The sequence below is a fragment of the Cibotium barometz genome, chromosome 7 (genome assembly GCF_041138505.1).
Source record: "Cibotium barometz isolate CiBa-2024 chromosome 7, ASM4113850v1, whole genome shotgun sequence".
Lineage (NCBI taxonomy): Eukaryota > Viridiplantae > Streptophyta > Polypodiopsida > Cyatheales > Cibotiaceae > Cibotium > Cibotium barometz.
In genome coordinates this window covers 59,972,407-60,116,585 of record NC_141052.1, presented here as the reverse complement: position 1 = coordinate 60,116,585, position 144,179 = coordinate 59,972,407, and the positions used below count along the sequence as shown (strand labels likewise).

Genomic DNA, 144,179 nt, shown 5'->3' with positions numbered 1-144,179 from the left:
CACCATGAGAGGAGGCCTATACAAGATTTGCAAACTAGGCACCTTTCTTAATGAAACCCAACAAACACCAATGGTGTTTATTATTAATTATGAAACTTGACATACATTGAAATGATAGATAATGCCAAAATGCCTTGTCTCAGTGAGATTGTTTAAACCCAGCCATTAAACTTCCCTTGCATGAATGCTTGTCAGTGATATCGTATAAACCCACCCTTGTTTAAACCCACCCGTTAAGCTTTCCTTGCCCTTAGCCCCTAGCCTTACACCTAAAAACCCGTCCGTCCTTACCCCCCTACCCAACCCTCGTTGCATTCCCAGACCCATCCTATGCACCCCTCTAGACTTGCCGCCATAGACCTGCTGCCCCACCATAGACCTACGTGGCATCAAATACGTAACTTGCATCATGAACAGGTGATGGGACTACAGTTGATGTAGAGATGGCATCACACATAAAAAATGGTGCAATAGAAGCATTGAGTAGCGATGCATGCCCCTCAAAAGCCCAAGTCAAGGGCTAGGATCTATGGAAAGCCTTGTGTGAAGAAAGGCAACAGACAGTGGGATTGTTGGTGGAGATAAGATCCATGGTGTTAGGGGTCACATGAGAGATGGTGATCCATGGTGATAGGCACAACATGGGTGTCACAAGAGAGGAAGGCTATAGAGGGACGACATCACAAATTAAGGCCAAAGGAAAGCCCCCTTATGTTGGTAGAGATGAAATCGATAGATGCAAGCAAAGGCCCCCTTATTTATGTTGGGTAAAATGAGGGCAACATTGACTGCTACATAGTTTGTTTCAAAGGTGGACATAAACCCACTATCATTGGTGAAGAGAAAGGGTGATACTTGAGAGGCCATGTACTGTGCCTCTACAAATGGAAACAAGAAAGAGACCCTCCTTGTGATAAGCAGGGGTTTTGAAGAGGCTAGAGAAATCTGGTGATGTAGAACCAAGAAATAAGCCTCTCTTTGTTTGAGGGGGTGAGTATTGCTGAGATTAGGGAGGCACGAACATTTGCCTCGAGGACTTAAGGAGCTAGAGCAGCATGGGAAGCATGTGCATGAAAGTGTTAGGAGCGGCATCTTCTCTGCTAAACCTAAAAAAATAGAGCATTTGTGAAGCATGTTGTTGCCCCTCTTGAGAGGGCTATTGCGATGCCTACATTTGCCTAGAGGACTTGAGGAGCTAGAGCAGCATGGGAAGCATGTGCCTGGACGTGTTAGGAGCGGTAGAGATTAGGGAGGCAATAACATTTACCTCGAGGACTTTAGGAGCCATAACAACATGGGAAGCATGTGCATGAAGGTGTTAAGAGCTTTATCTTATCTGTTAAACCTAAAAAAACGAGCATTTGTGAAGCATGTTGTTTCCTCTCTTACGAGGGCTATTATAATGCTTGCATTTTCCTCACCAGAGAGGGCTTCAAGGAATGCATGTAAGATTGCTCCATGTGCACAGTTTGCTATAGAGGTAGACAGAAACCCTCCATCGTTTGGAGAGAAAGGGTACTACTTGAGGCCATGTAATGTGCCTGCAATGGGAACAAGAAAGAGAACCTCCTTGATAGGTAGGGGCTAGGCCAGTAGATTCTGGTGCTATAAAACCAAGAGAGAAGCCCCTCTTTGTTGGAGGGGGCAAGCACTATAGAGATTTGGGAGGCAAGAACCTTTGCATCGAGGACTCAAGGAGCTAGAGCAACGTGGGAAGCATGTGCATGCAGGTGTTGGCCACATTAGGAGTATCATCTTCTCTCTAAACCTACATAAAATAGAACATTTGTGAAGCATGCTGTTGCCCTCTTGTGCGAGGGCTGTTGTGATGCCTGCATTTGACTCATGAGATAGGGCTTCAAGTGATGCATGTAAGATTTCTCCATGTGCATAGTTTGCTGCAGAGGTAGACACAGAAACCCTCTGTTATTGGAGAGAAAGGGTGCTGCTTTGAGAGGCCATGCAATGTGCCTACAATGGGGAACAAGAGAGAGGCCCTCCTTGAAAGGCAGGGGCTATAAAAATTGAGTGATATAGAACTAAGAGAGAAGCCCCTCTCTTTGTTGTGGAAGGGGTGAGTACTAAGAACCTTTACCTCGAGGACTTAAGGAGCCAAAGCAGCATGGTGTTGCACCTCTTGCGAGGGCTATTGTGATGCCAACATTTGCCTCAAGGCTTCAAGGGATTCAAGGGATGCATGTAAGATTGCTCCATGTGCCTCTTCAACGAGGGCTTCCATTGTAACAGGTAAGTTACGCAGGGAAGAGCTGCCTTCTACAGCGGCTTCCACTAAGGCAATTGGGCAGCTCTCTACAAAGGCGTAACTTTTGTTGTGCAAGCCAGAATTGCACAGAAGTTACATAAGCAGAAGGCTGAGCCTTATATAGATAACTTTTAATTATTTGAACACCTCAATTGGTTATGGATCAAAAGATACGATTGTCTCGCAAGTTGACCATGGCCAGAGGAGTTGTCAATGCTTTTAGCAAAAAGTTGCCAATGCTTAGCATTTTCTCCCACCTTAATTACTCTTTCTAAAAATTGATTTTCCTAAACGACATAGTATTAGCCCTTTATTGGGTATGGCCTCAAACTTCTAAATTTAAAAATTACCTAAATCCGATGTGCTTGCGCTTTTCCTTGATTATGCTTGGCTAAAAATAGCAATTGGAGACTTGGAAATAGGACCTAAGGTGCCCGACATAAAGATTAGTAGTTGGTCATGTTGCATATCGAGGCTAAAGCTAGAGACCTAAGAAGGTGCCCAGACTAAAGATTAATAGTTGGTCATGTCACATATCGAGCCTAAATCTAGAACTAATTGTGGACCCCTCCAAAAAGGTAAAAGCATGGTCCTTAGCTGAAAATTAAGCCTTTCCAAGCTTAATTACATGAGTTATTTATGTCTGGTTCTAGATTTGAATTGGTAAGTCCAAATTGCATGAGACTTTCACTAGGAAAAATTTAGACTCAAATTGGGCACTTTAAGGATTGCTACAAAATGGGCTTTTGGGAAAAATTTTACAAATTAACTTAGAAGTGAGTGGAGTCTGGACATTTGGAATCTAATCTTTGAGACCTTTCCAATGATATATAGCATGATGGAAAATTTTGAATATTCAAGAAGTCCCCAAATTTTGTGATGATGAGACCTTTCCAATGATATATAGCATGATGTAACATGCCACATCATCACCAAATTTGGGAACTCCTTGAATATGCAAAATTATCTATCATGCTATATAACATTGGAAAGATCTTGAAGAGTAGATTCCAAATGTCCAAACTCCGCCCACTTCTGAGTTGATTTGAAAAAAGTTCAGCATGATCCCATTTTTGTAGAGAGAGAATGTGTAGCAATACTTAAAGAGCCCAATTTGAGTCCAAATTTCCCTTGATGGTCACAGTGAGAGGTACACAAGCACGAGACTTTGTCAGGGCGAGGTACACAACTTGTGCTCTCTTAGAACTTGACCAAGTTGTTGTGTGCTAGCTATTTTTAGTAGCTCTATGGACTGAGATTGTAAGTGAGTGACTCGTCCATGCTCGGCTTTAATTATTAGTGGCTTATCCACCCAGATAAGGTAAGCACGTATCCAGGTTAGATATCTCTCATGGCCTTATTGAGAACTAACCGAGTTGTGATCTTTTAAGGTCTTACACTCATTAAGACAACCTTAGAAGGTGATATTAGGCTCTAGAACAACTAAGCTTAAGTAAGCGACTTGTCTATTCCTAACTTTAATTAGTGGCTTATCTACCCACATAAGGTAATGTGTATCTAGATTGGATAGCTCTCATGTGGCAATATTGAGAACTAACCGGGTTGTGATCTTTTAAGGTCTTACACTCATTGAGACAACCTTAGAAGGTAATATTAGCTCTACAATAACTAAGATTAAAGAGTAAGAATAAGTTTCTGGCCCCAATAGGAAGTATAGTTACGTGTTTCACTCACTAACTAAACTTAAAGCCTTGTTAAATGCATATTTGTACTCTGAATAGACCATTTTGGGGTTAACAAGAGTTGCCACTATAATTTTACATCAAATAGCAAAGATGGAGACACCACAAGAATGTATGATCAATCTATGAAGCAACGGTGTTCAAATATACAACTTGAATGGATGCCCATCAAAAAATGGTCCCAATGGAACATTTATGGTGACTCCCTTTCCAAAAGCGTGTTGCAACAAGCTAGAATGAATTCCCTATGAATGCCAACTTCATGCATGTAATATGATATTAAGCATTGTACAAACAACAAGCCACTTATGAGCCTTGGGTGCCCGATCGGCCATAATTTAAGTGTGTGAACACTTATGGCCTTGTATATATACTCATAATACAATATACTCTTCCATTATGCAAAATAGAGTCTTGCTCTCTACAATTCTTGAATAAGCCCAATCCAAAAAAGCCTCAAGAAGACATAGCCATATCTGCTTAGGATGCTATGACACAGAGGACGATGCTTGAGCGAGTAGGTAAGGAAGCCTATAGCTTCTTGGTAGATTTTGGGGCTATAACATAAGTGGAGATAGACTTGAAGACTCAACACAAGATAGACTTGAAGACTCAACACAAGATTATATTTACAAAAGGTTGGGGCACATATGCATACAAGGTTATGCCTTTTAGCCTATCCAATGCCCCTAGAATATTTTAGAGACTTATGTGCACAACATACAAGGAGTATCTTTAAAAATTCCTTGAAGTATTCATGGATGACCTTTGTGTCAATTCAAAATGGAAAGCACATCTTTGGTGCTTATTACCACGAAAGGTGTTGGAGTGGCCAGCTGATATAGCCATTAGCATGTGCAAAGGTGGGTTTGGACACACATAGAGACGGGTTTTGATTAGATGTATAGACAAGGTGCCAAAGAACTAAATGGAACACATAATGAAATACTCTCATTGTAAAACACACATGTAAGAGCAACATCGTTATACTAAGTTAGCCTCGAGGTCATAGTACATGTTAACCACCCATTTGATTATAACATCTCTGGTCCACAATATATATTAAAACCCCCTTTTTTGTACACCATAGCCTAGCACTACCTGTCCTCTCTACATGATGGTGCACATGCACATATTTATGCATATTATCACTTTGGTGCACATATCATATATTTTACCTTAGGATATTTGGGTAACATTGAGCATAATGTATATCTTTTTGTGGACTCAACTATCGCCATGCATATGGGATGGCCCTATATTTTACTATTTATAGAGAGCACGGTGAGAGAAATCTCAATTCCCCTCTAGCCCAAGCTATGGATTCTATCCTTGTGTCCCTTCTGAGATTAGTGAGTTGAGAGTGAGTTTATCTTCTCCTTGTTCTCTTAGGAGTTTCACTTAGTATGTGGTGTGCTTGGGCATGCCTTGCTCACTCCACAAGGGCACTCCCCATGTGTGAGAGGATTGTGGTTGAGAGTTTGTGTGTAGGTTGCCATGTGCTTGTCATTTGCTTGAGCTTAGGCTTGTGATGTGACTGAGAGCTTGTGTGGGCTACCATTTTCTCATTGCCATGTGCTTGTCATTTACTTGAGCTTAGGCTTGTGAGTGAGAGGTGAGCATGGAGTGGTAGTGTGAGTGATATGTGAGTTTCTTTCTATTTCTTTAGTTATGTTCATTCCCACTTTCTACCCTCTTCCTCTCTCTTCTCATTTCCCTTAGATTAGCTTATGCATTATTAATTCATCTAGAATACAAATGGAGATTAGTACATTCAATATTCTTTTCTTGAGGACTTGGGTGAGAGACAAGCCATTGAGCACCTCCCATGGTTATTCCATTGACATGTGAACACCTGGATTAGAAAGCACCTCGCCAATGGCCTAGGAATGGTTCTGTTGCCAAGACAAGTTTGCAAGGAGGAGTCTTCATCAAACTTTAAGATGGAAGAGGTGTAAGGAAGAAAGAAGAACAATGGTGGTGAGCTCTGGTTTAGAAGTGGCTATCTTGTGGTGGAGCTCAACCAAGGGCTGGCGGTGGTCTCCGCTTAAACAAGAACTAGCAGTGGTGTCCCAACTGCCATTGTGGGAGAGATAAAAAGAGGAGGGAGGCATGTCAGGCACCTAATCATCAAGAAGTGCCAAGGGAACAAGAGGTGGTGGCGAGCGTTGTAGTTATAGCACCAAGGCTATGTGGACTCTGGAGGAGACAAGCAACACAAGTTTGTTGCAAAAGAGGTTGAGGTAGCTCAACATTGTAAGGCTGTTGTGTGGAGGGCACCACAACCTATCGAGAAAGAAGAAGGGGTGGTAGGGCTATCGTGGCAAGCAAAGCAATGGTGGTGGCTAACTGTGAGGGCACTATAGGCAAGGACAATAGGCAAGGTGGCTATTTTGGCAGAGGTAGTTATCATAGCTCTCCACTAAGCAACAACAACAATAGGTTTAGCACGAAGAGGAGGTATTAATAGTTGTGCGTACAAAATAGGGCTTGATTTTTCACTTTTACAAAAATAGCTCAAACACTAGAGCTTGTTCACACACTAAGTGTAAATAACCAAAACTCTTCTAATATATGTGCTAGTAATATAGCAATGCCAAGCATAAGCGTGCATAAATAATTTGTATAATCATTTGGCACGTGGCTAGTAAAATAATACGAAATAATAAAATTCCAAGATGATATTGACAAGATCCTCCATGTGCGACACGTGCGCTTCTCATCATCTATCTCACAAGCGTAAACACATTAGTTGTTCCAATTAATTGCCTTCTCTACAATTAATCCCAATATGAAACACTGATAGGCACAAACATAACATACACTTACCACTTTGTTACACTATGATGAGAGTATCATTATACAAATCATCTAGTATGGCGTGTATTGCCACTTGTTACACTTCAATTAGCATGGCATATCAATTGCATAAACCACTTGTTATGCTTCGACCATGTGCTGTTGTCTAGTGTAGTCCACTTATTTCACTTTGACCATAATACAATGGTCAAGCATGGCACTACTTGCTACACCTGAACAATATACACCCATCAAGCATGGTCTCAAGCTATACCAATAACACTAGGTAACTAGTATTTAATGTGGGGTCACCCACGATACCAATTCACTAGGATGGCACACTAGCGTCCCCGTTCAGCTAAAGGGTGGACATTATGTAACATCCGTCTCGCTGAGTAAGAAAATGACCTCAGTTGCGTGTTTGCTTATTGCGAGCAAAGAAGATCAATTGTCTTATTGCGAGCAAAGAAGATCAATTGTCGTATATATACAAATTCTAGTATCTTCTTTAATTATGACAAAGGAGATCAATTGTCTTATATATATACAAATTCTAGTATCTTCTTTAATTATGACAAAGAGACATTCTATGTGTAATAAATTCTAGTGTCCCATACCACCTGAAATTATCCCACATAAATCTAGAGATAATTATGCATCGAAATTCTTCACACATGATTAATCTTGTTTCCCATACCACAAGACTAATACATGATTAATCTTGTTTCCCATACCACAAGACTAATACCACCAGAAATTATCCCACATAAATCTAGAGATAATTATGCATCGGAATTCTTCACACATGATTAATCTTGTTTCCCATACCACAAGACTAATACATAGTGAAAATTTCATAAAGTATAGTTCAAGATGGAAGAGCTGACTCCTCCAAGAAGTTCTACTTTTGATGGAAGAGCTGACTCCTCCAAGAAGTTCTACTTTTGATGCATAAAAACTCTCCTTGAAATTTACAAAAAAGTCTTACATAAAATTTATTGTAAAAATAATCAAATGAAATGAATATATTACCTCAGTTGTCGTAGTAGAAGTCTTCTTCTTGTCATCAAATTTTATTACTTTTTTGGGTAAAATAATTTATAAGATGGTAATTTAAAAATTACAAAAGTAACAAACTTATCTGATTCTCATTTGTTGCGAGAAATCTCTTTTCGAATTCTTCTCCCCCGACTACACTCACTGACAAGCTGAGCTTGAAGAGCATTTAACTGATCTTGGATGGTAGGAGGTAGAGGATAGGTTGCTACTGTAGAAGGAATTTTTGAAGAAGAAGAATGAAAAATAATTGAGGAACATAAGAATTAGAAATAGCAAAAATAAGTAAGCTTATCCGACTCGTGTTGATTGAAAACAAGCTTTGTCATGCCGCTTTAGCCGATAATTAATGTCGAATTTGAAGTCGATTGTGACAGAATTGAAGAAGAAGAATAAACCCATTCTTTGTAGATTTCTGAGCTACCCAAATGTTTTTCAACTTTGAACAAATGCTAATAATGATATGGAGACCAAGCACAATGGAGAAAGGAGTTTCCCTTTTTGTCATAATCTCCCCAACAATTGGTGTTGAATTTAAAGCTTTAAATTTCATTAAGCTTTAGCATTTAAGGCTTTAAAACTTATAAGGTTATTAAATAGCTTATATATATATATACAGAGGCGACCCGTTGCTTTTCAGCCGCAACAACCTTCGTTGCCTCCAGCCCTCCAGCCTGGCGCCAAGGACTGCTTGCCCGTGTGCATTTTCCTCCCCTTCAGCTCTTTTTTGCCAGCGCGCTCTATTCCAAACTTTTGAATTAAAGACCTTGCAACCATTTCTCCAAAGCGAATTCTCCAATTAATTAAAGGAAAACACTATTGCCACCTATTAATTAATTAAACAAGCACAGGCACAAGCACAGTGGTTAGCAATTCTGAGATAAGGCCTTTGATCTCTTCAATGTGCTGATTCCATCCATATTGATGGATTATAGAGAGGATTAAGATTCATGAAGGTGGTTTTGGAAAAAAAGAGAGTGGGTTTCTATTTAGAAGGAGTGGTTTCTTTTGGATAAAGGTGGGTTAAAACCTGGTCCCTTGATCCAAATCTTGATCCCATGGCTCAAAAACTTCCCATAAACCTTCTCTAAGAGTACTTGACATTTTGTCTTCTTTATGCTCTACATTTTTGTGAGCTTCTTGCTTTTCTTAAAGTGCAAGTTCTTGGTTTTCTTCAAGTGCCAGTACCCACAGCTCTTAAACACACCACCTTGTGTACTTCTTGAAGAAATTGAAGAAATTATTCAAAACTCACATATACATCAAGAATTAAAGCATAGACTTGAATTAAATTGACAAAATTGAAGCATAGCATAAAATAAAACATGAGATAGAGTAGACATTAACATCAACACACTATTGGGTGCAATCTCCCCTCCATACGTGTAGCTCCACTTCCATGATATAAGTATTTTGAGAATTATGTTCAATATATAGTCCAAGGAGCTATTAATAGTTATGCGTACAAAATACAAAATAGGGCTTGCTTTTCCACTTTACAAAAATAACTCTAATACTAGAGCTTGTTCACACACTAAATGATCAAAACTAAATATATGCTAGTAATATAGCAACACCACGCACAAGCATGCATAAATAATTTGTACAATCATTTGGCACGTGGCCAACAAAATAATACAAAATAATAATATTTCAAGATGATTATTGACAAGGTCCTTGTTGTTACATTATTGGCCCTCTATGGTCTATTGGGGACGCCCATTCGACCATTGTGCCATGCTTGCAATTAGTATTGTAAGTGATGTTATATTAAATACTACATTGTAAGTGTGATTGGCATATGCTTTGTGGGTCTATGCTATGTATGCTGTGATTGGGTGATGCCATGTGTACGCATGCTAGTGTTGTTGATATTGGTGTTTGATTGCCTCACCTAACATGTTGACTTGTTGAGTATAGGTGATGAGTACGAGGATGCCGAATGAGGAGGCGTACTTGTGTGAGGGTCACCGAACGAGGTGTTGCATAGGCATGAACGCACGAGGATCACCGAACGAGGTGTTGCACGCACGAGGGTCACCGAACGAGGTGTCGCGCGGGTTGCGGGTTTTGTCATGTGCATGAGCATTTACATCGCCTCGACATTTATGAGTTATACTTCATTATTTTTGGTTGGCCGTGTGCCATTTATTTGTACTCGAATATTTATGCACCCCAATGTGCACGGGTGTAGTGCATGTGAACTAGAGATGCACTATTGTTTTTGGTACACACTAGATGTGTGTGAACATCCTCTAGAAGGATTGATTATTTTTGTAAAAGAGCCCTAGTTTTGGCAAAAGCTTCACGATTGGCTCAAGTGCTATTTTTGGGAATACATGATTAATACTCATGCCGTGCAAGGAGCCAGCACGCATGAAGGGGGAGATTTAACCCAATCCTTGTTGATTTATGGTGATGTTTTTTTGCGCACAGTTTTCAAGTCTATGGTTTATCTTCCATGTTTATTTCCATGTCTATGTTATTTGTTTGGAGTTGAATATTTATTTGTGATTATTGTGTGCAATTTTGGTACTTTGATTCTCTTTTGTGTGGCAAGTTCCTGACAGTCCTCCATGTGCGACACATGCATTACTAATCACCTATCTCACAAATATAAACACATTAGTTGTTTCAATCAATTGCCTTCTCTACAATTAATCCCAATATGAAACGTTGATAGGCACAAACACAACATACACTTACCACTTGTTACACTACGATGAGAGTATCATTATACACATCATCTATCATGGCGTGTATTGCCACTTGTTACACTTCAATTAGAATGGCATATCAATTGCATAAACCACTTGTTATGATTTGATCGTGTGCAGTTATCTAGCATAGTCCACTTATTTCACTTTGACTACAATACAATCGTCAAGCATGGCACTACTTGTTACACCTCAACAACATACACCCGTCAAGCATGGTCTCAACCTATACTAATAACACTAGGTAACTAGTATTTAATGCGAGGTCACCCATGATACTAATTTACTAGGATGGTACACTAGCGTCCATGTGTCCCCGTTCAGCTAAAGGGTGGACATTATGTAGCAACTTAAGTTAGAGAAATCTTCATGTTAGAGAAGTTCACCCATAAGAATACACCTTCTGTCCAATGCCCATGCACATCACCTGTAGATTTCCTATGGACATCACATTTTTTTCACTTCTCACATCTCACAACATGCACATACACGCGCCTGTAACTACCCTCGTCAATGCCAACTCTCTAGGTACATCTCTAGATGGGAGGGAAGGAAAGCCTAGCCCATGGTATTACCCATTGCATGGAGAACCCTCGAGCTTGCTAGTATCTCTAGAATGCTTCAATGGATATGACCTTTGCAAACTTTGGCTCCAACTCAATGCGAACACAACCTCGCCCTTGCTAATATATTCGCCCACAAAGAAGCCTTATATGTGAGCATCATGTTGTGTGATCGAGACATACTATCATGTCGCGCCAAGAAGTTTTGGACCACCATGTACGTATGCAAACCATTCCATGGTGGTCTTGGTACTTATTCTACCAAATCGCGGGGTGTGGACAGCTCCTGTCACCTTTCATGCCACATCACCAATTAGAGTGCTAGGCCTATCCAAAGCTTCCCACCACTTTGCCCTATCGGATCGGTCTTGAACTATACCACTTAATCTAACCTTCCATCCTGACAGCACCTTCACCACCAGATTAAGTGATGCAAGGCTGGGGTCACCATTGGGAAGGAGGGTATATTAACATGGTTTCACCTGCCGCCGTCGACCTACCGTAAGGCGTTTTGTCATCTTACCCATAGGAACAAGAGCTTAACTTTTGTAAGGTAGCGCGCTCAAACATATAAAGTAGCCTTACCATGAGCTTAATGTTAACCATTCCGTAGGTTAACATGGTTTTGCCCGTCAACATACCATAAGGCACTTTGTCATCCTACCCATGCGAACGGGCCCTTTTGTAAGATGGCATGCTAGAACATATAAAGCAACCTTGCCATGAGCTTAATGTCAAATAGGGAAAATTTATGGACTTAGTGTACATACTTGTTTAAGACTAGTAATAAATGTTGGACCATTTTTAAATTTGGCCAGCCAGTGTGAAAACTAATCACTTTTATATAAGTCATTTTTTACAATAAGCAATAGACAATCATTTCCTTGCAATAATTTTACTTGTGAGTTCTCCTTCTTTCCTCTTCTTGCTTGCTTGAATCTTTCTTAATGTATGCTAGATAGGTTTTATTGTAGTTTTTCCTCTTATAATAGCTTCTTCTTCTTCCCTTGCCTTTGTGAGAGAGAACCTGTCATGTGCATGCTCATTCCCAGGGCTATTTCCTTAAAGGGCAATATATAAAGAATCAGTTAGAAGCAGATTTAGGAGCTACAAGAGCTAGGTGTGGGCAGGGAAGACACTGGTGGTAGAATCCAAGAGGTTGTCAACCAACATTTATGGAGATTGATCTCAGTCGACTGCAGCAAAGAAAAGAGGTTTATCCAAGGACCTGGCCGAATGCAGGTCAACCAATCCATATGGGTTTTCCATGGCTTATAAATAGAAAAATGATGTGATCACTCACTCTTCGAGGGAGTAGGGTCCTTAGACTAGATTTAGACTAGGTGAACTACCGCCTTTTGATGGCAACCAAAGGCTGGCCAAGAGCTGTACACGTTTTTGTACTATATGAATATATTGAAACTCAGCTATCACTCTCTTCTCTCCGTCTCTCTTGTTTGCATTTTGCATCAGGTTGTTCCAAGATGGTGTTTAGGGCTGAAAGAAGACTCCCAGAGCTTTCGCAAGCTTCAGGCTGATTTTGAGAACTCCTTTAACAAGGAGCATTCAAGTGTGACAACAGAGTGAGGACGCGATGGACAAGCTAGTGCACCCACATGGGAAGTTGCATTTGTGGGTCTAAGGCAAAACCCAATGACACATGCTTCAGCAAGGCTAAGGTAAGCTCTTGACTTGAACACTCACTCTCACACAAGAGGATAAGGAGAAGAAGCACACAAGAGCTCTCAATCTCACACAAGGGAAATGTCCATTTTCATTAGTTGAGTTATCTTTTAGACAAACTTACTAAATGGTCGGGCACCCCAACACGTGTGGCCACGTAACCGTTGGCTAATGTCTGCCTTGGCCGGACATTATGACAAAGCACCAAAATTTATGTCTCTTGAAACCCTGGCACTTTGTCCAAAACTCTAGTAATTTTAAAAAAAATTAATGAAGCCTATCAAAGTCGTCCACGTGATTAATCGCCAAATCACGCAGGCAAAATTACTAAGTGACCCAAACGAATAGATTTGTTGATGTCGATCACTCGTAAATGACTCTTGCTTAGTAAAAAATGTGATGAAGGAACTCGTCAAATTCATTAACCACCATTAAGTGGCTAATGTTTGCCCTGGCTAGATATTATTACAAAGCACAAAAAAATTTGTGTTTGTTAAAACCCAAACACTTTTTCCACAATTCTGACAATAAAAATAATTTTTATAAGACGCATCAGAGTCGTCCGTCTAGTTAACCACCAAAAACGGGATTATAAAAAATGTATACTTTCACGACGTGAATATAAATGCATGCAAATGTCAAAGGTTTTCTTTTCTCAAGGTCGCATCAGAGTCGTTCGCCTGGTTAACCACTAAAAATGGGATTATCAAAAAATGTATACTTTCACGATGTGAATAAAAGGAATCAAACTAAGAAAATGTATGCAAATGTCAAATGTTTTCTTTTCTCAAGGTCTCCCGAGTATATGCATAAGTCTAACATTAAACAAAAACATCCATTCTTTTCTTCTTTTTCTCTCTAAATATCTAGCCTTATCCTCTTCTTGACTTACATAAACAACATAGTTCATAAATCATTGGCTAAGGGAAAAGATACTTGCATTAGGGAGTGGAGGCTCTAAAAAAGAGTGGAGGAAGCAAGATTGCCTCCTTGGCACCGGCACCAAAAATATTATGGCCCGTTTCGACTTTCTCTAGAACTCCCTCATTCACATGAAAAATAGCAAAAAACAAGCAACAAACGTTGAGATCTTACCTTGCCTCCAAGCCTAGGTCTCTTGAAGCCATCCAAGCTTGACTAGAGGTTGCCAGTTCCTCTCCTCAAGCTCTCTCTTCCTTACTGTCACCAAGGAAGCTATTTCACCTTCTCTCTCTCACACACACACAGAGACAAAAGCAAAAGCTTGAACTCCCTCATTCACAGGCAAATAGCAGAAAACAAGCAACAACCGTAGAGAACTTACCTTGCTTCCAAGCTTAGGTCTCTTGAAGCCATCCAAGCTTGACTAGAGGTTGCTTGTTCTTCTCCTCAAGCTCTCTCTTCCTTACTGTCACCAGGGAAGCTATTTCACCTTCTCTCTCTCACACACACAGAGACAAAAGCAAAAGCTTGAACTCCCTCATTCACAAGCAAATAGCAAAAAACAAGCAACAACTGTACAGAACTTACCTTGCCTCCAAGCTTAGGTCTCTTGAAGCCATCCAAGCTTGACTAGAGGTTGCCAATTCCTCTCCTTCAAGCTCTCTCTTCCTTACTGTCACCAAGGAAGCTATGAGATAATGCCTTATATACAATTGTCCCTTATTCACACTTGGCCTATGTTAACTATTAGGTACCCTAAGAAGGACATTGAGAGTAAGAAGCAGTTAATGATGGCACTCTCCTTAATGAAAATTAATGATCACCTTTGGGTCGTCACTGAGGACAGGGAGGGGAGGTAATAAATGACTTCCTCTCATCTACACTTAGCTTAGGTCTCACGTCGATAATGCCTCCTTTATGAGGAGTAGTCAAGGAAATTGTGCATAACTATTGAAAAAAACTTTGGGAAGATAGTTGATCTAACTCCTACATGCAAGTTCAAACATGAAAAATGGTCCTCTCATAGCAAGAAAGCCACTCAACCTGCAAGCAACTCTTTTCTAAGAGTTGTTATCTGATCTCTACAAACTAGATAGTTTCAAGATTCTCTGGAGCAAGAAATTTGTGGGAAGCAATTTCCATACATAGCCAATGAAGACAAGGCTCAACTCGGGAAATTTTTTTAGGGAATTGGTCACCTAAAGTATAGAATGTAGAATGGTTGCTCTCAATCTTGTTTATCGACAAACTCTTGAGGAGAACATCCAAAAATATAGGGTAGATGGTACAATACTAAGGCCTATAATAAAAAAGCACTCGAAGCCAACTTTCGCACACAATACAAGGTTCTCTTGATTTAATTTCCAAACCTACGAGCTATATTCACACAAAAGAGGCAATATGGTTTGGAGTAAGAGAGCACATCGTCATTGCAAAAGGCACCCTTCCTTGCCTGACACAAAATTGCGTTACAGATTTTTTCTTTTAAAAACTCCTGTTCTAGATCGCATGTAAGGTGACAAGTAAGAGGGCATCGACTGCCTACTGGCCCCTCCACCCCACTCATGAGCTTGTCTACCATGCCAAATTCTTGCTTGAATCTTGTTTGCCATTGACATTTCTTTCATTGATGCATCTCTTGTGTAATACTGCATGTTGGTTTCCTTGTGTTTAATAACTCTTCCCAAGTATTCTAAGGTTGATGGTCACTTTTTTCATCCCTCAAGTCAACTTCTATTCAACACTTCTGATTTGGCACTTGCCCTCATCATGAATCATAATCATATAGTTAAAGAATTGACTTACCTTGATTACTCTCTGGGCTATTCTAAACCTCAAACAGATCCATTGAGTCACTCTCGTTAGCCCATCTTTGGCTCACTACTATTGTCATGGAGTACAAAACAAATACCGAAAGTAATGATTTGACTTCCCTATTCAGAAGAGGAAATAGCATCTCTCTACAAAAAAGCTATTCAATAGGCAGATGTTCCAACATGGTGAGTGCATTCAAATTGACATACCAATGTAGCTTTTATGACATAAGAACGAAGTCACAAATCAATAGAGTCTAAGGGAGATGAGTGGTACCCAAAACCCAGCGTACACAGCATTGCAAAGGATTAGCAGAAAAGGGCAATAGTAGACACCTGAAAACTCTTCTGTATAGATGAGCCCCTCATAGTTACCAACAGAATAAGAAGCCCAGCTTACATGGCATTGCCAAGGATTAGCTAAGAGGGGCAATCGTGCATACCTGCAAGAAGCTTATGACTGAACAAGCCTCGTCTTCAAAAATTGCACACAAAACTGACCTCCCAAAAGAGAGAAAACATAGCAATTTGTATGCTATATGTCGCATAACATGACATGGTTGGAAAGAGCAAAGCTCATCTGTCAAGTGTGAAGTGCTTTTCTCCCAACAGTACCATCCTTTCACCAATATCTTCCTCCTTCACCAAGCAACTGTTATGAAGGACGCCGCCTTCTTGGTGCGACATCATCATCTGCCTCTCGGGTGGTTACATGTTTGTGCCCACCTGTAGACCTGTCATCCTTGCTTGATGATCTATGAGAATCTCGCCTCCTGTCATCTTCTCTATCTCTCTCTCTTTTGTAGGAGCTTCCTTTATCTCTATCCTTGTCAGCTTCCCTTGGACTGCTACTCCCATCTTTTGAATGTGAACCTGTGGGTCTTAAATCTTCGTCTTCACTTCGCTTTGACCGTCGAGCCTCTAAGCTACCATCTCCAGACTTCCCCGTATAAGCAGAACTCAATGACCCTTTCAAAGAAGGCGAGTTTCGGGTCCCAGCTAGGACTTGCCGATCCCGCTCATCCATGAGAGAGGAGCCATGAACAACATGCGGAGAGGTTCTTTGAGGAGGTGCATGGGAGCAAGATAGGGGCCGTTTGAAGTCCCGATCTCGATAGCTATCTGCCTCCCTCTTATCAGTAGACCACCTTGAGGAAGATGTGGGAGAGCGCTGACTTCTTACAGAGGCAAACTCTGAATGGTTTAGAGTACGGTGGCTAGACGGTGGTGTCCTTGACCTTACAACTCTGGACTCTGGCCTCATGTTTGGCATCCGCCTCATTGAATTTGAATGATCCAGAGGATGAGTTGGCCTGCGAGGTGACTCGCTTCTCCTCGATTCCATTCCCCCACCTCGGTATCTGTCCATCAACCCTCGTCCAGCTGATCCACCTCTATCATGCATAGCACCCACAAACCCTGGCCCAGTACCTGGTCCCAAACCTCTCGCTCTCACATTCACACCAGTAATTCTATCAGTTCCCACACCTGCCCTCATCGAATAGTGCGGCCCTGCATCTATGTCAACAGGAGGGCTCCTGCCAACTTGAACAAGAGCTCCCCTGCCTCCCCTACTACCACTCACCGTAGATCGTATCCCTCCTCTACCTGGAGCAATCACACCCCCAGATTTTGTGATTGTGCCATCAGGGGCTACAATAAACCCACTATTCTCAACCCTTGCAGCTGCCACTGCTGCAGCATTAGCAGGTCCACCAAAGCCAGAAGTTGATCGGTGTCGTCCAGGACCCCATTGGCTCATAGGACCAGGCTGAGTGTCAATCCATCCACCAACCCTACCCCTGCCAAAAATTCCTGCTCTCCTTCCAAGGTTTCTTCCTCGAACAGCATTATGAGCACTAAAACTATCATCCAGTCTGCAGGGAAAATAAATGTGTCAATTAGAAAATTTTGAAAAACAGAAAAAAGTGGAGAAAGCACATACAACCAAAATGCTTACCTTCTTCCCTGACTGTAGCTGTCTCTGTCATGCAAGACCTCCTCAGGATGTCTGTCCCCAAAAAAACTATCTGCTCTACCAGCAGAGAATCTGTCTCTAGTGGTACCATGTCCGGGCCCAAAGCGACTTGCAGTATGAGAACTGGACAAAGAGACCCTTCCTCCAGGACTAGCCCAGGATCCACCTCGACCTCCTCTCCGAGAAGAGATCTCTTTTGCAGCTTTCAATGCCTCTTCAGCATTGTCGAAACCCTCCGGCAGCTGATCCCAACCTGTGGGCCTGCTTCTACCTGATGTGGCATGCTTCTCCAAGCTGGGTTCAGACAGCTCATCATGAGAAGAAGCTTTTACTTGTGTCTCACCAACATCTGACACTGCTTCACCTTCCCATGGGGTAAGCTTTCCAGATTCACTATTGTAAGTCCCATCCTCAGCCTTCCAGTTCTCATCTTGCATCAAAGTGGTTCTGTCATCTACATCCAATCCCATGTCATCAGCATCTCTACAGTCAGAATCACCATAGTCGACATGCTCCTCTGCTTCAGGCTCCTCTGATATGTGATTCCAACATTCAGCATCATCACTAGGTGACTTAGCTTGCTTTTGAAATTTTGACGTGTGCTTTTCTGGAATATCATCTTGATGATCTTGCATCCCTGACTTCTCACGAACTGCTACACCACCTGAGGTCATCTCCCCGTCCCAAGAGACAGGATTGTTTGATTCAAGATGATGTGTCACACCCTCTGCCTTCCAAACACTTTCAGTTTGCATCGCCAATGGTGTTGCTTCCTCTTTTTCTACACTGCTACGATCATCCACTTGTCTGCATTCTGAGTATCCGTACGCAACACATTCGTCAATCTCTGGCTCCTCTGCTTCTTCCTTGACACCATCATCCACATAGTCATTTTTCCTGTTACCATGGCTGCCCTGGTCAGAGGCTGTGCTGGTTGATATGCGGGGGGTTTCCGCACCCTCTTCATCCTCACTATTCTTGCCTGTAGCCTGCTCAGTTAGTGTATCCCAAGCTGCCATATCTGTATTCAGATCCCAATGCAATCTATCATCTCTACTGAAACTGCTGGATTCAGATCTCAGTAGTTCACCTTGTAATCTTCCTGGTGAAGCATCCCCATCAATCCCATCTTGGTTCATGGCATCATGTGAACAGTGTCCATTAGCCTCCTCCGAAAACCCTTCTGATATATCCCCAACTATATCATCATCTTCAATACTATGACATTCCTTTGCACTTGTTATGGCCTGTTGTTCATCTTCCTTTTTGGGACTCTCGTCAATTTTATAAGAATTTTGAGAGTGTGGTGAGGATGAAGCAAGCAAAACTGCGCACTGTTCTTTGGCCTCTAGTGCCCCTAGATCATGAAAGGGAGTTGTCATAGCTCCCTCAGCAGTGTTGAGCTCACCACCTGAAAGAGCGAATCGTTGCAGGGGTGAAGCTGGCCGTGGTGAGGAAACAGATTTTGACGAGGACCTAGAACGTGGCACTGGAGATCTGGGAAAGGGTAGCCTGGAAGGTGACCTTGGGAGTGCAGATGGAGATCTAGATCCTGGAGAGGAGGACCTCTGTGGAGATATTGTCGGCAGAGAAATTGACCTTGGTGGAGGAGACAAAGTTTGAGGAGAGGGTGATCTTGGCGGCGGGGATGGAGACCTCATGACTTCAGCAATTAGAAATCTCCGTTTTTTGATTGGCACAATGGCCGGAGCATCATTAAATCGCTGCCCGAGCAGCGCTACTCCTGACTGCATCACACAACATGATCGATTATAATTCAAAAAGAGGATTAAACAGAGAACATTTGATTGAATCACCTTACATTCTATAGAGCAGTAAGACTTCAGGACATCACCTTTCCAGAATCACTCTCCTTGGCCTCCGTATCAGCAGCTTGTGCCACGTTTTTTATCTCATAGCTATTGCCTGGCTGGCTTTCAGGAATGTCCTCAGCTTTCATCATTCCATTTTCGCTCACACGAGCTCTCTTTGTAGCCTGTCCAGTTGCCTGAATAGATTTCATGGGCCGTTTCATACCAACACCTGTGTCCATTTGTTTAGCAGCTGCAGGTTTGTCTCCACCATCTTTAGAATCGTTTGTACCTCCATTGTGCAAAGCTTGCCCACCACAAATGAGGCATTGCAAGAGTGAGCACCTAGCAGTTGTCGACTCCTTACATGCTGCTGCACAGCTTCGATGAAGAGCAGCTAAGCTGGTGCCACAAGCACAAGGCACCTGAAGATAGAAAAAAAGAAGATGAGTGTAAAGGGTGAAGAGTGCTATACAAACAACTTAGCAACAACTGGATTGTTGAGCAAGCATTGAGTTCACATACAAGGTCATCAAAATCTTCATTTTTTTCACATCCACAAACACAGCACTCGTGACCATTCGATTCCATGTACCCCGACCTAACCGCACTTGAGAGCTCTTCAAAGTTCATTGCCCCTCCTCCCTGCCATGACACCACCAAAGAGCATGCAAAATTAGGACAGACATTATAGAAGAAAACATCAACATACATGTACGTGCATTAACAGCCTTGCAGTCCCCTCATAACATGATTATAGCCTGCCAATGCCTTCATCTGGAGGCCATTACCTTGAGGCTGTCGGGTTAGATGCCTTTAGACAAGAGAAAGTTGAAAAGCTCCTAATACTTCTGTCGCAACCTCAAAGGGCTGATTACATTTCACAATTCACCCATAACTGTTTGTGTGCTCTACTTGCAGAACAAAAGAAGAGCGGTAAGACTCCCTGTCCAGTACTGAATTCTGTTTGTGTTAACCTAGCTAGAAGTCTCTGGCTGGCTCTGGGTTCTTTTAAGCTTATTTTCTAGATGCAAAACAGCAAAAGCATCCAGCTTCGGTCCAGTAATCTCACAACTCCTGCAGACATCCTTTCCCTGTGCCCCCAATAGCTTCCTGTTAAATAAAGACATCCCGGAGTTGTCGCACATGCCCGAGACTAACCTGTTCCTCCAACCTGATGGCTAGAATCTCCTCCCTTTCCAGCAATAAGCAAGTAGAGCAAACGTAATCCTCTTGAGCCTGCAAAGGTCACAAGGATCGGTATCAGCAAACCAAACCTTCTCAGAAACATTCAGATAAAGCTCCTCCAGCTCAACCCTGATAACCAAAAGCAAGGCCACCTTTGCAGAGCACCATCTTCTCCTTGAAGGATATGCTCAAAAAGTATAGCGTGGTCAAGAATGAGCATCCCTATGACCCAAAAAATTTTTGATTCAACCTATTGCAAGGCTCCACATCTGTAACAATGAAATTCCCAAGAGGGTTTCTCTTCCGCTGCCTCCATCTAACTAGAGGTGAACACCCTAGAAGTCCAAGTCGGCTACGTACACAACATGAAGGAGTCGTCTGAGAGAAATGTATAACCTGTTGCTCTGGGAGAAAAGTCTTGGCATGGCATTCTGGGTGCTCTAGCCCACCACACTGCTTGCACTTGGCAGTTGAGCCACCATTCTGTCTGCAAACCCCTGCCTCACCCCCACATGGCAATGTCCAGTTTGCAAACCTGTACGCCCAGCTTTTGAATGCCGTGCTACGCAAAAAAGCTGCAACTCTTTCCATTCCAGATTCAACTTTCCTACTTAAGTTCCTGAAAGATATGCTGCACAAAGAGCCATACCCAAACCTACAGATGGCAGCCGTGAACCACAAACCAAAAACTGTGTTCCGCCGTACGCTCAGATAGGCAGTAACTTTGGGATTCGAGATCCCCACAGCACGAGATGCATCCACTCTGGGAGAAGTAGAGGCATCAGCTACTCCAACCTGCACGCTGCGGTGCGTAGACACACCAGAGGTGCCAAAAAGGAAAGACCTAAATGCTGGTAGGGCATCTGTTGTTAGAACGAACCGCAAAGCACCTGCCTTTCCATCGGGGTCATTAGGAGCCTCCGATGAGAATCTTTTTTGTCGGGTTCGAAGAGGTCTCATAGATAATGAAGTGGACTTGCACTCCACCACATGGGAAACCTCGCCAATGCTTTCATTCACTCTTCTGATGGAGAGCACAACACTTTCATACCAACCCATGTCTTGTGGATCTATGTCTTCTTTGGCCCACCTTCCTGCCTTCTTTCGGACCGATATAATATGATCTGATCCAAGCTTGCCCATATTGTTCTCCAAGCCACTTCGTGGGGGTTGAAACCCTAAGCAAGTTGAGGGTTTACACAGGAGTAGTCATGCTGCTGCATCAAAGACCTCCTCTACGCATGACCTAACCTGCTTCCCCTGGCCCCTAAGAGACTGTGAGGCTTGAAAACCTAGCTAAGCAAATGGCTTACACTCAAGTATTTAATTCTGCTGCAAATGGCCTACCGTGCTTTTACACATAACCCCTCATAGATTTCCTCTCATGAGAATTTATTTTAATTTTAATTTTTTGCCCTGGATACCTTCAGCTCGAAGACCTGCAGAGGCTTTGCCTGTTCTTCACCTGCAAAGGTTTTACCTTCTCTTAAGACCTGTCAATGAATGCTTATATAAGCTTTCCACATACTGTAAAAACCTGTTAATCCATCCAAAGAGACTCAACAATCTTTTCTCTTACAGCCCTCCAACAGTATCCAAAAACAATAGACTTTTCTCTGAAGAGCTCAACCTGGAAAAACGATTGTGCGAAACCCTACTGCTCCTTTTGCTCCTCCGACCGTCCGCTCCAACGGACGGGATCCTGCTGCACGGAAGGCGGTCCTTGGCCTCGCTTGAAGAAGGATTCGAGGTCTTTATGCGTCTTGCTGTGTCGAGATTAGGGGTAAAACTCTCTCAGAAACGCAAGGCAGAGACTAGAAAATGCGTTAAGATGCAGGCCTCCTGCTGCAGGTTAAGCCTCCCCCGTTAGCAAACCAGAATACAGAGAGGAAATGCAATGAAGATGGAGAATGGAGATGAACACTGCACCGAGGGATGAATGGACGGGCCTTTATTTCTCCTCCAAGCCCAGTCCCTAATTCGAGGCATCTTCACACAAGGGGCGACTTAGCCTTTGCCGGTCTCGTGTATCCATCGCTCAAGTCTCACGAGTCACCATTCGTTTCGGTTAAAGACGAAGTAGAAAGAAGATGCCTCATCCTAGCCTATAATAGACATGCATTAATTCTTATTCCTTGAAGAAACAATTTAAAGGGGATAAAAAGAATAGATATGCATTAATTATTGAATCACTTATGTTTTTGCTTCTTATAGCATTGCTAATACACCTTCCACTAAAAACAAGAGCCTACCATTTTTTGCCTCAAAAGCTTTTCTAGTCTATCACTAACCCATACCCAGGTTATCATGTCTCAGTACCATTACTTCTGTTCTCCTGTAACTACCTACAACTTGGTAAGAAAAAATGAAGAAAGAAAGATTTCCAATCAATCAATATAATATTTTATCACTTAGTCCAACACTTTGTGATTGAGAATGTGGGACCTACGTGTGAGACCATGCCCCTTGTTCTTGTATTAACTTGACTCATATTACATGGTTACACACTTGGACAAGGGTCTTCTCAACTATTGACTTTGGTGAATCCTCTATATTGCATCGTTCTTTGGGTTTACACACTTATCACTACCCAAAGTGGCTTCGAGCCGACCATTTTTTGCCTCAAAAGCTTTTCTACTCTACCACTAACCCATACCTAGCTTATCACGTCTCACTACCATTACTTCTCAATATAATATTTTATCACTTAGTCCAACACTTTGTGATTGAGAATGTGGGACCTACGTGTGAGACCATGCCCCTTGTTCTTGTATTAACTTGACTCATATTACATGGTTACACACTTGGACAAGGGTCTTCTCAACTATTGACTTTGGTGAATCCTCTATATTGCATCGTTCTTTGGGTTTACACACTTATCACTACCCAAAGTGGCTTCGAGCCGACCATTTTTTGCCTCAAAAGCTTTTCTACTCTACCACTAACCCATACCTAGCTTATCACGTCTCACTACCATTATTTCTCATGTAACTACCTGTAACTTGGTAAGAAAAAATGAAGAAAGAAAGACTTCCAACCAATCAATAGAAAATTTTATCACTTAGTCCAACACTTTATGATTGAGAATGTGGGGCCTATGTGTGGGACCATGCCCCTTGTTCTTGTATTGACTTGACTCATATTACATGGTTACACACTTGGACAAGGGCCTTCTCAACATTGACTTTGGTGAATCCTCTATATTGGATCTTTTTTTGGGTTTACACACTTATCACTACCCACAGTGGCTTCATGTGGGCTCATAGGAGATTTTTGGATGGGGGAGAAGAGGTAATCGATTCGTTATGAGCAAGAGATTCTGAAGCATCCTTCAATTAAGAACGCTTGCAACAATCACATGTGGAAGAAAGGCCGTTTGACAATATTCTAAAGGTTGCCAATCTATAAAGTATCATTCAATTTTGTTGTATTGTCATTCTATTTGTCTACATCAACCTTCCATTTGTTTGGTGTGGAGACACCCTTAGCTCTTGTCTATTTGTTTAGTGTGGAGACACCCTTAGCTCTTGCGATTGACTATAGTAGAAATCCATTTAGAATGAACTTTTATTACTTTCATATTCATACTGAAGAGTGCATTGTCGATGTATCCATTGTATACACCGATCAAAATGAAAGTGGAAATATGTGCTTTATGATGAGCTACAAAATGTTCCCTACCCAAACATGGCCTCCAAACATGCATTTTGCATCAAAGTCATCTTAAAGTGCCGTATGGGTGCTTGTATGACAATGTAGGTTGTTAACCTATGGCGGACATTGAGACGTATTACTTTTTACGTCATGTAATTAATTTAAATATTTTGAGTCATGGGCCGGGCTTATCGGCACCACATGTAAAGGATAAAAGGATTGGGTGATCGCCGATGAGAGGCGCACCTCGAATGTCATTAGGATTGTTGAAATTTGAGCATAATGATGAGCTATGGTGGATCAAACACTAGAATCAACATCATTAACAAAGTGATTAGCAAATAATTAAGACGTAATTAGTAGGTAATTAGCAAATAGATTAATGTAGGCATGGATACTCAAAAACCAGCAAATTCTCATTAGGGCTATGCCTCAATTTATAGAGTTTACATCAAGCATCAAATCCCATTGATTTCTCCATGATTCACTCCCAGAATATCTCCACCTCTTGCCTGATTCTCTCCACCTCTTCTCTTTTCCCTGAATATCTCCCAAAATAACTCCACACTCCACTCCTAAATTCTCTCATGCTACCCTTTATTCTCTCCCAGTAGATTCTTCTCACCTTTTCACAGGTTCTTTCACAATTACATCTTCTCTTTTACAGCCTCTAACCAAGAGCTTGTTCCCACACACACCCTATTCACTTGTATATTTCAACACCTCCCCTCAAGTGAATAATCCTAGCACACCTGGACCCTATACCAAGTTTCCCTCTTACTTGATAGCCCGCGACTAGTGCCTCAAGTCCCTAAACTCCATAGTCCTTGACACTCTCTCTCTCTATGTGTCCAAGGCTACTATAAGTGCCCGCGACCTTGACTAAAGTGCTCACGCATACATCTACCACGTGGCCTACATCATCGGTGGCTCAGAGGTGGTTTTACTTTGTTAGGGCAGGTTACATTGGGTTGTGGGGTCTCTCTCTCAGAAAAGATGATCCGACTCCACTTCCTTTGGAGCCTCCATGAAGTTTGCCGATGTCGTTCCTTCTTCACTGGGTTTGCTGTAGCAGTCTCTCGCCATGTGTCCTAGCTTTCCACATTTGTGGCAAGTGAAGGTCCTTCCTCCTACTCTGCCTCTTCCTCGTCCTCGTCCTCGAGAGAATCCTCCTCAGGTGAAGAATGCTTTTTCTTCTCCTGCTGTTGAGTCGAGCCCTTTCTTCTCTTTGCCTCTGCTCTCTTGCTCTAGTAGAGCTGCTTCTATCTCTTGTAGCTTCAATTCAGGTACATTCTTTAGTGTTGCTACAATGTTTTCATAATCTCCTTTGTCCACACTCTTCAGAAGTACAGCTAATGCTTCATCATCTTCTACCTTTTTGCCAATAGCTACTAGCTGTTGCTTAATGCTTTTATATTTGTTCAAGTGTGTGATTAAAGGTTCACTTTCATTCATGTCCAATTTGTAGAATTGCATTAACAGATTTATCTTTGAATTTTTTGCTTGTGTACCAAATAATTTATTGAGTTCATCCCATGCATCTTTTGCCCATTGTATCCCTGTGATGTGATGAATGATTTCATCATTTAAATTGAGTGCAATAAGTCCCAATGCTTTTTCATTTCTGCTCTTCCACTCATTTTTCCCTCTCTTTGGGCATTCATCTCTCCCTTCAACTAATCCCCACAGATTTTTCCTCATTATCAAATACATGGTTTTTGTCTGCCATGTATAAAACTGTTCCCCATTAAATTTGGCTATTTCTTGTGCTGAACTCATGGTGTTGTGAAGGGGGTCTTACCTCTTGATCCAATTTCAAGATTCAAGGGCAGTGTCTACCCTTTTACAACTCAATCTGGTGTTTAATAGATGATTACAATAATTTTATCAGCATAAAATCACCAGAAATTACATTAAATTAAGGGTAACCAATTTGTACGGGATGGTTGGAGTATCAAACCAACTCCGATTTGCAATCTGAAGCTATAGGGATCTATATCAAATACCTAATGGTTAATTTGAACCCTCAATTGCACCAAAATACAGTGGTTAGCATTGATTAATCATTGATTAGTAAATTAATGCTCTGTTTTGTGTGCAAAAAATAGAGTATGCGGGGAGTCCAGATCTGGTGCCTTACACTTCAAATGAGCTCAAATGCTTTCAAAGGCATCAATAGCAATGAGTCTAGTAGAGGATTAAGCCAAGAAACACAAGATTTGACCAAATATTGAAAGCTTAATCTCTGTTTTACCAAAGTCCCCTGCAGATTTGATGAAGAGCTTGGATCTCAATGTAGACTTGATGAAATTGAATTCTGTCTTCACCAGCTTGTAGAGCATGCTTGAATACACCTTGGGCTAGGAGGAATTAGAAAGATTTGACTTGATGAAGTAGCAATGTCAAGAACTGCACAGAAAAAAGGCACCGGCGAAAATCGCGAATCCTCCTTCCTTGCTTGGCGGTTTGCTGCGCCGTCTTGATGTGCTTGAAGCCAAGGGAGTTGGCTAGCTTGTGTTAGAAGGGCTTGCCCTAATTCTATGTGTGCAAGGTGAATGGAGTCCTCCACTGGCTGGGGGTGAAGGGGTCAAGTGAAAAACAACTAAAAATTGGATTATTTTCTAATTATCTATTAATCTTGATTAATTAAATAATGGGCTTATAAACCTGATTGATTCTAGGCATGGCTCTGATACCATGTTGAAATTTGAGCATAATGATGAGCTATGGTGGATCAAACACTAGAATCAACATCATTAACAAAGTGATTAGCAAATAATTAAGACGTAATTAGTGGGTAATTAGCAAATAGATTAATGTAGGCATGGATACTCAAAAACCAGCAAATTCTCATTAGGGCTATGCCTCAATTTATAGAGTTTACATCAAGCATCAAATCCCATTGATTTCTCTATGATTCACTCCCAGAATATCTCCACCTCTTGCTTGATTCTCTCCACCTCTTCTCTTTTCCCTGAATATCTCCCAGAATAACTCCACACTCCTAAATTCTCTCATGCTACCCTTTATTCTCTCCCAGTAGATTCTTCTCACCTTTTCACAGGTTCTTTCACAATTACATCTTCTCTTTTACAGCCTCTAACCAAGAGCTTGTTCCCACACACACCCTATTCACTTGTATATTTCAACAAGGATAAGGGTTAGGATCGGCCGGCCATGTGTGGACACCCATGTGTGAACGGCTAGGTCACGTATAAGAGTCAAATGTAACCCTAAAAACTCTCATTCTCAATGTGTTGAATACAAGGAGTGCTCTTGCCTTATCTTCTCCATCCCATTCTCCTGCATGAGAGAGAGAGAGAGAGAGAGAGAGAGATAGCGATCGAGTACTACGTGGTGGCACGGCGGCGGCGAGGTGGTAGAGCATTGGCGGCGGCTCCTTCTTCACTGCGGCGCGAGAATCCTTCACGACGGCGGTCTGAGCGGTGAGTGACACACCTTTGCTCCCTGTTGGCTTGCTAGTTTCTGCTTATATGCTTGCAGCCATTCGTGGCTCGCTTACGGTGCCTGGCAAGTCCCCAACTCCGACACGTGCGGCAAAAGCGCACATTTTTGGCGCCGCTGCCGGGGAAATGCCCTGCACCAAGCTCCAGATGCAACTCGGGATGCTGTGTGAAGTGAAATTTATACTGTAGGAAAGGCATAGAGAGGTGTAATTATGTGTATGGTGTTGATCATTCGTTTTCCTGCATTTTTGGTTTTTTCCTGCATTTCTGTTTTGACACGGGCATTTCCTTAGGTCTGCGCGCTGTGCGTATGTGTGCGAACACGAACGAGGGGCTGGTCCCTCAGTTCTGCGCGACGCGTGTCCAAGCAGCAACAAGGCGCTGCAGCGGCCAACCCTAAAACATATTTATAAAAACTAATTTTTAAAAAAATAAAAAAATAAAAAAATAAAAATAAAAATAAAAATCAATTAAAAAAACTGAAACCCGCGTGGAGCGGAAAGAGAGAAATTTTTTATTTGGAAAAAAAAATTTGAAAAGAAAAAACTCCTAATTAGCCCCGGCCTCGGTCTTTTGATATATATATATAGGAGAGTGAGCCTCCATAGCTTTCTTTCAAGTGAAAGCCTAAGGGGAGTGGAGCTCTATATGTAGTCTACCCCCCAAGGAGTGAAGTGGGCATGTGGGATAAAGCCTTCACCCTCCCCCCCACAAGCAACTAGAGTGTTCTGAGGACCACAGGAGCTCCGAATAGGCGAACACTATGCTATAAAGTATGCTAGGATTCCTTGAACGATACGTTTGTCTTGAGCTATCACACGCCCTAGTCCAGGTTCGACTATAAGTAAGGGGGTAAAAAATGGGTTGAAAACAATATAAAAACAAGTAAAAACGGGGTGCGAAACACCTAAGAAACCACTTGTGTGGGCTTCAAGGGTAGTTACTAATGCCCGTAGGGTACCCACGTCACATGCATTTATGCTCTGGTCGGGTGATAGAGTTTGAGCAACTAGAAAGCGTTTCAGTTTATGACCATCCCTCCACGTTAGCATCTTAGCCTTCAGTTGGAACCCAAGGAAGTGCAACCCAAGATCCACGAATAGCGGCTAGTGACTCGTCCTCCGACTCTGAAGTCATGGAAGGGCACCCTACCAAGAACTCTGAGGAAGCAAGCCAAAACGTGCCAGTTTGGGCCCCACAACTCGGATCTAGCATGTTTAGTCGTCTAATAGAGACCTTCAGTAGAGCTACACGCTCTGAACATGCGACAAGTGAAGTAAATGAAGGAGGAGGAGAAGTAGATTCGCCAATCACATCTCATGTAGACCCTACCCTCCCAAAGAGTGTCCATGTGGATATTCTACCCACTTCGTTTAATGAAGGCCCTACTGAGCTACCACCTTCTGACGCTCTTCCTAAAGTAGAGGTCCCTAGAAGCCAATCCATAAGAAGTGACATTGCGTCCACTTCAAAAGAACCGTTTGGCACGCCAAGTTTAGATGGGATATTTCTCAATGAAAATTGGGAATATGATCTACACACGGAGACTCTGACTGACCTATACATGGGTTACACATACCATGTAGGTTAGTTAGAAGTCATACGATCTACATCTAGTGCCACTAATCTAGATAAACAACAACAAATGATATGTGAGGTTATTCATAGAATTATCCAATTCGAGAGGCAGAATAGGGGAGTGAACCTAGTTTCCAATGGCCCTATGAGATTTTTGGATACGGGCAAGGCCAAACAACCAACCCTGTTGCAATTGGAGACTCCCTCGGTGAGTCCCATAGATCCTTCGTATGTTGTTTCGCCTAGAGTCTCAATGCAAGTTGAGCCCATGAGCAGTAACTTTAGCTTTCCAACTTTGGCTCAACTTTCCATTAGGGAATCCACAATGCCTACTCCGATGATGAGCATGACGGAAAGTGCACCCGTTACCACTGTAGTTAGTACAACACCGCTACCTAATGGTATAGTACCTACAACAGCACGTACCGGTGCATATCGACCATATGTACCTATCACTACTCATGCTCAAGTAGCTCCTACACCTCCTCTTATGCCAATGGCGTATGCTCCCCGAATGCCTTACCACAACCCTTATCCAAGAGAAACTAGGCCTAGTCACATATCCTATCTTACATCAGCTGCATACATATCAAGACCACTGCCAACTCCTGTCAACCAGGCCATCCCAAAAGTGCCTCCAGCTATGCCTGCTCACTTAGGTGATCTAGCAGCGTTTGCTCAAACGATCGAACGATCTATTGTGGAAAACATGTGTGGCATGCCTCTGCTGAGAGAGAGCCTAGAAGCAAGGCGGTACAAGTTGCCAAGCTCACTCAGAACTTCAGTGGTAACGAAGATGTTAGGAAGCACATTGAAGTTTTTGAACACGTGTGTGATTCCTTGGAAGAGCACAATGAGCTACATAAATGTAAAGCCTTAGGCTTAACCTTGAGTGGAAAAGCCGAAGATTGGTATCGAACTTTAAGGGTTGAAGAGCGTACTCACTATCCCACTCTCAAGAGATTGTTCTTAAAAGAATATATACGTGAGGGTGTGCTTTGGGGAGTAGCATCTCAACTCCAAAAAGCTGAACGGGAGGAAGGAGAGTCAGTGAGAGACTTTATTAGTCGACTAAAGCATATAAATTCTCGCTGTACTCCCGATGAGCGCTTCAATAACAACCAACTTCTTGATAGATTCATCCGAGGATTGCGCCATACATCCAACACTATAATAGAACTCTCATTTGTCTGCATATGCCTCCCGATTCCCCATAAAAACAAATTTCAAAGCTCCAAAGTAGCTAGAGAGTCATTGCAAAAATCATAAATTCACTTTTGTGGAACACCACAAATCAAGGCACATTCGTCCTCAGTATAAGTAGTCTATGATAGTTTCAAATGACTAAACAACAAAAAAACAGCCCAAACCCAAAAATTATGTCCAATAACACAAAGCAATACTCATTTGTGCTAATTATCCTTTTCTACAGGGGATCATGATGTCCCATCCAACATCAGGACATATTGTCAAGGTGTAGTGTGAGACAGGGCCTAGAATAGTTCCACCTTAGATAGAGCAGCTTGATGCATGAAGGAATGAGTCTGTGTATCCAAGTTGAGCACTTGCAAGAACACAAACTACATGTGTTTACAAGGCACATAAGTAGGGTGTTTTCTCTCCCGCTTTTGAAATTCCTCACACGTGCAACAAGGGAGCTCTGAAATCGTGAGACGGAATAGCTCAAATCCTTGGCACGTGATCCCTCGTCGGTGCCAACATAAAATACGTGTGATTCATTGCATAAGATGATTGCTTCCCAAACCACTTCAATTGAGAAATTTTTCCCCTTTTCATTTTTTCCATTGAACTCTTTAGTCAACTTCTCCCTTCATCGAACCCCCCGCTGATTGACCTTGGAGTAGTGTGGTGATCTCTTTGGTGATTGGAGGTTGAGCTTTCTCTCTCCAAAACAAAACCACTTGCACGAAGATCTTCAATCTCAACGATGGTGAGACTTGTCCCAAAAGTGACAAATTGGCCACACGTCAGGAGCAGGACCCGGTGGCCCCAAGACATGGGACATATCCACAGCCCATGAGTATGTATAGGTGGAGTTGCAAAACCATATAAAACTCTTCATTGTACCAATGGGGTAACAATGACGACCCCAAAAACTAGGTGTAGGAACACCCTCATCTGCCGACTCCCATAAGAGTTGATCAATTTCCCACACCTCATCTTGCTCTCTGGAAACCAAAACATGTGATGATGCTATGCGGTTATGTTCTTTGAATATCCCACAAGGTCTTATTGACATCTGCCTCCACAACATCCATACTGAATTGTCTTTATGGCACACGTGGACCCACTCGCTAATTCACTATTATGGTCGCGTACTCTGGCATGTGACTATTATTCTCACGAACAACACCGAGAATATTCAACACTAGGGCACCTATGTCGCACACTACATTTCCTATGAACATGTTGCATATCAAAAGAGTTTATTCCCACCTCTTCCTTGTTGAATTAGTCAAATCAGTAAGCGTTTTACCACAGGTTGCAGCAACCTCCCCATTGCAAACTTGTCTACTATGCCCTCAAGTTGCGGACCATTTCCTAAGTGCTTTCCTGTTGTAAGAAATGCATTGTAGTTTGAGATTTGCAAAACTGTTAAGGATAAGTCTGCACCAATAGCTTCATAGAAGGAAATGTGATTTTTGAATCCCACACTTGCTCTCACGTTAGAGTACTTTGCCTCAGTCAAATTTGTTGTCAGCACAAATAAGGCGTCTTCATTTTGCGTAAGAAACCACGACCCCCAATGGAAGGCCCTAACATCCCACCGTGTGCTAGTCAGGTTTCCAAGCAAGGAATCTCTCCCTTTTCACGGCATGACTATTTCTCCAAACCCTTCATGCTATGTTCCTAGTGGAAAACACAATATCTCTCTTTAACCTGCATGACCTTTTTAGCTTATACACGGACCGCATAGCTAACCAATTAGCACTAGCCTCATCGGCCATGAACCTTGAAAACTATGGAGTTCCAATTTTTTGGAGTAGCGAAAGGATTGAGTTGTGTATGCATTGCAATATTCTCCTCCACACTTTTCTTTTTGCCTAGATGAACCCTCTTCATAAGGGTGTTCATGAGAACCTAAATGAATAGCACATCTTGTGGTTGAGAAATGGTCACTAGGTATGCAGTAGTAGATAATAGCTATTTTAATTATTTTCTTCAAGAAGATTAAAGGTTCCCGTGACATCAGAGCTTTGGTGTAATTTAATCTTCTTAAAGGCGGTCAAAAACTTGTAGACAAAGAGTTGAAAGAGACAAGAAGTGAGGTGATTTTGGTAATTTTCTTGAATTTAAATTGAAGAAACATTTATTAATTTTGCTCGAGTAGTGGTTCGGTGGTGAAATTTTACCTTCTTCCAGGGTTGGGTGGGGGGCTTTGCTGAGGTTGAAGGGATATTTTAGAATGCTGTGTGCATTCCCAAATTCAAGGACAAAGAGGGACGTGAGGACAGGAGGGAGATGGGGTGGGAAAACATAGTGGTGAGGGGACGAGGGGTAGGGTTGAGGTGCCAGATGGGGGTGGGGGTGGTGGGGGTTGGGAGCTGGTGCTTGGATGAGAGGGACTAGGGGAAGGCAGTTGATCTGGGGGAGATGAGGATGGTGGGGGTGGCGATGGGAGTCCTCCTTGGTTGTCATCACTGCCATCATGCCCTCGTCATCGTCGCCATGAGCTTCAGCCTCTTAGTCTTTTGGGCCATGTTCTTTGAAAAATGCTTTCACCTCCACAGCTTCCTGAGGTGTGAAGTCTATCGAGAAGGCCACGTGCGAGTCATCAAACTGGTTGATGCCCGTGGCTTCCATTACCTCCATCTGTATGTGGAACCTCTGGTAAAGGATAAGAAGCCTAGATGTGGAGTATGGGGGAAGTTCGTTGTTGTTGCTGATGAGGGTGGATTGGAGAGGGTGGGTGGGGAGCTCATAGAAGATCTGGGGGTGGGTGAAAGACCTTGGAAGAAGAAATGGAGAATGAGGCTAATGCTGGAGAGGGGGAGCTTTGTAAGGATATAATTATAGGTTTGGTGGGAGAGTGGCTCGTCCAGAAAAGCGTTGTGCTGGAGCAGATTGAGTCGGGCACTCCGGTAGTGGAGGTCGAGGAGTTGGAAGGGGTTATGTGGGGGGAGGGCGAGGAGGGGCAGCTCCGTTACTGTATCCATTAGTGCATCCACCTTTCTTTTTGTTGCATTATAGGAAGGGGCAGATGGTTTCAGTGGCAGCTATGCTGCTTTGGCCTCTGTTGCATTTAGTGCGGCCTCCATCTCATGGAGTGTGTCCTCTGAGATCTCCCTGTATCGCTAGAAATCGTTTTGTGTCTTTGTGAGGGCCTCTTCTATAGCATGAGCTTGATCTTGGGAGTCTCTAGTAATGGCCTAGGATAAAGATAAATCGTGGTGGGCCCTCTATGCGGCAGCTTCTTGAGCTTGCTAGAGTTGTTGTTGGAGTTTGGTAACACTCGAGATGGCCTGCTTGAGCTGCTGCTCCTTCTCATCGAGTATGTTCTGAAGCTGGAGGTTGTTGAGGTTCGTAGTGTATAAATCTTATGCAATTTTCCTCTCTTGAGCCTTTGCTAGCAATATCTCTCTTTGGGACATGACTACCACCTTTTGTTGGTAGTATATACAATCTGTCATCTGAGTAATGAGCTCCCTAGACATATGAGAAAATCCTAGTGCAAAGTTCGGCACTGCTCCATGGGCCGCATGCACACTCTCCACATATGCTTAGCTTGATTGAAAGCTACCTGACCTTGCCCAGCGGAGGGTCTCCAGTGTGTTGACATGGGAAGAGTGAGGGGAGGAGGGGCCTGCTTCTGTTGTGAAGTGAGGGGGGAAATATGTGAAGCTGTCCGGGGGTGGGGTTTCATAAAGATTTTGATTGAAGAAGTCTTGCTTCTGCCTCTCCTCCTCTGCAACCTTTTGTTTGGCTTCCTCAGCTTCCAGCTCCTCTTGTGTAGGTCCTTGACTGGGCAGCAATGGGGGGAACTAGCTCCTTGCCTTTAGGTTCTGGGTGGTGGCGCTTTGTGGGTGGTGGTTAGGGAGAGGATAGCGCAGCGGGGGCATAGAAATGGGCACTGCATCTAGGCCACTGAGCTGGATGGCTTGGATGGCTTGGGGAAGCTCCTCCCACCCAGAAACATGGTAATGAACTTTCGTGAGGAGCGTGGCTGCTGCGAGCTTCCCCTGAGGATTGGAGCAAACAACATGGAGCTCCTTGTGGAGCTATTTGACCCAATTTATTGGTTGCCCTTGGTGCACCCTAGCCAAAATGGACATGTTGCATCTACTGAACCTATCTATCCAACGGGTGGTCAAAAGAAATTGTAGGGTCCTTGCTGGCATTACCAACTACTCTTGTGTGATATTGGCCCATTTGACCCTGTCATTGTTTGTTGCCCCCCTATAAGTGCCCTTGGTCAACTTGGGGCATTTGTTAGCCACAAAAAAGGCTGGTCTAGCAAGGGAGCTGGAGGGCATCTTTGATCAAATCCATGCTCAATTGCACTCTCTCTGGCTACCCCTCATTGTTGAGTACTTCACCTGTGCTCAATTGCACTCTCTCTGGCTGCCCCTCATTGTTGAGTACTTCACCTGTGTGCAGGTTGGGATCATATGTTTCTATGAAATAGAGGAAATTATAGAGATCTGGTCCCCACGGCTCCATAGTTGGCAGACCTCCTAGCCCCAACTGCTCCAGACATGATGTGACTACTGCAGGGTCGACTGGTGACTATCTTGTAACATGGCTTTGTAGAGGAGCTTGTGTTCTAATTTATGGTTGTTCTTTATGAGTGAATGTACAATGTGGTTACTAACCTGCTTCTCATGAGCGGCTCCCCTAGATGTGATAGCTGTGTGTGGGGTGGCGGCGGGCATATTCCTTAAAGTGTCCCCTGTCCTAAGAGTAGGGTGGTGGAGGACCTCAATAGAGGAGTCCGAGGTGTCGGCCATGGGTGATAGAGCATGTGAGCACATGAAGGCTTGAGAGAAAATTTGGTAAGAGTTTGGTTACACTGAGAGCTGAAACTAAGGAAATGAGGGGGTGGGGCCCATATATATACTTTTCTAGAAGGACACGACCGTGGTAACCTGAATGGTACGAGCATGGCATCCCTAGCAAACGGGCGTGGCATCTTTAGCAAATGGGGTAGCAACTGGGTTTGGATTTAGTATGAGCATGGCAGTTGTTGGAATAGGCGTACCAAGTTTTTGCTGAGGATGGAACGGGTGTGGCACTTCTTTTGGGGGAATGGTACGGCCATGGCAATTTAAGCAAAAGGTGGTGAGACCGTGGCACTTTCGGAATGGTCATGGCAATTGGGTTTGATGATGAAACGGCCGTGGCACTTCATTTGTGGGTTGGTACGACCGTTGGCAAGTTGAACAAAAGTTGGAATGGTCTTGGCTATTTAAGTGAATGTTGGTGCAACTGTGGCATATCTGGAATGGCCGTCGGCGGCAAATTTGAAGTTCTAAATGGTGCGGCCATGTGGCAAAAGGGGATGCGAATGGTACGGCTATGGTATATTTGGTACAACCATGGCACTTTTTGGGGGGGGGGCACCCTGAGTCAGGTTTTGTATGCTTGGGCTATGCTACCAGCACCCCATTGCAGGTTTTATACTAATTGCATGCCCAATTCGCCAAAGTTAGGAGTCAGTTCCAATTGGGTGATGGCAAGGTGGGGACGTTCGATTCTTGGGAGGGATGCAGAGGGGCTGATGACGAGGGAGTACCTGAAACTAAAGAGGTTGATGGTGGCGTTGGAGTACTCCGAGGTAGCCTTAAAATAACGGGTGGAGGAGTTGCTGATGTTGAGGGTATATCATTAGTAAGGGATATCGACGGGCAGAATGGGGACTAGAGTGTCATTGTGAAGCTTTTGCTTCCCTTTTTCCTTGGCAGTCATTGTGGCAGAGGCCATCTTGGGTTTCCATTGAAAGGTCGGTGATTGCGGAGTGACAAGAGGTGGGAGTTGGGGTCCATATTTTCTACAAAAATGGCAAGATTTGCATCTTTTAAGAAATGTGCCTGATCATAATTGCCCCATTGAAACTAGCATATCCTTACAAGGCAAATCTCACTCAATATATAGCTTTCTATAGGGAAATTTTCTTAAAACTTAAGGGCATAGATAATTTTCAAAAAATAAGAGGCTTCATTGGAGGCCTGAAAGGGAGTACAAGACGTAAGTTTGCTCTAAAGAGCCAAAAAACTTAGATGAGGCTATAAGATTTACAAAAGATTTTGACGATACCATGGGTAATGATAATCGTAAAGAAAAAGATAAGAGTTTTTCATATAAGCCTCATGGAGAAAATTTTAGCTCTAAAAAAAAGAAAGGGTTTTTTCTTTAAAAAGGAAGAACTTTCAAAAAAGCAAAAATCCAATCCTAGTAAGTTTCAAAAAAAGCAAGATTTTGAGAGAGCCGTAAAAGAAAAACTTTATTTCTCTTGTCTTGAGTTGGGACATGATAAAAAGCATTGTCCTAAGTCCCAAGGACAAGAACTTACTGGGAATGGTAATGATAAACCTAAAGAAAAATCAGTGAGCACTATTCAAGTGTTGACACTTAAGGATTCTCCTAAATATAAATCAATCAAGGTTTGTAATTCTGATGAAAAGCATTATTGTATGGTGGAAAAATCTATGTGGGAACCATCATTTGGACCACATGATCTGGTTCGAGTGCATGGAAATATTAAGGATAAAAAAGTTAGAATCCTCATAGATGATACAGCCACTCACAACTTTTTAAATTACAACTTGGTTAAGAAACTTAAGTTACCTCAAGTCCCAAGCTCTCATAAGTATATAGTATCATTAGCCAATGTCTATGATAAAGATGAGTGGGATACTATAGTAAACAAAATTAGGATAAAGATTCAAGAGTATGAAACACTTTTGGATTTTTAAGTGATGCGTTTGTCAACCACAGTGGTTATTTTCATTGGGAGAAACACTTTCAAGAAGCTATTTGCATAATACACTAACATTTGAGCATAAAGGAAAATTTATTACATTGCAAGGAGAGCACAATGTACCATCTTCTCCTTTGATATGTAATATTGAGCTCCAAAAGCTTCATCCAGATAATGAAATAGAACAACAGTTTTTCTGTTATGCAATGCCTCAATTTAAAACCATGGTGAAAATCTTGAAACAAAGATTTATTAGGCCAAGTGCAATCACAATAAAAAATAAATTTCATATTCCCATGATAGATGAGTTGTTTAATTAACTCAAAGGTGCTAAATATTTTAGTAAGATATATTTAAGGTTTAAATATCATCAAGTAAGAATTAGAATTGATGATGTGCCAAAAACAACATTTAGGATATCTTTTGGGCACGATGAGGTTTTAGTTATGCCTTTTGGTCTAACTAATGCTCTTGCTACTTTTATGACCATGATGAACAGTATACTTCATCCTTATTTAGGAAATTTTGTGGTGTTTTTTATTGATGATATACTAGTCTTTATTCAAAATGAACAAAAACATATTGAGCACCTTAAAAAATTATTTTACTTATTGAGGATAAACAAATTATTTGCTAAAAAAATCTAAATATGACTTCTTCAAAAAATAAGCGCAATATCTTGGACACATGGTGTCTGAGGAAGGGATTTGTATGTATCCTAATAAAGTTGAAGGTATAGTGAGATGAAAGGCCCCATATAATATAGATGAATTACAAACCTTTTTAGGACTTACAGGGTTTTACCAAAATTTTATCTGGAATATGCATAGATAGCTGTTCCAATGATGAACTAGCTTAAAGGGAAAGAAAAAAAATTTAGTTGGACTCACAGTCAGTCAACAAACTAGTTTTCAAAAATTGAATAATAGCTACGACCCTTATTTTGCAAATACTGGATCCAAATGAACCATTTGTATTATAAACGGATGCTAGTACTTTTATTGTAGGAGTAGTATTATTGCAGAAGGGAAGGCCAGTTGCATTTGAAAATAAAAAGGTGGATAAATTTGAGTTTTACTCAACTAGAAAATGCGTTGCTCGCTCACTTAAAAGGAAAATGTACTAATGACCCTAGCTATCAAGTAGTTTGGAATTACTTGATTAAAAAAGATAACTCTCAAATAGAGTAAAGAAAATGCAGCCTATTAGTGATAAAAGGGTATCATTTAAAAAAGATAGTGGCTCAAATAAATCACTTAAAGAAGGGTCAATAAGTGAAAAAGATCATTGGAAAAAAAAAATCATCGATAATGGGTACTTGTTATATAGAGGTCGCATTTGTGTACCTAAAGAGAAGAAAATTTTTGTGAGAATATTTTACTAGAATATTATGACAATCCAAGTTCGGGGCACCTAGGAATTTCTAAGATCTATGCACTTGTTAAAAGACAGTTTTATTAGGCAGGTTTAAAGAAGGCCGTCCAGAATTATGTTATAAAATTTCCTAAATGCCAAGCCAATAAAGCGGAGAGCCTAAAAGTAGGTGGAATATTACAACCACTAAAAATACCTAAGGGAAAGTGGGAAAGTATTTCTATGGAATTCATAGTAGGACTACCCTGAACAAGTAGAGGGCATGATTTAGTGTGGGTAGTAGTGGATAGGTTAACCAAGTTGGTACAATTTATACCAACTAAAAAAGAAGTAAAAGCACTAGAATTGGCTTGAATGTTTATCCGTCATCTATACAGATTGTATGGATTGCCAACAGATACAGTAAGCTATCAAGATACAAAGTTTATAAGCCATTTTTGGAAAGAAGTGTTTACAAAGTTGGACAACAAAATTAATATGAGTACGTCTGAACATCCACAAAGCGATGGACAGACAGAACGAGTTAATCAAGTCCTAGAACGTATGCTTCGAGCATATGTTAATCATAAGCAAAATAATTAGGATGAGTATCTTCTATTATTATAATTTATAGTGCTAAACATTCTACCACCGATTTTAGTCCATTCATACTAATGTATGGATTTCAACCTAGAGCACCCATAGCAGTTGGGTTCTGGGTAATACCAAATATGGATGATGAAGCCTTGATGGTGCCAGAATCCAAGTCTGGATCAATCAAGACTGAGAAAGAAGAGAGAATGATGAATGAACATCTAACGAAGGACAATGAGGTGCACGGGAATCTTCCTTGTAACCCAAAAACCTAACTCTTCAAGAGGAGCGAGAATCCCTTCCTTCACTTTTCCTTGAACAACAACTTGACCATGATCTCAAACACCTTTGGCAACATACAACTCTTAGATCTCCTCAAAGATCTAACGTGCCTTCATTGATGCAAACTCTCTTCCAAGATCTTGGAATATGTGGAATTGACCTTGATTCCCTTGCGGGATCTTTGGGAACTCTTCCTCAATATCTTGGAAGTGAAGGTCAAGAAATAGAAAAGAAGTCTAATAATGGCCTCTTTACTGCAAGGTCTATATGTTTTCCTAAAAGCAACTTTGTCCAAAAATAAAATCATCACCCTAGGAATGTAAAATTGCTGCAGACAATCTTGTCTACTCCAAACACTATTCCTTTAGGCCAACTCTTGCAAGGTAAGACTACCATGTAGAATGATGCACAAAAATGGCTAAGTAAATGCCTTAGCACAAAGATAGATGCGACTGATGATGAGGACAATGAAAATTCAAATTCAAATCGAGAAGGAAGTCTTCTTGAATTTCCTATTAATAAATTAGGAGAATACCAATATTATGATAGCGAAGACATGAATGCTATACTTTCGATTTCATATAAGGGATACAAAATTCCAGCCATACTTGATGGTGGACCTGGGGTGAGCACTAAGACATGCTGGGAGAAGTGGGGAAAGCCAAAACTCAAGCCCACTAGTGTGTCAGTTGAAATGGTGGATGGTTCTCTCGAACGGCCATTTGGCAAGGTCATTCAAATGCATATTTAAACATGTGGCATACTTTTGTTTATCATGGATTTCCCAAGGCCAACTAACTATTATGTTATTTTAGGAGGGCCATTCATGAGATGATTGTTGATGATTCATGACTAGGGAACTAATAACATTTATCTTCGAAAAGAAGAGCAATTGATCAAGTCAATTTGGCTAATCACAATACTCACCCAGCCACTAGGTCTCCAATAGATCTGGATTCTAATACTACTTCCCATTCAAGAGAATCCCCTGTAGCTAGTGTATGTCTTATGTGTAAGGAAAAATTAATCATCTCGAGAAGAAAAATTATGCTGAAAAAGCACATGTTATAAATGGAGACCTAGACATTAATCTTAACTAAATTGCAATGGAAATCAATAAACATAATCATAAGATAGCATCTATTCCAGATCCAACATGTGAAAATTGGATGCAATTATTGGCAATTCTAGATGTAGTACCCCAAAAATTGGAACTAAATTCTAGAAGGATAAAAACATGGAAGCTATTTTTTTTTGGAATGAATCCCATATCGATAAAGGAAATATCTAGTAATGGAGCTTCAAGCGGAAGTGATCGTGAAGATATCCTTTATAAGAAAATAAGAAAAGCAAAAAAGAAATTGGGTAAAATTAGGGACAAACCTTTGAGGATTAGGCCAATCCCCCACCCTAATCTTGAAAGTGAGAATCATTTCTTACAATATGTGGACGTTGTGCAATCCTATGATAAGTTCGTTCAAACTCTTGGATAGGATTTGAATTGAATCACTCCTATTCAAACCCTTGAGTTAGTTAGAGGAGCCAATGATTACACTGAAACATCTCACAAGATATCTCCTCTTAAAAGATGACTCAAAGTGCCAAAAAGAAGAAGAATAAGCTTCTGAAAGAAGCTAAAAAAGGAGCAAAACAAAAAACTTGAGAAGAGGAATAGCTTGAAGAAGACATGTCCAAAATCCCTGAGTATTCAGAAACTATAACTTAAGAGAACGCATTGTTTACGAGATGAAAAGGCTACGAGAACCAAGGAAGAAAGTGCAAGACCCCTCATATGAAGGACCTGCTACTACTAAGGTCAAACAAGTTAATCTAACTGAACCTGGTGAAGAGCCTAAGCCGGTTTACATTGCTACAGACCTAACAGAAGAGGAGGAGAAGGATCTTATTGATCTTTTGAAGGAATTCAAAGATATGTTTGCCTAGAAATACATAGATATGAAAGGAGTGTTACCTGAAGTTTGCAAGCACACTATTCCTATTATGGATGATGCCCGACCAATGAGGCAACGGTCTTGTCTTATGAATCCTAATTATGCAACATCAATTTGAGAGGAACTTGCCAAGCTACTTTAAAGGAAGCTCATTGCAACTTAGCTAGGAAGGCATTTCAAAGCTGAAGTCACAGTAAGAAAGTCCTTCGGGCTAGGTTATGGTGGCCTACATTATTTGGAGATACTATAGAATTGGTTAAAAGAGGTGATGAATGCCAACGATTTGACATCACTCACATAACAAAGATAGAATGCCATTGACTGCTATCATATCTCTTGGTTTATTCCAAAAATGGGGCTTGGACTTTATCGGTCCTATAAGTCTAGCAACAAAATCTACAAGGGCAAGATATATCATTGTGGCCATGGACTATTGTTCAAAATGGGCAGAATCCAAAGCCACAGTAAAAGCTAATGCTCGTAGTAAAGCAAAGTTTATCTAAGAGAATATTATTACTCGCTATGGCTACCCCCATCGTTGTGGCCATGGACTATTGTTCAAAATGGGCAGAATCCAAAGCCACAGTAAAAGTTGATGCTCGTAGTAAAGCAAAGTTTATATAAGAGAATATTATTACTCGCTATGGCTACCCCCTATCGTTAGAAATATTGAGTGATAGGGGAACACGTTTCATAAATAAAGTTGTACATTTCCTTTTGGGAGAGGACCCATGGGCCGGATGGGAATAGGCTCGAATCAGTGGAGTTTTAATAATTAAATTAAAATAACAGGAATACGCTTAGAATTCGAGTAGTTAAATAAAAACCTAAAGAATTTCTCAAATGAGTAGATCAACGGCTGTGCCTGATTTCGATTAGGAAAAAAGCGTTGATTTCCTCAAATGATTAGATCAATGGCTATGCTTGATTTCGGTTAGAAAAAAGCGTTGATTTCTTCAAATTAAGTCAGTGATAGTTTTCCTTCTTTTGGTTTAATCAGGTGAAGGATAGTTTAGTCTCTTGACCCTGTTAGAAAATTTGTTAAGAAAATAAAAAAGGTGGAATCGCCCCCGTTTTTCGGGCAAGGAAAAATTTTCCAATTTTGGTTTCGGAATGACCACCAGTTTAGTTTCGTTTTCAAACATTAGAGCCCTGAGTGGGAAACCTTACCCTGCGCAAGAGGAAGCTACTTCCGCCTGCTACTATAGCAACCGGGAATTCGGTGCACGGAGGGGGCACAGGGGTCTCACAGCAGTTGGTATCAGAGCGCTGTTGTAAACTTATGAAATAGTAGCAAAAATTGCCTAAAATTTTAAAGTAAATCTGGGAAATAATGTTTTCACTTGCTAAGATTATGTTTGAAATGAATTCATAAATTGAACTGGATTTTTAGATGGATACCCCAAATTTGTCTAGCATTCTTGGACTCTCCTAGAGTCAGGATATGATTGCCTTTTCCTTCAAAAATCTCATCAACTCTGCTACAACTCGAGAAAGCAGAGTGAGATTTGCTCGTCACTTTGAGGATCTATACTTTCCTGATCTAGTAGAGTGACGTCAGCATATGTGGTTCTCTGGAGGGCGAAGTATTAACGTCAATACCAATCAATGTTAGAGACTTAGAAAGAATATCTCGCTAGCCCATGATCTTGATAAGGCTAGGGGTTATTCATTATGTCCAACTCTATAGTCATTCACCTCGGAATTTTAAAAATTCTTGCCGAATTTTTAGACTTCTTAGCTGCTTTATTCCTGGGAGTAGAATTACAGCACCATTATCAGTGATAAATCGTGTATATCATAGTATGTCTCCATCGTAGTATCGCCTTTTTATGCGTATGCGATTGAGGTGGTGACTTTTGGAGCCGACATGCTCTATGTATATATCAAAAACTCTTGATGATAAATGATGTTTTGTAAAAGATTTCAAATTGTTTTCGTGGTTGTGAATATTGGTTAATAAAATTATCAAAGTGAATCTTGTTTTTAAGAATTATGATGCAATATTTAATTGTTTAAGAAGTAAATCTCAAAAATTAAATAGTCATAAATCTGATGACAAAGTTAAGTTGACAAAAATCTCATTTTGTCAAAATCATGAGGCACGCAGGCCGTGGTAGGCAACGGGATCCTCTTACCGATGATGAAGAGTTAGATCTGAACGTTCGTAAAGCCTTGCACCAATCCCAACCTGGTCCCTTCAAGGGTGAAGGGGAACAGTTTTAGGAGAAATAGTGGAAAAATGGATCGACGCAATGGAAGAGTATTTTGATGAGAGGAGCAAGATGGCTCTCGCCAGATTGAAAATTGTGGAAACGGCCAGGGTCGCATGGAGGAACCATTGCGAGATAAACCGTCTTGATCGAAATACCCAGACCTGGTTAGATCTTAAAGCTTACCTCAGGATGAGGTTCTGTCCTCCGAGCTTCCTGGAAACTAAAATGAATGCGTTCTTGGAATTGAAGCAGGATAGCCGGACAATTGAAGAATACCATTAGGCATTTGCCCTTCCCCTCAAATATTCTCCACTTTTGGATGAAGAGAAACTGATGGCCAAATTCATTCGAGGGATGAACGAGCAATTGGACACATTAGTGAAAAATGCCAAACCAGTCTCAATGGCAAAAGTTGTCAGAATGGCAAAGGACTTTGCCAAAGCATTTATTGTTAAGGTCCTAGAGCAAAAGCCTGCAGCCTCAAACTTTAAAAGGTTCCAAACCCTCGGAAGTGCTTCAAACTTTCCATCCCCAAAGAGGCAGCAAGGCCCTAATCAGAATCAAGATGCTGGGAGATTCAAAAGTGAAGGAAGGCCCTTCCCTCATAACACTTTCTCAGGAGCCCCACCTTTTTCAAGGATTCAAAGGGATGAGCTTAGAAGTGAGAACAGGTGTTTTGGATATCAGGGTTTTGGTCACCAGCTTAAAGACTGCCCGACTCCTGCCATGTCGAGAGGGCAGGGAAGTCAAGGACCCAGAGTGCAGAGACCAACCCCTTCATGTATCAATCAAATCAGGGTCCGTCTTACCAAAATTAGGGCAATCCCAGGAGGACTCCAGCTCTCAGCCATCTACCTCTGTTCAGAGTAATCTCAGAACTCCCTCCCCCCTAACAGGGGTAGCCAAAGAGAAAGAGTTCCGTCCCAATCTGCAGTAGCAGCCATAGCAATTACGATAACAGAAGTAGTGGAAGAGGAAAGAGGTCAAATTTATGCCGTAATTGAAAACCAAGGGCCAAATCGTCAATTCTCTGTCATCCATACTCCAGCTGAGTATAAGGGTAAGTCATTTAAGCTTTTGATTGATTCAAGCAGTACTCATTCATTTATTTCCCCAGGATGCTTGCGTAATCTAGTCTTAGAACAGAAATCAGGGAAACCTATGCAAGTTGAATTGGCCAGTGGGAAGATTCTTTTCACTCACCATGAGACAGATCGCCAACTAATGTCAAGGAGGATTCACAACCTCCCCCTTCAACCAAAAAGAAAAATCCACCAAGACAACCAAATTCAAGGTATCTCAATGGTATCACGATGTGGGTGGAGAAGTAACTACTTGTAGCTCAAGACTACTACGAAGGTGCCAAACAAATTTGGGTGCCTCGACAGTCAAAGCCTCTTCCTCAACGCAGTACTCAAAGGCTAAGGAAAAATAAAAGAACTCCACAAAAGCCTATATGAGTTCCTCAAATAACTCCAAGTCAACAAGTGTGGGTACCCAAAAGATTACTACAAGCACAAGGGTACTACCAAGATAATACCGAGGCTTGGATTCCCAAGCACATCACAAAGTCCCCTAAGCTTGCATAAAGAAGAAAGCCTCAAAACCAAAAGCATCAGCCACCAATTTATAATGTTCATCAAAGGTGGGTGCTTGTGCACGTGCTTCAACAACAAGGATACTATGATGGTAATCCCATCATATGGTTGCCAAAATCAAACAAAGTGAAGACAACCTTGCTATCAACTTTTAACCCCAGCAACTTCACCTAAAGTTTGATAAGAATAGCAACCCAAGCAAGTCACTCAACCACTCTCGTGCATTCAACACCTACACAAGAGCTTGTGTGTTCAAGCAACCTCAATGATAGTAACCAACCCGCAATCTTATCTACCGCATTGAGCCAAAAATTCAAGAATCGATTCCCACCTCTGCAAACGGAGACTTATGAGCACATCAAAGACAAACTCACAATGCTCTTTTCACCCCTCCAAATGTGAAGCATAAGTGAAGAAGCTACGTGGCAAACATTGGAACCTGTTCCCTCAAAAAGGAGAGTAGCCACAAGAATCTATTGCTCATAAGGTGGTAGTAAATTAAAAAAAATGCACAAACACAAGGGAGTCACACATATGGCCTACCTAAAAGTGATAAAAATCACAAGCAACTCCCAAGGATCTTTAAAATAGCCATTATATTTTCTTAAGCTTATAGCTTACTGTTCTTTTAGCTATGATAATGTAGCAGCTGCTCCATGAGTACATATCCATACTCATGCACTAGAGAACATTTGCACCAAAGCCTCACCATCGACAACTTCCAGGTACATCTCTGGATGGGGGGGCCATAGTGGGTGAAAGCCTGGTGTCAATGGTACATTTTCCTTCAAATTACAAACCTCTTCAAATGACGCTACCATCTTCAAACCTCTTCAAATTACAAACCTCTTCAAATGACGCTACCATCTTCACCAATCAATGATCTTCAATCCTTAGTGAAGATATCTACATTAGCCTCGTAAGTCGACGTAATTCTTTCAATCCTTGCCAACAAGTGGCTCCTTTAATGAAAAGCACCAGCTTAATAAGAGTCTATTTGACTCACTTATTGTACTTTATGTATATCTTCTTCATAAGAACACTTGAATATACATAAAAACATAAAAAGCACATGGCAAGAAGCATACATAAACATGTCCTACTCAACAACATTTGACAAGAATCTTGCCACAAAGGGACATCATCGAAGGCTAATTTCTTCAAATGAGGAATGTCGCTTCAATGAATCAAATAAGGAACTAAGAATCACCATCTCGTTTTGATGATTATGTCTACGTTCCTCCGGATCCTTCCCTCTCTTCTCTCCCATTATCAACATCTCTTAGCATCCCCACTAACACAAATCACATGTACCCTTGCTTATAATTTCCAAAAACAAAGTGAGCAAAAAACCCCAAAAAAACATTCTCACACAAATATAAAAAAGCAATCACACTCGGTTAGGAATTCCCAATAAACCACTAACCTTTTCATTCACTAACTAGCTTTTCTTATTCCTTCTGAAAGAACAAAGACCATTGAAGGTTACTCAACATCAAAGCCATCGACAAGCTTATCAATTCTCCCCACACAAAAGTCTTCAACGCAATCACGAGGACGAAATCACCATCAGGAAGGGGGGAATGTTAAACCATTCCTAGGGTTAACAAGAGCTACCACCATTATCTTACATCAAGGAGTCAAAGTAGATAGATCAAAGGGTCATACATTCAAGATATGAAGCAATGGTGTCCAAATTCACAATTTGGACGGGTGCCCGTAATGGTGTGACGGAGTATTTATGGCAATTCCCGCTTCAAGAGCATGTGCTAGCATGTAGGATGAAGTCCTAAGTGATGTACTTTGTGGAAATATTATGAGAGTGGTCATTGTAATAGCATTAGGCCTCTTATGAGCCTAAAGTGCCAACCGGCCACAGTTTAAGTGTGTGTGAGCATTTATGGCCATGTATATAAGTGAATTTCTCTCATAATACAACATACTCTCCCATTGTGCAATTGAGTCTTGCTCTTGCTAATCTCTCTCTAATGCATGCCAGAGTGAGAGGAGGGACGAGTACCCGTAGTGCAACGCAGCGGTGTGATAGCGTGCACGGGAGGTACGGTGGAATTGCTTCTCAAGGAGTTGTAGAGCTTGGAGACCTCAAGGGTTATGAGCTCAGCCATTGGAAAGATCCTCAACGAGATAGTTGCGGTTCACTAGGTAGTCTCTTATTGGATGTGTTTCAAGGAGGGTTAGGGTGAGCCATAAAAACCACCCATACAGTGTTATGAGTGTGGGACCTCACGAGTGGTTGATTGTCCTAATAGGAAGGGAATGGCAAGTACCTCTACAGGTGCTCTTGCCGTGTGTAGGGTATTGATCACATGTATAAGGATTGTCTGCTAAGACTAGGAATGACAGGAAAGGCTCACGAAGGTAATCCCAACACCAATCTTAACCTGCTGAGTATGCTAGAGATGGTTTTATCCAAGTAGTCTCTCTCAACGCTATAACAAGACTGCAACATTGGCAGAGACCTACAACACATGCTGCTGCAGAGGCGTCAACCTCGCAAAACCAGGTCCAAGTAAGAGCCCGTGAACAAGCACAAGCGAGCAGGCACTCAAGAAAGAAAGCCTTAAAGATCGGCAAGGGTGAAAGCCGGGTGGCTATTAAAAGCAGTTCAAAAGACGGCACTACAATTCATACATCGACTTCTTCATCTAAAGAGGAATATTTGCTATGCGCTACTGCCCAAGCCAGGGAACCTATTGACATGCACCAACTACCAAAAAATCTTACTAAGTATGTTTACCCCATTGAGGAAAAGGAGAGACTTCTAGCAGCCCAAGAATTGGTGAGGGAATGCCAAGTGCAAATAGAAGATGAGCCCCCTACCGCCTACCTTGAGCCACGCCCATCAGTCTCAAACCTGAGACTCGCTGAAGAAGCTAAGGTATACCCTGGAGAGCTTCCAGACCAACCACCCCCACAAAGGTTAACAGAAGTAGCAGCTTCCACTTCAACAACTAACCCCCAGCAGGGAAACATGGTGGCCGAATACCTTAGAAACCTGGGAGATGACCATTTTAGGGAAACGAGCACATAAATCCCTATTCATATCCCTTACACTCAAAAGAGCTTAAGACTAAGCCAAACCGGCCCTCCTCGTCGTGAAACAACCCCCTTTCCAAGAGATGTTGCAGGTCTCTCTTCCTTCCTCTCTTCTTAGGTCCAAATCCCTATCGCACTTTGCTCCAAAGTAGCCCAAGTCTATGCAATGATCTAAAGGATTGGATGGCAGGATGCCTTAGGACAGGCATGCACGAAACCATGGAGCCTAATAGCTCTAACAAATCTGAGGAAGAAGAATTTGGCATACCCCATAAGGTAACTGGAACCCCCATGGTTTGAGTGAATAAGCTCAAACAATACTTTGAAGGTGATGAACTCAATGCAGTCTTGCCAATAACCTTTGATGGCCTCCAAGTTATAATAATCTTAGATGGAGGAGCAAGAGTGAGAATTGTAACAAAACAATTTGCTCAAAAAAATAGGGAGCACCCACCATCGATGACACCACTTCGCTGGTTAAACTTGCTAATGGAGCCACAGCTATAGACCCATTGGTCTACTGAGGGATCTTAAGATTAAGATCCTAGGAACTACTTACTGCCACACCTTCGTGGTGATGAATTTTGGATGTCAGCCTCATGAGAGAGTATAAAATGATTCATGATTAGGATACCGACCACATATACATTCGACGAAAAGATATAACATTCAAGATCCATCTACACACGTGGAAGGTCCACCCCATGAGCGGGAGACCGTTTGCTGAGGACTCTGTCACAATGACGCGATCCATTATTGTCCACCTATGCCAAACATGCCATAAGACACTTGAAGATGAAGGGGAGAGTGAGGGGTAAGCACCGCTTCCAGAGCCGGATGCATATCCTTGCTACCCGGGCATTTTGCCTAGATGCACTGGTACAATGGTTGCTAAGGTAGACGAGCAAGAGATTACATCTCTATACATGCTCAGTTTAGCATACCTGCCCAATGTTGCCACACCCGAGGACTTGAACAGGCTATTAGAGCAAAGCCATAAGGGGGTACACACTCCCATAGAACGCACAAGCCTAGGGGATTCCCTGGGCTAGAACGATACGTCTTCCCAGATGATTCAGATACCCATTAGCTAAAGTATGTGGGGGCAGTGGAAGCACATGACCACTTCAATGAAATGTGGCAAAAGGAGTTTTTTCTATTTTAAACATATCTCTAAACTACTCTACATATGACGTCATGTGGTTAGAGGCACTAGAATCTATATACCAAATATCTCCTGATCTGGACACATCTCCTATTGTGGAACTGAGCATGTGTTGCATCACAAATAGATGCTCACTTTTAACATCACCATATTTGTTTGATGATGTATGGTTGTGCCTAGTATCATTCTAGTTTTTATAGCAGTTCTTTGCCATGCTTACCAGAGTAATAGCACTCTATACTATTTGCATTTTGATTTCTTTGCCAACCATCTCGGCCTCCCTAGCTCCCCCTATCTCTAAAGTGTTCTTTTTCACATGTCTATACAATTGATTCATGTTGTTGTTTTTGCCCATGATTTATGTTTCCAAATCGACCTCCACCTCGACCTCTAGATGATGGTTTGCCTTTGCCTCTATCTGTGTCTGAGTAAAAAGGCATGCTCATTTGAATTTCCACAAGATGAACCTCCCTAAATATTCATCTCCTCTCACAGATGAGAAGAGCAATCAGTTCCTAAAAAATCAAGCAAGTTCTCTGAAACTCTAATGGAGGTCTAAAACTAACTATGTTCCTTGCCAAGACTATTAAAGATCACCGAAACCATATCATCATCTACTAGTGATCCAATAGAAATAAGGGCATCTACAAGTCCTTCATCGAGTAATCATTTATACTCAGCTTCCCTTTGGTCAGATTATGTAGCTCCTGCTTTAGTTGCATCTTTCGAACTTGGGTGTTTATGCTGTATATCTTCACCGAGATGTCCTAAGCCTCCTTAGGTGTTTGTGCATCCTATATATGCACAATCATACAATTAGCCGCACTGAAAGACAACCAATATAACACATTTGTAGCTGTTTGTTGTGAGGTCAGATTGTCTTTAGTAACCTCGAGCTTCTTTTCATCACTTATGATGAATTCCCAATATCATTTTCCCATAAGGAAATCAGTCATTTTGAACTTTCATGCATGGAAGTTATTCTTGTCTAGCTTCTCGCTCACAATATATGACAAGCTATTAGATCTTTTTACTTGCAGCAACTTACTAAATAGTGCATGTAAAAAACCTTTTACGCAGTGAATTTGCAATCTTTAAAATGGTACTGTGAACCTGCTATAATGCTATTGTATGTGAACCAATCACATAAATATACATCCAACAACACTTATAGCACTTAGATTCTCTACACAGACTATCCTGTAATCCAATTTTTGTTGGAACTTTGCTTTGACCGAAAATTGGGCATGTATAGTCAAAATCGACACTTTCACGAAAATCTTGCAAAGCCAAAACGGGACGCGAATCTCACCAAAACGTTCAAAAATTATGTTAATATAGTTCATTGCATACAATATTGTCTTCTTCCTTCACCCATGAGAATGCCTTAATCTAAGACAATGACTTCCGTGCTCGCCCGTAGCTCTCACAACTACCAAAGGTGTTGCTCCAAAATCAAAGAGGGAAAGAGATGGAAATACCCTTACCTGTGTACCGCAGATGGAAATACCCTTACCTGTGTACCGCTTCCTTGCTTGCCTTAGCTCTCACATGAATCGGAGCTCTGATACAATAAAGAGTGCGGGGAGATTGGAGCTTGAGTTCCTTGTGAAACATACACATAAGAGAGAGAGCAAGACATAAGAGAGAGAGCAAGACATAAGAGAGATGGATGGTTGAACTTTTCTTCTATCTTCTTCTCTTCTCTACAATCATAAATTAAAGAGAAAAGAGTACATACTATATGGGAAAGTACTCTCCTAATATAACATATAATGGCCAGTCCTCTCTATAATGTGAACTCGACTATATGAGTTGGCACTATTACTATGCCATACTCTAGAAAGTACCAAAGCTATCACCCAGTGGGTCACACAACCTATCATCCCCAATGGTGGCATATCAACCATAATCTCACCAACCATGCCAGTGCCAGTGGCATAAGTGCTAAAGCTATTACCCAGGCGGGTCATCAATGTCCCCAACCACTTTGGTGGCATATCAACCATAATCTTACCAACCATGCCAGTGGCATAAGTGCTAAAGCTATTACCTAGGCAATGTTCACAACACTAGTTAAGCCCGATATCTCAACAGAGAAAAGGTGACTCCCAAGCGTAAAAAAAGATGAAACAATGTCTACGTGATTTCCTATATATGTGAAGCTCAGTTTGGAAGCCATAGTGCGTGAGGGGTGTGTGTGTGTGTGTGTGAGAGAGAGAGAGAGAGAGAGAGAGGAAATGAGAACTCTACCTCAAGGTGGCTGAGGCCCTGCCTCCTTTTTTCCCCCTATAGTGTGCCATGCACATGCAAGAGAGAGAGAGAGAGAGAGAGAGAGAGAGAGAGAGAGAGAGAGAGAGAGAGAGAGAGAGAGAGAGAGAGAGAGATCTAATTGTGGCTTGAGCACTTTGCACTTTCTTACACATTGCAATGTTGCCCTGCTTGCATCCGTGCATGTGAACAAAGCCATGATTCAAGAGAGATGATAAAGCTTATCTCACAATCCTTGCCCCGCTTGCATCCATGCATGTGAACAAAACCATGATTCAAGAGATAACTATAATTCGACATCTCTTGCACGAGAGAGAGAGAGAGAGAGAGAGAGAGAGAGAGAGAGAGAGAGAGAGAGAGAGAGAGAGAGAGAGAGAGAGAGAGAGAGAGAGAGAGAGAGAGAGAGAGAGCTGTATTAACGTTTACTAGAGGCCGAACACTCGACCTATGAGACAAATCAATGTACAACTGTAAATGTCTTCTGGATGTCCATTAAAAAAAGGACAAAATGAACATGAAATAAACTATGAAAGTACTGAGCTAGTGGGGGGGTGTGATGGATGGAGCACTACTGCTAGAGGCTTAGTATGCAACCTATATGCGCAGGGTATACAAGAATGCAATGCAGATCTGTCTAGCTCCAACCAGTACTATAATGGGGGTGTAATATGTGATACATAGGTGATGGCGAGGCAAAAATACCTCGGAGCATGATCTCCAAGTGTGAGTGTAAGTGAGCTAGCTGCTCCTGGATATGGTGCTGATGTCAAGCCCGTATCTCTGTGATCTCCCTTTGATGTAGTCTGGGAATCTGGTAGCCTGGTGCTCTCAGTCTCCGTCTGGCTCGGAGGTCCGCAGCGCACTGAAGTGTAACCCCCTCCTGTGTCAGGGTAGGCACTAGGATAGATCTCTGGAAGAAATCAATGAGCTGGAGCTGTCGCCCACCTCTCCCTGTGGTATGAGTCCGTAGCAGTGTCTCTCTATGGCACTGTGTCTCTAGCAAGAAATGGCCAAATCTGCAATGGTTGGTGGACTCCATGATCTGGCGGAGTGAGAGATGTCCACTAAAGATGGTGGTGTATCTCTCTCTAATGACACTATATGCTCTGCATCTGCATACATAATGTTCCTCACTCTCAACCTCCTCCTGGCATAGTTTGCATATCCTCTCTGCTATGGGGATCTGTGCTACCCCACCTGCCTCAATCTCAAGCTGGTGTGATGACACTTTGAGTTGGCCAATCACCACTTGGGCACTGTGAGGCATGTACACATCCATGTATCCAGGTCTGTATGAATCCATCCGCTGAGATACGCATAAATTGATCTTTGTAGTATAGCATCTTCGGTGGTAGAGGCTAATTGGGGTGTAATCCAAGTCTCTTGAGTGTATCGCTGCCATAAATCCTACCGAAGGACTATGTTCCTCTCACTGTGAGAGAGCTAGATGTGTGGTGCATGTATATCATATTGGAAAGGTGGCAGGTGATCTATGTCAAGACCATGCTGAGTGAGCCACTATATCATCTGTGAATACCATGATCTCCTATCTCCACTCTCTGTGAGCTGCCTGGATGCCTCAAAAGCTCTATGTGAGAGTCGATCTGATGGCATATCTCTAATCCTCTGTATGAAGCAGATCGTCTAGAAGAGGGCCTCTACTAGCATAAGAGGTGTAGCAACGGACAATGTTATGTGGGACGGAGGGTTTGCTGCGGATCATCCGTGAGAGCATGAGAATCTGAGGCCTCTCTATCTGAGACCATGTGGAGGTGCCCATATTGTTGCAGCATACATCAAAGCAGGGGTGACCAGTGTGTCAAACAACCACCCCTTCGTGTGGGCTTCCTAGAAGTGTGCCTAGTGTGACATTGTATCTCTAGCATGGCCAGAGCTGCATACCCTCGTGTGAGTCTATCCTTGGCTGCCTGTGCCATAATAAATCTTCCTGGCAGAGTCGTAAATGTAATCCCCAGGTACACATATGAGTCTACCACCTCTACCTGTCCTCCTGCTAGTGTGAAGACGGCCTGTCTCATCGAACCGGCCCTGAGGTGTGGAAAATCATGGCCTTGGTTTTCCCAAGGTTCACTATAAGCCCCCCTCTGTGTGCAGAAGTCATCGAGTGCATGGAGATGGTGCTTTAGTCCCATCTATGACTCAGAGACCAGAATAATATCATCTGCATATAGCATAATGTGGACTGTGGTACCTGAGATGTCTACCTCGTCCCCACCACCGTGACCAATGAAGTTAGCCACCTCATTGATGTATAGCCCAAATAGTGTAGGAGGGAGTGGGAATCCTTGCTTCACACCTAGTGAGTGAGTGTGAGAGAGAGAGAGAGAGGACGCCTCAATTCCACAGCTAGTGAGTGAGAGAGGAGCCCTCGATTGCACATCTCAGGGAGAGACCAAAAGAGGGAGCACTCTATGATGGAGCTTTCTAGATTGCACAGATAACTTGATGTACCCCACCCAAAGAGTGGTCATGCTTGCCACACATCCTCATAATCAAGCAATGCCATTTTTTTGGCTTTTTAAACGAACTAACTAGGACGCTTGGGTAGCCTTATCCGCTTGTACATAAGTGATCGAATGAACATGAATCTGTAAACATACTTGGAAAGGGTGCTAGCGGCACGTTTGCTACTATTGATGGACTGCACGCCTACGCTTTGGATCGATGTAGATCTTGAAGGACCTCGCAAAAAGGATAATTACAAATTGGTTAGCACATTTGAATCTGAACTACACATCGTTGTTCAAGTCATATGAATTTTGTGCTTGTTTGTACGAGTGAAAAAAACACACACACAAAGTATGGTGGGAGTTGGCACAATCCTCCCCAAAATTTTATAAGCTTTGCCTACATCTTAATTTTGTTCTTGATTTGGATGTTTTTTTGCAGATTGCAACTTTGGTTCCGAGGTCGAAGATAACTCGTGCACACCGATAGTTGTTATACCTCTACCTTAATCAGAAATCATAAAACAATATCACATAAGACTCGTTGCATCATCGACTTCAATATCACATACTAACAAAGGTATTCCTATTTTTCGCTCTTTTATATTCAAATAAACTAATGGCCACTTTCAACACTGAAGGTGTATCTTTGGTCCACTTTCGATACTGAGAGTCTTATTTGTTGGGAAACGGGGGTAGGGCATGTTCCCTTAAGTTTCTACTGCAAGTGGCTATCGTTCTTTAATTAAATCTTTCTTTAAAAAAGTGCCCCCACCCGCTCCTGCATTCTCCTTGCTTTGCCTCTTCCTTCTCTCGCTAGCTACGCTAGAGCTAGACAACCCTTCTTCATGTTAATGCATGCAACCCTGCCCTCTAGCGTACATATCAACCAAGGTGCTACCAATAACTAGATCTATTTCAACCAGCTTCATTGATTCAATTTCAACATGCATTTCTTGCCCTTTTTCAGTGACTCCTCTCCCACAAGCTTTCAGACAACAAACATAGATCATGGCATCTGCAAGGACACCCTTGATTTGCAACTCTTCCTAACAATAAAGTGCTTGCCCACCTTGCCTTGTCCATCATATCTTGTAATCAAAGTAGCCCATGAGACAATGTTCCGACTTGGTAGCCTATCAAATGCTTGTTGTGCACTATCACAAAGCTTGTGTTCTGCCTCAAAGGCTTTGTAGTCTGTGCGAATTTTGGAGAGGGGGACGACCTTGGCTATGGAGAGGCCCTTTTTTGCAAGCTACTGCTTGGTTTCTTTATGCTTGAGGTCCTTGGCAATCGTCTATGAAGAGGAAAATATATTATGAGGCGCAAGGATTCGTTCTGCTCTACTCGGGGATAGCTTTGATTTGCTTTATTTTTTCCTTGAGTAGTTGAGGGCATTCTGATTTCCTTTAATTGTGTGCATGCTTGAGGTCTCTATACTGCTGCCACATGTGTAGCTCTGCTTGCATGCTTTTGTGAAAGGGTCTTAGGCTACCCAAGGTAATCAATGTGTGCATTTGTGAATCTTCTCGAGCAAGAAAGGAGTTGGCTAACCCTAGTATGCCTTTGCATGATAAGAAACTAGCATGATGGATATACCTTGCCTTTTCGAAGTTTAAAACTAGGATTTCAAGCTGATGCTCAGAAAAGTTCTCAATAGTGAGAGCCTAGAAATGAACAATCTTGGCCTTGCATCCCATAAGAAGACCATGCTGAAGCATACATCGTAACCATGTCTCTTGCTTAGAAATATGGCGAGGGTTCTTCTCATTGAGGGTTAGAAACATGGGTAAAATAAAACCCTACCCACCAACAACCATTTGTTTGAAACAATTAAGATCTTTGCTCACCACACCCATGTTTTGCATATCCTGCAATTAGTGCATTCCAGGAGACCATAGTTCGAACTAGAAGCTCGTCAAACGCTTCTACAAGTGAGCCACATCTTGATTTCATATAAACTAAGGTGTTGGCAACAAAGTGGTCTCTTTCTAATCCTTTTCTTGGTAATTTCAACATGTATTTCGTGTCCTCTATGTGTGGATCCTATGCTACCAGGCTTTTAAGCTACAAGCAAATGTGATGTCATCCGGAGAGATGCCTACATGTTTCATATGTTTGAAATAGTAAAGTTCCTCCTCACCATGCTCGTGTTTCACACATCCTGCAATTAGCGCAGTCCATGACACTACATTTCGAACTGGGAGTTTGTAACACTTCCAATGCTTTTAGAAGGGAGCCACATTTGAAATACATATCAACCAAGGAGCTGTCAAAGAAAACACCTGTTTTTAGCAACCGCTTTCTCTCAATCTTAGCATGTATTTTGCAACCGCTTTCTCTCAATCTTAGCATGTATTTTGCAACCTCTTTCCAGATCCTTCAGCCTAGCACAAGCTTGTAGTAAGGCCATGAAAGTATATCAATTAGGATATAGAGAATCATCCTTCTGCATGCATCCTGATACATGAGCTTATCAAAAACCTGTTGGGCATAGCACATGCTTCCAATCTCCACCAACATGGAGACAAGGTAGTTCCCAACAAGTGATATATGGGTGTCTAGTCTGCTTTTGCACATGTAGGCATGCAAGCGGAGCCCATGGGTTAGGTCTCTCTCCTTTCTGCACTTGAGTAAGATGGATGCAAGGTCGTCAATCGAAAGGAAGGATGACACACCTTCTTGCAAAGAAGAGAGTGCCTCCTCTAAGCTACACATCTCCCAATTGATGTTGTTGTGCTTGATTTCTTCTTCGTGTACTTTGTGGGACAAAGATTTTCTACTTTCTGAAGTTTTAGCATGTCTTGAACCCAACTTGGGTTTTACAAGTCGACCACCATCGATAGGGACTTTGTGGTGAGACTAAGCTTGTTTTTCAGTATATATTTCATGCAAAGGGGCACCAGAGACTTGCTAGCATCAACGTAAGTTGAGCCCCAATCTAATGTAGTATAGGTTTTTTGCTCTGCAAAATTGGCACAACCCACTTTTGTTCCTTCCATAAGCGCTTTGTACGTGCTCTTGGCCTACTACCTTTAGGCAAGAAGCCATCTCCGCTACATTACGTTTGCTCGACTGTAGGCGAACAACGCCTTTCCCCTCTTCCTTATTTTTACTAGCATCATGTCTAGTTTTATTAATCATGCTTTATTAAAACTAAACTTGGTCTTTTCCCAATGCTTGCTTTTGTGCAATCATGTTAGGCTACCCAAGGTAAAGGAAATGCACTTTAGTAAAACTTGGACTACATTAAGTTTGTTCTTTTAAATATCCGAGACGGAAAGGTTTTTGCTGCAAATTTAAGAACTCGTGTAACAAAACCCCTAGGCAAACCCTGGGGAAAAAATGCAGGCTCTCCGAGCGAGCCTTCTGCGCCAACTGAGGGTACCAGTACGTGGGCATGGGCCGCTGGCCCGCTTCTTCTCCGCCGAGGCTACGGCTTCCTTCCTCGACAAAAAGGAGGTCACGGATGGAGACCTCAGCGTCCTGAATAAGTTCCAGAAAGTCGACCCCTCCAAGGTAATGTCAAAACCCTAGCCATTCATCGTTCTACAGAAAAGAAAAGAAAAAGGAAAAAAGAAGAAGAAAATGGTTTGGCCTCTTATGCTGTTTTGGGGAAATAAAATGCCTGGATTTTCTCTCTTTGGTCGTTTTTATGAATGCATGTGCCACTCCCTTGCTGTCTCAGCTGAGGGTAGATTGCCTAAGCGATGGGGATAGGGCGAGGATCAATCGTGTGGAAGAGGCTTCGTGTCTGGACTTATTCACGCTGGAGTTTTCCATGGATTGATTTGATTTGCACGCTTCGGGTTACCTGTGGAAATGTTTTGTTGGGTCTAGACATTGGATTTTTCCTGTGGATTGATTTGATTTCAATGTTGGGGTTGATCTGTGGGGCAAATGTTACGTGCTCGGTACCCCTGCTTGAAGATTTACGTGGTACAAGCTTTGGAATATGGGAGAATATCCTTGAACATTTGCCTACATGATGAAATGATTTGGGCAGGTGAAATTGTTTTCGTGTGGACATTGCTTGGTTTAAAGTCTTCATCTGCAAAGACCAATCAAGGTAGTTGGTCCCATCTAGGATGGATTTGGGGAATAGATGAAGTAGAAGCCATGGAATCCTCCCCTTGAATCTCCAGCAGAAAGGCTGCAAGTAGGTACCCGGGGGCTGCCCACTCCTCCGTAGACGCTTGTGAGGTGAAAGAAAGATGTAGAACTGAACTCTTTTCGGAGATCAATGCACATGGGTGAAGATGGGAACCAATGTGATGCGTGATCACTGATGAAGTAAGGGAGGGAGAGGCTAATGGAGCAAGCGCACAGTGCTACCATTGGTTTGAGGTATGAACAAAATACAAAATTTATGGAAACAAAAAAATTACGTTAAAAAAGAAGCCTCCTGTGGAGGGGGAGAGAGTTGGAAAAATGAAAATGCTGGCTAATAGTCTTCTTGTAAAGTGTAGAAGCAAGGGTCTAACAACCACAACGCTCTGATACCACGAGGGAATGGTTGAAGGTAGCAAGCGGAAGTAGAGGAGAGACAGAGCAACCAACAATGATCCAACACTTGAGAAAAATGATGAATGTATTAAATGGCATGAAATTTGTTCTTATATACAGCACAAATAGCCAAGTTGGCCAGTAAAAGAAATGCACGATTGGTGAAAAATACCTACGTCTGCGAAAAAGTGCCTAAAAATGTGGGAAAAAACACCCATGACTTAGTAAAATACATCAGATAAATATGCTGCATAAATGGTGCAATAAATGGGATAAATGGTGGAGATGAACTCAATCCAACATGTGCCTTTGCATTTTCAGTCCCATATGATGAAAAGTACAACACACGATTTCACTTGGGCTCCCTATGGCTGCACGCACAGTCAACTTTGCAATGACAGCGAAATCTGAAAGAATGCGGAATAGGAGAGCGCCAAGCGTAGAGCGGAAGTAGAGCACCACATGGACGGAGGCCAACAACCCGCCCAGCCCCCCCCCCCATCCGAAGATCTCGTGAGACCATCATAAAGGTGGGGGATCAAGGGAGACTAATGGGCATTTTGTCATGTGCAAGATTTGCCATGGACATTCTCTGAGGCTAGTCCTGAAGGGCAACAGATAAAGAAGGACTTAAGAATCAGTTAGAACCAGATTTTGGAGCAAAGGAGTGCAAGACATGGACAATGTTGGACTAGGAGAGGACAAGATGACTTGTCGGCTGCATGGTGTGCTGTTGGCTGCAAGAAAAGGCAGGTCGTGAACAGTTTTTGGCAATGTGTGTCCTGTCGGCTGGCAGTTGGCCAGCTCTCTAGTATGTCCAAAGGCCTATATAAGGCACTCATGGCTCATTGTGTTTTTCATTCACTCCCACTTTGGGTGTGGGTCTAGACTAGGATTAGAATAGTGTTCTACCTTTTCATGGAAGGCAGCCATGGGCTGGGCTGCAAGTTCTAGATGTACTTTTTTGTACCATATGAATATATTGAATTTCTAGCTATCCCTCTCTCTATACTCTCACTTCTGTCTGCGTTTTTGCATCAGCATGTTCTAAGTGGTGTTTAGGGCTGAAAGAAGACTCTCATAGCTTCTGCATGTAACATTGCTATTAGAGCATCAGGCTCAGCAAGCCTAAACCCTAATTCAGTCCCATATGAAGGTGTATAGGAAAGTGCACAGGTATGAAGCCCAAGGCAAGGAACACGAGACTGGGAAGAGCTCCCAGGAGGTTGGTTGGTGGTGTTCCACAAAGCCCAAAGGAGATGGCATTCTTGTAAGCCAGGAAAGGCTTCGGGCAACGGTTCCAAGGGAGGATGATCCTCCAAGGGGTGGAGTGAGTGTGCTAGACTTCATTTCTAAGGAATGAGACCAAGACGGTGTTCAGAGACAAGGCAGGAACGGACTGGGGACTGGATGGAACAGATGCATAGATCTTATTCAGAGTCAGAGTGGATTTGGAGACCGGGCCGGGTTTTCAGTGAAAAGGGTTGCCAGAGATGGATGGGATGACAGAGGGACTTCGGGAACAAAATGGGATGATGACAGTCATCCAAGAACAGGTTGGAATCCCGTCATCAAGTTTAGTAGAGGGGGATGTCATGTGCAAGATTTTCCATGGACATTCTCTGAGGCTAGCCCTGAAGGGCAACAGATAAAGGACTTAAGAATCAGTTAGAACCAGATTTTGGAGCAAAGGAGTGCAAGACATGGACAATGTTGGACTAGGAGAGGACAAGATGACTTGTCGGCTGCATGGTGTGCTGTCAGCTGCAAGAAAAGGTAGGTTGTGAATAGTTTTTGGCAATATGTGTCCTGTCGGCTGGCCGACTGTCACGATTGTGACTTAGTTCATTATACAGTCTCCTTATGGTTACAGATATTGAAGAGACATGATTACAGAGGACCCCTACACTCAGAAGGTCACGACTATTCGCTCTAGAGACCTGCCTCTTCATCAAGAGCCACACTCCTTCGACGACTGGTCACACCCCTTCGCTCTAGGGTTGCAACTCTTCACCCAATGGTTGCAGCTATTCATCCAAAGGATGTGTCCCTTCGCCTAGAGTCATGACTATTGGTCATGGGATGTGTCTTTTCATTCGTGTCTCTTGAACTCCTATATAAGGAGCCTATTGTATCACAATTTCAATCAACTCTGTGTTCAAGTCTACTTTCAGTTTCAGTCTTAATACACAGATAGTGGATGAAATACTAAGTAATAATAGTAATCCTCACAGTGGTATCAGAGCAAAATTTTTTCCCGGGCCTACGGTTGTGAGCCTCTCACCCTCTCCGCTCTACTCACCTACCCGGCGTTGTATGGAAGCAAAAGAAAGATGGAACCTGCATCTACGAGTATGAGGTAAACTAAACCTTCTTTCTCAATTCACATATAGAAGACAGATGCCCAGATGTGTGTGTGGCGTACCCGGTGAGTATACAGCGATCTCCTGCTGGTAGCCCTTCGTGAGCCTCTTCATCGGGTTGTGCCCCTTCGTGCATGGGTTCGCACCCCTTCCCACGAACAATGGCACCAAGAGATGGCATCTCTTCGCATGGCACCCCTTCGTTGCTGAATTTGGAGCCCCCCTCTCTTCGCCTTGTTGGCTGCCAGCGTGCCTTTTGATTGCTCAAAGCGCATGACTCCTTGAGAGTAGGGCGCTGAACCGCCCCGTCACCCACCAGCTTACGTTGTGAGCCGCCTTAATCTATTCAGCGACTGCTGGTGGCATCTCCAGTCGGCGTTTCAGCACTGTTCGAAGAGGCACCCCAGCCGGCGATGTGATCCCAACTTTCGAACCGGCGCATCTCTCCAGTCGGCGAAGCGTCACCTTTACAAAAAAAAAAAACGTAACGCTTCAGATTAATACCAAAAGCCTCATTAATTTAAGGCTTATACACTTAAGCCTTTAATCCACGTGGCTTTCGTCAGCCACGTGAGCATTCAAGATCAGCTGAACTTCTCTATTATGCCTTTGTCACACTATGACATGATCCTTGGACAGTCTTGGTTATATGAGTATGATCCTTTGATCAGCTTTCGAGATCATTCCATTCGACTTTATCATAATCATCAAGAAATGGAATTACGAGGTCTGTTTAATTCTAAGCCGATTACTGTGGTTTCTGCTATGCAAGTCAAACGCTTAGTGCGTAAACGCGACAACACTTCTGCCTTAGTTATGTTGCGAGAAGCAGAAGGCAATACAGTTGATCAATCGGAATCCTCGCCATCAGATATTTCTTATTTACAACAGCCCTTCTTTCAACCTTATAAGGATTTATTTCCTGACGAGCTGCCAACGACATTGCCTCCTCGACGTTCTGTCGATCATATGATTGATCTAATTCCTGGACAACCACCGCCAGTTCGAGCTCCTTATCGAGTTTCTTATTCAGAATCTCAAGAAATTCAGAGACAATTGGCAGAGTTGTTAGATAAAGGTCATATACGTTCAAGCAAAAGTCCTTTTGGTGCTCCAGTTTTATTGGTCAAGAAGAAGGATGGATCTATGCGACTTTGCATTGATTATCGTGCCCTTAATAAGCAGACAATTAAGAATAAGTTTCCCTTGCCTCGCATCGATGAGCTCTTTGATCAGTTGCTTGGTGCAAAGGTATTTTCGAAGATTGATCTGAAGTCAGGCTATCATCAAATCAGGATTCGAATTGGAGATGAATATAAGACAGCTTTCAGAACAAAGTATGGACATTATGAATTTTTGGTCATTCCTTTTGGGTTAACCAATGCCCCAGCTACTTTCATGACTTTGATGAATGACATCTTTGGTACTTACTTGGATAAGTTTGTCATCGTTTATCTGGATGACATTTTGGTCTTCAGTAAGACTTTGGCAGATCACAAGAAGCATTTGCAGATTGTCTTCGACGTACTCCGTACAAATGTCTTGTACATCAACAAGAAGAAGAGTCAATTTTTCAAAGATCATGTGGAATATCTTGGACATATCATCTCTGGACAGGGTATTGCAGTTGATCCTAAGAAGATACAGGTCATTGTTGATTGGCCTTTGCCACTTACCATTTCAGATGTGCGATCTTTCTTGGGATTAGCAAATTTTTACCACACCAAGGTTCACAAGTTTGCAGATATTGCTGCTCCTTTGACGGCCCTTACAAAGTTAGATAAATTGCAATGGTCACTTGAAGCTGAAAAGTCCTTTAATGGTCTTAAGCATGCGTTGACAACTACGCCTGTTTTGGCTATTGCGGATCCAACTCAGCCGTTTGACGTCATGACCGATGCTTCGGATAGAGCATCTGGAGGCGTTCTTATGCAGAATGATCGTGTTATTGCTTTTGATAGTCATAAATTTTCGGCTATTCAAATGCGATATCCCGTTTATGACAAGGAATTTTTGGCAATTGTACATGCTTATAGAACGTGGAAGCATTATCTTCTTGGAGCAGATTCAGTGGTTAAGACAGATCATCAGTCTTTGACCTATATTTTTACTCAGCCAGTGATGAATCCTCGTCAAGGACGATGGGTTGAATTTTTGGTGAATTTTCACATGGCGATACTCTATGTTCCTGGATTACAAAATGTGGTAGCAGATGCTTTGAGCCGCATGCCTCGAGCTACGAACTTTGCTATCTCAAATGTGCAGATGGAGATTCCAGCATGTTTTAAGCATGAGTATTTGACAGATAGAGACTTTGGAGATGTCTTTCGAGCTCTCAAATCTCTTCATCCTACTGTTGCAGAAATGAATATGTTTGCCGCATATACAATTACAGATGATTTACTTTATTACTTAGATCGCATCTGTGTTCCTCACAATGCATCTTTGCGGAAACTCCTTATTCAAGAGCATCATGAAGTACCCTTTGCAGCTCATCCTGGAATTAACAAGACATATCGTCTGTTATCAGCAACATACTTTTGGCCTCAGATGCAACAGGATGTTATTAAGTTTGTTAAAGCTTGTCACTCTTGTCAAATTATGAAAGCTTCACGACAACTTCCTCAAGGATTGCTTCAGCCTTTGCCAGTTCCTCAGGAAAGATGGGAAAGTATAAGCATGGATTTCATCACTACTTTGCCGCGTTCGCAGAAAGGCAATGCTCAAATTTTAGTAGTGGTTGATCGATTTTCCAAAATTGCACATTTTATTCCTTGCAAGAAGACCGTTTCTGCTCCAGATCTTGCAGCGTTGTTCGTACAGCATATTTTCAGAATCCATGGATTGCCAAGATCTATTGTTTCTGACAGAGATCCAAAATTTACTGGACATTTCTGGACCTCCTTATTCAAATCTCTTGGTACGAATCTCTTGTTCAGTTCTGCTTATCATCCTCAGACAGATGGACAGATAGAAAGAGTAAATCAAATTTTGGAAGAAATGCTTAGACATTATATTCAGACAAGATTAGCTTCTTGGGAAGAATATTTGCCTCTTGTGGAGTTTGCTTACAACAATTCTCCGCATTCAGTCACTGGAATGACTCCTTTTCAAGCAGCATATGGTCACACTCCGCTTGTGCCCACAAACTTTGTTCTCCAACACAAGGTGGCATTAGCAGATCAGTTGATTCAAGAAATGCAAGATATTCTTGTACAAGTTCGAGACAGACTGATTCATGTTTAGCAGAAGTATCAGAAGTATGCGAATAAGCACAGAAGGCATACTGAGTTTCAAGAAGGTGACTTGGTTTTGCTTTATGTTGCACCGCATCGATATAAGACAGTCTCCTTATGGTTACAGATATTGAAGAGACATGATTACAGAGGACCCCTACACTCAGAAGGTCACGACTATTCGCTCTAGAGACATGCCTCTTCATCAAGAGCCACACTCCTTCGACGACTGGTCACACCCCTTCGCTCTAGGGTTGCAACTCTTCACCCAATGGTTGCAGCTATTCATCCAAAGGATGTGTCCCTTCGCCTAGAGTCATGACTATTGGTCATGGGATGTGTCTTTTCATTCGTGTCTCTTGAACTCCTATATAAGGAGCCTATTGTATCACAATTTCAATCAATCAATCAAACATCTGTGTTCAAGTCTACTTTCAGTTTCAGTCTTAATACACAGATAGTGGATGAAATACTAAGTAATAATAGTAATCCTCACACCGACCAGCAATTGGCCAGCTCTCTAGTATGTCCAAAAGCCTATATAAGGCACTCATGGCTCATTGTGTTTTTCATTCACTCCCACTTTGGGTGTGGGTCTAGACTAGGATTAGAATAGGTGTTCTACCTTTTCATGGAAGGAAGCCATGCAAGTTTTAGATGTACCTTTTTGTACCATATGAATATACTGAATTTCCAGCTCTCTCTCTCTCTCTCTCTCTCTCTCTCTCTCTCTCTCTCTCTCTCCTCTCCCTTCTGTATGCGTTTTTGCATTAGCATGTTCTAAGTGGTGTTTAGGGCTAAAAGAAGACACTCAAGAGCTTCCACATGTAACACATTTAGCCCTGTATAAAAGGGTTAAGTTGACCCCAACCCTCTATGTGGGATAATACAGTGCCACATGGAAGCGTGAGGAGCAGGAGGGGCAAGAATTCATTCAAATACCTCCCTTGGATGCGAAGCTCGATGCCAAGTAGGAGCTAACGAGGCTCTGATACCATGAAAGAACGCGAACAACAACAGAGCGCCACGCGTAGAGCAGAAGCAGAGCACCACACCAACAACCGGCTGGTCCCCCCCCCCCCCCCCCCCAACCCGAAGATCCCGTGAGACCACCATAAAGGTGGGGGATCAGGGGAGACTAGTGGGCATTTAGCCCTATATAGAGGGGTCAAGTTGACCCCAAACCACTATGTGGGATAATACAGTGCCACATGACAACGTGAAGAGCAGGAGGGCAAGAATTCATTCCAACAAAAACGCAACTCCAACAAGGCGCCAACTGCAGAAAACCAAGAAAGGACTCACGTGAATTGCAGTAGGACTGCACACGCACAGCTCCACGTGCCTCTACAGCAACACGAGATGAATATCAGGTTAAAGAGCAGCAACACACACCGAGATAGCTCAAAGCCAAAGCTCTGATACCATGTTAGAAAACACACAGTCAATGGGAGAGAAGAGGAGAGAGACACTTGATTACACGAACACACAGTCTTGCACAAGAGAGAGATAGAGCACAAGGGAACTTGCTTCAGCTTGCTTGCGCCTACGAATAATGTTATATGAGGAGGCACTGGACCGTAGCCTCAGAGTGCGTGTATTAGAGTGTTTTCACATTAACCTTACACTTAATTAAGAGATTGTTCACATGCCCATAAATATAACACTTATGTATGCACCCGGTGTTCCCTCAGAGAGGCTCACAAGTGGAGATGCACTGTAAACCTTGCATCCAACAAGGAGATCTATGGGCGTAACACATGGAATCAGCCATGGGTTTCATCAAGTTATGGGATTAGCTACCGCACCTCAGGTGACCAAACTACTCAAACCCAAAATTAAAGTACATTTTTTCACGTGTATGTTGTAGTATGCTTGATAAACACATGGTGGGGTATATAAGGACTTAGGATACCTTATATAGCTCTTGACACTTAATAGGGGCCTCGCTATGTCTTAGATAAATTTAAATCTAGAGGAAACATCATGTCAAACTTTTCTCCTAAGCATTCAAAAGTATCCTAATGCATTAACTCCACTTTTGGCTGCACATTGTTCTTAAGAGACCACATGTAGTCATAGAAGTTTCTCAGTTTTCTCTAAAGAGTAATTCAGCTTCATGGTTCCAAGTTCTAACATTAGCAGCTTACAATCTCGTTTGGCTGCAGGTTTTGGAACCAGGCGAACTTTTGCCTGGTGTGACAACTGCTGAAGTGGCATCAAGAAGGAAGAAATTGATGTCTGCACTGCCAAATGGGAGCATAATCATATTAAATTCTGCCACTGTGAAGTACATGACAGATATTGTGCCATATCCTTTTCGCCAGAGTTCTAATTATTTGTACTATACTGGTTGCCAAGAGCCAGGAGGCGTTGCTTTGATTTACAATGCAGGCGAGCTATGCATGTTTATGCCAGATCCCAATCCAGAGGTACCAACTTTATTTTTGGATAGGAAATTGGAAAACGTCCCACGGATGTTAAGATCTCAAAGTAGGTTTTGGGTAATTTTTTGTTTTGAACCTTTACCATGTTGCTCTTTAGGGTACTTTTTGGGAAGGACGGCTGTCGCATGTGCCCGAGGCCATTAGTATTTTGAAAGCAGATCGCGCTTACAATATGAGTGATTTATCCAAGGTAAATCAGCTCAGAAATAATATGATAGAATGGAATAGTGCAGGGTATCTAGTGGTGTCATGTATGTATGTATCAGTTTATATTAGTGCATCCAAACCTCACACCTCACACTGTTTTCTATTAGTTATCTTTTTTTCCATCGTTCACTAGGTTCTCTTTTCTTTCCAATGGCTACTTGTCAATAGGTAGTGTTACAAGTGCCAGTGTGCATGCTGGATGTATTTCATCATCAGCTCACTCCTCTTGTATGTATGTGTGTTTGCTAATGGAAAGCCGTTGGGTTAGGGAGCTGCTCAGGAATAGGCCATTCTGAGCCTGTTTAGAAAGGGACACAAGCTTAAAAAAGTTATATTGGAGGGAGGCATTAGGATGTGCAGTGGGTGCAGGGCCTGTGACAAGGGAATGCCTACTCTCTGAGGCAATGGCCAAGAAAACAGGTCGGAGAGAGCTCTGATAGATCAAAGGAGCAACAGCCAAAGCAAGGGAGGAACGGGCAGATGTGCAATTCGAGGATGAATTTCCAAGCAGGCAAAACATAAAAACAAGGCACCAACTTTATTGAAGCTGGGCAAGATGTGGGTAGCCAAAAGAGCAGCAAAGGAGTACCCTAGTGTGGGCATGCGTGGATTATCTGAGACAAGGATGCCATTTTCCATGGTTATTTGGGAATAATGAGAGACGTTGTTAGATGATTATGGTTGTTTAGTGCATGCATGTTTTTCTGACTCCTTGAGGCACATACCCTATGAAATTGAGAGGTTAACCGTTAAAAATAGGAGCAATTTCTGGGAAACCTAGAAAGGTGAATGCATTTTCATCATGGACATCATCTACAAAAGAGGCGCAAGAGGGGAGGTTGCAACCACCTACAGGCAGTCTGAAAGCAGCCTGCCCTGCCCCCGGAGGCCCCAAAAATTGAATATGTCCAAAAGGGACAAAGAGAGGGAATGCTGACCAGTTTTGGTGTCCACCACCGCAGGCTGACAGGTTGATCTCTGGTTTGTGTAAACAGCAGCGCGGATCTTGGAGCACTAAACCGTTAATTCATTTGATCACTTTAAATGACAACATAATTTAGCCACACTTAAACAATCCAGAACCATGAACCAGGCACTAGAATGTGCCAAGAATAAGCCACTTTGCCAAAGCCACCCAAATGCTGTGGGACAGCTAATGGGTACCCTTGAACCAAAAATCACCAACACAAGGGATCTCTGGAAAGGGTAGAATGGCAGGACAACACAAAAGCGGATATTTGCAGCTTTCTTCCTTCTCCCTTGGATATGCACAAGAGTCCAAACAGCCCCACAACTACAGCATTGGACAAACTCTAGGCACTCTTGAGACATCATAGATGAATTCCAACAGCATTAGGATTGGTTGACCAGCTGACCCGAGCGCCCAAAACTGGTCGTACAGCTCTTGGGCAGCCTAGGACAGCAGTACATGTACTTCAAATAGCTGCTGGAAGCCTTATAAATGGCCATACAGCATGAAGATCAGCTCTTTCAAAAGGCATGTGCTCCGTCGTGCAGACATTGCACCTGCCACTCTTGGTAGAGGTGCTTAGCAGTCTCCAACACCTGCTGAAACCGGCCTCTGATAGAAACCAGAGTGCGGTAGACTAGTAGTCACCCGTCCACTTGTAGTCTAGATACGAAAACAGAAAAGATTGGGGCTAGAGTGCCCAAATCTGAAAACAAAGCGACACCTGTTGGCCCCAAAGCTTGGCGCCCCTTGCGGTATTTCTTTATTCAATTCCAAAAGTATGAAAGGCTGAGTACAACCAAAAAAAATCAGCCAAGAGATTACACCTGTATGTCCAATCTGACGGCCCACAATCCCTCTTAGCACAGAGGATCCATGCACACAGATCTGTGTCTCAAAATAACACACTGTGCCTCCCTCTGATCAGCCAAGACCACTAAGCAGGGCAGCCATGAGCATACATCTGGCATAACTCAAGCACATGATTCAACATCTCAGCTCATACATACATATACTGTCCAACCTCTGTCTCAACCCTTGTCAATCTGCCATACCCCTCCTCTCACAAGGGGCCAGATAGCTCACATCTGCAAAACAGACATCAAGCAGTAGAAAGAGAGATAGATGAACAGATGAGGAGCTTACCAAAATCAGCCCGTGTATTTGCACTGGAGGAAGCAACGGTACCAATCTGTACTTGCAGGCACTTGTTTCCACAACCCTGCTTCACACGCATGTCACACGCATGTACGTACTTGTCTGTACCCTCCTCCTTGTGTCCAACTATATGCTGTACTTGACTGTATAGATCTGAAAAACAGCCCTGTACCAGTCTGTACTGCCTCGGGATACGTGCTAGAAGCTATCCTTGTATAAGCCGCCTGCAGCCAACACTTGTACTCGCCTGAACCTGCGCAGCCAGATCTGTCCAGAGCCTGTCCAGCGCCGCCAGTAGCAGTACTGCTGTACGTGGACTGTCCGTACACTGTACGGTAGTCGTACAGTACTGTACCTGCAGTGTACTTGTCTGCACAGCCTGTACCAGCAACTACAGCCTGTCCAGAACCTGTGCGCAGCCTGTTCAGCAGAGAAATAGGCCCGCAGCAGCTCCTGTGCGTAGCTTGTACCAGGAGAGAACCTGCAGCCTGTCCGTACAAGGCTGTACGGCTGGTTTGCACAGAGAAAACAGCAACCAGAAAATCTGCAGTCGATTCTTCCTCTTCCTGTTTTTCCACGCATGAGCACAAGCAAGTATGCTCCACGACTCTTTTTCCCAAAAGCTAGAGAGAGGGAGAGGAGAGAGAAGCACACACTCCAAAAGTGGAGTGGCCCCCTCCCCATAATAATCCTAGGGCCCCTCCCCACTTTAAAAGTTTTTAAAGTCCCTAGGGGTCACTAAGGCCTAGGGGCAACTTTAATAAACATTAAAAGTTTAATGTTCTAGTTCCCCCCCTTCACACCTAGGGATGTCCACACATCTTTAACTCTGTCCGGGCACCCCCCATGTGAATCATTCAATATTGACTCTGCAACCACCATGCCCACACTTGTGCTGTTCCATTTTCACAGGGCCATGACATACCCCCCTCTTGAAAAATGGCAAGCTCTCGATTGCATTCTGGTGATACAGCAAAATATCCAAAGTGAAATATACAATATGGCAAGATCAGCGTCCCAATCTCTCTAAGCCATGCATATGTATCAACATTCACTATAAAACAATGGCATAGTAATAGTCCAAGTTGTATACCACTGTGAACCATACATATCCACAAAATCTCATGTGACTAGTACACATATATCATAGAAGTCCCATAAACAGATGTATTGTCAGCCTCAGTACCTTCGGGTGAGATAAAAACTGCACCAAGCGATCTCTAGATGTCATCTGAGCTTGTCTGTATCAAGGGAGTGGAGGTGCTACCCCCCTCTTGAGCATCAGGTAATGCTCCAGACCCATGCTTTGCTGAACCTGAATGAGCCACAACAAGAGTCGGCTCTAACTCAAAGGCATCGAGATAAAGCTGCAAAACCTGAGGTGAATCTGTTAAGTCACCTTCCTCCATCCACTTCGCATCCATTGGTGAATAGTTCTTGAACTTCACAAGATAGCGACGGGAAACTTTACCTCGTACCTTCCTTTCTTTATGTGCCAGGATCTGCTCTGGAATCAGAATCTCATCAAGTTCCTCAACTTCCGGCTGAGCCTCATCTGATACATCCTCAGGCACATCCCCACGGAAAGGTCTAAGAAGACTCATGTGAAAAGCATTGTGAATCCTCCAGTGATCTGTGATCTGGTAGCTTCAAACGATAGGTTACCTCACCAATCTTTTCCAAAACTTGAAAAGGCCCATAATATCGCATGCTCAATTTAGGGAATAAGCGCTCCTTACCCTTCATCTTCTTGAGTCTAGCCTTTTCAAAGCGCAAAAGAACCCAGTCACCCAATGCAAACTGTAAATCACGTATGTGACGGTCTGTGGCTTTCTTTTGCTTCTGTTGAGTTTTCTAGAGTGCCAACTTAACTCTCCGATAAGCTTCATTCAGACTCTCCACATACTGATCAGCCTCAAAGATCTTATCCTTTGTATGCAAAATGGGTGGTACCTTCTTCCCTCCTTCCACAATCTCAAAAGGCGCCTTGCCTGTCGAGGTATGTACAGTGTTGTTATATGCAAACTCCACCAAAGGAAGATATTTTTCCCATTGTTGCTTGTGCTCTGACACATAACACTTGAGAAGATCCAATACTGTCGAGTTAGCCTCTTCTGACTGACCATCTGTCTGTGGATGAAATGACGATGAAAACTTGAGAGTTGTACCCATGTTGTCAAACAACCCTCTTCAGAACAAACTCGTCATCCGTGGATCACGGTCACTAATGATAGACGTAGGCAAGCCATGATACTTGAAGATGTTCGCCATGAACAACTTCACCATATGATCCACTTTGATCGTCTTACGCACGGGAATGAAATGAGCCTGCTTACTGAACCTGCATATGATAGTCCAGATGCCATCATTTCCCGTTTGTGTCCGTGGAAGATCAAATATAAAATCCATGGCAATGCTCTCCCAAGGTCTATCCGGAATAGGTAAAGGCTGTAATAACCCTGGTGTCTTTTGACGGTCAAACTTTATCTTCTGACATACGATGCATTGCCTCACAAAGGCATCAACATCTCTTCTCAAGGTTGGCCAATAAAAGAAAGTCTCCACTGCTTTTACCGTGGCGTCAATACCTCTATGACCTGCATACGGTGGAGCATGACTTTCAATCATAACCTTGAGTCGCAATGGCCTGGTAACACACAGTCTGCCATGCATCAATAAAAACCCATCTCTGAGAGTATAGTGCTCATGCCGCTGACCCTCAGACATCTGATCATACAACCTTTCAAAGTCCTCATCATGGACATACTGCTCTTTCATTTCATCAAGCTCATGATGATAAGCAAGTGAAACTGCAGAGACCTGTGGCTTGCGTGACAAAGCATCTGCCACTACATTCTTTTTGCCTTCCACATGCAGAATCTGGAAGTGAAACATTGACAAAAAGTTTGCCCAACGCATATGCTTCTTTGAAAGCTTAGTTTGCGTGAGGAAATAACGCAAGGTCTGATGATCTGTCTGCACAGTAAAATCAGCCCCAAGCAAGTAGTGTTTCCATGTAGAAAGAGCGTGAATTACAGCCAACATCTCTTTCTCATAAACCTGTAAATGCTTCTCAGCATCTTGCAAAACTCTACTCTCATAGGCTATGACATGTCTCTCTTGCATGAGAACTGCACCAATGCTACTTCCACATGCATCACACTGGACAACAAAAGCCTTTCGGAGGTCCGGTAACACCAATACTGGGTCTGAAGTAAGCTTTTCTTTGAGCTTTTTGAATGCTGTAATTTCCTGATCAGCCCATCTAAACGGAGTTGCCTTCTTCGTCAAAGCATGAAGAGGCGAAGCAATTTCAGCAAAGTGCTGTATGTAACGCCTGTAATAGGAACACAATCCTAGAAAGCTGCGTACATCATGCACGGTCCTCAAAGCTGGCCAATTAAGTATTGCTTCCACCTTTGCTGGATTCATACGGACTCCATGCGCAGACACAATATGCCCCAAGAAATGTATCTCTTGCAAAAAGAACTCACTCTTCTTGCCATTAACAACCAACCTATGGTTTCTGAGTTCTGCAAACACAATGGCCAAATGCCTTCTATGCTCTTCCTCAGTTTGTGAATGCACAATCATATCATCAAAGAATGTGCCCACAAACTCTCTATGAGGCCTGAAAATCCTGTCCATCATTCTGTTAAATGTGGTAGGCGCATTCGTCAAACCAAAGGGCATAACCAAGAACTCATACAACCCAAACGTGGTTCGGAATGCTGTCTTATGCACATCCTCGGGTCTAATGCGTATCTGATGATACCCACTTTTCAAGTCAATACGACTAAAAACTATGGAGCCCTGTAAGCGGTCCAAGATGTCATCGATCCTCGGTATGGGGAATCGATTCTTGATGGTATTCTTGTTCAGCGCCTTGTAATCAATACACATGCGCCAAGAACCATCCTTCTTCTGCACTAAGAGCACAGGTGAGCAAAAGGGTGATGAGCTAGGCTGTATCAACCCTTTATTTAGAAGCTCCTGCACCTGACTCATAATCTCTTCCTGTTGGGCTGCACTAACACGGTACGGCGGTCTATTCGGTGGAGTACTACCAGGAATCAGATCAATGGCATGATCTTCTGGCCTCTCAAGAGGAAGTTCTCCTGGCAATGACTCGGAAAAACAGTCTTGAAACCCACATAAGAAATCAGTCTTGTCCTTATCTAACATAGACAAATTAGACATAGACTCATCATCCTGTGCATCCTTTACATAAATCAAGTACGCGGAAAGATGCTTTTTCATTACTGATGAAATCGCCGAAGCGGATACAATAGGAACAGATTCCCCTTTGAGTTTTACATCCAATACATGTTCTTTCCCTCTATGAGTCATAGTGATTTTCCTATTGTAAGTATCCACCACCGCATGTACCCTGTGGCACCATGGCATCCCCAACAAAACATCACAGCCATCCAAAGGCATGATGAAGAACTCTTCGCTGTCCACATAACCCTGCAAATGAAGCCGAAGCTTCCCAATGATAGGAGTAACGGGTTCTGCATACCCTGGACAAGCCATATTAGCCTCATGTAACGGCCCCATCTCCTCTGCGCGAATCCCCAATCGGCCAGCCAAATCTGGTGAAATGAAGTTGGCTCTAGCACCTGTGTCAAAGAAGATCAAGGCATTCTGATCTCTCACTTTGCCCCATGCCCTGCACAACTCTGTTGCTTCACCACTTGGCTGTTCCCCCACAAGATCAGGAACTAAGCTTGCAGAAGGTTTTGGTTTCTTTGACTTGGGCTCTCCTTTATTGTCAGAGTCCTTTTGGGACAATTGAATGACATATGCCCCTCTTCAGTACAGTAAAAACACTTATGAGCATCTCTCAAAGCCTGTCTTTCCTCAGAAGTCCTCTTGGGCATTGGCAACTTCTTATACTTCGTCTCTGAAGACCCTTTAGCATCACGAGAAGCATGCCCAAATTTTTCAGCTTTCTTGCCCAATTTCTTATTGCTTTTAAATCCAGATGATCCACCAGTGAGTAACGCATTAGCTGTCATAGCATTTTCAATCATCTGTGACATGTTCGTTACTCTTGTCTTGATACAATAATCTCGCACCTCTTTGGGTAACCCACAACAATACTTCTCTACCATAATCTCGCACCTCTTTGGGTAGCCCACAACAATACTTCTCTACCTGCTCAGATAATGGCACCGCACGATAAGAAGTCACTGGGAGTAATGCTTCCCAAAACTTCTTGTTATAATCCTCCAAATTATCACACTTTGAAGCATCCAATTTGTGCCATGCGGTCATAACATCCACCTCAAATGTAGATGTGAGCCATACGGAAGAGAAAACCTGTTTAAATTGGACCCATGTAGTGGGTGCTATGCCCTGCAAAAGGAGAGTAGACCACCATTGCAAAGCATTGCCCTTGAGAAAAGTGGCAGCTTTCCTCACCTTAGAGGACTCTGTGTAATTCCCACCAGAAAAAGCAGCATCAAACTGCTGTAAAAAGGTAAGTGCTTTAAGTTTATCTTTGGCTCCACTGAATGTATCAAACTTCACTGCAGCTCCCCCTTCCTTGTAATCCTTCGCCTTTCCCATAGGCGTTAGATTATCATATGGAAGTGGTTTTGCAAGATTGCTGCCCCCAACATTCATACCCATCATTGGGTCAACATTTCCCATTCCCATACCAGGCATACCATACATTCCAGCCATGTTTCCAAACATTCCATTATGCATACCTGGCTGCATGCCACCAAACATATTGCCTTGCATTCCAAGTTGCATGCCCCCAAACATATTTCCTTGCATACCGGACTGCATACCACCATACATATTCCCCTGCATACCAGGCTGAAAATTAGCTCCAAAAGGCCCGTGCATACCCATGCCTCCCTGAGGGTAACCCCCAGTCATAGATTGGAACACCGAGCCACCACCAAAATAACCTGGATGCATGTTCTGCTGAGGAATAGGTGGCTGTCCATAGAAGGAACTCTGAGAGTTTGCACCATAAGCATGCTGCATGTTCGAAAACTGGCCAAAAGATGGTTCCTGTGGGATGGCACCACTATGACCCTGTGGAAGATTCTTAGATCGAACCTTCTTCTTCTTTTTCTCGGGCTCTGTGCGGGATCTCATAAATTCAGCAAATCTCTCACTCTGTGTGAGTTGCATAAATACATCCATAACACTAGCCAAACGATCTTTGAACCGAGCATCATCATCCTCTTTACCATGTACATCCTCTGGCTGTGTTACATCCTCATAAGGCTCAGCATCTGCAGCCTGTTCTCCTGCATGAATATCCTCAGATACATCTCTCTCAGGAGAAGTCTCTTGCTCTTCCTCTTCATGATAGAAGTACTCATCCTCTGTATCAGACATGTTTGCTGAATTTTCAGCGATGGCTTTCTTCGAAGCAACCACGAGCTCACCCCCTTCAGAAAGTTGATGATTGGTCCCGGGGACGGAACCTTGAAACCGGCCTCTGATAGAAACCAGAGTGCGGTAGACTAGCAGTCACCCGTCCACTTGTAGTCTAGATATGAAAACAGAAAAGATTGGGGCTAGAGTGCCCAAATCTGAAAACAAAGCGACACCTGTTGGCCCCAAAGCTTGGCGCCCCTTGCGGTATTTCTTTATTCAATTCCAAAAGTATGAAAGGCTGAGTACAACCAAAAAAAATCAGCCAAGAGATTACACCTGTATGTCCAATCTGACGGCCCACAATCCCTCTTAGCACAGAGGATCCATGCACACAGATCTGTGTCTCAAAATAACACACTGTGCCTCCCTCTGATCAGCCAAGACCACTAAGCAGGGCAGCCATGAGCATACATCTGGCATAACTCAAGCACATGATTCAACATCTCAGCTCATACATACATATACTGTCCAACCTCTGTCTCAACCCTTCTCAATCTGCCATACCCCTCCTCTCACAAGGGGCCAGATAGCTCACATCTGCAACAGACATCAAGCAGTAGAAAGAGAGATAGATGAACAGATGAGGAGCTTACCAAAATCAGCCCGTGTATTTGCACTGGAGGAAGCAACGGTACCAATCTGTACTTGCAGGCACTTGTTTCCACAACCTTGCTTCACACGCATGTACGTACTTGTCTGTACCCTCCTCCTTGTGTCCAACTATATGCTGTACTTGACTGTACAGATCTGAAAAACAGCCCTGTACCAGTCTGTACTGCCTCGGGATACGTGCCAGAAGCTATCCTTGTATAAGCCGCCTGCAGCCAACACTTGTACTCGCCTGAACCTGCGCAGCCAGATCTGTCCAGAGCCTGTCCAGCGCCGCCAGCAGCAGTACTGCTGTACGTGGACTGTCCGTACACTGTACGGCAGTCGTACAGTACTGTACCTGCAGTGTACTTGTCTGCACAGGCTGTACCAGCAACTACAGCCTGTCCAGCAGAGAAATAGGCCCGCAGCAGCTCCTGTGCGTAGCCTGTACCAGGAGAGAACCTGTAGCCTGTCCGTACAAGGCTGTACGGCTGGTTTGCACAGAGAAAACAGCAACCAGAAAATCTGCAGTCGACTCTTCCTCTTCCTGTTTTTCCACGCATGAGCACAAGCAAGTATGCTCCACGACTCTTTTTCCCAAAAGCTAGAGAGAGGGAGAGGAGAGAGAAGCACACACTCCAAAAGTGGAGTGGCCCCCTCCCCATAATAATCCTAGGGCCCCTCCCCACTTTAAAAGTTATTAAAGTCCCTAGGGGTCACTAAGGCCTAGGGGCAACTTTAATAAACATTAAAAGTTTAATGTTCTAGTTCCCCCCCTTCACACCTAGGGATGTCCACACATCTTTAACTCTGTCCGGGCACCCCCCATGTGAATCATTCAATATTGACTCTGCAACCACCATGCCCACACTTGTGCTGTTCCATTTTCACAGGGCCATGACACCTGCTCCTGCCACATAGGAACTCATAAGATGGGATTCATGTGATGCCCAAACCATGGCTTTGATCTCTTTGTTTATAAAGGGATCAATCATTCCACACATCCAGTCATGCAAGACTTCGAATGTTACATGCACTGAGCTTGATCATGATAACAACAGGGCCTTCTTTATACCTTTATGTGTTGAGAATCTTTAGCATCAAATTTAGAGAGGTAGAGAGAGAAGAGAATGAGAATGTAGAAGACGACACAATAGTGGGTCCCGATACCGACTGACAAACCCCCCCCCCCCCCCTCTTCCCTTCCCACCTGGAAGCAGGAGTATTTGCTTATATTATTCTTTGGAGAATGCTGTACAATGCTTGAGAAACAAGCAATATGAATGCCTAACGCAAGGACCAGGAAGATCGTACGTCGGCTGAGTATCCACCTAGTCCGAGGCTCTGCCGAAGACTCTTTTGGCCACTAATGCAAGTCTAGATAGCTGTAGGACTGCACATATGCTGGCTATATGTGAAGAGGAGCTCCCTTTTAGCCTAGAGTCGACTAAATGCTGTAGCTTTCTGCACTTTGCTGACTTACCTGAATGAATTGGTGTGGGGCTGAGGCCATGCTTTCATATGACCTCCTGGCTACAGTCGGCTGCTGCAAATGGACAGTTGGCCTGCAGAAATATTTCCCACGATTGGTTTAATAATGCTATCGGCTGGTTTAATAACCCAGTTGGCCGGTTTAATAACCCTGTCGGCTGCATTGTAGAGGTGGTCAGGTAAGCCACAAGGGCTGGCTGACTGCATGGCAAAGGCATGGAAGCCCTTTGCAAGGCTAGCCCACGTTGGGCTGCCTTGGGGCTGGCCTTAGGGCTGGCTCCTTCAATGTGAAATAATGCCTACTCATGCAACTAAGGCTATGGCAGACACCTACATGAGCCTGTATGATACTTTCTCCAAGTGGGTTAAGAGGACTGACATCTGATTGACCTCTAAAGCTCAGAGACTGACCTACGTAGCTCGTGTCTCACTGTCCTTGGACTGAGGACCACAATGGGATCACGACGTATGACGAATAATCCTAAAAAAGGTTCTACTTTTGCACAAATGCTGCACTGATGATCATGCCAGTTTTTCATTGTGTACCCCAGTGGAGGGTGCTGGCGGCAGGTTTAGGGCTTCCAAGTAGTACGCCAACAATTGGGGGTACTCTTGAAAGAACTCTTCATCTAGCCAAACTACTTCTTGGGTTCCGCGGTCTTTAAACTTCATGTAGAACTGTCGTATTTTGCAATCGGAACCATGCTTCCATCTGTGGAGGAGAATTTGCTCTGCTCTATGACTTTAGCTTCGTCTATCATGTTTGGTTGTTGCTCTTCTGATATATCTTGCAATGCTGTGTCGGAATGGGCAGCAGAAATGAGACAAACACCTGTGAGAACAGAAATGCAGAATTGCAGGAGAGAGAAATGCTGTATAAACTCTACTATATACAGGAACTCCGGTACAAGAACAAGTGGGGGGCAAGGGTGGTTGTAACATGCGGAAGCTCTGGGTAGTCTTCTTTCAGCCCTAAACACTCTTGGAAACCTTCTGATGCAAAAACGCACCATCTGATGCAAAAACGCAGGTAGAAAGAAAGAAAGAAAGAAAGATTTTATTAACGTCTTCCAAAAGACCGAACTCGGCCTATGAGACAAATCGGAGTACCTGTATGGGGTATCCTCTGTCATCCCAACAAAATGGAAAAGTACTGAATAAAAAAAGCTGAATCTGGGTGTGCAGGGGATGGAGCTCTATTACTAGGAGAATGCAAAGCTATATGCATGGAGTATACAATCATGATATGCAACCTAGCTAGCTCCATCCTGTACCATACTGGGGGTATAAAATGGTATACATCAGTGAAGGGGGTGTCCACAGCTCCCTGAAGAACATGCCTGGGTGTGCTCTGAAGCGAGCTAGTCGCTCCGCACCCTCTCTGTGAAACTGAGCTCTGATCTCTGTCATCTCTCTCTGGTATAGGCGTGGTGTCCGAAAGCCAGGTGTCCTCTGTCTCCTGCGGGCTCTAAGTGTCTCTGCTCTCTGGAGAGTAATTCCCTGCCGTGTAGGGGCTAGGAGGGGTATGGATCTCTGAAAAAATGTAGTAATCTGTGTCTGTCGCCCCCCCTCTGGAGCTGTCTGAGCCTGTAATAATGTCTCTCTGTGGCGCTGTATGTCTAGAATGTATCTCCCCAGTATGCGCTGGTCTGCTGTCTCAAAGATCTGGCATAGGGAATGTGGCTCTTTGAATAAAATGGGATATCTCTCTCTGATGGTTGTATATGCTCTGCATCTGCATACATAATGCTCCTCACTCTCCACCTCCTCTCTGCACAATCTGCATACCCTCTCCTCTCGGGGGATCCGTGCTGCTCTGCCAGTCTCAATCTCCAATCGGTGTGATGAAACTCTGAGCTGACCAATAGCCACTCGGGAGCCGTGTGGTAAAAAGCCCTCCATGTATCTAGGCCTCTCTATAAATCCATCATCAGTGATACTCATGAAGTGATCTCTGTAGTATAGCATCTTTGGTGGAAGAGGCTGTGTAGGTGATATCCATGTCTCTCGTGTATAGAGCTGCCATAGATCCTGTCTCAATACTCTGTTCCTCTCACTATGAGAGAGACGGATATGTGGTGCATCCCTGTCATACTGGAATGGTGGTAGATGATCCATGTCTAGGCCATGTTGTGAGAACCAATGTGTGACCTGTGCATACCATGATCCTCTGTCTCCTGCCTCAGCCAACTGTCTAGATGCCTGAAAAGCTCTGTATGATAATCTGTCCTGTGGCATCTCTCTGAATCTGTCTAGCAGGCATATAGTCTGAAATATGGCCTCTACCATCATAGGAGGCGCAGCAAACTTTGCTCGGATAATGTCATGAGGTACTGACGGTTTGCTGCGTATCATGCGTGCCATCATGAGGGCCTGTGGTCTCTCTATCTGTGTCCACCAATGGGTAGCAAGGCCTGGTGCCCATACTGCTGCTCCATACATCAATGCCGGTGTGACTAATGTGTCAAATAGCCACCCCTTCGTCCGGGGCTCCTGAAAATGCGCCTGGTGGCACTGTCTCTCTAGCATAGCCAATGCTGCATATCCCCGTGTCAATCTAGCTCTGGCTGCTGAACCCATGGTAAAGCGTGTGGCTGCTGCAGAGAAGGTAACCCCTAGGTACACGTATGATGTCACCACCTCCACCTGGCATCCGGCGAGAGTGAATGTCAGCTGACTCCTGCCCTGTCTCGATGTATGAAAGACCATAACCTTGGTTTTCCCAAGGTTCACAGTAAGACCCCTCTGTGTGCAGAAATCATGGAGTGCATGTAGATGCTGCTGTAGACCACCTGGGAACTCAAACACTAATACAATATCATCAGCATAGAGCATAATATGTACTGAGGTACCTGCTAAATCAACTCCATCTCCGCCTCCCCGTGTAATGAAGTCAGCCACCTCATCAATGTATAACCCAAATAGCGTGGGGGAAAGTGGGTGTTGGGGTAAAGGCGTTATGCCCACCCTTATAGTGTGTACAAGCCCATAAGTTATAGTACATAGTACACTTAGTACTTTTAATGTACTAAGTGCACTATGTGTACTAGTGCAATATACATGTGTGATAGGGGAGTCACACACTCATGCTTTTCATGAGTTGACTTATCCCCACAACTCTCTCTCTCTCTCTCCCTTGCTTCTCTGTGTATGTCTCCCATGAATGAACTCTAAACCCTAATTGACAGGTTTCTCCCCATCAACTGGTATCAGAGCAAGGAGTCAGGTGCAACAGGCAGCAATCAGGCACGTAGTTCTTCTCTTCTCAGCTTTGTGGATGTGAACGAAACGCACCAACAACAGGCGTGTGCTGTCTGGCTGAGCGTTTGGTGGAAGCGAAGGCTGCTGGGTCTATACTCAGACTATAGCACCTGGCGTGAAGTGCAGGCAGGTGAGCCGAAACAGAAGTGGCGGGCGTTGGAGCGAACATAAGCGCTGGACAGTCTAGGCGCAGGTGGAGAAGAAGGCGACGTAGCAATACCAAGCGCTGGGCGTCGACGTAGCAATACCAAGCGCTGGGCGCCGGGTGGCGCTAGGCGAAATATTGGCGAATGCCGTCCGTCGGATGCTGTTGGTGCATCCGTCCGATGACGCAGCGCACGAACGGTTCTCAGGTCGCCATTGTCGGAGTCCCATTGCTTGAAGAAATTCCGTGCCTTTATTCTGATGCGAAGGCACCGGTCTGGCAGAGGAAGTAGAAGAAGAAGAAGATCCGGCAGACCATTACGGCCGGCTGTGCATTCGGTGATCTGCCCTCAGTGTTGGCATTCGATCGCCACCTTGCGGCCCTCTGCAGAAGTCGATCAGACAAACATTGTTGTTCTTGCAACCTTGACGCTAAGGGAAAACAAGTAGGTTCCAACAAGAGGGGTAAGCAGGAATATCGCATTGATTGGCCCCCTCTCCTGCAACAGCATCTGCAATAAAAAAAAATCAGCACTCAAATCAGAATTGCCCCTCAAATTCAGTCCAAATTAGAGGTACTTTGCTTCAATTTCGAGAATTTTTTATATCAATTCAAGCAATTGAGCAGGTACAGGTGCCCAAATTGCTCAATTTTGAGCAAAATTGGCAAAATTGGGTGACAATTGGTCAAATCAGGATCAATTTGCAGGAAATTGGATGTCGAAATTTGGGGCTTTTGATGTAATTGTGCAATTAAGCACTCATACATGCTGTATGATGTGAAAAATCGCACATTTGGGCAAAATCGCAGCAAATTGCAGTGCAAATCAAGGGGCTTTTGTGCCGATTTGGTTGATTTGCATGCAGGCAATCGCATTTGATGCTGTGAATAATGTGCTGATGCCTTACAAGCACTCAATGTGCCTGTAAATCAAGGGGCTTTCATGTATTTGATGTATATGTGGCCAGGGGGAAGCATCGTGAACACTCTGGATGCCTTCATGTGCGCAAATGTACCATGCATGATCAGAAATTGATCTCAAATCAAGGGGCTTTTTCAAGTTTTAATGCTTGTTGAGCTTGGCAAAGCAGCAGGCAAGACATTTATGCCTTGAATCCTCAGAAATCAGCTTGCAGTCAAGGGGCCTTTGCCCAATTTCTGTTCGGGACTGTTTTATGCAGTGTTCGTGACTGTAAAAATCTGATTTTCACTCATTTGGACAGCCAGGAGAGCATTTATTGCTATTGTACCTGCTGGTACAGATTTGGCACAGCTTTGTGCAAGTTTTGGCATGGCTGTACATTGTTTTGAGTGATCAAAAGGTTCAAATTCAGCTGCTGAAATTGCCGGTACAGGTTTGGTACATCATTTGTAAGCACTTAGTACTGCTGTACAGTACTTTGGAAGGGCAAAAGAGCACATTCAAGGTGCTGTCCAAAATCTGCAGCAACCAGATTTTGGTGTTTTCATCACAAAAAGTGGGAGAAAAGTTGCATTCTTGCTTCCGCAGTGGGAGATAAAGCTTGGGAGAACATTTGTTAGCACTTTGTGTGCTTTGGGTGCAGTGTTTGCACATCTTTTGGGTGCAGTGTTTGCACATTTGCAGGGAGTCAGGCATTGACAGGTTGCATTTTGCTATGGCAACCACAGGTGAGAGCTCTTCATTGCTTCACATCAAGAAGCTTGAAGGCTCGCATAACTATGATATTTGGCAAACCCAGTGCTACAATGTGTTGCTTCAGAAAAAGCAACATAAGCCTATCAAAGAAAGGGGTGTGATGCCCGCTTCTCTTACAGCTGAAGAGTGGGAAGATATGGATGAGCTGGCAAGATCTACTATCATGTTGTCTGTGTCAGACTCATTACTTTTCAGCATTCGTGAAGAGAAGACAGCTTGGGGAATGTGGCAGAGATTGCAGGACTTGTATGCCCAACAAAGTGCCTCAAGCAAAGTGTATTGGTTGAAGAAACTCATAGGTCTTCAGATGAAGGAAGGGGCTTCTATGACAGCCCATCTCAATGAGTTTAATGGTATTGTCAGCCAGGTTATAAATCAAAAGTTGGCAATGGACGATGAGTTCAAAGCCACCTTTTTGTTATGCACTTTGCCAGAGAGTTGGGACACATTCAGGACAGCCACTAGCAATTCGAATGCTATGCTGTCATATGCAGATGTTGAGGGTGCTCTTCTTCAAGAAGAAATGAACAGGAAGAACAACTCTGTTGGCAAGTCTAATGCAATGAATGCACGTGGGAGATCCCAGCAAAGGGGGAAAAGCCAAGAAAGGGGAAGGAGCAAGTCTCGCTCCAAAAAGGATTTGGAATGCCATTATTGTGGCAAGAAGGGACACATCAAAAAGCAATGCTACAAATGGAAAAATGATCAAAAAGAAAAGGGAAAAGGCAAAGACAAAGAGAAGGATGAAGCCAAAGATGTAAAGCCAAAGGGCAAAAGTGGAGTCAAGATCGAAGAAATCAATGTGTCACATGCAGGTGGCAGTGAGGATGAGGTCCTCTTTACGTCTTCACTTGATGCCCATTCACTTCTTACAGGTGGTCATGGTATGCACTCATGGATCATTGATTCAGGTGCCTCCTTTCATGTCACAGGTTGCAGAGACTTGTTTGTCAGGTACACTGCTGGCAATGAAGGAGTGGTTTATTTGGGTGATAACCATGCATGCAAAATTCTTGGCAGAGGTGACGTGAGGCTTGTATTTTCAGATGGCTCACAGCTTATGCTCCATGATGTCAGGCATGTGCCTGAGATCAAAAAGAATCTGCTTTCTACTGGACAGCTTGATGATGCTGATTATGTTACCACATTTGGTAGTGGAAAGTGGAAAATTAGTAAGGGCTCACTGGTTGTTGCCAGGGGCTCTAAGGTGGACACTCTTTATTTCATGCATGCAGGTGTTTGTCACCATGCTAATGTAAATGCAACCGAGCTGCCGGAAATCTCTATGTGGCATAGCCGGTTGGGACACATGAGTGTCAAGGGAATGGAGCAATTGTCTCGTTTGGGTTACTTGCCTTCTCTAAAGTTTTCAAGTTTTCAATTTTGTGAGCATTGTATATATGGTAGGCAACTACAGTGCCCCCACAAGAAAGCTCTTGGACAGAAAGATGCTCAGTTAGAGCTTGTGCATACAGATGTATGTGAGATGCCTCAGCTTTCTTTGGGAGGTGCAAAATATTTTGTGTCTTTTATTGATGATGCCACACGCAAGGTGTGGGTCTATCCTCTTCGCTTGAAGAGTGATACATTCTCAGTGTTTCAGAAGTTTGTTGCTCTTGTTGAGAATCAAACTGGCAAAACACTGAAGGCTTTGTGTTCCGACAATGGTGGAGAGTATACGTCCAAACAGTTTCAGGACTTTTGTGATGCTAAAGGCATCAAGAGGGAGCTCTCTACTCCTTATGATCCTCCACAAAACGGGACAGCAGAGAGGATGAACAGGACCATACAGGAGAAGGTCCGTTCTATGTTGTCACATGCTGCATTACCTCATGGTTTTTGGGCTGAAGCTGTTATGACAGCCGTTCACCTTATAAATAGGTCACCTAACACGAGGCTTGGTGGGAAAGTGCCAGAAGAAGTATGGACAGGGAAGCCTCCGTCATACAAGCACTTGAGAGTGTTTGGTTGCGTTGCGTACGTGCACATACGCAGGGAAATGCGCACCAAACTTGATCCTAAGTCTCATAAATGCATATTCCTAGGATATGGTGACAGAGGTGAAATGGGGTATAGACTTTGGGATCCCATGAATAGAAAGATCATACGCAGCAATGATGTCATTTTTGATGAAACATGCATGTATAAGGAGCCTGCAAGGCAACAGGAGCCTGGCAGAGTCATCTTTGATGATGATGGACATCATGGACAACAACAAAGGGCTGTAAATCAGCCATTACAGCAGGAAAACCAGCCCTTAAATGGTGCTGAAAATGGTCCAAATGGACAGCCAGATATGGCAGAAGATATCCCTATGGATATACCACAGTTGGAGGAGATACCGGGCATGATATTTCAGCCTTATGGCATGGAACAGGAGCCACCAATGGGTGATATGCAGGCTGGACAGCAACCTGCAAATGATGGTCATTGGGTACGGAGGTCCACTAGACCCTCCAGAGCCCCTGACAGGTTTGTTCCAGGGGTTGACTATTTGATGCTTACTGACTGTGGGGAGCCCTCATGTTATAAAGAGGCTTTACAGAGGGCAGACAAGGCTCTATGGGAGCGTGCCATGAAGTCAGAGATGGATTCTCTGCATAAAAATGAAACATGGAAGTTGGTGCATTTGCCTGCAGGCAAGAAGGTTTTGCCATGCAAGTGGGTATACAGGCTCAAAGTTGCACCAGATGCAAAGCCAAGATACAAAGCCAGGTTAGTGGCTAAGGGCTTTAAGCAGGAATATGGTGTGGACTTTGAGGAGATCTTCTCTCCAGTGGTCAAAATGACCACACTTAGAGCTGTGTTGGCTTTGGTTGCGCATGATGATCTGGACTTGATTCAGATGGATGTGAAGACTGCTTTTCTTCACGGTGATCTCCATGAGGAGATATATATGCAGCAGCCAGAGGGTTATGCAGTAAGTGGAAAGGAGAAGCTTGTATGCAAGCTGAAAAAGAGTCTTTATGGGCTCAAACAGGCACCAAGAGAATGGTATCATAAATTTGATACATTCATGAAATCTCAGAAATTCAGGAGAAGTGACATAGATCACTGCTTGTACACCAAGAAAGCTTTGGATGGCAGTCTATTGATTCTCATTTTGTATGTTGATGATATGTTGATTGCCGGGAAATCTCGTAAAGAGATGGATGCTTTGAAGAAGAGGCTGCATGAAACCTTTGATATGAAGGATTTGGGTGATGCAAATCACATCTTGGGTATGCGGATACTTCGGGACAGAAATCAGCATGTGTTGTATTTGTCTCAGAAGGAATACATTGGCAAAGTCTTGCAGAGGTTCAATATGGACGGGGGGAAGAAAGCTAGTACTCCTTTGCCTCCATATGTGAAACTCAGTGCTATGGACAGCCCACAGTCAGATAGAGACAGGGCTGATATGGCCAAGATTCCGTATGCTTCAGCTTGTGGCAGTCTCATGTATGCCATGGTTGCTACTAGGCCGGACATTGCATTTGCAGTGGGAGTGGTTTCTAGATACATGGCCAACCCTGGCAAGAAGCATTGGGAAGCAGTGAAAGGTGTCATGAGATACCTGAAGGGCACACAGGATTTGTGCATTTGCTTTGGCAAACAGGATGCATTAGTGCATGGTTACACGGATTCGGATTATGCCGGTCATCCAGATAACCGGAAGTCTACTACCGGTTATGTATTTACATTCACAGGAGGTGCTGTGTCATGGATATCCAGGATGCAGAAGTGCACTGCCTTATCTACTACAGAGGCCGAGTATATTGCAGCCACAGAGGCTTGCAAGGAGGCATTATGGCTATCTCGGTTAGTGGTTGATTTGGGCTATACAGGGGATATTCCATTGTTGCATTGTGACAGTCAGAGTGCCATTCAGTTGGCAAAGAACCCTGTTTTTCATGCAAAGACGAAGCATGTGGATGTGAAGTATCACTTCATCAGAGAGGTGATAGAGAACAAGCAAATTCAGCTTGTTAAGATTCATACGGATGACAACCCGGCTGATCTGTTGACGAAGAGTTTGCCTCCGGAGCGGTTTGCTCATTGCAGACACTTGATGGGCATTGGATGAGGCCATTTTCAGCCTTGATATGGCCTTGTATATTATCATGTACATGCTGATTTTTTCTTTTCCTTTACTTAAGGGCACTTTGCCTTTAAGTGGGAGGTTGTTGGGGTAAAGGCGTTATGCCCACCCTTATAGTGTGTACAAGCCCATAAGTTATAGTACATAGTACACTTAGTACTTTTAATGTACTAAGTGCACTATGTGTACTAGTGCAATATACATGTGTGATAGGGGAGTCACACACTCATGCTTTTCATGAGTTGACTTATCCCCACAACTCTCTCTCTCTCTCTCCCTTGCTTCTCTGTGTATGTCTCCCATGAATGAACTCTAAACCCTAATTGACAGGTTTCTCCCCATCAGTGGGCATCCTTGCTTCACAACAATGGTGCTAGCAATAGTCTCGGACATACCTCCTGGACATCTGACTCGCCCAAAAACTTGCTCATATAATGCATAGATGCCCCATGTCATATCTGCTGGTATGCCAAGAGACTGCAGGCGCTGAAAGAGCCTCTCTCGTGGTACTGTGTCAAATGCCTTGCGGAAATCCACAAAGCAGCAATAGAGCTTTCTCTTCCTCACTCTGGCCTGATCAATCATACATCTCAAAGTGAATACATGGTCAGTGGTAGAGAAAGCTCTCCTGAAGCCTGCCTGCCCTGATGAGCGTAAACCTGCTCGCTCAGCATATAAGCTAAGCTCCTGCTCCAGCACTGCACCATAGAGTTTGGCCAGCACGTGGCCAACCATAACCGTCCTGTAGTTGCTCGGATCGAGCATATCCCCTGTTTTGTGAATCGGCACAATGGTGTGCATTGTCCACTCCGCAAGCAAACCCTCTGCTAGTGCCCTGTTAAACAGGTGTGCAAGAAAAGGAGCTAAAGAATCTACTGCATATATGAGATGCTCACCCTGCAGGCCCATATGGTCGGCGGCCCGTCCATGCTGTAGGCGGCGGATAGCTTCCTGTACCATCGAGTGGGTAAAGAAGCTAGCTGTGGTAGGTCGAGGCTCCTGTGGCTGAGGTATAGGTGGCTGTTGTCTGTGGGGCATGGTATAGACCCTCTGCATATGTGTGCCATGTCTGTGGGTCTGCAATAGGTGTCGGGGTCCGGGGCTCTCTCAAGTGCCGCCATGAGACAGGGCTATCTCTACTCGTGAAGAAATGAAAGATCTCTAGCTCCTGTATCTCTGCGAAGGCCCGCCTTTTGCGGCGAGTAAGTCTCCTCATCTCTCTCCTCGACTCCTGCTCTGTGATGGCTCCCAAGGCTCTCTGTATGCGGAGTCGTGAGTATAGGGCTCTGCACTCGTCATCATACCATCTGTTCTGGGGCATAGTCCCAGGTCTCGCAGGCTCTCCTGAGTATACACGATGTGGGAAGCTCTGTAATGCAGCCGTGTGTAAGAGTGATGCGAGCTGGGTTGTAATGGTATCCATAGATGCCAGGGGATCCATGAGTAGGAGCCCATCCTCTACTCTGCCAGTGTATATGTCTGCCATGTCATGTGTGAAGTAGATGGTAGTGTGTGGCGTCGGTATGTGGGGGGCTGGTGATACTGGTGATCCGGCTAGTGAAAATGCCAAGTATGTATGATCTGCCCCAATAGGACGAGGTGGAATGGAGAATGAGGTGACAAGCTGTGATGCCTCCAAAGACCCCATAATGTAGTCTACCACCGTGCCTCCGGTCCGTGTATGACCCCCATGTGGGAAGCATGTCAGCCCTCCTGATCCCGGCCACTGTAGCATCCCGTTATAAATAACGAGACGATGCCTGGCTCCCAACTCTAGTAAGTGGTCCCCATAATGTCCTCTGTCTGGTCCAGTGTCCTCTGATGCCCGACTAGCCCCTATCTCCTTTGGATCCACAGGGTGGAGGATCTCCATGTCATCATAGTCATACACCTCACACTGTCTGCTCTGTGTGTGGGCATTGAAGTCGCCCGTAAGAAATACTTCCCCTAGTGTAGAATAATGCATAATCTCCTCTGACAGACAAGTGTATTGCGAGGCTCCTATCTCCTCCTCCTGTGGCATGTCCTCTGTAATGACATAGGAGGATCCTGATGGAGAAAAGTAACATAGAGCTATGTATATAACCCTGTCCTGTGAGAGCTGTAAGCTGATCCACATGTATCTGGCCTCTGGATCCTGTGCTACCACTCTCAGTCTCCCCTGTAGCTCCCGTCTGAATAGGACTGCTACTCCCCCCGACCCTCTCGAGGTACCCTGGCGTGTGGTCCTCCTGTATGCTGTCTCCTACTGGAATCCCTCTACTCGAGGTAGCCCTCTCTCTGGGCTCTGATGTGTCTCTGTCAGAAGTATGATGTCTCTTGCCACCATAACATGCTCCAGTCGTCCAGGCTGCACCCATAGTGAACCATTACAGTTCCATACTGCTATGTGTATCTCTGTCAGTGGCTTGGTCTGTGTCCCATAGGCCCCAAACTGCTAATCCATGGGCCGGCCATCAATGATGACCCGACCATCTCGATAGAAGGCCTTCTTGCCTTCTCTCCTCGCGTGTAAGACTCGTGGCATGCAAGTTCTCCTATGCTCAAGCTGCATCCTCGTGAGATCATCATCCAAGAAAATAGGAGCTCCCTCTAAACCCCGTAGTATGACCCTCTTCCTCATGAATGTGACCCTCTCCGTCTCTCCTGCAAACTGTAGGATGAGGGCTCGCTTGCGTGTTGAGTCTTTCCCGGCTCTCCATGCTTTGGTGAAGGGGAGAGGGTGCTCTTCCTTGTAGCCGAGCTTCATGCATAGAAGCTGTCCATCTTTCTCGGGAGTGGAGTCGGGTGTCTCGGCTATACCTGTGACTTGAATGTTGAGGCGGCGGGCATGCCTCATCTTCTCCTCCTCAATGGTGGTGTGAATGATTTGGTTTTCTTCCCTTTGAGTTTCCTCCCTCACTTCTTTACGGATGTTCTTCTTCACCACCTCGACCCATCCTGACTGCTTGGCTTCGAGCTTCCCCTCCATGTCCTTTGCGATCTCCTTGGAGATCTCTTCTTTGATGGCCGTGAGAGTGTTGTCATTGATCTCCCCTTCTTCCTTCTCAGCATTCTTGATGGCTACCATTTCCACTTTCAATGCACTCACCTCCTCCTTGAGTGCCGTGTTCTCTTGTTCGAGGTTCGTGACCCGTGCTTCGAGAGCTATGATGTGCTTGTGTAGTTTGTTTTCCACCTCATTGAGGTTGGAATCGGATGTCTTCTTGTTCTCCTTGATTAATGCCTTCATTGCCATCTCGAGGGCCTCGAGTTTCTCTTGGAGACTCGGGGCCATTCCTCCAAGTCACTCTGCAGTCCTTCCCGCAGGCAGGGAGGAGAGAGAGAGAGAGAGAGAGAGTTATGTTGCTGCCTTGGGGGCCTGAGCAAGGGTGGGTGGGTGGGTGGGTGGGTGGGTGGGTCGGTGGCTGGGTGGGTGCGGAAAAGGGGGCAAGAAGCCAGCGAGGCGCACCGCACAGGCGAAATGGCGAACTGGGCAGACCTAAGGCGGCAGAGGCGAACTGGCGGGCAGAGAGGCGCACAGGCGAAATGGCGAACTGGCGAACTGGGAGGGGTGGGTGGGGAAAAGGGGGCAAGAAGCCAGCGAGGCGCACCGCACAGGCGAAATGGCGAACTGGGCAGACCTAAGGCGGGCGAACTGGCGGGCAGAGAGGCGCACAGGCGAGAGAGAGAGAGAGTGAGAAGTGCTGGAATTTCAGTATATACTATGGTACAAAAAGGTACATATCTGCAGCCCTTGGCTGCCTTCCTGAAAAGGTGGTAAAACACCAAAACCTGTCCCCTATGGGACCCCTAGTGATCCCAACCCCTAGTGGGTTTGAATGAATGAAACCTTGAGCAAGAGGGGCTATTTATAGCCCCTTGGACTACATGGGGAACTGGCCGACTGCTGGTCGGCCAGTTCATACTTCATTAATGCCTTTTTTAAGCCAGCCGACTGGTGGGTGGGGAAAAGGGGGCAAGAAGCCAGCGAGGCGCACCGCACAGGCGAAATGGCGAACTGGGCAGACCTAAGGCGGCAGAGGCGAACTGGCGGGCAGAGAGGCGCACAGGCGAAATGGCGAACTGGGAGGGGTGGGTGGGGAAAAGGGGGCAAGAAGCCAGCGAGGCGCACCGCACAGGCGAAATGGCGAACTGGGCAGACCTAAGGCGGGCGAACTGGCGGGCAGAGAGGCGCACAGGCGAGAGAGAGAGAGTGAGAAGTGCTGGAATTTCAGTATATACTATGGTACAAAAAGGTACATATCTGCAGCCCTTGGCTGCCTTCCTGAAAAGGTGGTAAAACACCAAAACCTGTCCCCTATGGGACCCCTAGTGATCCCAACCCCCAGTGGGTTTGAATGAATGAAACCTTGAGCAAGAGGGGCTATTTATAGCCCCTTGGACTACATGGGGAACTGGCCGACTGCTGGTCGGCCAGTTCATACTTCATTAATGCCTTTTTTAAGCCAGCCGACTGGATATCCTCCTGCGCATGCTGCTGCCCCCCTTATCTGCTGGTTCAGCCGACCCTGTTATGGGCAGCCGACACCTCCTGTCCTGCAGCCGACTCACTTCTGCAGCCAGCCTACTGCACTTATCTGGATCCTGCGCTTCAGCTGTCTGCTGCTTCCATGATCCCACTTGTCTTGCTCCACGTCCACTTCAGATGATACACCTGAAGCTCTGATCATTCTGGTTCTACCTATCTTCTACTGGTTCATGGTCTTAATCTGTTTGCCCCTTCTGGATTTAGCCTTGAGAAGGTCCATGGCATTGCTTATGCACATGACAGTGGTATATATACCACCCTGGGCTGCTAGTCGACCACAACAAAACAGACCGACAGCAGCACACTATCGGAAAAATAACAGTCGGTCAGCAATAATTGAGTCGGCCAACACCTAGATCAAGTCGGCCAGCAAATCTATAGTCGGCTAGTGAACAGATCAGGTCGGCCAACACAAAACAGTTCCCCACGACCAGGGACAATGAGGAAAAATGGAGAAAACTCTTAACCGGGCGGGCACACCTACAGTAAAGGCCCTTATTCCCTAATGAGTAATATGGTACAGACAGGAGATGACTGCTAACACCCCTTGTCAGCTCCTGGATGTGGAACCAACCCTAGTGAGTTGGAGTGCTGACGGAGCATCTGCTGAGGTAGAGGCTTCGTGGAGAGGTCCGCCGCATTGTCCTCGGTCGAACAAAAGATAAGCAAGATGTCACCAGCCAAAATCTTCTCACAAATAAAGTGTGATTGTATCTCTATATGCTCGGTCCAGGCATGGAAGACCAGGTTTCGAGCAATAGCTATATAGCTCCGGTTGTCGCACTGGATGACCGTGGGTTCCTTTTGTGGAAACCCAATCTTGCCAAGTAACCTTCGCAGCCACACCACCTTGCAAACAACACCACAAGCAGCCCGATACTCTGCCTCAGTAGAAGATAAGGTAATAGTTGGTTGCCACTTGTTGCTCCAAGAAATAGCTCTTGAGCCAAGGGTAAAGCCGGAGCTTGATGTAGATCTCCTCATGTCTAGATCTCCTCCCCAATCAGAGTCACTCCAACCTCGGAGATTGACTTGGTTCTTCGTTCCCCCTCTAGTGTTACATAAGAGGCCAAGATTCTTTGTATCTTGCAGATACTGCAAGATCCGCAATCTTGCGTCCCAATGAGTCTTCAAAGGTGTCTGCATAGATGAGCTCAACAGCCCCACTGGAAAACTCAAGTCCAATCTAGTGTTTAGCAACCAAATCAATGAACCAACAAGCTTCCGATACAAGGAGGCATCAACCTGCTCACAAGGATCATGTACTGTAAGTTTGGTATTTGGGTCCATCGGAGATGAAATAGGCTTGCAGTTCTCTATCCCAAAGACCTCTAGCAACTCATGAACATACCGCTGCTGAGAAACAAAGAACCCCCTTCGGGTCTGCCAAATCTCCAATCCCAAAAAGAAATGGAGTAAGCCTAAGTCCGTCATCTCAAACTCCTTTGACTCCACATGACCACCAGTGAGAATAAGATCATTCACATAGAGAATAATCAAGGTGACCACTTTGCGTTCTCGAAAGAGATACAAGTTCGGATCTACAACTTATCTTTGGAAACCCTTTCTAAGAAAGAAAGAATCAATCTTCTGGTTCCAAGCCCTGGGAGCCTGTATAAGACCATACAAGGGCTTCCGCAACTTGTAAACCATACCTTATGATCTCGAAACCTCAAAGCTTGGAGGTTGCTCAACATACACCTCCTCCTGCAAGTCACCATTCAAGAACGCAAATTTCACATCCATCTGATACACCAGTCATTGTTGAGAAGAGGCAAGGGCAAGAACTATCCGAATTGTGGTCATCCTCACTGTCGGTGCAAAAGTGTCCTCATAGCTGATTCCAGGCCGGTGAGCATAGCCCTTAGCCACAAGTCTGGCCTTGTGCTTGTCCACCGACCCATCAAACGTATACATGGTCTTGTAGACCCACTTGACAACAATAACTGACCGTTTTGACGGCCTCTGAACTAACTCCCAAGTGTTATTCTTCTCTATGGCTTCAAGTTCCACTTGCATGGCTTTCCTCCAAGTCTCCTAGGAAAGAGCTTCCTCAACGGAAGTGGGCTCTTTTTCCCGAATGATACGAGACGTCAATGCATAGTTCACTTGTAAAAGCTCCTTTGATTGACTTTTATTACAAACTCTATGCGATCTTTGAAATCCATTCTCCGTGGTCCACTCGGAGGGATACTCCGTAACATCTGATTCCCAAATGGTGTCCAGCAACCACTTTGGTACTCGAACAGAACGCGGAGCCTCCTGCTCCTATTGTGGCTCATCTCCAATCTGAGGCTCAACCTCTACAACTGACTGAGGCTGTATGGAGTGGAGATATGGGGACCCTCAGTGGATCACCACAGCCGAGCTGGTAGCACTGATGGATGGAGACGTATGGAGAGGTCTTTGGTTTCTATGATTTCCCGGATGATTAGGGCCAAGGCCTCCGTACCACATGATATTATCCGTGCAGAGATGGCTGCCCCCCCATTGGTAGTAGAGGCACTCACTCGATCAGTCTCCTTTATACATAGCACTTGGGCTCTCCCTAGAGACAGATATGCTCGCTTAGCCTTGGAGTCTTCACGACAGTTGGCATCACAGGGAGACGGATCTTGTTGGTATGCACAGATGACAGCTTGGTTCCAACTGCATGGCTTTAGTATGGATAGGCTACCTCCATTTCAGTACTCCCTGGATGCACCCTCCCTCTCTCTCACACGGGCAGAGATTACCAGACTTATCAGGCAGGACTTGACTCAGCTGGACACTAGGAGGACATGGATACAGCCGACACACGAGCTTGGTACGAAGATGGCTTTCTATAGAGATCATCTTCTCCAGCTCACGGAGGATGGGTTTGTGATTAGACCCAGCTACATGGATACTCATCTTTCTCATGGGGTACGGTGTGCTATTGGTCAGATGCCACATCCTCACACCAGCTAGAGATTGAGACTGGCAAATTCAGAGGAGTACCAGCTGAGGCCAGGATTTGTCAGCTGTGCCAGATGGAGCCAGAGACAGAGTTACATTACATATGTCACTGTCCAGTATATTATGAGATACGAGGCCGTTTTCACTGCCTGTTCAGAGAGGGCTTTGGACCACTTTCTAGAGTCATGAGATACCAGGATCAGAGATGCCTCGGATTGTACTTGCTGGAGCTGCGTAGACATAGAGAGGGTCTCCTGAGAGGGAGGGGATCAGAGAGGGAGAGACACCTACAGAGGCAGATTACAGACTTCTTTCGACCAGAGATTGAGCAGTCAGGTCAGCAGGCATTGCAGCTAGCCCCAGAGTACAGCCGCACCAGAGGTACACTGATTGATCGGGCTATAGAGCTGGGGCGGTCCAGGCGCCCCAAGATGAGAGGCCCATCTCGACACCGGCGGAGACTACAACAGAGGATCAGGACCATACTAGCACGACATGGGAGACGTCCAGTCAGAGTACTCACCATGGAGGATATTGAGGATATCCGCCATCGACCGATGAGAGACATCTTTGGATAGTGATGTGTATGATGCTTACCTTTGTTGCTGGAGTTTTCCTCCCACATGTTATCCATTAGGAGCTCCTGGTACCGTACTTTTCCTCATAGTTGTTTCAGTTTGAGTTAGTTGTTTAGTTGTTTTTAGCTTTCCTTACACAGACATTGTATCAGATCCACCAATTGTTGTAACCTTTTTGGTCTCATAGGTCATTTTGGCCTTTTGAAAACGTTAATATATCATTTCATTTCATTTCATTTCTCTCTCTCTCTCTCTCTCTCTCTCTCTCTCTCTCTCTCTCTTGCTTTTTGGAAAAAGAGAAGCGTGAGGCTGACTGTAAGGCGTGGGAGATTTCTGAAAAAGAATCGTGTATAGCAGGCTGCAGGGCTGCGCCTCTCCTATGCATGCTTATTGGAAGGGACTGTAGGCGGACAGCACAGAGTTTAAGGCTGGGAAGAACAGTACATGCGCCTGCAGTGCTGCGCATATGGCTATGAAGGCTGTGAGCAAGCTGCGCTTCTTGGCCTGATTGTTGTACAGAAGGTTCAGGCGCAGACTGGACTGATTTCAAGAGGGAGTTCATACAGGCTGATTGCTGGCTGTGGTACAGAACAGAGATTCAGGACTCTTTTCTCTCTCTCTCTCTCTCTCTCTCTCTCTCCCTCCCTCTCTTTAGTTCTTGAAGGGCTGGTTGGCTACTGGCTGCAGAGCAAACAGGCACCTACAGGTTCTGCTCTCTCTCTCACCTTTGCTTTTGGCAAGAAGATGGTTGTCAGTTGGGAAGTGTGAGTTGTGAGAAGGGAACACAAGGCTGGACAGCAGGTTCTCTCACAAGTATTCTCCCTCTTCCAGCTGCAAGACAAGAGGACAAGACAGTTCGGGGCTTTTCCTCGAGTCTTTTCTTGCTTGTGGAAACCGACATCAAGATTGTAAGTTTCTCTTTCTTTGTGAGCAAGTGGGACTGCAGGTGATGTCTTTTGAAGTCTCTCTTTTCACTGGCTCAACACTGCTCTAGAGTGGTTCTCTCTAGCCCTTTGTGAGGAAAGGTTTGGCAGTTTAGAGGGTGGAAACAGGACAAGTTTGTGGGCTGTTTTGGGTGAGTTTGTGGACTAGTTTTCATGTCTGAGATTATGGCTATGTGCATGGTTCAGTTAGATGCTTATTTAAAGCCTCATGGATGTACAAGCTTAGCATATTAGAGGTGATAAGAGTGTGGTGTTCTTGGGACACAAGGCTGTGTAACCTCTATGCTAAGAAGGTTCTGAGGATTGGCAGATTGGACTTGCAGACATACAAGCCATGGATGGCCATGTTGTAATCATCTAAATCTTTCCATTGAAATTGAATAAAGAAGTGCCGAAAGGGGCGCCAAGCTTTGGGCCAACAGGTGTCGTTCTCCTTTTTGTTTTGGAGCACTCTAGCTTCTGTTTATTTGATTATTTGTCAGGACTACAATTGGATTGGGTGACTACTAGTCTACCGCACTTTGGTTTCTACCAGAGGCCGGTTTCAGTATCTCCTGTCAGCTGGCCATTAGATGCTGGTCGGGCTGTAGCAGTACCTGTTTGCTGCCCGACTCAATGGCACAGCCCTTGGATGCCTTTGCAAGGCTTAGCCCAAGTAGGGGTTGCCTTGGGGCTAGCCTTAGGGCTGGCCCCCTTCTATGTGTATGAACCTAAAATGCTTTACATGCATCTAATGCTAAGGTTAACAACTACATGCTTCTGAAAGATGCATTTCTCCAAGTGGGTTAAGAGGACTGACATTTGATTGACCCCTAAAGCTCAGAGACTGACCTACATAGCTCGTGCATGACTGTCCCTGGATTGAGGGCTCACAATGGGATCACGTCGTATGACAAATAATCCTAAAAAAGGTTCTACTTCTGTACAAACGCTCCACTGATGGTCATGCCAGTGTTTCACTGTGTACCCCAGTGCAAGGTGCACGTGACATGAGTAGTGAGGGGTAAGATGAGACAGCAAAGTGATGGCCATATCCTCTGAAGATATCTCCTTTCCAGCCTGAAGAACCTCGTGATGAAGAGCCTGGAGTTTGTTGATGTGCCCATGGATCGTCGAAGACTTTGCAAGATTCATCACTCGCATCTGCACTTTCAAGGAAATTTTCTGGGCGATACCCTATTGTACAAAGAAGCCAAGTGCTGCCAAATCCCTCGGGCCAACGTCATGTGTTTGATGTGATCGATCACTTGGGGTGTGCAATTAAGGAAGATGAAAGAATGCACACGGGCATTGACACGATCCCACAACTGTGCTTGAGCCTCCCGCTCTTTCCTAGTGGATAGTGAAAGCTCCTCCTCCTCCAACTCTGACCTTGGAATTCCAACCACAATGGAATCAACCAAATCATAAGACTCCAAGACAGACTCCATCGTTACCTTCCAGATACCATAGTTGTTCCCGTCCAACTGTTGGTCCATTGGGAATGTTGGGAGGGTGGGTATCATCACATGCTTTTCTGCCATCTCGAGCAAATCTGCCATCTTGGGGGCTCACGAGGTATTGTGAAGGGAGAGTGGGTGGGAAAAAAAATGAAGAAGAGGTTGCAACTGCTATGGAAGGTGGCTGTCCAGCAACGATGCTTGCCTTCTACCTGCTTCTCCACATCCTGAATAGCCCAAAATCACTCCAATCAGCACCAATCGCTGTTGTTCCAAACGCTCTCTCTGTCTCCAAGCTTCAAGCCACCTGGGGCTTTGATACCATGTCGGAATGGGCAGTAGAAATGAGGCAAACACCTGTGAGAACAGAAACGTAGAACTCTAGGAGAGAGAAATGCCGTATAAACTCTACCATATACACGAACCCTGGTACAAGAACAAGTGGGAGGCAAGGGTGGTATATATACCATTGTGGGCTGCTGGTTGGCCACAACAAAACAGGCTGATAGTAGCACACGACTAGAAAAATACCAGTCGGCTAGCAATAAGTGAGTTGGCTAGCACCTAGATCAAGTTGGCCAGCAAATCAGTAGTTGGCCGGTGAACAGATCAGGTCGGCCAGCACAAAACAACCCCCCATGACCAAAAAAACAGGGAAAATATGGACAATAAGGAAAAATGGAGAAAACTCCTAACCGGAGAGGCACACCCACAACAAAGGCCCTCACTCCCTACTGAGTAATATGGTAGAGACAGGAGATGACTGCTAACATGCTAGACCTATATATGACTTCAACCAAGAAACACGAAAGACATTGTGCATAGTCCAACTTTCCGACAACTTTAACTTTAAAGAGACATCACTTAAACTTTTGAATAACTAGAAATGGGCCGAAACTTCGGAATGATAGTTCGGGACAACGCTTGCCTGCTTGCTTTAGCCGTTGTTTCATGATGCGGAGATATATCCAATTCCCTTCCTTAAAGTCGACATCTCGCTTGGATTTGTTGGCTTGCCAGGTATATACTTCGTGAGCCTTACAAAGGCGCTTCTTAACTGACTCCATGATTTCCAAGAATGTCTTGGTGGTTTTATTGGTCTCAAGAGATGGTGACACCTGTCTCGTCAAAGGAGATGAGAACCAACGACCAAATACTACCTCATACGACGTCCGGCCATTACTTGAACAGTGAGTTTCGTTGAGGATTGCGTGAACCAAAGGAAGATATTGTTCCCATTTCAATTTCTGGTCATGGCAGTATGATTTGAGAATGTCAAAGGCCAATTGATTTCTGTTTGGCCATTTGTTTGAGGATGGAACATGCTAGACAACTGCAACTTAGTTTCAAAATTGTCAAACAATGCTTTCCAAAACTGGGACGTAAATTTTGGATCTCTATCTGATGCGATAGTCCGTGGCAAACCACCAATGGGGTACCAAAATCGAATGAACAAGCGAGCTATGTCCTCACTTAAGAAATCAATCTTATCTTGATCTATGGAATTTGCAGCATCATGCTCAACATTATCACGTAGAAAGACCAAGTAAGAACAAGCTGATTTCTTTATTGCCTTGGAAATAGATATGTGGCTTAAAATGGGTATGGTACTCCCAGTAGTACCCGCATCAATACAAACTTCCCTACCTCTATGAGTAAACATAACTTTCTTTTCTTTGTGCAAAATCTTGGGATCCAAACGATAATGCCAAGGCATCCCAAGTATCACATCACATCCCGTAAGTGGTGCCACGAGAAAGTCTTCATAATCGAAATATCTCGGTATTTGTATGCGAAGCTTCCCAATGATGGGAGTGACCTTGACTTCCTTGCACTCAAAGGCATATCTGCATGAAAGTCCATGCCCAATTCCTCGGGCTTTAGCCCAAGAGCAACAGCCATCTGCATGGATATAAAGTTATCTGTTGAGGCATTATCGAAAAGGAATAAAGCTGTTTGGTCCTTTAACTTGCCCCAAGCTTTACATAAGATTCTGCTCTTTGGTTCATGTGCAGTGTTACCCTGAACATCGGGTATAACATTGACACTTGGTTTTGCATCCTGCATATTATTCGTTTTGAGATTCTGAGGGCATTGAGATTTCATGTGATCCTTGCTTCCACATGTGAAGCACTTTCCCTCTCTCATGCAATCAAGAATATGCTTTATAGACAGCTTAGGGTCATCCTTTTTACCCCCCGGCTTCTTTTCCGAGCCCCCTTTTGCATCCTTAGACTCATTGGGCATAAACTTAGGTGGCTATCCACCCTTTTTTTGCTCATTTTCAGCTCTGAATTTCCCTTGTATGAGTTGAATTCTTGTCTTTTTGATGCTCCCTTACCATGTAACTTCTCAGAAATAGTAGCCGAGTATATGAGCTCCTGTAGAGTGTTGTGGGGATACACTACAAGGCTCTTTTGAATGATTCTTTGTAGCCCTGACTCAAACTTTCTTTTCTTCTCGTCCTCACTAATTGTCATGAAAGGTGTGACCTTGAGAAGAATCCGCCAAAACTTTGAGACGTAGGAGGAAACGGATTTGCCTTCATCCTGTGTTAGCCAATCCCATTCCTTTCGTACATTCTTTTCGAAGTGAGGAGGAAGGAATTGATCATAGAATTGCTCTTTGAAAGCACTCCATGTACGAGCAGCCGTCCTGTCCAAAAGCTTTGCCATCCACCAATCACTTGTAGTCTCTCTAAGATGCATACCCACATGCCTGAGCATAGATTTCTCAGTGAAGTCCTCAGTGCAAAAGGCTATTTCAAATTGCCTTATGAAAGCAAGTGCCTTGTTGGTATCTAGGTTTCCATTATAGCTCTCGAATTTTATGTCCTTGTTCCCTGACTTGAACTCTTTGGTCTTCTTGCTGTGACGAGCATCCCGACGCTCTAAAACATCCTCCTCCTCGTCATGTCTATGATGGCGACGGTGCCCAAGTCTAGGGCTGATTTTCCGTGCAACACCCTCCATTGTGGATGGAACTCTGGGAGCCAGAACATACCTAGAAGGTGGAGATACCACCGACAATGCATGAAGGATCTTCTGCATCTCTCAAATGGGCTGAACAGTGAAAACCCCTCATCATCCCCTCGAGCTCCATGTCGATGTACATTATCTCCTTGGGCTGCATGCCTTCTCATATGTGTTGCATGGGCTAAAAACCCCCTCATAACACTTGCTTGGGCTGCATGCCCACTTACATCACTTGCTTGGGCTGCATACCCTCTTACATCACTGGTGCGGGCTGCTTATCCTCTCACATCACTGGTGCGGGTTGCCTATCCTCTCACATCACTGGTGCGGGCTGCATGCCCTCTCACAACATCATCGGAATTCCCTTCACGGGATAGCCTGCAAGGCTACTGTGTGAAGACCCACTTGCCCTCATCATCAGAAACATCATCGCCCCGGCTTTTCAAATAAGCAACAGCCAACTCTTGAGGCTTGTCAATTCCCATTTGTTGGACAATTGCATCAAAAGTGACCACATCAGCCTTGACATGAGATTTTGATTCAATGACCCTCTGTACATTTGGGTCTCTTTGCAAAGCACATTCATCAAGGCATCAATATCCTGTTGATCTTCAGTCCTAGCAGACCATGGTGGATCGTTATCTACCAAAGCCCCAACATGATCCCTGTCTCTATCCTCTTCCCGCATCCGGCGAGTACGAGCGATAGAGTCCTCCATAGAATGATCTGACTGTCTGGCGGCGAGTACGAGTGATAGAGTCCTCCATAGAATGATCTGACTGGTTGGCCATAGAATGATCGGACTGGCTGGCCATAAAGTATCTACCAGATTTTCAGGAAGAAAAGAATTTCTGTGCCTCGGAATTGCTCGCTACCAGCTTCCCAAGTATGATACTGAATAGACTGCAAGGGTGCGATAGTGCTCTTACATGGACAAGAGAGCCACGAAGTCTTTCCACACGCTCACTGCCGCTTGAACCAAAAGTAACCTCTTTCAAGGCCGGACAATAAGACGAGGGCTACCTTAGAATCCCAACCTTCTCTCACGGATAATGACTCCTTACAGCTATATCCAGCATCATATAAGGTACAAGCTTTGTAGAAAGCCAAGCTCTGATACCAATGTAAACAGGAGGGCAACTGTAACAAGGAAATCTTTTCAATCATGAAAACTGAAAATACACATAAGCATGCCAGATAAAAGAAGATGACAACTTTGCATAGTACACCATACTAGGGGCCAGAAGATGGGCTGAACCCTCCCCCCCCCCCCCCCCCCCCCCCCCCCCTCCTCCTCCTTTATGGTTAGATTAATAAAAAGGAGCATGTTTCCAAATACAATTTCATGGGTATCCATGATTCTCCACTGGCTAGCACCTCTCTCTTCCAGTACAGCAGGCATAGTTGTTTCTCGTATCGGTACGAACCCATTCGTACCGTATAGTTCGTACGGAACAAAACCCTGCTTACCGAAGATCCCAAATGCTCGCAATACTTTGCAACTTTCGTGTCCACTCAATATTCCATATGGGGTTGTTGAGAGACCTAAAAAACTGGCAAGGTAGACTGGTAGTGTACACTTGATTGGTAGGATAAGAGAATCTTGCTACATCACTCGGAGGTCCTTGGTATAGGTAGGCTAGACAGTTAGATTCTCAAGTTATGTACGAGGGAGAAGATTTGGACATGGCCATTTTGATCTAGAGAGGAGTCCCTAAACTTATCACCCTAGATGCACTGCTCGTATTTGTGCAAGGACGGTCCCTTAGTCATAAACGCTACACTGGGAGACCTTTGGTATTGCATTACCCATCCAGGTTCTTTTTTGGAGACAATCGGGAGATCCAATTGGGAGAGACACATATCCATGTTCTGGTTCCTCAAGCACTGTGGACTCCTCCCCTCCCAACCTTCCCTCACATTCAAGTGTGAAGCTCCATAGGTTGTAAGTGAAAAAAAAAACCGTGTTTTATCGTTCCGAAAATTTCATATCGTACCAAAAATTCCCGTACGGTATCGTATCATATGGTATCGTATTTTCGTACCGTGACAACTATGACAGCATGAAAGCAAAACAAAAACATATGCAGAAGTTTCAGCGCAAGAGGGCACTTCCGGCATCACGCACATGCATGACAACTATGGACAGCTCATAGCACTCCCACATCAGCTCGGAACAACCCTTTATCTTCACCTTCCTTTTGTATGGCTCACAGGACAAGTCGACCAGCCTTGAGAGGCTGTTAACAGCAGTCGACTAGCCCTCAATAGCCACAAAAGGAAGTGACCAGCAACAGTATGCGAGCCGGTAAGTCTCCGATCAGTAGAGAACCTGTCCAGCCAAAAATCGACCAGCTCTTCCCCCTGTTTTATGACCTGTACAGCTGCTTTTCAGTGCTGTAAAACAGTTGGCCAGCAGTGGGAGACATGCAGAAGGAGTCAGTCAGCGTCTCTCATACATTTGGTGAGTATCTGTCGCAATAGATAGCTGTAGTTGGCTGCCGGCAGGCTGAAAACCAGTCGACCAGCTCTCATGCACACTAGAAAAGCATGCGCCTACCTCAAATATGGAGTTCCAATAAAAGCTCAAAGGTGTGCTTTTCTAGTCCAAAAGGAGGCGCCTACAAGGGTTTGGTACAAATCAGGTCTGGTGCCCACTTTATGGCTGCCACACGTATTAAATAAGTCCTATCTAGTGTGTACAACTTATAAGTTGTTTGGTCACTTATAAGTGTGTGTGAAGTGTGAAATCATAAAGCTGTAAATTGGGTTTTTGGGGACACTTATCACCTGCAAAACACATGTAGACCACCTGTTAGTCCCAAGCAGGTGTGCACATACACGTCCAGAGGGTGTCCAGGCATCCCCCTGCCTCATGGACAACGCAGACATAACTCTCAAGCATTGTCCAGGCAAACAAGACAAGTCATCCAAAGGTAAAACCAAAGTCATGCACACACATGAGTGCAACTAGACTGGAAGAAACACCCATCTGCTCAGTTGTATTAGTTAAAATGTCTAGGGCTCATGATCCTTCCGGAACCTTCCCAAAACATAAATACAGAAAATCTCCAAGATAGCTAGTCCCATGGAATCACATCATGTCAGGCTCCATGAGCCATACATGTACACCATGTCAGGCCCCACAAGCCACACATGTATCATCATGTCAGGCTCCATGAGCCATACATGTACCGTCATGTCAGGCTCCATATGCCACACAAACACACCATGTCAGGCTTCACATGCCACACATGAGCAGTAGAAAAATAGAAGCTGTGAGGAATTTTGTGACAAATGGTGTTAGTGGAGAAAGAGGGTGGAAATCCTTCACAAAGGGCTCTATTGAACATGTAGGCTAGTAGGGGCACCAAGGTATCATCGGCATGTGAGAGGTACTCAGCAGTGAGTCCCGCCTGATCCTGGGTGCACCCATTACGTAGTCTACGAATGGCCTTGAGAACCATGCCCTTTGTGAAGAAGGTGGAGGGGTAGGGACCTGGGTAGAGATGGCTGATGGGGATGTGATAGAGGAAGCGTGCATAGGAGTGCAATGTGTTCGGGTAGGTGATAGGTGTGTGTGTGTGTGTGAGGGGGGGTGTTCTCGGAATCTCCTCCAGGCCTCTTTGCAGTTCGACCCTAAGAAAAGTCATTATAACTCATCCTCTTTTCGAGCGAAGAACTCCTGTTTCTTGCGTTGGGTGAGGTGCTGAGAAATCTGTTGCGCGTGGCACTTCGTGATTTGTCGAATCTGTACCTCATGCTTAAGACCGGAGCGTGTGGCTCGGCATTCGTCATTATACCAATAGTTATGGGGCATGGAACCACCCAATACTCATCCTTGAGCCGCTCAAGTTAGTGAGGCGGTATCGACATCATCCATACCATCCGTGGTTAGTGGGTGGCTCTGACTGCATGCGGAAGCAGTGGGAAGCTTTCTTGAGGCTTTGGCGGCTTGGCTCTTTTCTCACTGATAGAGAAGGTGATCCCACTTGGCATTATAGACCACCTATGTGGTTATTTCTCCCCGCTCCCCCTGTATGAGATAGCCTTCTCCTCATAGAGCGGCCAACCGGAAGGGAAGTGCATCTTTCTCCTCCTTTTGATTATTTGATCCCCGCCCTATACATGAGGCGAGGTTGTATTAGCCCTTCATGGTTGTATTTAGCCCATCGTGGTTGTTTTTCATTAACTAATAGAAGCATCTATTTCTCGGGAAAAAAAAGTTAGTGAGGTGGTAGGGATAGCTTCTTAAGGTCCGTAACATGTTGGTCCCATTCCCATTTGTAGGCAACAACTCCATAATTGGATTTTGCCAGGGCCCAATGTGTCCAGTGTCCACCAAGAGATGGCTTCCCCTTCTATGTAGCAACTAGCTAACACAAGCTTTTCTATATCTAACTTCCTACCAACAGCAAAATAGGCTTTGAACTGATGAATCCACGAGTACAAAGTTGTGGGTATCATCCTTGCGTCAATAGTTGCAAGCAATTTCTCGTGCTTCATGTGTCATCCTTGTTCCTCCTGTGTGGCGGCGCGACCTGCCACCTGAGTTTGAAGCTCTAACTCCCGTACCTATAAATCATGTAAAGCATGGGACTGTTGTGTTAACTTCGTCATTGAGATAGCGAAGAAACAATTTCTTCAAGGATTTGGTTTTCTCCCTCATTGTCAGAATTCGCCATAGTTGGAGTGGTCAAGTTTTTCCATAACCGCAATAAAACCATCCACTATGTGTGTGGGAGTCGTTTTGTCATGCTTCCATGCAAGGGGCTCTAGCTTTCTGAATCTAGCCTTACGCAAAAAACGTGAGAGAGAAGAAGAAGAACTCAAAAATAGCTAAACAAAACCTAGCTTGGCATACCATGTTTAACCACCCAACCATTATATATACCAGTGACCCTAGGCGTCGAGTGTGTACTTTAATGGCCACACACCATACTCACGCGCCCCCTATGTCCCCGTTGGTAGGAGTCACATCTGACATGGTTTGGAGCATCATCGCTCTCTATGAGTCCGTCACTGGACGAGTGAGTCTCAAAAAGGTACATCGTAGGAGATTTTTAGCACTTTTGGGGTGAAACAGGGCTGCCCTCTATCACCCACTGTTTTTGTCTTCATTGATGAGATCTCTAGCTTCATTGATGAGATCTCTAGCTTCATTGGTCCCACACCAGATTAGCCAAACAGAGTTTGCTACAACCTTGATGATAGTGGATGCACTGGACAATTTTAGACAGTCACATACCTCCATTGCATTAGTCACATGGATCCCTGCAGGTCCTCGAGGCTTGCCCTGGAGTCCTCGAGATAGCTAGCACTTGAGGGCCACCCTGGAGTATAGTATGCCTTACTTTCCTTGGTTCTCAGTATATGGGCTCCGCATGGACCGCCTCCCACTCCTTGAGTATAGTTTGGACTCATCACTCCCCTTTTCTCCAGCTCTCTCATGAGGACACCAACTAGGTTATTCGGTTAGATCTTCTCAGCCTCTACACCCACTACACATGGATCACACATTCGGAGCTCCCAATGAAGATGCACTTGTATAGAGATCACTTCCTCATGCTCACTGAGGATGGATTTATCCAGCAGCCGGGCTACCTGAGTGTTCACATGTCCCATGCCATGCGGATTGAGCGGGAGGTGTTTGGTGAGGGATTTGGTTCACTCTCTAGGATCATTGACTTCTTGGACCATTGTTGCCTATGGCTCTTTTTGTTTGAGCTCCGCAAACACACAGACACTTTCTTGAAAGAGCTTTGGCCCTAGCCACCCCGACCCCTCCCTCGCTATCCATCCATCGCTTTTTCCGGACCGAGGGGGTGGAGGACATCCATACGGTGGATACTGTGGACCCACCTCGGGCTGCTCCGGACCCACCTCGCCCGAGAGGAGTTACCTCGGACCGGGCCTCTGCATTCCAGAGTGCCTGACGCCCCCGGTCCCCAGTTGTCGGCCATGATCCCCTCATCAGCTCCAGGTTTAGGACATGCCCCACGACCATGGAGCTACCTTTGCACGTGACGACGTTGAGGGAGACCTCTTGGCCATACTCATTAGCCCCATGCTTGATATTTTGGAGAGTGGTATACCATCTATTGAGGGCTGATGCTCCTCTCATGTTCCATGTTCCTGGTATTCCATGATGAGATTCTATGGACAATTTCGTATCACTCTAGTGAGATAGCTTTGTTTTTTGTTTCTATTTTATTTTCCGTTCCATGATGAGATATGCCATGGACATTATTGTATCACTTTGGTCTCATAGGCCCATTGGGTCTTTAGTAGACGCTTAATATATCTTTCTTTCTTTCTTTCTAAGAGCCTTGTTCTCCCTCTCTTTCTAGGCCCCATGCTCGATATCCTTGATGGCCCCCTCCCCATACCGGGGGGTTAGCTCCATAGGTTCTATGATGATGATGGTCCCACTTTGTATTATATGGCTCGGATTTGACATTCCCAGCTCATAGCTCGCCTTTGTTTTCTTTTGTACCATGATGAGATTACATGGACACTATTGTTATCACCTTTTGTCTCATAGACCCACTGCGTCTTTTGAAGATGTTTAATATAACTTTCTTTCTTTCTTTCTCTCTCTCTCTCTCCCTGGACACACCATGGAGATCTTTCATCCTCCATAGTCTCTTGGCGTGCAAGTTCTCATGGTTCACCATTTTCCACCCTTCATTAAACAGGGCATTAACTTTTTAAGTTATCTGGTAGTGTAGTGTGTAGGTGCCATAATCCTTGTAAATAATGAGGGGTAATACTTACCACATGCAAAGCCCATTTGAAACATATGAGGCCTCAAACAAGGTCAAGCACATGCGTCCACGGGGCTCCCAGGTGTGCTTGACGCTGTGGACCTTCACAAGCGTAAAATCCAGGCAATATTGACACTGAAAATTAGGTTCACACATGCATGTCATGAGCCAAATGAACATGCTTATTGTGTAGTGCGCCATTGTATTGGCCCAAAGTTCCATCTTCCAAGCTTGTATTTTTGTAAATCTAGGAGCAAGGGGTCAAGCTGATGACAGTTTGGGTGGCGGGGGATTCACCTGTAAAAGGGGCCCACGGCCCCTAATTGAAGCATTCATTTCATTCTTCAGACCTCAGCCACTCTTGAGAAAATTTGAGCAGTCAGAAGCAGGCCAAATCAAACCCAGAACTCAGCAAAACAGGAGTATATCTTCATGGCCTTCAGATTTTTAACAGTACTTGCATTTTGAAGGAGAAGCATTCAGTCAGCTGCTTTGTTTCCAACAGGATTTACAGAGAGGACAATGGGGAAATTTGCTCTCTTAGTTTCATAGTCACAGGAAACGGCCGTTTCAGTCCCTAGAAATGCGTTTCTCCGTTTCACGACCCCATCCATTTCCGTGGCCGTTTCTCATTTCCCAAGTAATATTGTCACAGGAAATGGCCGTTTCCACCCTTAAAAGCTCGTTTCCCCGTTTCCATTCCTTGAACGCTTCCGTTCCCCTTTCTCGTTTTCTAGTGACTATGCTTAGTTTTCAACATTTTTATTGCTCTAAACAATCCCTTGCATAAATCTTGATTAACAGGCAAGCTGCATCCAACCAGTGAACTAGCATCAATGCCCTTAGAGACCCTTAGTGTATTTTGCAAAGTACTCATTCATAGTGCATTGGAAAACCTGATAAACCCTACCCCAACTCTTATAACTCCTTAGTGGTCATGGCTAATGCACCCTTGCAGGGGATGAAGCATGTGATATTTCTTCTAATACATGAAGTTACTCCTTCTCTGATGGCTCATATTTTTCTGCTTAAGTTGAGCTTTGCAGTATGTAAAGATTCCCATGCTTGTGGTTTTGCAGATTCTACCTCGCTTAGTAAAACAAGCCAAGGCAGTTTATGTGGAAGATGATGTTCCTTCGGGTTGTGACCTTGAGAAGCTATCAGCTTTCAAGGAGGCAGTGCAAGAAAAAAAGGTTCATAGTGTACAAAGATATGCTTATGAATCTCGTTGGGTGAAGTCCCCTTCAGAAATAAATCTGATGAGACGGTCAGCAGCAGTTGCTTGTCAGGTGCAACTTTCTCTTGTATTGATCTGGTGTTTATTTATGCCTGTATTGATCATTTTATACTATTGATGTCGACTATTCTTTTGGATGCTATCCTAGATTTATTTGCACATTCCGTCACGGTTGTCTCTTGGTCGGCACATTGTGAATCCTATAGCCTCTAAGCTGCTTCTTCTTTAAATGATTTTCTAGGCCTTCTTACAAGCAATGAAAATTTCTCGAACGAGGCCCCATGAGCATGTCTTAGCAGCTACTGTAGAGTTCGAGTGCAAGTTTAGAGGAGCTCAACGCTTGGCGTAAGTTTTTGACCACTTTCTTGAATTTCTTGCCAGTTGTATAAAAGAGCATATGTGAAACTATCGATTTACCAAAACAGGATGGCCTTTCAATTTGTGATTTATTGAAAAAAAAACTTGTGATGCCAATTAAGTTGTACAAGGCACGAACAGATGCACATGGTATGAATATGTTTTACTTACACATGTTTTGATTCAGCATTTTCATTGCAAATACCTCTAATGGAGGCTATATGTGAGAGGCTCTATTTCCTTGATGTAGATGTGTAACGTGCTAACTAACATCGGAAAACTTGAGATGAGCTTAACGCAATTAATCATAGATTAAGGCAAAGATGCTTGACAAGCACAATAAACGAGAGAGAGATTTGAATTAATCTACATGCATGTAAATTACAATAAATTGAAAAGACTGGGGTGTTTCCTGATGTCGTGATGATGATGCAGATGATGCTTGTACTCACAGTATGTTAGGGAGCCCTTAAGTCTGTTGGCTGCCCACTATCTCCAAGTACATGCATTAACTCTACACTTGCCCTCTATTTATAGTGTCCTATGGACTAGTTGGCTGGCTTTGAGGGTTGGTTAGCTGCCAACCCTAAAATTATAAAAAAAAATGTCCAATAATAAGAAATATGTCCAGACTTGGATGCTCATTGGGTGCTTGGACAAAATACAAAGAAGAGGCTCAAAAGCCCCAAAATTTACAAGAACTCTGCCATGAACTCGTTCTCTAAGGTGGCTAATGGGTAGGGACATATTTATGTTTCACTGCTGGCAGGTGTGCACGTGATGTCACATTCTGCTTATATGATGCTCCTGTGCTTCAACCTAGTGTTGGTCCCAGTGTGGGTGCAAACTCCAACGTGATGTCTTTGCCACTTCCTCCTCGGGGACTGCAGGCCTCCGGTCCTTGGCCTTTGTATGCTTTGTTGGTACGATTGGAGCCACGGAAACCTCGGAAACTGTTGAAGCACTCAATCATCGTCCTTCTCAATGGACTCGGAGAGTAAAGCCTAAACCCCATGTGTTGCCACTAGTGACGCCCTTGGAGATTGGTTCAGGAACTAATGGTGGCTTTGCACAACTGGACATTTGTGCTCCTTGGTTGATCTCAAAAAATTGCGGATTCCAATTTATCCCTTGCGTGTCACTGGTATCTTGTTACCCTTTGTCTTCAACTGTGGCACTCCTGAGTTCAGCTTTACGACAATTGCTTCCACTTTGGTGGAGGGTAGAATGAGGCTAGCATGGCTAATAATGTCACGATTGTGACTAACTCTCTTAATCTCTCATTAATTGTAAGGACACCAGTGAAGTGTCATACCGTGTAACATGGGTCACCTATGAGGAGACATGTCTCATTCAAAAGACAACTATTCATTGAAAAGTCACACCCTTTCATAAGGGATGTGTCTCTTCATTTGTAACTTTTCAAGCCCTACTTAAGAAGGTCTTGTGTCTCAATGCAAATAACACAGCTTTCTGCTCTTTGTGTCATGTTTACTCAAGCATTTAAATATTAAGATCCTTAATTATGTTTAATAATGTTTAATTAAGCTAAAAGCTTAACAGAGTATGAGAGAAAACAATCTTCAACAAGTAGTATGTCCACAACCAAACCCTATGTGACTATTTGGCCCTCCTGGTTCTATTTCATATGATGAAACCCATGCCCGGACACCAAATAGGTGGAAGAAGACATGGGAATAGGGTCTATAAGGTTTGATTAAGAAAAAGCACCATTCTTGGTCAAAAAGCAAGAAAAAGGAAGAAGTTAAATAGGGTTGACTGCGAGTCAAGGGCACCATTGGAAAGAGGAGACTAAGCCGGACCAAAAAGCTAAAAGCTGCTTTTTCAAAACGCAGCTCCAGGGCCAAAAAGCAAGGCCGTGAAGCTTGAAAAGCAAAACAAGAACTTTTGACTAAAGTTGAGTAAGATTTTACTATTAAAAAGACCAAAATCAAAGTAAAAGGCAAAAGCATCACATTTTGGCAAAAAGCAAGGCTTCCCCAAGTATAAAAGAAGCATGAGCCTCTCTTGAGCATCAAGTTGAAAAAGAACCTCTTCATCGTGTTGCCATGTTGATTGACGCATGGAGATCATCTTCTCCATCATCATATACTTAACTAAATCATGGAATTAGAACTTGATCAACACAAAGGGCTTGAACTCAGTACGAAGGGCTTTGTGCATGTGTGAGAGCATATCTTGATACAGAGTTCTACACCCACTATTGGGCACTGATAACATTAGTGGGAATGTCGTAGTATCTAGTCCATACTATGCATAATGGAGTTGATAGTTATATAGTCTTGTGGGTTGACTACTATGACTATATAACATGCATGTTCCTAAAAGGTGAATTTGGGCATGTTCCTGGATTCAACTAGGTATATAGTTCAGCCGTATTAGCGGACATGCAGATTTCACATTGTGAAGTTTTCGTCCAAGTTGCGGCCAGTTGATACTGTGCTGATTCTTTCTATCTTTAGCGGTGCATTTGCCCTATCAACTACTTATTTGCTGTACTAATTCTTTCTATTTGCTACTTCCCTTAGTGCTAGGCTTCATTATGGCTGAGTCTGTCCTGCATCTCCGAAGGTTTGAGAGAAACTGAGTACGAAGGGCTTTGTGTGAATATATGCTCTTGTGTGTGTGTGTGTGTGTGTGTGTGTGTGGAGTGCACGTGTGAGAGCATATCTTGATAGAGAGTTCTACACTCACTATTGGGCATTGATGACGTTAGTGGGGATGTCGTAGTATCTAGTCCATACTATGCATAATGGAGTTGATAGTTATATAGTCTTGTGGGTTGACTACCATGAGTATATAACATGCACGTTCCTAAAAGGTGAATTTGGGCATGTTCCTAGATTCATCTAGGTATATAATTCAGCCGTATTAGCAGACATGCAGATTTCACATTGTGAAGTTTTATCCCGAGTTGCGGCCAGTTGATTTTGTGCTAATCCTTTCTATCTTTAGCGGTGCATTTGCCCTATCAACTACTTATTTGCTGTACTAATTCTTTCTATTTGCTACTTCCGTTAGTGCTAGGCTTCATTATGGCTGAGTTTGCCTTGCTTCTCCGGAGGTTTGAGAGAAACTGAGTACGAAGGGCTTTGTGTGAATATATGCTCTTATGTGTGTGTATGTGTGTGGAGTGCGTGTGAGAGCATATCTTGATAGAGAGTTCTACACCTACTATTGGGCATTGATGACGTTAGTGGGGATGTCGTAGTATCTAGTCCATACTATGCATAATGGAGTTGATAGTTATATAGTCTTGTGGGTTGACTACCATGAGTGTATAACATGCACGTTCCTAAAAGGTGACTTTGGGCATGTTCCTGGATTCATCTAGGTATATATATACATATATATATATAGAACTTGGAAATTGGAACTTGGACTAGAACTTGGATTGGAACTAGAACTTTTGGACTTGGACTTGGACTTGGATTTGGATTTGGATTTGAATTCATTGGATTTGGATTTAGATATTAGATCTGAAACTGGCCTAGTGAGAGATACTTGTGGGTGATCCCTGTGGTGTGCTCGGCATCAAAGGTCTCGTGCCTAGACATAGACATCGATATCGACTTGGATATCCTACATCGGCATATCTGTTTGTTTTGTATTCATTGATTGTATTGATCCTGGCCCCGTGGATTGTTGTGGAATGAATTCTTGAAAGGGGGCGGGGTCTGTTCCTCGCTCAGTGTGGTGTATTGTGCAAGATCCCTATTCCCTTCTCTGTCTCTCTCTCTCTCTCTCTCTTTCTTTCTTTCTTTCTTTCTTTCTCTCTCTCTCCCCTCTCTCTCTATATCTTTATCTCTTGGACACGTGGTTGAGTCTATCACTGCACGCCTCGCTGGGCTTACACCCTAACCCTAAAATAAAGAAACCCTAATCCTAAAAATCAACTAGCCGTAACCCTAAAATCAGCTTTACTAGGGATTGTATGACGAAAGGGAGAGAATTCCCTTGTCAATTTTACCCCTTTTGCCCAATTTTGCTTGATTTCGCCAATTATGCAGGAATTTTTTACTACCTAAAAAAAGAAAAAAAAACAAGGACTGTTGTGCTGATACCTTGACACTTTTTGACCTTGCCAGAATCCTAGTCGGCACACTCTCCACTCCTTGTAAACATCTATCCATCATCTATGTGTGCAGGCGGCTTCTCGACTCCCTTGAGCAAAAATACGTCATTTCACTTATTTAAAAAAAAATTATGCCAATGTTTTAGCTTAAGGCTTATAAAATTTAGCCTTTTACAGGGCCACATCACAAAAGAGGAAAAAAACGTGCAACCCCACACACATGCCCACCACATGCTCAACACAAAACATAAAAAAAAAGGAAGAAACGACTTCTTGCGCTCGAATAGCCTCCCCCACGTCCTCCCCTTCCCTTTTTCTCTCTTTGCATGTGTTCACGATTCTGCAACAACCCCCCTCCTTTGCATATTTGGTGCCTACTTTTGTTGATGGGTTCTTCTAAGAACTTGGATGCGTAGTTCACTATTTTCAAGTCAAACACTTTAGCAGATACTATTAAGGTATTATTGAGAGAATTCTTGCTTGAACCTCCAGATTCTTCTTCATTGCAACATAACCAAGTTAACTTCAAGCCCAGCATTTGGAAGCCGACAAAGATGAAGACATTAAAGAATGATGCCACAGCTTGGGATTTAGCATTTAAAGCATGGCGACAAGACAATAGAGGAAACTTTTTCAAATTTCTCAGTGTGAGTTTCACCACAAGAATAAATGGCCTAATAACAAAGAACTCGACTCTGACATGGCAAAATGACGAAAAGGTTTTTGCCTTGGACCAGGACGTGTTGGGTTCAAAAGCCCACAAGGTGCTTCCTCGGCGGCATCGCCTCTATGGGTAGATGAAAATCACCTATGGGCAGGCCCCTTACGGGCGGAGACATGTGACAAGGATACCTTTTTACATGGGTCACATATGAAGAGACATGTCTCATTCAAAGACATGTGTGTCAATGCAAATAACACAACTTTCCGCTCTTTGCCTCAGGTTTACTGAAGTATTTAAATATTTAGATCTTTAATTATGTTTAATTAAGCTAAAAGCTGAACACCTAACACGAATGCATATTAGACTGAATGCTGAAATGCACACCTATATGTTGACTTGATTGAAAACACACATGTGCATGCTCCTTTTGGACTGCCGTATTGCTGCACAAAAATGCATATGTACTTGTTGATTGCATTGAAAATGCTGCTATATATTGTTGAATGGATTGGCCAACTTGCAGCCTGGGCAAAAAACACACATGCACGCCGCTGACCTGAACTGAAATGCCCTCTACGAGCTGCAAAAATTGACTGCAACACAAAAAACTCAAACTGTAATTGCTAATTGCAACCCTAACTGTGCAAGACCTGATGGTTTGATGTGTAACATGCTAACCAACAATGGAAGACTTAAGATGAGATTAATGCAATTAATCACAAATTAATAGAAAGATGCGTGATAGACACAATAGACAAGAAAGAGATTTGACCTAATATACTATGCATTGATATAAGTGCAAATTACAATGAATGGAAAAGCAAGACCTTGGAATGGGGCACTTTCTTGATGGTGATGCGGATGATGCTTGTACAAATTGTATGTCTGGGTGCCCTTAAGTCTATTGGCTGTCCACTCTCTCCGAGCACACGACTAAACTCTACATGAATAACTTTGATCCCCTTCCCCTCTATTTATAGTAACCTATGGGCTAGTTAGATGCACTTTTAGGGTTGGTTTGTTGTTAACCCTAAAATTACAATAGTAAGTTTCCAATAATAATTAACATGTCCACACTTGGTTGCTCATTGGGTGCCTAGACAAAATACAAAGAAATGGGTCAAAAGGCGGTGGCTAATGGGTAAAGACATGTCCATGTCACATTGCTGGAAGGCGTGCATGTGACAAAATGCCAGAGAAGTAGTTTAAACATTTGGTGACTTTCATTATTAGGAAGACTTCTTTTTCCCAAAGAAAAGATTCTTTTATTAGTTCAAAGAATAACCTGCCACGGTGGGAGAATAAAATCCCTACGGTAACGTGTACAAAACATGGGTGGGAGCTCCTTCTATGGTTGGTCGCTCTTGGAAAGTGAGGCTCCTTTTTTTTTTGGGTGGGGGGGTGGGGGAGGGAGGGAAAAGGCCACACCAGGGGTATGCCAAGTAACACCTCCGCCCTCTCATGAAAGCAAGAGACTTGAGATCTTGAGGAAGAAGAAAGCCTCCCGCCGTCGCGTATCCATGTGAATCTTTGCGTAGTCTCTGAGAGCATGTGGGGTGTGCTTGGAATGACTTCATGACACAAAGGCGGCCTTTGAGATCTTGTATTAAAAGGTGGCATGGTACTGTGGCATCAAATGCTTGTTCCCACTGTGGATCGAAGTCCTCGAAATCTGCGTACTTGTGCTTCATCTCACCTAGTTCCGTACCAACAAGGTCTAGTCTAGTGTTTTGAATCAGAGTCAGTGTTCCCTTCCTGCTCAAAGCATCGGCCAATGGATTGGCCTTTCTTGGAAGGTACTTGATCATGCCACCAAATTGTTGGAAAATTTGGCTCCAGTGGTGGTGACGGTCACTCTACACACTTGACATTGTTTGAATCCAACACAATGCGTGATGGGTAGTGTGAACCTTAAATTCTCGCCCGTAAAGAAAATGCTTGCAATGTTTCAGGGCCTGAATAAATGCTAGGAGTTCCCGATCATAGACCGAGTAATTCTTTTGTGTAGGTAGTAACTAATACGACCAGTAGGTATTCGTGGAGCACCTCTCCCGGGTGTGATTCATGAACCTCACATAGATAGAGTGGAACTCGATATAGGGCATCGTATTGCTTTGTGTCTAAAAGCAGCCAACTCTATACTCTGTGTCATTCTAGAAGAGTTTGCAGCCTGTCCGTTGCACGTGCCCTCCTCCTAAGCCTCTTACTCAAGGCAGTCATGTGCTTAGTGGTTTGTGATGGAGTAAAAGCATGCGTGGTAACATAGTCGATCAAGACATCTGGGCATATATGGAAATTGTGGCCGCTTTAAAATATAGGTAATGAACACATTATCTGATCTTGAATGTTTTGTGCTGGAACAGGTTTCCTCCAGTTGTGGCAGGAGGAGCAAATTCAACGGTGATCCATTATTTTCGAAATGATCAACAGGTGGGATGGCGTATGATAAAGATATGCTAGTGTACTGCTGTTTTTGTGTATGTAGCTGTGGCTGTGCCACCCGGGTATATATGTGTGATCATAAACCATGGCATCGGTTCTCCAATGGCCCCGCTCTGCGTTTTCTATCTACTCTTGATGTGCTTGAATGTTTGTCACCTCTTTCCACCATATTGTACTTCTAGTTTCATTATTGAATGTTTGCCACCTTTTTCCGCCATAGTGTACTCCTTGTTTCATTATGCTTTGTCAGTAGTCCACGTGATTTTCTACTTGTCTATTTCGACTTATTGTTAAGGAAGGTGTAAAGCGTATATTGTCCTCCTTTTTGTAAAAACAGATCAGAGAAGGAGAGATGGTACTCATGGATGCTGGATGCGAATATTATGGCTATGTCAGTGATGTGACTCGTACTTGGTCCCCTTCAGGCAGCCTCTCTAATGCACAGGTGGTGGCTTAACGCATCCTTACTAATATACTTCTGGCATATCTATTCCTTTATCTTGCATGTAGGTAGATGGCAGGAAAAGTTGCAACTGCTTCAAAGCTTCCAAAAGGTGGGTATCTGGAGCTGCTCTGGGGTCTTGGCCAGAGGAAGCAACAAGGGGACCAATAACTTAGTATGTACGAAAGTACAAAGGCTTCAGGGATGTAAGAGAGATGTAAAGAGCCTTTATACTTCTGTACATAAGAGCATGGAGTTCTGTTTTCTGTTCCAAGTGACTTTGCATGCTGGGGCATCTCTCTCCACATCATCCACACCCCAAAAGCAGTGGCAAGTTGGTACAAAGTTCTACTGATCCTGCATTTCCGCAAGGCTTTTGATACTGTCCCACGAGCCAGACTGATGAGGAGACTGCAGGATATGGGGGTACCAGCAGAGATGGTTTGGGGCATTCTCACACTATGAGAGTCTGTTACTGGCAGAGTATGGGCCCCAGGGGGAGACTCAGAGGTCATACATAGCACTATCGGGGAGAAGCAGGGCTGCAGCCTGTCTCCCACTCTATTCAGGCTATACATTGATGAGATATCTGATTACATAGACAGGGGGGCCCAAGAGCACGACTGGCATGAGTCTTGAGCCTGATCCTACTGTATGTAGATGACATTGTCCTTATATCGGATTTGCCAGAGGGATTGCAGAGGCACCTAGATGCAATACAGGCCTTCTGCGAGGACTGGGACCTCTCTGTGAATATGCGCAGCACTTTACATACAGTGGGGAACCTGTGGAGGGTGTCACACATCCTATGTATACCTTGGGATCACCTTTTTTGCACTCAAATTCTCCATGAGGAAGGCAGTAAAAGCCTGATTGACACGTGGCTATGCAGCCCTGGGCTCACTAGAGAGGCACTGCTCACAGGTACAGATCCAGGAGCCAAGGACGAAACTATGGCTATTTGACACGCTAGTCACACCTACACTATTGTATGGAGCTCCTAGCTGAGGGCCCGGCCTATACCACAGGAGGAGACGGAGGGGGGAACCATCTCAGACAGATATGGAGGAAGCATATGATGGATGGAAGCCAATGGAGAGGCCCTTGGTGAGGATGATCTCGTGCATGATTAGGAGGAAGCCATCACTGCCACACGAGCTTTTGTGGGCAGAGATGGGTGCTGCACCGATAGCGATAGAGGCTCTAGTCTAGACAGTGACATACTGGCACAGGTTATGGGAGCTCCCACATGACAAATACCCCGGCTTGCCATGGAGTCCTCAAGATAGGTGGCACTAGATGGAGACACACAGTGCTGGAATGCGCAAGTGAGCGCTTGGTTTAGTATACATGGCATGCAGATGGATGCACTTACCCCTTTTTAGTATGACATAGAGGCACCTTCCTTTGATCTCAGCAACATAGATAGGGTCATTAGGTAGGACATTGTTAGACTGGATACTCAGAGGACCTGGCACACTCACCCACTCAACCCTTGGGGATGAAGATGGCCTTCTATAGAGATCACCACCTTCACTTGGTGGAAGATAGCTTTATCACACGCCCACGCTACTTTGACACATATCTGTCCTCATCCCACCAGTTGAGAATGGAGACAGCCAGATATGGGAAAGGGATGGCTACACCAGAGGATAGGATGTATTAGCTTTGCCATAGAGAGGCCGAGACAGAGGAGCACTACATAATAACATATGCCAATGTCCTGTATACTATGAGATCAGGGGGAGGTTCCACTGCCTCTCCCAAGATGGGTGTGGACCATTCTCCAAGATCATACAGATGCAGCATACAAAGGCACTTCTACTTTCTTCGATCAATCATGTTGCTTGTGGTCAAATATATAACAGGAATGTGAGGCATGCTTCATGGATAGACTGTGTTCTATTGAGCGTTGCTACGCTCATTTGTAGGTGTAGGGTCCTGCGATTTTATGTTAATTTCTAGTTGCCATGGCTTGATTATTTGCTCACATTTGTGGTCTATATGATCTTATTTTCTCATTTTCTTTTTAACATTTGAAAAGATGTGAATATAAATTTTGTTTACATTCTTTGCAATGCAGAAAGACATATATCAAGCTGTGTTGTCAGCTTATAAAGAATGCATACGCCTTTACAAACCAGGTGTCACTCTTCAGGAGGTTCATCATGTTGCAGTACGATTCTCCACTCTTCTGAACCCAAAATCAGGGAAATCATTCAAAGTGTTACCAGTTACACTGACTGAAGATGTTGCCCATGTTGCACACACACACATCGTATGCATGGAGATATCAACACAAAGTATGTTTTTTGCATGTACCATAACATGCATGCTATAAATTTAAAATCCCTCTGGATTTCTGTATTTTTAATGTTTCAGACGGAAAAGCTAATAAGGGCTGCCAGAGGCCTTGGTTTAGTAAAAAGACGTGATGACTATCTCAAGATCAACCCGACTAGCGTAGGTGCATAGATTTTGCTTCCTCCATGTATTTGTGTCTTTTTGGTGAATGCCTCCAACCTCCAAACGTTGGTAGAAAATGGAGGAGATTAACTGCAATATAAATGCCGAGTTTCTCTGAAATGCTTGCTTTTTTGTTTCAAACAGTGTTAACTGTATTTTTTGCTGCACTGTTTCCAGGACGCTATCTTGGCATGGATTGCCTTGACTGTAAACTTATACATGAGGATCGCAAACTAGTACCAGGAGTGGTAAAATTCCTTTCATCCATCTTTTTTGACTCAGGTTTCTTGTCTATCGGTACAAATGTACAGAGTTGTACTTCTACAATGTATGTCTTAGGAATTGTGGGAATGGATATGTGAGGTTCTTGTGAGAGAGGGGATGCTACACTTCTACTTGTCAATGGTAGATCATACTGGCAGTTAGATCCTTTAGCCGTGACGGTGCCCTATAGACAGATCAGATACACTCCAGGTAGGGGCTATTGCAGCATAGGAACAATTGTAAGGGCCCATGAGGGTCCTGGCTGATCGTTATGTTATTTTCTTGAAGCTAGGAGGGGAGATTATTGCACATAGCTCTACCACCCTCTTTGTTGTGGTACTTCAAAAGTGTTCCGAAAGGGGCCCGTTTTTCTTGTCTCCAACTCTGGCATTGCGGCATGCTTGAAAAGCCTTGGTGTAGTCCAAAGAATTTGAAACTTACACTAGTCAGGATCTTTTCTTGTCCTTTCTCGAGTAATTTCTGTTGGATTGAATCCACATCAAGCACGCCTAATTTTTATGCAATTTTGGATTGAATCCACATCAAGCACGCCTAATTTTCTCGTGCTTGATTGGGATTGAATCCACATCAAGCACGCCTAATTTTTATGCAATTTTGGATCGTGTTGTTTTTGAATAGGTGGCCACAATTGAGCCAGGTCTCTACATACCACTATCGGATCATTTTCCAAAATGGTAATCATGACCATTTACAAATGCTATTGTTGGTTTGGCTTTTCTAATGGAAATTCTGTTGCATGCAAACAACCTAGTGTAGGTGTTGCACACCTTACAATGCATTCAGGGATTTTTTTTTCTGTTCTTGCCACCCTTTACCTGAGAGCATACCCTTCCTCCATACTTATTTCTCTACCTTGCCAGTCCCTTGCTTATGCACTTTGATAAAACCCCTCAATTATAAAAATTTTCACCTTTTACTTGAGAGCATACCCTTCCTCCATGCCCATCTTCATACATTTCCATTCCCTTCTCCATGCACTTAAACAAGACGCTTTGTACTATGACACCAAGAATGTTGAAGGAGCTCTCTCAACTCTCCACCTTCCTAAGAAGTTATCCACAACCTGCTAGCCTTTATTTTGTGAGTAGACTATTTCTTGTCTATCCTTTTAGAATCTATCCGTATTTAATAGATTAATGTATGATGCTGTGGGTTAGGAAAATCTCATTTTAATTTCTCAAATTCCTTAAGGTGGTGAAGGAGAATAAAACCATACATGTCCAACTGCAGTTGTATTGAATTTTGTAATACATTCTTCTAATGTGCTTATGTTTATATGAATATAAAGAAAACAACTCCTTTCATTTACCTCCCTTTAAAGTTTGGGAGAGTGAAGGCATCCATGCAAAAATAATCATTGGGCTTTATAGGACGTCTGATAATGCAACTGGGCATTACTTATGAAAAACTGGAAAGAAGCCATTATTTAACATTGGGCATCGTCCAAGGACATTTAAAAACCTTATGGCAGCGACTATGGGATAGAGATGCCTCACAAAGATCAGAAACTGGCTTCAGTTGCCCATGCAGGGCACTTTGTCGCTCCAGTTGTGGAGATCAATCACAGATAGTCTCTTCTTTATGTGTACAGTGACACACATAGATTGGTACTCTGCAGCACTTCCTCTTGAATCGTATAGAGGGCAATCAAGGTTTGGCAGTTGAGAGAAAGATCATGTCTGGCTAGATGCTATTCTCAGTGTTTAGATGTTTAATGGAAACACACACAACTTAGCTTGTAGATTAATGGCAGGATTTGGCTTATCTATCACTTTGACTCTCCCTATGACTACAATTACACAAGTTTGAAGTTAAATGCCAGCATAGATTTGAACGGCTAGATGCCTGCATGCTATTTAGGGTGGTGCAACATCTCTTCCAAGTGCCTTACTTACTCTTGGTCTTGCCTTATATATACGTTGAAAGGCCTTGGGAAAGAATGCAGAGAGACTGGAGACTAGCCGACCAATTTTCTTTTCAGCTGAGACAGCGGTGGTCATCTCAATCCTATTATATGCCAAAGATCTGATGCTTGGGTCACATTTCAAGGAGATATGGAGGCCTTGCAGAGTTTACCTTTCTCTTGGGCTATTGGATAGATAGCGAGGTGCCCATGTTTAGGAGGTCCATTTGCAAGCTTGTCTTTATGCTGCTGTTTTAGCCCGAGGCAAACTCTAACCAGCAGGAACACATTCTATAGCAGCCTTCTGATTTTCTAAAGAAAAGAAGAGTACAAAGCGATAGGTGGCTGATTTGGAGAATATTTGCTATTTTATTTGCTCCTTCCAACCATGAGCAAACAGATTGGTACATGTAACTGAGAGAGGTCCTTTTACTCTTGCTTCTCAAAAATTTCCCTTAAGGCATGTAGGGACTCTTGCGTGTGTTTAGAAAGACTCATGTTTGCAGGTATATCCTTCACAGGCACGCAGAGGTCATTGAATCAATTCTAGCAGTCAGAGGTCCTTGAATCATTGCTAGTAGTCAGAAGCCATTGAATTATGGCTAGCAGTTATTCATCCTCTTGCTTGATGAGAAGCTAGGTGGCTCACATCATTCTTAAAATGGAAATTCAGGATGCAGGTGATGCTCATTGTTGTAGGGTTGTGGTGCATTGTGAATGGTCAAGAGGACAAACTAACTAACACTCCTGTATAGGTTGGAGAATGGTAAACAAAGGATTGCTAACATTATATCCACACAGACATCACTTGAAACGGGGTGATATCGCATGTAGTTTTAGTCACCACAGCTAAAAGGATAATTGTATGGTTTGAATATGCAAGAAGGGATGCGATAGCCGACCACGTCATATAAATTGGTGAAATTGCAGAGCAACTTGGAATCCTTGGGGAAAATAAAGGATGGCCAAGCAGAGAACTCATTCATATCATCTTTCATTATCTTCATCCTATGCAACTAGCCTCATCATCACAATAGTGGTTGCCATGGGCTCATCGGAAAGTTATACCAAAAGCAAACAATGCTTCAAGGTCAATCATCTTATAGCCATGATGAAGCCTTCTATAATTGCAACTGCAGCAGAGGAGGTGATACGAACCATGGCAGAGGGTGAGGTAATGTTTACCATAGAAAAGAAGCAATGCAGTTCACAACCACCATATCTGGAGGAAATGAAGCCGGAGGATGTCTTCTGAGAATATCTTGATTCGGCTTTTATTTGCTATTGTTATGACAGGCCATAGTGGGAAGGTGGTAAGATGTCCATCAGTATGTGGTAGTAGAGGAACCATCTAGCAGTGCTGTCACTAGACAGGACAATACTGGTGGTGCTCACACAGAAGTAGGCTGCAGTTATCAAGCTGATGGTCCTTAGTCTCACAAGATTTCGACCCATCTAGCAGTGCTGTTAACTAGACAGGACAATACCGGTGGTGCTCACACAGAAGTATGCTGCAGTAATCAAGTTGATGGTCCTTAGTCTCACAAGATTTCGACCCTTCAGGGAGTCCTTGGGCGCTAGCATGACATGTGGGCCTGTGGCTCTCTTTTTGCATGAAAATTGAAAGCATAGGTATGTAATCATGTGGCATCATATTTATTGAGAGGAGTGCACCAGTCAACACTCCTTAGTTCTTTCTTTTGAGGGATCGATTCGCAGAGATTACACAAGACACATGCCATTTATCCCTAGCCTCTCAAAGACTCAAGCATCATGCAGATCAAGGACTAACGAAGCCACACAAAGCACCCACGTAGACTACAGGGAACCTAGAAAAGTTGGGTGCCAGGAGGGCATGGCAGGTACAATCATGAATATTATCCGGGTACTTGTGGGAGATTCACTATCTAGGCCCTTCAAAGATGAGATTCTTAGCTGTTCTTGTAAGCTTGTTAATATAACAGGTAGTGAGCGTGCGCCCTTAGCATAGGAGAGAGCTCGTAGTGCTTCACAACATTCTTTCGGTATCTGCAAGGCTAAAATCTGGTGCTTTAAGGGACGTTCTAGTCATCTCCTATATTGATCACACATTTCAGTCGAGGCTTGTCAAAATTTCCTTGATCGTATTGCTCTGATTGGATGTTCCAGGCATCTCTAGATTGACCCATGTTTATTTTATTCCATTCTACACAGGCTTCAAGGGATCGGAGTCAGGATTGCAGATGAGGTTTTAATCACAGATTCTGGGCATGAGGTTAGACAAACTGTTTGTGTTGGTGCATTTGATTGTACTCTGGGGTGTGTGTGTGCGCGCGCGCGCATGTGTGCGTGAGTATGAGAGAAAGAGAAAGTTATATTAAACGTCTTCAAAAGACCCAATGGGTCTACGTGACCAAAAGTGATACAATAGTGTAATTCATCATGGTACAAAAGAAAGCAAAGACTAGAGCTATGAGCTGGGAATGTCAAATCCGAGTCATATGATACAAAATGGATCATCATCATCATACTGCCTATGGATCTAACCCCCCCCGGTAGGAGGAGGGGGCCATCAAGGATATCTAGCATGGGGGTAGCTTGTAGAAGGCTCTGGAGATCTGTTGGGCAAAACAAAGAAAAGAAAAGATATATTAATGTCTATGGAAGGCCAAATTGGCCTATGAGACAAATCTGTATACAAGTCCACGTCCTAAGTATCATGGAAAGAAAAACTGAAATGAAAAGCTAATCCTAGTCATATGCAGCTCACTATGCAGTAGAGAGAGATATTAAGCATCTACTAAAGACCCAATGGGCCTATGAGACCAAAGTGATACAATAATGTCCATGGCATATCTCATCATGGAATGGAAAAAAAAATAAAAATAAAAATAAAAATAAAAAAAAATATATATATATATATATATATATATATATATATATATATATATATAAAGAGAGAGAGAGAGTTGTATTAACGTCTACAAAAGGCCAAAATGACCTATGAGACCAAAAGGTTACATCATGTCCATGAAATACATCATCACACACACACACACACACACACACACACACACACACATACATACATACATACATACATACATACATACATACATACATACATACATATATATATATATATATATATATATATATATATATATATATATATATATATATATACATACATATATACATATACATATACATATACATATACATACATACATACATACATACATATATATATATATATATATATATACATATACATATACATATATATACATATACATATATATATATGTAAAGAGAGAGAGAGAGAGAGAGAGAGAGAGAGAGAGAGAGATTGTATTAACGTCTACAAAAGACCAAAATGACCTATGAGACCAAAAGGTTACATCATGTCTATGAAATACATCATCACCTATAAGAAAAAGAAAGAAAGTTATATTAACATCTACGGAAGACCCCAAGGACATATGAGACCAAAAGTAATACAATGGTACCATGGATATAGCGAGCCATGGGAAGTTGAAAGAAAAGTAGAATGAAAACATCTGATAGTACATGTGATCAACGTATGATCCTGTGTAGAGTGAGATATGCTGTAATCATGTGTAGAGTGAGATGCTGTGATCAGCTAATGATGATACCTGCTTCGGCTAGAACCGATCTGATGGTGGAGTGAATGTAAGGCCTATGTGCTAGGAGCGTGTCCTGTCGGCGGAGAACCTCACAAATCTGTCTGTGTGGTCGATGGTCCTGATGCTTTGGCTCGTAGAATGGATCGAGCTCTCTCGCTAAGAACTCCTTTGGGGTGTGGAGCTGGAGCATGGGTACGGGTGGTGGGTTCTGATGTCGTAGTAGAGGAACTGTTGTGGGAAGTGGATTACGATGTGGATGTGTGTACCACAAAGAAATCTGTGATGGCTCTCTGTGAGGTGTCCTATTGGAGCTGAGGCTATGTCTCAATATGCTGCCTCAACACTACATCCGTGTGTTGTGAAATGAAATGAAATGAAATGTTATATTAACGTCTTCAAAAGGCCAAAGTGACCTATGAGACCAAAGTTACAACCATGTGACATCTGATACACTGTCTGGAAAAGAAAAGAAAGAACTGAAGGTAAGTATCTAGCCCTACGATGCATCAGTAGAGAGAGAGAGAGAGAGAGAGAGAGAGAGAGAGAGAGAGAGAGAAATGAAATGTTATATTAACGTCTTCAAAAGGCCAAAGTGACCTATGAGACCAAAGTTACAACCATGTGACATCTGATACACTATGTGGAAAAGAAAAGAAAGAATTGAAGGTAAGTATCTAGCCCTACAATACATCAATAGGGAGCATCCGGAAGCAGCAACTAGGGAGAGTAATGCTACTAGTCAAAATGGGGTACATGAGTATATAGATACATGAATACATGAATATGGGGGAGTACAAAAGTGATAGTGAGTACAACAGGAAGAGGCCCAAGCAATGCTGGTCTTGGAAATCAATGATCCTGGAGAGTGGACTGAATCCCTCACGAAATAGACAGTGAAACCTCCCACGGATCTCATAGTATACTGGGCAGCGGCATATGAGACGGGGGAAGAAACCCGTATTTGGCCAATCGCAATCCGCATGGCATGGGACATGTGAACACTCAAGTAGCCCGGTTGCTGGATGAATCCATCCTCAGTGAGTGTGAGGAAGTGGTCTTTGTAAAAGCGCATCTTCGTGGGGAGCTCTGGGGGTGTGATCCATGTGCAATGTGTGTAGAGGCTAAGTAGATCTGACCGGATAACCCGGTTGTTATCCTCGTGAGACAGCTGAAAAAAAGGGGACTCCAAACTGTATTGAAGGGGGGATAGGCGGTCCATGCAGAGCCCATATACTGAGAACCAAGTGAAAACTAGTGCATACCATACTCCAGAGTGGCCCTCAAGTGCTAGGTGTCTGGAGGACTCCAGGGCAAGCCTCGGGTACCTGTGGGGATCCATGTGACCGATGCGATGGAGGTATGTGACTGTCTGGAAGAGTCCCTAACTGTGAGAACTCCATGATATCCTCATGTAATGGTAAGTACGGTGACTGGCCATGCTATGCGATGTAAGGGGAGTGGGATGGTGCAAAATAACACACAGCAATGTGGATGACTCTGTCACTGCTATAAGCTGTAGCCGCACCCAAAGATATCGTGCATCCTCGTCCTTCTGGACGATGCTGAGAATCTGTCGGAGATGGGATCTAAAAAGGACAGCTACCCCCCCCCCCCCCCCCCCCCCCGAGCCACGTACTCCTCTTGATGTGCGGGTCTCGCCTCGAAAAGCTGACTCCCACTCATACCTGGCTATGTATGGTAAGCCCCTCTCAGGGCTCTGATGAGTCTCTTTATAAAAAAAGACATCCCTGCCTGTGAGAATCTCGCTCAAGCCTCTTGGATTCGACCACAGCATGCCATTGCAGTTCCATACTTCCAACTACAGGTGTTTGGTCTCATAGACCCCGCGTCCCTATTTGGGATGGCGGTCACTGATAATGACTCTACCATCTCTGTAGATAGCCCACTTGCCTGCTCTGCGGGCCTCATGAACAGTCACCATCGCCTCACGCCGGTGTGCCACCTGTGTTGGAGTGAGATCATCTCCCATGTACACCTGTGTGCCATTGAGGGCAGCCCGCCTGTCTAAGAAGGCCGGTCTGTTGGTGGCATCAGGGAATCTAATGATGGGGTCGCTCTCGTGTCATATCCTTTCCTGCCCTCCATGTATCTGCAAAGGGGAGGCTGATCCCGTCCACTCCTAGCATTTGGCAAAGTGTCATGGCATCCTCCTTTGGGGAAGCCCCCGCCTGTAGCCTCCGTACTCGCACATGGGGGGCCCTATCCTTCCTGCGTTTCTCCTCCTCGAGAGTCTCATGTATGATGCTCTATGGGGGTTTGTGCTTCTTCACCACCTCCACCCAATCTTTCTTAGTGGTCTGCAGTTCTTCCCGCAGCTTCTCACTCATAGCTTTCAACTTCTCCAAGTCAGTCCTTAAACCCTCCTGAATATTGATTTCCCCTACCTGCACTGTATGGTCCTTGACCGTAGCCTTTAGGGCTTCCATTTCTGCCCGGAGTTCCCCTATCATTGGGGCAGCTTCTGGCATTCCTCTTTGTTGCAGCTGGGTCTCTTTCAACATCTGAATCTCCTCTTCCTGGTGGTTCACTTGGGCTGTCAGTTCTTCAATCCTGTTGTTCTTTCCCTGTATCTCCTTGCGGAGGCCTTCCAACTGTTTTTCATGTTGGTTCAGAACCCTGTCCAGCACCTTCTTTTGTTCGCCCAGTAATTTCTTGGTGTTGTCCTCCACTGTCTTGATGTATGCCTCCAGCTCCTGTAGGTTCATTGTGCTATTTCCCCCTAGGTGCTGCCTTGGGGGCCTGAGCATGGGCGGGTGGGAAAAAGCGCAGCCTGAAGAGCACAGAGCAGCGCGCAGAGCAAGGGAGGCGGAGGGGAAGCGCGCTCGTGTACAGCACGGAAGCAGGGGCGCAGCGAGGCAAAGGGCGTCTGTGCCGTGGAAACTGGGAGCGGAAGCAGGGCAACAAAGGCGCAGCGCGGCGAACACACAGGATACGAACAGGTGCAGCCGGACGAGCACAGAGCAGCGCGCAGAGCAAGGGAGGCGGAGGGGAAGGCACCTGTGTACAGCACGGAAGCAGGGGCGCAGCGCGGCAAAAGGCGTCTGCGCTGGAAACTGTGAGGCGAAGACACAATGATGTGTAGCATGGGGATACCAACAGGGACACAAGGGGCACATGAGTATGGTGTGTGGCCAGAAAGGTACGCACTGGACGCCCAGGGCCACTGGTATATATAAAGGTTGGGTGGTTAAACATGGTATGCCAAGCGAGGTTTCTTTTTGCTATTCTTGAGTTCATTTTCTTCTCTCTCTCACGTTTCTTGCATGAGGCTAGAAATAGAGACCTTGGTTGCCATGCATGGAGGTGTTACAGAAGTGCATCCTTCCCTTTGTTTATCTTGAGATGGATTTGTACTTTAGCCATTTTGGCTGTTTTATCGGTAACTAATAGAAGGATCTTTTTCCCATAAAAAAAATATATTGAGCCATGGAAAAGTTAGGTGAAAGAAAATTAAAAACAACTATCACTAGTGTATAATACAGATGGGATGTCAGCATGTCACCCTGCATGGAAGAAACTAGCCATGATCAACCAATAATGATGCCCTCCTCAGCCAATAAGGCCTGATGGTCGAGATAGTATCTGGCCTCTGTGATGGAAGCATAACATTGCATCACAGAACATCTTGGGTCCACATCTGTCCAGTGGAGGGTCATGATGCTCTAGGTCGGGGCCGTCTGGCCCACAGAATAGATCGAGCTCTATCACTATAGGACGCCTCTAGGGGGCAGAGAGAGAGAGAGAGAGAGAGAGAGAGAGAGAGAGAGTGTTTTGTCTTGAGAGAGTTTTGTCTTTTGTTCTTCAGGTTCTGACAGCTTCCATTCCCAAGGAGCTAAATGAAATCGAGGCATGGCTGCAATCTTGTAAGATTTTTCTTGAACCGTGCTTTTGCTAAAATGAGCTGAAGAAGATTGAGAAGATGGGCATGAAAATGCTCTTATCTAGTAGAATAAAAATTGATGCTGATTGATTTTTGCTATTATACAGGATCAGCAATACAGCTTCAACTGGCTTCCTTTCCTCACTTGGTTCTGTAGAATGGACCATATAAGTTATGTATACAATTTTCTATCGTAACTGACGAAGTGCTTTTGTCCCAATAGGTTACAAATAGTAGTGCTATTCATTTGGTTGTAGTCATGGCCATTTTTGATGTTTAAATCTCATGTTCTAATTAGAAACGATTTCCATTGGTTTCACATCATTGTGGCAGGACCAATTTGATTTGATTTGATTTTTTTGCTTGCATTGAAAGCCTATTGATTTTTTATTTTTTTAATTTAGCAGAGTTAATGAGCAGGAATGGGGTTCTATCCTTGGCTCTGTGGCTCTAAAAAGTCACAATTATGGGATGTGTAGACAAAATGCGATCGGAGATGGAGCCCTCCCTCATTTCTTTCTTGAAGCTGATATTTGTTTTGACAAAACTTGTGTAGCGCTAGTGGCTGATTTGTCTCTTTTCCTTCTTAGTAGAAAAAGGAGTATAAGATCTTCACTCTGATCCACTTGGGTGTGTTAAGAATATAAGCTCTTCTTCCCTCTAATCCACCTGGCAGTGTTCATTTGAAGTGTCTAGAAAGTGGTATTTTTGATTTGATAGTTGTATTGTTATTTTTTCGACTGGCTTTTGGCCCAAGATTCTCCCGTAGTTACTGATTTTTCACCGCTCGCCATAGGCGCTTGCCTATCGGCCGATGCCGTTGAGGAAGCACCAAGGGGGGTTTTGAACCCAGATGGTCTTGGTCTTAGGCAAACACCTTCACCACTTGAGCTATTACCTCAATGGCAGTTGTATTGCTGCATATTTTGGTGTTTTATACATTCAAAGGGAGTGTTGATATAGCGTTTCATCTCTTTTGACATCAACTCAAAATTTGGTCCCTTGTTCAATCAGTTCTCGGTCCAAGCTCTAGTTATAATCTACGATTGTGGTTTGCTCCAAATCTAATTGAGAGTGCCATTTATTCCACGTGCTTATGCTGCTTACTTTTGCAGCATGATCATCTCTTTTAAGATTTATCTGACTTAAGTCTTCTAACGTCCTTAATAAAGAAAATTAACTTTCTTGGAGAGTATCTTGGCCTTATTTTCAAAATCTTTTACAAGATTTTCTTTTTTTGGTGGTGGTTATGTACCCAACTTTGTTTTGTTGTCTTTTTTGGATTACTCCTTTCAACTCTAATCTTTGATTTTGCGTCTCATTCTTCTACGTTGATGACATCATGCCAAGTCATGATTGCACAAGTGGTGGTGTTGGGTTTGTTACTACCTTTAGGAGCATGGATACACTCGTGTGGCAAGGCTTAGATAAGATCCTATGGTCCATTTGACCTAGCTATTTCTCTCTTCGAATCGTATCTAGGAGAGCCGAGCATAGCCATAATTAGTGATTCAGCCAGAAGGATGTGTTTATACAAATGTTCATGACGTCATGATTTTTTGGCTATGAGGTTTATTTCTTGACTTCTTTTTGAGTTTAATTAAATGATATAATAAAAGTGATTAGATAGGGGTTGGTAAGTTGGTGTGAGACCAACTTGTCTTGGTGGGTGACTTGGTGGGATGGTTGACCTAGTGGAAGTGCTATATAGGGGGAATGGGAGCACTATAGCTCTCTAATAGTATCCATGTTGAAGGAAATTCCATTTCGGGATACTCCGATGGGACACTTAGTAAGGGATTTTCCTTCTGTTGTTACTTATACCTGTGAACTCTCAACCCGATAATTCATTCTTTATACGTTTTAAAAACCATATTCTTACTTTACTCTCTAAGCTAGTCTTTCACAACATTCTAATATTGCTTTCTTTCTACTTTAAGCATCTTTTGTCCTATTTATTATTTTAAGGCAAGAGGATTATTTCCTACCCCGAAGACAAGCTCTATATATGCCGCTGAGGGAGAACTTATACTTCAATCCCAAGCCTTAAGGAGCTCTCTCATTGAGTTCAGTGAGAGAAGTCTCGTTGAAAAGCTTGAGGACACACATTGCAAAGTGTTAACCAATTCATTGGTTAACATGGTTTTGCCCGCTCGACTTATCAGAAAGTGCTTTGCCATCTTACTCATGCAAACGGACACTTATCTATTGTAAGATGGTGTTGGAACATATAAAGTGGCCCTACCATGCACTTAATGTCAAATAGGGGAAGTCTATGGACTTAGTGTACATAGTTAAGTACTTTAGACTAGTAAAAGAGGTTGGACCATTTCTTAAGTTTGGCATTAATTCATTCATGCATTTTATATTTTAAAATAATTTTTTCATGCATTATGGAATTTGTAGAATAGAAGCATGCTAAACCATACAAAAATTAGTTGCATCACAATCATTTATTAGGATTAGAATCATTAATCACATCCCATCAAGTCTAGGAAATCACCAAAAACACAAAAACCAAGCGAAACAAGCTCTCGGATAGGAGATGAGAGTCCATAGTCTTGCGTTCAAAGTTGTGAGTTGGATACATGAGTCTTTGAGCATGAGCTTGGAAACACGAGTCATGAGTCTGGACACGTGAGTTGTGAGCTTGGACATGTGAACCTCCAGACGTGAGCTTGGAGGTAGGTACACCTAATATAGTACGGGTCAACTATTATAGTCATAAAGACTTGTACGGATTCACCTACCTATGTTCTTGGAAGATTTTCTTGTCATACAATATATACCAACTACAATTTTGAAGAGAAATTCTTGTTCTTCACAATTATTGGAGATTTTAAGTACACTTATTATCCAATAAGCGGCGAACCTTGTCATAGGTCCTATTACTAGATTCTTGTATCCTAGATAGGTCTTTTTTTTAAACCAAGAAAGTACGTGAGCCGAGTTTACACAAATGTCGTAAGCTTGCACATGTGAACTTGCATACGTGAGTCAAGATACGGGAGCTCAGACATGTGAACATGCATATGTGATCCAAGAGACATGAGCGTAGACATGTAAGCTTATAGACATGAGTCTAGAGATGTGAACTTGAACACGTGAGCCTAGAAACGTAAAATTGCATACGTGAGCTTAGACACGTGAACCTATAGATATAAGCTTGTAGTTGTGAGCCTAGACGTGAGTTTAGATGTGTTAACTTGGACTCATGAGTCTAGTTGCACAAAAAAAGAAAAATCACAAAAAAGGAAACTTGTTCGAAGATATGAACCAGAAGCAACCATGACATTTGATGCAAACGTGACTTGGATTAATTGTTGGAAACGACAATATAGTCATTTGTAATGCATCAAACTAGACCTCCTCAAACCCACCAAGGCTTTGATCCTAGGAAACGATTAGCACTCAGTAGAGTTATCCCTTGTTAAGAAGGCTAGACTCCTTTTATGAAGAAGGTGCTTAACCGCCCTATCTTAGGGTGTAGCTCCAGTGAAGGAGCGAGATTAAGAAGCAGAGGGTTCGCTCCCATACGAAGGGATCAAACCATGTCAGATGCCATAATGTTTCAAACATTTTGTGTCGGTCACACCAAGAAGATAGCTCAAAGCCAAAGTTCTAATACCATGTCAAAAAATTGCATAGCTATGGAAAAGAAGAGAGAGAGAGAGAAACTTGAGTGCATGAACACAAATACACTTGCACCAGAGAGAGAGAGAGAGAGAGAGAGAGAGAGTACAAGGAAACTTGCTTTAGCTTCATTGCACTTATAAAAAATGTTACATGAGGGTCCTGTACATAGGACTGGACTTAGCCCTTAAATAAATACACTAAAGTGTTGCACACTAACCTTACCCTTATAAATAATGTTACATGAGGGTCCTGTACATAGGACTGGACCTAGCCCTTAAATAAATACACTAAAGTGTTGCACACTAACCTTACCCTTAATTGAGAGACTATTGCCACACCCATAAATATAACAGTATATATATGTACTCGGATGTCCCACAAGGAGACTCATAAGTGGAGATACATTGTAAACCCTACATTCAACAATACTTGACCTTTTCATTCAAGGAATGGTGCTTAATTGTCATGTACTTCTTAACATTTATGAAATGCCAATGTAACTTGAAGATCCCTTGGTGGTGAATCTCGATGACTTAACACCTACTTAACTACACATTCAATGACTAGAGCTCATAACCTTCACAACCTTTTTGAGCCTCCATAACATTGCTTAAATGATATGGCATGTTTTTCCAATGCCATCACAAATGTAAGTAGTAGAAAACAAGAAGAAGAAGAATATTAGCACCAAGAGCACTTTGCTCAATCATCCCTATCTTCATATCCAAATATTTGAATTTAAGCCATATAATGATGACGAAGTTAATTCTAATGCAGCATCTTGACAAACATCTAAGGTCAAATTGGGATAACCTCCAAGATCTTCACAAGACGGATTTTGCAAATCAATCGTCAATTTTACATAATCATAGAATAAAGTCTAAATGACAAAAGGGGAATACTTTTTAATGTGTCTAAACAAACGTTTTGAGTTTCAATAATGAGTGAATAAAGGAATTAGAGAAGAGACTAAAATCTAAGTTGGCTATGAGTTAATGACAATTATGAAAGAGACCTTAGCTTGTCCTTTCACGCATAAGATATTTTTTCTACATTCTAATGGACTATGAAATTTTTTGCTCATTTTGAGATCTCCAATCTCTCTTTCCCTCGTGTTGTCTTGTTGTGTAACTAATTATAGTATGTTGTCATTAATTTACATATACTTTGTGTTCAAGTTAAGAGCTTACCTTAGCCTTGCCCAAGCATAAGATATCGTTTTTACATTCTAATGGATTAATTCAACAGTGTCGAGCACTCGAGATAGAGGCAAGAAGGGTTGAATGAGTGGTGGGGTTGAAGCCGAGGCCACGGAAGGATCCTAAGGTGATGGGTCATACCATGGCCCAGGATTGCACCCACCATGTAGTAATATATCTGTATGGATCTCAAAGATAAGACTCAATGCAAGTTCATGAGATGAAGGAACGGTGCCTATGTGACTATTACATGCAGAGTCCATGGATATTGCAGGTGATGTGCATGGGTATTGGGTGAAGAGTGGACCTGTGTAGAAGCTTCCTCCGATGAAAACTCCAACATAATGCTTTCTTTGACTCTTTTTAATCTGCTTTTTTAAAACTTACACATGGTTTGAGATAAGAATTTGAAAGTTGATGTGTAATAGTGCTAGGGCTAATAAGATAGGAGGAAATGAGATTGGATTGTCCATTGGAATGAAAGAATTTAGGACACCCAATCTCGTAGGAAATGCGTAAACCATGAACTCGGACATAGCCAAATGGATCCTCGTATCTTCTGAGCCTCTTTTAAAAGTGTTGTTGGATACTTGGTATGCTTGCTTGAAGAATATTGATGTTGGCAACAGATAGAAGGAAAGCATTACAAAGTTGCGGCTTGGGGGTGAAATTTTGGAGTAATAGTAGGCAATGCTAACCTTGGGCATACAACTTCATTGTCACCTTTTGGGCATCTCTACCTTGTTTGAGTAGCATGGATAGAAACAAGTGTGGTGTTGTGGAACGAGCGTGCTGGAATGAATCACCTCTGAGTGTGAGGATCGTTGTTTGGATGCATGAATCCGACGGCTCCATAGATCGCGAGTGGGATGCCCGTGTGATTAGACAAGATGGGTGTAATATGCGGAAGCTTCGGAGAAAGATCGGTACTTCAAAACTCAAAATTCAACACTCTTTTCGCAACGGAAATTAACGCACAAATTTGAATGGAGATGGACAGAGAATAGAGAGAGAAGGAGGAGATGGAGAGGACACAGTATTGGGTCCCAATTACCCTCTGTAGAGCCCCCACCATGGATGGTGTATTTGCTTTATTAGAATGATGTAAATCTGAAAACAAATATAGAATTCTTGACCTTTTCTTGGCTGGGAAAATCCCTGCCCTTGACCTCCAGAAGTCCACCCCTTTGCTTAGCAATCTCCTTGGCTTGTCTGCCCCTTGATTGGCTTGAGCTCTTGGTGAATACTGAGATGAATGATGGGATTGTGGACCTCTCCTATTTATACTACACTTCAGCAGCAGCAGCAGGCGGCCAGTATAGGAGCAGGCGGCCAGCAGACAAGTTCCCATGACTGAGTAAAATCAGCATTAAATGCTCCAAAAATCCTAATAAATGCTACGTAAATTCCCTAGCAAGCTGGGGAGGTAGACGCTTGCTTCTAGAAGGCTGGGCATAGCCTTTGCCCACAATCCATGGGCTGGGCAACCTGTAGTATGGGCTGCCCCATACTTGCCCTACAGCCCTATGAAGGCTATAACCTCCTGAAAATAGCCTTATTCTTGCCTTAGGACTATCCTACAGCCCTTCCATGGCTGGTGGGTCCAGCCTGGGCCTTCTTGGCCCACATGGGGATGGTTTCACACCATTCCCATGCCCATACTAAGCTCCGGGGTAGCCCTATGGGCTGGCCCCTTGTCCTAAACATAATCTACTCACTGATCTGGCATCCGGTACCATACCAAATACACAGAACCACTGATATCATTCTAGAGGGAGACTCACAACGCGGACTGGCACTATTTCATGTGCAGGACAGTGTACATCTGACCTTGGACTCCTGTGCATGACAATGCACACCTGACCTCGGACGATTGAGATGGATCCCTGGCTGACTCATCCGGGAGGACTAGGCTCACATGGGACCAGTTCACCATCCCAGGTCCTGCACCTTCTGTACAAAAATGTCTACGTGGCATCCAAGTGCGGGATGCACGTGACATCCCCTCCTGCTTAACTTGACGGAAGCTGCATAACCTCCAAATAATTTGCGTCAATAATGCCGGATAGTCTTCAAAGAACTCTTTGTCGAGCCATACTGCTTCATGAGTTCCTTGGTCCTGAAACTTTGTGAGGAACTGTCGTAATCTTCGGTCGGAGCCATGCTTAAAACGGTGCAGAAGGATCTATTCTGAAACCATTACTTCTGCTTCATCCACAATGTCTGGTTTCGCTTCGTCTTTGACCTCTGAAGGGAGTGGACCTGCATATGGCTTTAACCAACTGATATGAAATACATCGTGCATAGTCCAACTCGGAGGTAGCTTTAACTGCATAGACACCTCATTAATCTTTTTCCGGATGGGGAAAGGTCCGAAGCTCCTGAAAGACAACTTTGGGCATCGCTTGCCCACCTGCTTCAATCTTTGCTTCATAATCCGAAGATAAACCCAATCTTCTTCCGAAAACTTTATATCTCTTCGATCTTTATTGGCCGGTCGGAGTGTAGGCCTCTTGCGCTTTAGCCAATCTGTCATTTACTGACTCTAAATCTCCTGGTAAGACTCCGTCACTCTGTTCGTCTCTGGTACTGAAGACGAAGTCCTGGAAAGGTCTTCCAAACGCTGCCTCATATAGACTCCTACCAATAGCTGAAGAAAAAGAGTCATTCAAAACAGCTTGAACTAAAGGCAAAAAGGATTCTCACTTACCTTGCTGATCGTGGACAAAACACTTCAGCACATCAAAGGCCAACTGGTTGTATATCTCTGTCTGGCCATCTATCTGTGGGTGGAATGCACTGAAAAAATTCAACAGTACCAAAATTATCAAACAATGCCCTCCAAAAATGACTGGTAAACTTGGCATCTCGGTCTCACACTATGGTTCTAGGAATCCCGCCAATCGGGTACCAATGCCGAACGAATAACTAGGCAACATCTTCGGCGGTCACATTGGCCCTGCAAGGAATAAGCATAACAAATTTGCTAAACCTATCAACAATAGTTAAGCACTGCGTATTACGCTTACTTGGACTGGGAGGCAGATTTGTGACAAAGTCCATCGAAATGTCCTAGAAAGGACCCTCACGAATTGGCAAGGGCTGTAACAACCCTATCTTCTTTCCACGAGGAGTTTTCACCTTTTGACAAATGTCACAGCGTTGTACATATGTAAACACATCACGCCTCATCTTTGGCCAATAGTATTGCCGTTCTAATTTCTCGAGAGTCGAATTCATGCCCCTATGACCACCGTAATGGCGTCATGGGCATCATGGAGAAGAGCTGCCCGGAATGACTTCATGGCACATAGTCGGCCTTTGTAGAAAAGCCAACCATTGCGTATCAGAAAATGGCATGGTCCTATGGGCATCCAATGCATGTTCCCATTGAGTACCGAATTCCTCGGAATCCACGTACGTGTGCTTCATGTCCTCTATATACCTATTTTCAATTAATTCCAATTGCACATTGGAAAGTTCTTTTTGAATTTCTGTTTCAGGGGAAACCATTTTAGACACTAGGATCTAGATGGAGACCATTGGATCTTCGCATTTCGGATCTAGCAGTGTCGAGTCATGGGAGGCAGTGTTCGTAAGTATCTTGCCACTTTATTTGATTGTTTACTTAATTCATTGAATCTATGATTGTTTTAATCTTACAAATTGTGTTGATTATGATACAGCGAAACGGGTTATGGGGAGGAAGCCCACAGCCCACGATACTGGGCATGCTCTTCTACGTACTGAATGGGATCTCTAGTTCCATCAAATTTAATCATCATCCTTGAGATATGCACTGGCCTGGTTTTGCCCAACTCTAAGCTTCTAGGTACTATGTTGGTTGCAACCCCCCTTCCCATTTCAAACGACATCCTCAGCATGTCTTCTACGTATTCATGTGCCAGTGGAATGTAAGGGAGTGGTTGCACGAAACCCTCTATCTTAGGGTTTGGGATTTCTTTCCCTATGCGGTTGTGTTGTGCGGTTTCCAATGACACTTGGCCTCCACTGGCCTAGCTTTGATACTACTGGCTCATTGTGGACTGAGGATATATTCTGTGATTTTCCTTGTGAATCCCTTTGTAAGATGAGGTAGACCCTGGCATTGTCTCCTTACTCTTCCCCATGTTCCATGTTCCTCATTCAAGCAAAGAACTGAAACTTGGTTCCATGGTACAGAGACACTTCTATACTTGGCTTTTGTGGGGCGAGAGCGGAGCTCCTCCTTCCACTGTGTGCACTTGTTGTGTGTAATGTCGAACACGTCCCTAGTGGTACATCAAAAGAGACATGTCCAATTTTTTGTAACTGCAATTGTTGGGCTACTTGTCGACTCCTATGCATCTCGTACTACTCCAAATGCACGTGGAGTTGTGCATGTGTATAGTTCTACTGTAATTCATGCGAGCTCTTTCTTGTTTTGCTACTATTGGTTCCTTGTTAGAGTTTCATTTTTTCTATCATAGCAGAGTTGACTATGCGCATAGCTATAACAGAGTTGACTGTGCACACAAGCATAGGAAGTCTAGGTGAAGTCATGTGTAGCATGATGCTCCTTATCGTGTAGGACTGAAAATGCAAAGGCATATTCTTTTCTTTATCTTGTGGAGTGAAGATCTTTTTGAAAACGTTGCTTTTCATCAAGTAGAGGTGAAAATTAAAAAGGTTCTGCTACCGCTCATAATATAAAGAAAGGGTCGAATGAAAAACACAGATTCACTGTTGGTTCTTCATATCGTGGAGGGAGGAAAGGTGATTCAACCCATCTATACTAAGGGGGTAAGGTGTTTTTCCTACTGCAAGTGGTGTTTTGTTAGGAGTTTTAATATTCTTCAAAAAATAAATCATTTGCCTTCTTTACTTTCAAATAATTGCATAAAATCCGTTTGAGTTTTTCGAAAAAATCCTTCTCCTGGATGGTCTTCAAAGCTCTGATACCTCTTTCAAGATGTTTAAGACACTTAGAGAAGAAATTCTAATTCTCAGGCATAAAAATTAGAGTATAATATAAACTTGCACAAATTAAAAGCATAAATTGTAATGAACAAAATCAAATAAACAAGAGAGTTAGAGAATAAGAAAGAGATCATTGTCAACAGAAGATTGTGTTGAATCTCCCTAGGATGAGTGTGGTCTTTGTACCACTTACTCATATTTATATATATTAGAAAGCTTCATTTTCAAAAAGATAATTTCAAAATTAAAAGCGTAAGAGCCTTTGAGTTTTTGAGTGTAAAAGCTCTTACAAAAATATAGTAAACAATAAATATAAAGTCTTGGGCTTACCAAAAGTATAAAATACTAATTGGTATGTATAAAATTTTGAGACCTTAGTCTTACAAAACTATTAATATCAAAATATCAAAATTCGAGATCTTAGTCTTACAAAACTATTAATATCAAAATATGAAGTTATAATAGGTGTTCATATGTCTTTCAAAATATCTCATAGTGGTCCATCACATGTTCCACTTGCGATTAACACATAATTTACCATCACTCAATCATCGCTTACATCACCTATATCTAAAATAATATTAGTTAGTGCATACAGTTGATTAAACATATTAATCTTGACTATATGATGTCATCCCACATAACTGATTAAATATATTAATCTTGGTAGATATTATACCAGCACATACAGCTTATTAAACTCATTAATCTTGGTAGATGATATTAATAAAAGGTATATCCAAAATTAAATATCTCAAAATAAAATAATGGATACTCATAGACGTTATGACTAACATTTTCTCTTCTTAAGGTTGCAATTGATCTCAATTGCATGGATGGTATGAGTGGATAAGATTTTGGTAAGAACAAAACGACTTTTATGGCATCCATTTGGTATCTTCAATAGGATAATTCTTAAAAGTCACAAGATACTTAACATATGTGTTGTCTTTGTGTGTGTAGTAGTGATGGTCTCATGGTCGATGATAGACTCAGGGATAAGATGTTCTTCTTCACCTATAATGTTGAAAGGTCCATAAAACTTTAGAGGTTAATTTTACCATAGGTTACTTTCTTGTCCTTAATTTGTTCTTAAAAAAAAAAGCATATGAGGTGAGACTTAGTTATCATCCATATGATGACTTGTGCAAAAAAAGATGTCGAAGAAGCTCATATGGTGGAGAACCTTGGAGCTTAAATTGCCTTTGAAATCTTTGGTTTTGTTCACAAAAATCAATCTTGGATAAAGCCTTTGAAGGCCTTCTCTTGATTTTAACCCTTGATAATGTATTGCGCTTGAAACCCTTTAAAAAAAGCAATGCTAGAAAAATCCTAAAAGTTTTTGTTTGTCGTGATGCTCAAAATAGTAATCTTTGATGCTAAATTTTCTTGAGGCTTGCACTTGAGTTGTATCTCTTTTTGGAAACTTTGATTATGAAGGTTATGAAATTTATAAGGTTTTGCTGCATCTAAGGCTAAAACTATCTAAAATCTTGAAAATGTAAGACTATAAAGTTTTTAATGCTTTTGAATAATAAGCATTAAGAAAAACTTTAAAGCATTAAGCTTTAAAGCTTTTGTAGCTTTGAAATGGAAAAGCCTTTAAGCTTTAATATAGGAGAGAGCCTATGGATTGTAGGGGTTTAAAGATTTTAAAGCTTTTTAAAGAATAAAGCTTTAGAGATTATAAAGCATTTTAAAGCTTTTGAGTTGTAAGCTTTATAGCTTTGTAATTAACAAGCTTTTTTAAAGGTAGAAAGGCTAAAGCTTTTAGAGCTTTAATTAGGAAAGGTTATAGAAGCTTTTAAGCTTATAAGGTATTAAGCTATAAATTCTTTCAAGTCTTTTAAGTAATAAATATTTTTAAGGTTTAGCTAACAAAGCTTATGGAAAGGCGATGGCGGCGAGTAAGCAAAATAGCGAAGAGAGAGAAAGTAGAATAGCCGGTGAAACAACAAAGAGAGAGATTAAAGGGAAAAAAGCATATAGTAATAAAGCTCTATTATTTTGCTTTTTTTTAAAAAAGGATTTAAATTTTAAGTCTTATAGCTTTTCAAGCTTGTAAAGGCTAGGAAAAGGTGATGAACAGTCGACTATTAGTGTAATAGTGAAGAGAGAGAAAGAAGTGTAGGTGACCAAGATTTCATAAGGAGAGAGAATAAAAGTGGCCGGTGGTTTAGCACAATAATAAAGAGAGGAAAGAAAAAGTGGCACTAATTTTGAGGCGATGGGCGTAATGCGTAGAGAAGGAGAGAAAGGGGGTTTTTTTTTGGAAACTAATGTTTGAGGATTAAGAAGATTGCCTCCACACCGTCCAAATATAGATTTCTTGGATTGTGAAAGTTTCCAAATTGTGAAATTAGAAAATTTGCTCATTTCATCCATAAGTCTTGATCTTGAAGGAGATGAGGGAATTAAAAGATAGTTTTGAAAATATATTTGTGGTTTTGGAGAGAGGTTTTGAAAAAGGTAATGGAGAAGAGGTATTATCCAATGGTTAAGGTACTTGTGTTATTGCCCAATGGTATGGAAATCAACCTTTGACTTTATTATCAACTTTTGATAGCGTGTCAATTCTTTAGCCTTCCTGTACTATTGTTAAGGTATTTGTGCTTTCTCATAGAGTACTTCAATGACCTGTGTGTTGTGTGTGCCCACGTACATAGGATGACTATAATGCCCAAGGATAGCGAGACACTGAAGAGGCTTAGGTGGAGGTATGAGAAGCTTCTACACCCTGCAGAGCTTATAGACCCAAAGATAAAAAACATCCTCATGATTCCACCAGCAAGAGCTCCTTAAGATAAAATAAAAATTATAGAGATTACATATGATATTAACACAAGAGCTAGGGCAGAACATGAAGCCAAATAGGAGGAAGAGTAGAAGGCAAGAAAAGACAAGGATCAACAAGTAAAAATGAACCCAAAGAATCTCCAAGAACAGTACATCAAAGAAGCAGAAGAGTTGCCTGGAGATACTAAGGAGCTTACAACAGAGGGAAATTTTTGTCTTCGTGAATATGGAAGATGGTGAGCGGCGACAGCTCTCTCTTGACATCATGGATGTTAAAACTTTGATGGATAGCAATCCATCGAGCCACTAACAGCTTTGGTATGTGTTTCTCTTGCACCACACACACACACACACACACACACACACACACACACACACACACACACATGCAGGAACACACAGAGACACACACACACACTCATGCACACACACTCTCATGCACGCACACAATGAGACACACACACACTATAAGATTCCTCCCCAGCCTTCGAGATATACAGGAGTAAGAATCTCCCTTTCTGATCTTATAATTATTCCCTCTCTAAAATAAAAGAAAGTTTCTGTTTAAAAAAGGAAAACCCTTTTCCTAGAATACTTCTCAGGAGTCCCACCTGTTTTAAGGATTTAGAACAATGAGTTCAGAAGTGAGAATCGGTATTTTAGATACCAAGGTTTTGGTTTTCATTCGAGTACGGCCCAAAAGAAGTTCTTTATCTCTTGGGGAGTATAAGAAGTTATCCCCTAGATATTGTGACCCTTATATCTGAATTCAATGAAAGTAGGTGACTTAGCCTATAAGCTTCTTTTATCTCCTCATCTCAAAATTCTTAATGCCTTCTATAGAAAAATGTGTCAAACTCAAATCATGGAAAGACGGTAAAACTTTAGTGGCAAGTTACCGGTGGCTTCTAGGTTACGCTAGCTCCTTCCTTTATATAAGTCATAACTTTTACTTGTCGCTCACAGTAATCTTACTCCCATCAATCTCCTTTCTTTCTTAATCTCCTTCATGGCTTGGCAACAGGAATTAGTTTTATCCATGATGATTTCTCACCTTCAAGACGCAAGAGAGTCTGTGAAGAAAGATTTTATAGAACAGTATGAGCGCTCACTTTTCCCTCACTTGGGAACTTCTGTAGCACAGACCAAATGGCGGACCTATCAAGACATAACTAGGGTAACACCCTGGGGTCAGCAGCACTTTCGTAATAATGTCCGCTTGGCCATGGTTATTGAAGCCTTGGGTTTGGGTCCCCGATACTACTGCGTCATGAGATCAAGACATCTTGGGTTTTCTGAGCGGGTCTTCTTACTGGCGTGTTTTCTTCCTCATAAGAAGATATGCCTTTACCCCGTTTTTGGCTTGCCTCTCAGAGGTCCTTTTGTTAGATCACCTCATACCACTAAGATAGGTGCGGCAATAACCAGCAAAATCATTCCCATAGATGAGTTACCCTATACTTGTGCAGCTTGTGAGGACTGCTTTTGTGACCATATGATGGACGGGCTTATGGAAGTATAAAGAGTTCTTCTATCTTTACTGTATAAGTTCCGAGAATGAATAAAGTTTAAATCTTGTTCTTATTTTGAATCTTGCTCTCTTTAAGACTTTTCTTGGTGGTTAATCTTGATTAAATTTTTTCTCTAAGTCTCATATTCGTGCATCTTGCAAAATTATCACAAGTTGCGAGATGAGGACATCTCGCGTTTTTTAAGTGGAGTAGAATGTAAGATTCCTCCCTCAATCCCCTTTTTGATGTCTAGTATCTTCCCCTATAATCAATCCCTCTTCAGAAATATAAAGACCTTGTTTCTAACTGTTTTAACCTAGAGAGAGAAAATATTCTAGAGAGAGAATATTCAGATTTTGAATATTTTTGGATAGAAAAATATCTCATATAATTAAGATGAATTCCCCTGAAACAGAAATTCAAAAAGAATTTTCAAATGTGCAATTGGAATTAATTGGAAATAGGTATAAAGAACCTTAGTCTAAGGGTCTAGATTTTCAGAAATCTTTAGACTATGGTCCAATTAAGGTTCCTATGGGTCAATAGCATCAATACATGTGTAGGGAGGAGATAAATCCAATTTGTAAAAAGAAGATACCCAAAAATGAGTAAATGCTCACATAAGGTGAAGAGTTGAAAATGTACAAGGTTTATTAGTAAAAAACTATGAGCAATATTAAAAATATGAGATATTTTGGGTATCCAAAAATGAGTAAATGCTCACAGAAGATGAAGAGTTGAAAATGTACAAGGTTTATTAGTAAAAAAAACACATATGTAAGGAAGGGGAGTTCTTTAAAGGAGGTGCATATTTCACATAAGATGAAGAGTTGAAAATATACAAGGTTTATTAGTAAAAAAAAACTATGACACATATGTAAGGAAGAGGAGTTCTTTAAAGGAGGTGCATATTTCACATAAGATGAAGAGTTGAAAATGTACAAGGTTTATTAGTAAAAAACTATGAGCAATATTAAAAATATGAGATATTTTGGGTATCCAAAAATGAGTAAATGCTCACATAAGATGAAGAGTTGAAAATGTACAAGGTTTATTAGTAAAAAAACACATATGTAAGGAAGGGGAGTTCTTTAAAGGAGGTGCATATTTCACATAAGATGAAGAGTTGAAAATGTACAAGGTTTATTAGTTTAAAAAAAAAACTATGACACATATATAAGGAAGGAGAGTTCTTTAAAGGAGGTGCATATTTCACATGCTTGAATGAGTTTTAAACTCATAAAAATTGAGATATTTCATCTCTCCTCTCTCCTCATTCAATTCTAGTTCCAAAAAGTTAGCTTAACTGACCTAAAAATGGTCAAAAAGTAACCTAACTGACTTGGAAAATTCTAGAATCAGTTTGTTTGGTTAGGAGCTCAAATTTTCCTATAAATAGAAGCCTCCCCTTGTTGAAAAAAATATAATATCTTATGCATTGTTACTCTACTCTACCTAAGCCAAGAACTGTGAATTCTTTAATAATTCACTAGTTTTTGATACTTCTCTCTTTCTTCAATCCCCATTGGTGGCTCCATCAACATACTAAACCAATTGATTGGTTGGGGGCCTCTACCGTGAACAAAGAATCAAGCAAATTATAAGATAAGTATAGTGAATTATGATCTTTTCTATAATTTCTCAATGATTCTCTCTTCTCAACCCCTCTCAAGCTTGAGAAGCTTAATTGGTATGGTTTTTGAAATGCTATTGAAGTTAATTAATTAATGATAGTAAAGAATTACATAAAATTCTATTTATATTTAATTCTAATGGTTTTTCTCTCTCTCTCTCTCTCTCTCTCACTTAAGAAATGGTCATACTCATGACCCTTTTCAATCCAAATGAAGCTTTTC

The 144,179-nt window shown here is 43.2% G+C and overlaps 2 protein-coding genes and 1 long non-coding RNA gene across 15 annotated transcripts; 1 reads left to right on the top strand and 2 right to left on the bottom strand.

Annotated features, from left to right (window-relative positions):
• Positions 1-13,544: 13,544 nt before the first annotated feature.
• On the bottom strand, positions 13,545-14,426 carry LOC147637268 (uncharacterized). 2 transcript variants are annotated; one of them, XR_015266370.1, is made up of 3 exons: positions 14,294-14,426; positions 14,088-14,171; positions 13,545-13,963 (listed from the first exon to the last, which is right to left on the bottom strand). It is a non-coding gene; the product is annotated as an uncharacterized LOC147637268 (long non-coding RNA). The 2 variants fall into 2 exon arrangements; XR_015266369.1 differs by having other exon boundaries at positions 14,088-14,418.
• Positions 14,427-15,720: 1,294 nt separating this feature from the next.
• On the bottom strand, positions 15,721-22,594 carry LOC147637267 (uncharacterized). Of its 10 annotated transcripts, none has more exons than XM_086800899.1 (8): positions 22,426-22,577; positions 22,127-22,338; positions 21,921-21,989; positions 20,100-20,547; positions 19,834-19,953; positions 19,353-19,733; positions 17,480-19,245; positions 15,721-17,396 (listed from the first exon to the last, which is right to left on the bottom strand). In XM_086800899.1, the coding sequence occupies exons 5-8, from the start codon at positions 19,939-19,941 to the stop codon at positions 16,175-16,177; spliced, it is 3,477 nt and encodes a 1,158-aa protein (XP_086657025.1). In that variant the 5' UTR covers positions 19,942-19,953; positions 20,100-20,547; positions 21,921-21,989; positions 22,127-22,338; positions 22,426-22,577; the 3' UTR covers positions 15,721-16,174. The 10 variants fall into 10 exon arrangements, with proteins under 10 accessions (XP_086657025.1, XP_086657029.1, XP_086657024.1 ...); XM_086800903.1 differs by having other exon boundaries at positions 20,470-20,547; XM_086800898.1 differs by having other exon boundaries at positions 21,921-21,961; positions 22,127-22,594.
• A 34,766-nt stretch (positions 22,595-57,360) lies between these two features.
• Positions 57,361-129,185, top strand: LOC147637266 (intermediate cleaving peptidase 55, mitochondrial-like). 3 transcript variants are annotated; one of them, XR_015266367.1, is made up of 15 exons: positions 57,361-57,609; positions 66,364-66,627; positions 66,740-66,832; positions 107,880-108,089; positions 108,279-108,382; positions 115,518-115,584; positions 115,934-116,041; positions 118,122-118,214; positions 118,421-118,505; positions 118,682-118,752; positions 119,408-119,463; positions 122,886-122,946; positions 128,148-128,205; positions 128,330-128,393; positions 128,630-129,185. XR_015266367.1 is itself a non-coding variant. In XM_086800892.1 (14 exons), coding segments are annotated over exons 1-14 (1,446 nt in total). In that variant the 5' UTR covers positions 57,361-57,435; the 3' UTR covers positions 128,332-128,541. The 3 variants fall into 3 exon arrangements, 1 of the variants encoding a protein (XP_086657018.1); XM_086800892.1 differs by lacking the exon at positions 128,630-129,185 and having other exon boundaries at positions 128,330-128,541; XR_015266368.1 differs by lacking the exons at positions 128,148-128,205; positions 128,330-128,393; positions 128,630-129,185 and having other exon boundaries at positions 118,421-118,501; positions 122,886-122,949.
• The last annotated feature ends 14,994 nt before the right edge of the window (positions 129,186-144,179 follow it).

Coding starts and splice junctions, on each gene's coding strand:
- LOC147637267 (XM_086800895.1), bottom strand. CDS start 21,639: ATGGGCAAGCTTGGATCAGATCATATTATATCGGTCCGAAAGAAGGCA. Junction 19,954..20,469: donor CCATCAGGTTGGAGGAACAG/GTTAGTCTCGGG, acceptor GTGTCATGGCAG/GGAGGAGGGGCAATGAACTT. Junction 17,397..17,479: donor AGCTACAGTCAGGGAAGAAG/GTAAGCATTTTG, acceptor TTTTCCCTGCAG/ACTGGATGATAGTTTTAGTG.
- LOC147637266 (XM_086800892.1), top strand. CDS start 57,436: ATGCAGGCTCTCCGAGCGAGCCTTCTGCGCCAACTGAGGGTACCAGTA. Junction 66,833..107,879: donor ATATGAGTGATTTATCCAAG/GTAAATCAGCTC, acceptor GTGGTTTTGCAG/ATTCTACCTCGCTTAGTAAA. Junction 118,215..118,420: donor AGGAGGTTCATCATGTTGCA/GTACGATTCTCC, acceptor TTAATGTTTCAG/ACGGAAAAGCTAATAAGGGC.